The 124,746-nt window shown below is 33.6% G+C and overlaps 7 protein-coding genes across 12 annotated transcripts; 3 read left to right on the top strand and 4 right to left on the bottom strand.

Moving 5' to 3' along the window:
* Positions 1 to 8,661: 8,661 nt before the first annotated feature.
* Positions 8,662 to 18,436, top strand: LOC114194134 (zinc finger protein CONSTANS-LIKE 9-like). Of its 5 annotated transcripts, none has more exons than XM_028084208.1 (7): positions 8,682 to 9,007; positions 9,130 to 9,201; positions 9,883 to 9,941; positions 10,049 to 10,647; positions 12,331 to 12,564; positions 13,524 to 13,825; positions 17,533 to 18,436. In XM_028084208.1, the coding sequence occupies exons 4-7, from the start codon at positions 10,078 to 10,080 to the stop codon at positions 17,660 to 17,662; spliced, it is 1,236 nt and encodes a 411-aa protein (XP_027940009.1). In that variant the 5' UTR covers positions 8,682 to 9,007; positions 9,130 to 9,201; positions 9,883 to 9,941; positions 10,049 to 10,077; the 3' UTR covers positions 17,663 to 18,436. The 5 variants fall into 5 exon arrangements, with proteins under 5 accessions (XP_027940007.1, XP_027940009.1, XP_027940010.1 ...); XM_028084209.1 differs by lacking the exon at positions 9,130 to 9,201 and having other exon boundaries at positions 8,683 to 9,007; positions 17,533 to 17,664; positions 17,799 to 18,433; XM_028084207.1 differs by lacking the exon at positions 9,130 to 9,201 and having other exon boundaries at positions 8,683 to 9,007; positions 17,533 to 17,693; positions 17,799 to 18,433.
* Positions 18,437 to 19,930: 1,494 nt separating this feature from the next.
* LOC114195410 (probable E3 ubiquitin-protein ligase XERICO) lies at positions 19,931 to 21,893 on the top strand. Its single transcript, XM_028085873.1, has 2 exons — positions 19,931 to 20,071; positions 20,763 to 21,893. Exon 2 carries the CDS (start codon positions 20,982 to 20,984, stop codon positions 21,444 to 21,446), a length of 465 nt encoding a protein of 154 aa, XP_027941674.1. The 5' UTR covers positions 19,931 to 20,071; positions 20,763 to 20,981; the 3' UTR covers positions 21,447 to 21,893.
* Positions 21,894 to 32,851: 10,958 nt separating this feature from the next.
* LOC114194410 (ribonuclease E/G-like protein, chloroplastic) lies at positions 32,852 to 47,676 on the top strand. The gene is made up of 14 exons (XM_028084601.1): positions 32,852 to 33,190; positions 34,200 to 34,303; positions 36,096 to 36,277; positions 37,460 to 37,712; positions 37,801 to 38,828; positions 38,934 to 39,251; positions 39,380 to 39,421; positions 39,850 to 39,974; positions 40,643 to 40,790; positions 43,133 to 43,205; positions 43,875 to 43,987; positions 44,298 to 44,417; positions 44,717 to 44,872; positions 46,839 to 47,676. Exons 1-14 carry the CDS (start codon positions 33,117 to 33,119, stop codon positions 47,016 to 47,018), a joined length of 2,916 nt encoding a protein of 971 aa, XP_027940402.1. The 5' UTR covers positions 32,852 to 33,116; the 3' UTR covers positions 47,019 to 47,676.
* Positions 47,677 to 48,740: 1,064 nt separating this feature from the next.
* On the bottom strand, positions 48,741 to 51,146 carry LOC114194408. The gene is made up of 2 exons (XM_028084598.1): positions 50,967 to 51,146; positions 48,741 to 50,714 (listed from the first exon to the last, which is right to left on the bottom strand). The coding sequence occupies exon 2, from the start codon at positions 50,675 to 50,677 to the stop codon at positions 48,968 to 48,970; it is 1,710 nt and encodes a 569-aa protein (XP_027940399.1). The 5' UTR covers positions 50,678 to 50,714; positions 50,967 to 51,146; the 3' UTR covers positions 48,741 to 48,967.
* A 3,532-nt stretch (positions 51,147 to 54,678) lies between these two features.
* LOC114194469 (U-box domain-containing protein 11) lies at positions 54,679 to 59,705 on the bottom strand. Of its 2 annotated transcripts, XM_028084719.1 has the most exons (3): positions 59,247 to 59,705; positions 57,013 to 57,093; positions 54,679 to 55,732 (listed from the first exon to the last, which is right to left on the bottom strand). In XM_028084719.1, exons 1-3 carry the CDS (start codon positions 59,558 to 59,560, stop codon positions 54,910 to 54,912), a joined length of 1,218 nt encoding a protein of 405 aa, XP_027940520.1. In that variant the 5' UTR covers positions 59,561 to 59,705; the 3' UTR covers positions 54,679 to 54,909. The 2 variants fall into 2 exon arrangements, with proteins under 2 accessions (XP_027940520.1, XP_027940521.1); XM_028084720.1 differs by lacking the exon at positions 57,013 to 57,093 and having other exon boundaries at positions 59,247 to 59,699.
* Positions 59,706 to 72,520: 12,815 nt separating this feature from the next.
* Positions 72,521 to 89,935, bottom strand: LOC114194122 (GBF-interacting protein 1-like). The gene is made up of 11 exons (XM_028084187.1): positions 89,512 to 89,935; positions 87,859 to 87,902; positions 80,191 to 80,296; positions 79,690 to 79,816; positions 79,158 to 79,552; positions 78,881 to 79,063; positions 77,139 to 77,523; positions 76,589 to 76,886; positions 76,340 to 76,501; positions 73,599 to 74,081; positions 72,521 to 73,347 (listed from the first exon to the last, which is right to left on the bottom strand). The coding sequence occupies exons 1-11, from the start codon at positions 89,672 to 89,674 to the stop codon at positions 73,051 to 73,053; spliced, it is 2,643 nt and encodes an 880-aa protein (XP_027939988.1). The 5' UTR covers positions 89,675 to 89,935; the 3' UTR covers positions 72,521 to 73,050.
* Positions 89,936 to 119,315: 29,380 nt separating this feature from the next.
* Positions 119,316 to 121,411, bottom strand: LOC114195562 (heavy metal-associated isoprenylated plant protein 28). The gene is made up of 2 exons (XM_028086070.1): positions 121,249 to 121,411; positions 119,316 to 119,738 (listed from the first exon to the last, which is right to left on the bottom strand). Exons 1-2 carry the CDS (start codon positions 121,373 to 121,375, stop codon positions 119,479 to 119,481), a joined length of 387 nt encoding a protein of 128 aa, XP_027941871.1. The 5' UTR covers positions 121,376 to 121,411; the 3' UTR covers positions 119,316 to 119,478.
* Between the last annotated feature and the right edge of the window lie 3,335 nt (positions 121,412 to 124,746).

The following is a 124,746-nucleotide window of genomic DNA, read 5'->3' as shown; positions in this document are numbered from 1 at the left end:
TAAACTATATTTAATCTTTCTCCTATTATATTATTATTTACTATTATTTTACATTTCTACTTACGAAATCATATTCATTTAAACTTATATTCTTGACAAATAGATTTAATTGTGATTAAATTTATGTTCTTTTAATTGTATAAAATTTTTCCTAATTATTGTTCATATGAAACTCGTTGGAAAATGATATGCTTTCAAAGTTGAAACCGGTTAAGAAAATATGAATTAAAATCAACAAACTTGTATAAACAAGAAAAATGCTTTATTGATAGAAAATATTTCATTATGACAAATTTTACATTTTGGTATATATACTTACGAATATAATTTAGATGAGGTAAATAAATATAGTAATACTCCAATGCTAAGTTTGCTATTATTTTGTAAGATTGTGACAAACAATATATTAATATGAGCCAACGAGTTGGAAAATAAGATGAAGGAGATTGGGTTTAACGCTCAACAGCTTAGAAGGTGAGGTAACAAATTGTTTGTGACTGAGTTATACTCAGGACTATTTGTTCGTTTATATAACTTTAAACTTATATATTTTCTTGACCTTAGTTGGTAGGATGATATACTCCCAGTATTCAACCGTGTCTTTTTTAGTTGTTGAGCTTTTATACTTGTGCGTGGAACCGTCAAGTTGTTATACTGGGCATGAAGCCACCAAGATGTTATACTTGGCAAATAGTTAATATTTTTCTACCTTGGCAGGTAGTTTTATAAATTTATACCTTGATGAGTAGTTAATATTTTCCTACCTTGGTGGGTAGTTAGTATTTCTCTACCTCGATGGATTGTAATCAATTTTAATTTGACAAGTAATTAATATTTTTCTACCTCAGTGAATAATATTGATTTTATGTTACCTTGACAGGTAGTTTTATAATTTTCTACCTCAATAGGTAGTAATGATTTTACTACCTTAGCAAGTAGTGATACTTTGGTACTTAGGTAAGCAGTATGCTTTTGCTACCTCGATGAGTAGTGATGTTTTGCTACCTAGGTGGGTAGTATGTTTTTGCTACCTCAATGGATAATGATACTTCGCTACCTATGTGGGTAATATGTTTTTGATACCTCGGTAGGTAATGATACTTTGCTACTTCGGCGAGTATGCTTTTACTACCTCTGTGAGTAGTATGCTTTTACTACCTTAACGGGTAATGATGCTTTGCTACCTAGATGGGTAGTACGCTTTTGCCACCTCAACGATTAATGATGCTTTGTTACCTAGGGGGTACTACATTTTGCCACCTAGGCGAGTAGTATGTTTTTGCCACCTAGGTGGGTAGTACGCTTTTGCTACCTTGACGAGAGTAGTAATGCTTTGCTAACTAGGCGGGTATTAAGCTTTTGCTACCTTGACTAGTAGTGAGGCTTTCCTACCTAAGCGGGTAGTATGATTTTGATACCTAAGTGGGTAGTGATACTTTTCTATCTAGACAAGTATATGTTTTTGCTACTTCAGCAGGTAGTGATGATTTTGCTACAATGAATGTTTGGTTAAGCAAAGCTCAATAGCCAAGAAGGCTTAAGAGAAATGTTGATGATTAATTTGAATACCTCATTTGGGAGGTTTTTCGGAGTTAGGTAATTGCAAATTCAAGTTCTTTCTTTTCTTTTGTATGACTTCATATGCACAAACTACATATTTGAATATGGCCTCAAAAGCATCTTTATTGTTCTAGTTATGATTAGGATGACACTACATCGCCTTGGTTCTAAATGATGTTTATAAAAGAGATGAGATAAACTTTTATAAAATGAAACTAAGACCAAGCAAGAGAATATATATATAATAGAATAAGAAATTTATATTAAGATGTCCAAAACCAAGGTAAAGATATGAACACTAAGTATATTCGTATTGCAAACTATATGTTGTAGAAAGTGTTATACTAGAGCTTATAGTTGGTTATTAGCTCAACATACATACAATTTATAGTTTGAATATGTGATACAAACTCCTTTATTTGATATAGCTTTAGAGAGAAATTTTGACAACTTACCATAGGGTTATGTTATATCAATATCCATCGTCTGAACAAAAATAAATTATAATCTCTACGGGAAGCCTCAAATTACTTGAGAAAATAAATGAAAATTAAGGAATCCTTGTAACTTTACTTGAACACAAATGGTAACAATTTAATTTTCACATGGTTTCACTAATTTCCACCAAAATTATAATTAAACTAATTGTTTTAGTAAATAAAAAGGATGAAAAACCTGCCACTCATCAAATAATATCTAGCAAAGGGGTCAATATTATCTCTTTCTTTCATATATGATGCCAACAAGAAAAAAAAAAGACAAAGATTGTCACCATAATTTATAAATTAATTTGTTTATCAAACATATATGGTGCATATAGTTTACCAAGCATAAAAAAGTATGAAAAGAAATAATAATTAAAAAAATGGAAATCTATCTTAATCTCAACATCTGAATATGGTGTTGTTCTAAACTTGAGATATATAAAAATGAACATTAAGAACTACATGAATGCAAAAAAGACATGCTATGCTAACTTGTTATGTAGATTGTAAGCTAGTCATATATGGTTTTCCTTAACAAATAATGTTCAACCAATTATCAATAAATGCCAAAATCACATCCTTTTATCGAGTCATAATCACATTGCTTCAAATGAGACAATATTCCGACCCTCCCATTATATCATAAAAATATCTTTATAACTTGTAGTTGTAAACATGATTCTCACATTCTAGCCATGCAATTTGTCATGTCGTAAAGTAAGCTCTGTAATTTCTAATGTATCACAACTTACACAATCTAGTATTTGATGTTACAAAGGCAAAGAAAGTTCTTAGGTCTAACATTACATACTTTAGGTGATTTTCAAATAAAACACGATATGTTAAAAGAATGTGGGTAAAATAGAGAATTTTAAATAAAATTTAATTATGATATGTTAAAAGCAAATAAAGGGTTGAATTATTCTAAAGAAAAATAATCTCATATATATATATAAATATATATGACAACCTACAATTTTGGCGGGTCAAGTGAGATGGGCCAAAACAGACTGATTGTTAAAAATTTCAACCCAACTTGCTAAATTTTAGGAATTGACGAACTAAATCGCTATGCCAAAACCCTTTTTCCATTTTTAAAGATGAACATGCACTTATTGACCATAATAATGAACAAGACAAGGAATGAAAAGAAACTAGATGGTAGTTCAACAACCTATAGGTGTATTGAAACTTCAACCCAATCAAGTTTATCAAACCTGTGAAATTTAAAATGTGAAGTTGAATGATGTAGGAACAGAAAGTCCTTCAGAAAGTGACTATTGGTGCATGGTTTTACCATAAAATAGATCTTTCCTTGAGTATATTGATTATGATTTTGAAGAAGTGGTTGTTTAAGTGTAATTTTTTGACACTTGTTGCTGAAGGCAGAAGCATGGTTACTGTTGTTAGTTAGCTTCAGGTGATTGTTTGGTGACGTTTGTCGAATTTTAAAATGCAGATTTGGGCCCTCATATGCGTTACTGTGTTAGCCAATCATGTGCAATTTATTTTACATTTTTTACAAACAGTTTCACCTTTCTATATTGTAAGATAGGTTAATTAGGGTAGAGTTTTCTTTTCTTTATATCTAATTTCAAGTCTTGATAGTTATTATCTGGATATGATATAATTGGAATTTTATGTATATGTAAAAGTTGAATCATTTCATTTTTGTATATTTTATAATTGGTTTAATAGTATCTTTGTTCTATTATTTATAGTGATGATTTAATGTAATTCCCATATTTTTTAAAAGATTTCAATGTAATTTTTTCTTTGATTAACATTAACTTTATTTGTCGCATCTCATAAGATTGGATACTAAATATATAAAAGAAGCAAGTATTTTGAATGAGTATATATATCAGTTTATTATCTTCTCAATGATCTAATTACGTTAAGTTCATTTTAAAAATATAAGAATAAAAAATAAATAAAGAAAAACATTAAATTATTGTTGCAAATAATATAAAAACTAAAAATATTATCAAACCTTTTATAGGAATATTGATGCAAAATATAATTTTATATGAAACATTATTTCTTCTCTCGATTTTGTAGGAACTTTTGTTACTCGGAATCACTTGCATCTTTTTCCTGTTTTTAATGACCATTTCTTATAAATTGAAGAAAAAAAATGAAAAAGAGAATAAACTACCAAATTCCTTTTATTTATTTATTTTTATTTCAAGGCCTATTTGAAAACAAAAATGTTACATTTTTTTAAATTTGAAAGCATCTTTTAAAATAAAAATCCGCCAAACTAAACATTAACTTGATGAGTAAGTAGTCAAACATCATAAATACTCTTGAATCCGATTATTAATTTTCTTAGCAGAAACGTGATTTGAGGTCTATCAGAACACGTTAATGGTTGACTTTGTTCTTATGCTCTCGCATCAAACCTTTTACAAAAGTTAACTCAAAAACACGAGGTTGACTGGTAATAGATATACTTCAATTTTCTTTTAAAAAATATAGCGGAAAATTACGTTTTTTTTCATCATGAATTTGGTATTTCTTCTGTTGAAAAATTACTATTTACACGTTTTTGTAAAAAAGATAATACTTTTTTAAATTTAATTAAGTTTTAAATGTTTGTATTGAATATTTATAGTATTTTTCATTTTATTTAATTATTTTGATATTTGACCGTCGTCAATGAGATTAAGTAATTCTTTTGTTTTTTCAATTTACTAATTAACTCATTTATTTTACTTTGAAAAGCAATTAGACATAATCTATTGGCTTAAATACCTTTTTCGTCCTCATTTTCGTAGTGTTTGTTATAGATGGTCCTTAGTTATACCAAATGTTTAAAATGGTTCTTATTTTCGCAATTCGTGTTCAATTTAGTCCTTTTCTGTGACGTCGTTTAAATCAATAACGGAACACTGTACATGTGTCACTGTTTTTATGTTGTATTGAAGTGTATTACGTGTACTGTACATGTGTAGTGATTAGATATTTGGGGATAAATAGGTGAGCTAGGTTGGACAATTGAGGTGTATTCATGTTTAACATTCTCTACCTCACCAATTGCAGCAATTCACCAACTGTCCAACAATTCATTTTCAAAAACAATTTATTTTCAAAATCTTAGTTCACTTATTTATCCCCAAATATCTAATTACTACACACGTACAGTACATGTAATACACTCCAATACAACGTAATACAAACAAACAAACAGTGCTACATATATAATGCTCCGTTACTGATTTAAACGGCGTCACAGAAAATGACTAAATTAAACACGAATTATGAAAATGAGGATCATTTTAAACATTTGGTAAAAATGAGGACCATTTTAAATATTTGATAAAAATGAGGATCATTCGCAACAAACACTATAAAAATGAAGACTAAAGTAAATGAAGTTGTTAACATTAGTGTATAAACAATATGTGCATTTGAAAAAAAGAAATTTATTCTTTTCATATAATTAAGAATATCAATTTGTTTATCATTTTTCAATCAAATTTATCAAGATCCATCAAATTATCATGTTTTAAAAAAAATTTAAAATTTAAGCCTTTTAAGTGCTTAAAATGTTTATTTTTTGGAAAATCTACATTACTGATTTTAATAAGCCTAATCTCTTTCTACTTTAAAAGTAAGTTAATCGATTGAGTTAATATAGATTACAAAAGAAAAATACGAGTTGCAGATCTTAAGAAAATATTTTACGATGCCAAAATTTGATTTATGGAACGTCAAATATGTACTAAAATTAAAATAAAATATTTTTATTTATGTATTATTTTTTATATACATAAAAGAAAATTGTGGAGAACAAGGTTCCTCCTACACAAAAAAATTTCGTCGCTGACGAGTTGATTAATAAGTTCAAAACAGAAAAACAAAAAATAAGATCATGTAATTTCATCCACGACAAAATCAAACCGTAAATAATTTACACAAAAATAAAATATATTTCAGTAATTAATAAAATAATTTTCGTAATAGAAACTCAATTAAAAAATAAATACTCAAATGGATAAGGTATTCAAAACTTAATTGAACTTTTAAAGAGAGTAAAATTCACTCCCATATCTTTCCATTTAAAGAGTATTAATCTCTCATTGCCACAAAAAAATATTTGTATAACAAAAAATTAAATATTATAATTTATCTTTCCCTATTTATGGCTATTCATCTTTCCATTTCTTAAAAGTTTGTCTTAAAATTATAGTTGAAAAATTAGAATTTGTATGTAAAGTCAATTTACTAAAAACACGTGTATCAAACGCAATTAATTAAGTTCTATTCTATGTTTTTAAATTACTTTTTTAGGGTCCCTGAAAAATGTTCTTTGTGCTCCAAAAATATTAGAATTGACTTTTTTTTTTCATATTATTACTTTTTCTTTACGGGCAATAAAGTGTCTTTTTTTTTTTTATTTCCTATTTCTTAAGCGTGAAACTAATTTTTATTTGAATGAAGTTACTCTACGTTAAGTATAAGGTATGTGTAGAGCTTACGTATAAAGCTACGTATAGAGCTTGCTCACATTATTCCTAAGCAATCCAACTTATTTCCGTGATTAATAATTGATTAACTAACTTTCGGTTGGATCAAAGATGTGGTGACCTAATTTTTTTGTCAACTAGTTGAAATAATTTGAATTGGTTAATGTTTTAAGAAAATAAGAAGATTTAGTTACAGGTAGAAAAGTTATATGTTAACAATTGTTTTTTACGTTATTTAGTCATATGTTAGAAAAGTTAATAATTTTTATTTAAACATCAATTTTTCAATATTTTCTTTTATCTTACTTTTATCTAATTGAACCTTAGACTCAACATGTTTATTTAAATCATCATTATTTTTGGAATTAATTAAGATGTACAAAAAATTAAATATACAAAGTTAAGAATAATTAATGAGTTGACTGAGTAAATAAACACAAAATCCAATATATAGCAAAATTTGAATTCAAATGTTAATCTCCTCTTTAATACACCGTAAATGTGAGTTTTAGGTGAATAATCTCTAAACTAGGAAAATTTAACTTGAGTTTTTCCTTTATTGTTAGGTGTTTGTGGGTTTTTTTAGTAACAAGATAATTCACATTTTTTATTCTTTTAGATGGATACTAAGATTGTTATTAAAACAGTAAAAGAAAATTTAAGAAAATTAAAAACGAAAGAAAAAAATATAAACAACGAAAGAAAATTGATATTTCTCTTTATTGAAAGACACGTTTTAAAAGAAATTAATAATTTTTTGTAAGATATTTTATTATTTTTATACAACGTTATTTTTTCCGTTATTGTTATTATTAAATAATATTATGAGTATGTATATTTTTATTAAACAATTAGAATTGAATTTTTAAATTTATGAGATAAATTTGATGTACAGTTAACATTTGTCTAAAAATTAAATAAATAAATTATTTGTATTGATATTTGGGGTTCTGTTTGAAGTGCCTAATATTAAATATAAAAATGTATTATATCTCAAAACTCAATGATTCTCTGTGGAACTTTATTTTCTATGTTGAATATTATAGTAAATATTAATTATTATTTTATTTAACCGAATTAAACAATTTTATTTATTTTTTAACTCGAACTCGATACTCCTATATGGTAGTTTGAAATTTTGTAGAGAAAACTTTATAAATGTCATAATATTTTTTGTTAGTTTGTATAATATACGACAAACATTCTTTTAAATTACTTATTCAACAAGGAATTAATTTGTCTGTATTTTTTTAATGAAATATTTTTTATAAAATAAACAAATTTCTATATTTTCCCATCGACTTATTTAATATGTTTATCTTAAAAATAAGTAGTTTTTTTATGTTTTTTAATCAAATCTTATTCGCGATTATTTTAATAGTTATTACTTACTTTAAAATATTTATTTGATGAAGATTTATTTATTTCTTTTTGAAATAAAAAAAATTAAACACACATGTTAAGAAATAGAAATGTAATGATTTTATTAAAAAGTTATCTGTCTCGGTAATATATACACCAGAATCATATGGGACACATTTTTTTAACCTGAATTGATTTATGCAAAAAATATGTATTTTTTAATTATTTTATCTATGTATTAAAAGGATTGTTGCAGAGAGTTGTGAAAAGAATGAAGTAAGAAAAAAAATGCAGGAAAAGGCTTAAAAGAGAGGTGTGAAAAGGCAACAGAAAAAGCGCAGCAGATTGTGAAAAAGCGTCACAAAATAACCTCTATCTGTCCACCTCATCCAACATGTGACGCACTTTTTAGCAAAAAGTTCATCCTCTGTACGACAACTAATAATGTTCTTTTAGCATTTAACATAATAAAAAATGCCACCAAGCGCAAAGGTATCATCAACAAAAACAACACCACTGTTCTTACCTTGTATTGTTACTACAGAGGCACTACCATGTTGTTCTGCAGAATCAGCAGCAACTGTGGAGGTAAAAGCAACAGTGTTTTTTTGTGAAGGGGTGGACCAAGGAGCAAGAAAAAGGGGTGTGGCCTAATAATAATAAATAAAAACTCAACCTTTTGCTTTCACTGGGAAAGAGACATGGTCCCACTTGCAATTCAAGTTTTTTACTCTTTTGTTTTGCACTTTTTATCTACCAGCACTTTTCCTTGCATTCCTCATGTCACATTACCTACAATACACACATCACACAAACAAACCCTTCCATTGCATTATTATTCTCTTCTTCTCACACTCACACACACACACACCTACACCAACCCTCCCCATCATATCTAATCTAAAATCTACCTATTCCTATCTATCTGAACAGAGCAGAGGAGAGAGAATCACACACAACACAAAAAGGGTCTGTGCTTCTTCTCTTCAAAACTCCAGCATCCACCTCTAGGGTTCCTTTGCTTTCAATTTTTCCATCAAAATATTATTTTTATATTGTTTTTCTCAAAAAAGCAACAAACCCCCTTTTCCTTACCGATCTTGTCCTCTCTGTCTTTCTTGCCGTATGGTAATTTTCTTCCCTTCTGATCTCTCCCTCTTCCCTGTTCCATCTTTCGTACAGATACATGTTTTCTTTTATATTTTTTTATTATTGAAAAAAGTGCTGTGTTTTTTCTTTTCTTTTCAAAGTTCTTGTTTTCCTGGCGTGAGGACTTTTCTGGAAGATTAAGATAAGGAAAAGTTGAGAATTTTGATAAACGGGTAATTGGATTTGATTGATTTGCTGTTTCTGCCGCCTCTTGTGTTTTCTTTTGGGGGTTTATGTGATGATGTTTTGGGATTTTTCTGACTTTTTGGTTTTTGAGAATTGATCTGCTCTTCATAATTCGGTTGAAACTCCAGTTAACTTTTTATTTGCTGAATTTTCTACTACTACTACTACTTCTTCTTTTTTCTTTTTTGTTTTATAAAAATGCAATTTTTTTTAACAGAAAATTCTGGTTGGTTGCTTTGCTGAAAACCCCGGTTGTATATATATTTTTTATTATTTTTTTCTAAATCTAAACCCATATTTCCCTTTGGAAATTCTTTCTTGTTATGATGTTTTAATTATTTATGATTTAATTTAGTTTTATCTTTCATCAATTTTCTTTAGAAAGAATTGTGTGCTGATGTGAAGTTGTTTGCTGCTGTGAGATACTTTTACCAGTTAGTTTGTCGATTTAGTTTCAGTTTGTTTTTTTTTCTTTTTTTTTTCTCTTTGAGTAGGGTCTCTAATCTACACTTTTTGATCTTGGCTCTATGTTTTCGTACTGTTTCATCCCAGTTCCAATACATTGTTCAGAGTTGCATAGAATCCCCTTTTCGTTTTTCTTTCACTTCATATTACTAAATTGGTATAAATTCTTATCAAAATGCTTACTTATTACCTCTTTGCTGCAGCTGAGTTTGCAGAACTGAATTGTAGCTTCCTTCGTCGGTATCACATTTTCCAACATCTTGTAAGTTCTATGATACAGCTCGGTTTGATTTTAACATCGTAGGATAAGAAGGGTCTTCTATTGTGGTTTTGGTAGCTGTAATTAACAACTGAGAATTTTTCATTCAGATTCAGGAACAAGCAGAGAAAGTTTAAAGATGGGTTATTTATGTGATTTTTGTGGAGACCAGAGGTCATTGGTGTACTGCCGCAGTGATGCTGCGTGCTTATGTTTGTCGTGTGATCGAAATGTTCATTCTGCTAATGCCCTATCTAGGCGTCATTCGAGAACCCTTCTATGTGAGAGATGTAATTCACAACCTGCTTTCGTGAGGTGTGCTGAAGAGAAAATTTCACTTTGTCAGAACTGTGATTGGTTGGCTCATGGTACCTCACCCACTTCTTCGACACACAAGAGGCAAACAATCAATTGCTACTCTGGCTGTCCTTCAGCTGCAGAGTTTTCTTCAATATGGTCCTTTTTCTTAGATATCCCTTCTATGGGTGAAGCATGTGAGCAGGAACTGGGTTTGATGAGCATTAATGAGAATGGCAACAAGAGTGATTTGGTTCCTCCAGAAGGGCAGAATGTGTCTGGTTCATCTCAAGTGACAGATCTACCCACCAAGGATAAATTTTGGGCTGGTACTTCTTCAATACCTGTGTCAGGCTCAGAATCTCGTATCCTGGACCAGCCACCTGGACCTGGGAATGAATGTATACCCAAGGTATACTTACATGTTTTCATTTGTGTTCCAATTTTACAACTGTACTGGATTTGATGGACATTCTAGTAACTGCAGAGTGAACAAAATTGTAAGGTTGCAAGAAATGAATTCTTTGAGCAAATTTGTTGGATGGTTTTGTCAACTTATAGCAAAGGCATATAATAGTTGACAGAAAGAAATCATTCCTTGCAAGCATGAGATTTCATTCACTGTTCCATTGTTAGAATGTTCTTCTATGGTCGTGATTTCCCAATGGTTTTCTGTTTATGATGCACATATATGTTGCATTTATTAGATACGGTGTATATCCATGTTCGATGCTCTTGAAGTTTCCAAACTCAAAAAAAGTTATGAAAATCCAATGCAACTACATCGCAATATAGAAACATTGCTCCATGATGAACCAAAAATAGAAATTGTCCTCTTTGTGAATGTTTTAAAATTGGTACTATTCCTGTTGTGACAACAATAATATTTTCTTGTTTTTTTGTAATATCCAGGAATTATGTTCTTAATTTGAATCTTCAGGATTGCAATATGAATTTTTATACGTATCTAGATACTTATGTAAGATGTTTTGTATCCTATATTTTTAGAACATTCGCATGGCCATATTGAATCAGTATGGTTTATCTTGGACATGCAATGTATCTTTTGCATCACAGGTAAAATCTATTGAGAAATCATAACCATTGTTGGCGTGACGGACAATCTAACAATGAATCAGTGAATGAAATTACATGCTTGCAAGGAATGAGTTTTTTCTGTCAATTATTATATGGTTTTGATGTAGATGTTTTATTGCTGAAGCCATGACATAAATAGCTAAACTATCTGACAATGAGTTTCCTAAGTAGTTTCTCATCAACTTTTATTTTGGCTAAATCATTTTTAAATTGTGATTGATTTTCCATTCATTTTCTAGATGACTATAACAGCATTTGAAACTGACTAGCTTTGGTTCTACCTATATGCTGTTTCTTGGTCAAAACTATATTTTGGTTTCAGTTTCACACAAATGTCAGCTTTCCTGATTTATTGTTATCTTGAACTCAAACCAGGAAGAACTGACCTTTCCTAATACTTTTTCTCTTTTAGATAACATCTGTGCATGCAATAGTAGCCAATTTAATTTGAAAAATATTTATAGAACGTGGGGGAAATGGAGGTTTAGGGCTGATAATAAATGAAAATAAATTATAATGTCCTAGTCTATATCACTCATTAACTTGGTTTGGCCACTGTTGTATTTGTGCCTACATTCTTATTCAATTCTACATTTAAAATTACCAAGGCCTTCCCTCTTTCATGGGTTTTGAAGACAAGGGAAACAAAATGATCAGTGGTATGCAAATAATATGAATATTGTTCTTGTAGTTTCTTTGCATGGATAATAGCACTTTATCTACAAGGGTTTGGGTATGTATATATTTCTCCCTTCACTACTGACTTTTAGTCAGTTTAACCTATGCAACTTGATTACAGTACAAGGCAATGACATACGATGTGCTTGCAAAAATACAATAGCCTTGTAGCTTGCATACATTAATGGTTACAAGTTAACTACTAGGCTATGATTCTTCCAACTTTTATTTTTTTATTAAATTACTTGCACAATCCTTAGATTACTATATTGTTGTTTCATCTAATAACTTAGTTAATCACCACATGATGAATCTGCAGTTGTACTGTCCTGGGAAAAAAATTTCAAGGATATGCGAAGATGATGGTCTATATGATGATTTCATCATGGATGAAGTGGATCTAGAACTTGAGAACTACGAAGAACTTTTTGGGATGGCTCTCAGTCATTCAGAAGAGCTTTTTGAAAATGGTGGAATTGATAGCTTATTTGAGACAAAAGAAATGTCTGCTAGTGCTGGTGAATCCCACTGTCATGGTGCTGTTGCTGCTGAGGTAGTATAATCTCACCTTCCATTCCTGCAAAAAAAAATTGTTTTTTCTATTATTCTTCGATCATCATCTGTTATATTTCACATAACTGAACCATGTTTATTGTTGTTGAGTTCTGCATCTATGAAGTTTAATATGATTAAATTTTACACATTTCAACCATCCATTAGCCTGTTCACTTGTGTAAACCGTGTCTTGTTATTTCTGTGATGGTACTGGCGATAATGAATATCTTTTTGCATGATGAAATGATTCATAATTAATGTCTTGTTTTGTATTAACTCAATTAATGGATCCACCTTTATATGAAATGAACGCATGCCTCATTAATAGACTTTACGAGAAATTAAGGGTATAAACAGAAATTAATAATTAGTACATCTGAAAATGGTCCTGTGTTCCAATAAAAAGGACAAAAAATGTCCTCATCTGTTTCTTGTATACAGGACTAGAAGTGTATTATCTATGATGTAATTCCTTTTAAAAATTTTCTCCGAAGTCCCTCTCAGTCTCTCGCACCCCATTTTCATATAACAAAAATCCATGCAATCTACTCTCCTCAATGGTGGTTCCAGCTATCTTCATTTTCTAATCAATTTTCTGTCAACTATACACTTCATCTGCAGTATGTACAAACTGATAATCCAAAGTTCTGAGGTTTAGTCCCGATTGCCTGAACTCTCTATTTTTTTAAAATGTTGTAATAGAAATAATGAAAAATATAAACATGTTTCTTTTTTTGGGTAGAATATATCCATATCTTTCAATTCATTAAATCTCCTTTTTTTATGTGAAGGGTTTACTTGTATTTTGAGTAATGGGATTTTTCTTTCCAGTACTTTTGCTTGTAATGCGGAAGTTATATTGGTCAATATGCAGAAAATTTAGTTTCTTTTGTGGGGTGTGAGTTGGATGATTTTACACATTTAATATCATGTCTAAACTTTTCTTCTACTTTCTAGGGATCATCTGCTGGGCTGGTCAATGCTATCCAACCGGCATGCAGCAATGCAGCATCTGCAGATTCAATGTTGAGTACAAAAACTGAACCTATTGTTTGTTTTACGGGAAGGCAATCTCAATCAAACATTTCCTTTTCTGGTGTTACCAAAGATAGTGCTGGTGATTATCAAGACTGTGATGCTTCTTCAATGCTTCTCATGGGAGAGCCTCCCTGGTGTCCTCCTTGCTCTGAGAGTTCTCTGCATTCTGCCAACCGAAGCAATGCTGTAATGCGCTATAAGGAAAAGAAGAAGACCCGGAAGTAAGTTAATTGTGCTGATTATATTTTAGAATGTTTTCAGAGTAGGCTAAGTATGCTTTATTCAAAATCTGTTTTGGGTAGTTCCTATATTTACCCAGGACTACTTGTTTCTTATTGTCCCATTTTTCACCATTGTATCACGTAGATCTGTTGTATATACATATGACTCTAAGGGAGACCTTTTAAAGCGCTCGAAAAAGTATACTTTCTATTTTTCTTTATTTTTCCAAGTTGGTATCAGAGCAGATTGATTCAGCTTTGCTTATCATTATCTTGTTTGGGTCCGTCGTCACCACTGGCGGTTCAGTTTTGTTTGATGACCACATTTGGATTGAAAGCCTGAGTGATGGCCAACCTTGCCAATCCCATCATTAGAAACATCTGCACGCGCTTCCATGTGTCTTCTTTCCCCTATAGCTTAAGTGTGTGAAACCCACGCACTACCTTCCCATTGATGGATTCGCTCCATGATTTTTTCGTGTGGTTTGCCGCTTCTAACCCTCTGTGCTTACTAGCTTTGGTTGAAGGGAATATCTCTCCTCTCTCGAGTTCTGTCTCTCCGTCATTGCTAGGCACCTCCTTTGTTTTGTGCCTTTTGAAGATGGCCTCTGGACCAGAACACTGTTTTTCAGGCTCTCCTTTCATTGCATTAGGAAAGGTTAATGGAAAAAGTTATTTATCTTGGGAAACCTTTGTGGAACTTTGATTTCTTAGCCAAGGTTTCACGATCAATTGGAAAAGAATGTAGATGAGATCTCATTAGAAAACTCTGCACAATGGGCAAAGTTGGATTTTCAACTTGGTGCTCTATTGTGGCAATAAGTGGAACCCAATATGTTGAGAACCCTCAAAACTTGCACAACCTGTTTGAAAGAAGGCTCAAGGTATCTTTGCAAACAACATTAAGCATCTCTATGATTCTATCCACAAGCTAGCATCTCTTAAATAAATAGATCATGATATGATGTCTTTTATTGTCAACAGTCAATCTATTGTTGAACTAAAGATGTTTTTAGAAGTTGATTCCCTGTAAGAAATTAAGAATTTGGACAAATTTTATATGGTTATGATCCTCTCTGTAATGAACCCAGATTCTGATCATATTAGGGATCAAATCCTAATTGGTCAAGAAATTCTAACCATGGAAAGTTTAACAAGGCTTCATGGTGTTCCAATTCTTAAATGTAGAAATCTTCTTGAATTCACTTAATCTTAAGGCATGGTATCTGCACATGGAAGAGGGTTTGTAGAATTGGACGAGGACGTGGTGGTGGTGGTGGTGGTGGTAGAGGACGACATCAACATATGTATTACAAAAGAACGGGTCATACTCCCCCTAGCTTCCTTGACAAAACGACCACTGCCTTCAAATCGAGGTTGTTGAACCAATGCTTTGTGATAAGTAATATCGTGAGTATTTCCATGTACAAATCCTAATTTGTCTTCATCTTGCATTTCACAATCTTTGGAAAGCCAAAGTCCATGGTTAGTTGACTCAAGTACTTCTGATCATATATTTGGTTATACCTATTATTCTCTTCTCTCCTTTTCTTACCTCATTTTATAACCTAGTCAACAAACTTAAAGTAGCTTTTCAAGGAAATGGTCAAGTTTCCCTTTCTCCTTGAAACTTCAAAAAGTTTGTTCTCTTTGTTCCTACTTGACCCTTCAATATCATTTCTTTATTATATAGAAACATGGTATTAATTGGCTAGTTGGTCCTATGGTCGCTGGGGGGGGGGGGGGGGGGGGGTGGGGGGCATGGTGAATACAAGAATGGAATCAAGATTGGATGGGCTGGAAAAGATAGTGCAAGAACTTGTTCAAGATAATGACAAAGCAGAAAAGGAACATCATGAGATGTTCTAGCAGCTGGAGAATTTGATTAGCGAACTAATGGTAGTTGTGGAAAAGATATCTTGTGGTGGGAAACCATCTGACGACTCATCCACAGTGAATGAAGGAATTGGAGCACGAGCTGAAGAAGATAGGGGCCACCCGAATCCTCATTCACAGTGGAGGAAACTTGATATTCCTATCTTTGCATGTGAAGAAGCTTATGGGTGGACAAATAGGCTTGACCGGTAGTTTCAGTTGAAGGAGGTAACTGAAGATGAAAGAATGCAAGTGGTGATGATTGCTTGGAAGGAAAGGCATTAAATTGGTTTCAATGGTGGGAAACATGTAATCGCACGTGAGGCGCTTTCAAAGTTGCAGTAGTAAGAAGGTTTTAACCCACTATGTTAAAAAATCCTTTTGAAATTTTAACCGGACTAACAAAAACTAATACGGTCGAAGATTACATAGAGCAAGTAAACAATATGCGGGATTCTTGAAGGGCATTGAACGAGATTACTTGATAGGTATATTTTTGAATGGCTTGAAAGAAGACATTAAAGCAGAGGTGAAATTATATAAATCCATTAATCTTGTTAAATTGATGATGAAGGCTCAGGTAGTTGAGGAAAAAAATCAGAGTTATAGTAAAATTGGAACACACCGAATGGAAACAGGAGCAATAGTGGGTATAGGCCATATAGGCCATATTCAATAAATAGAAGTTTCTCCATAGATGTGGGAAATTCTATTGTCGCAAGTAGTCATAATAGAGGTAGAGGGGAGACCCCAGTCATAACAAGTAGCATCACTAGTCACCAGGGGGGGCAGCCAGCCACATCTACCCAGCCCCTGCCTTACTGAAGACTATATTCTGGAAGTATATCCAGAACAACGGTTAGATACAAGAAAAACCACTCAAGGTGACTTAGAAGTTCTTATCAAATGGAAACTTCTTCCAAATATTGACTCAAAAAAATAGTTTCTGTATTTCCTGAAGGATGGCCGATGGTGTTGACCCCATATTACTATTGGTTCTTGGTTGACATAAAAGTAGAGGGGCTTTATGCTGGTCTCAACATGGGTCAATTTGACTCTGAATTTATGACAATAACAGCAACCAACCCGTATCCTATTAGGTGGAGCCTTTATACAGGGACAGATTGAAGGATCAAGAAGGACTACTCAAGTTCTTTTAAGAAATTATATATCTAGACTGTAGTTTTTTATACTTATTATAGAATATCTCTGGCTAGTATCCCGCTAATACCATCAGTCTGTCGACTTTTGCCTGACTAGATGTTTTATGGTCTTGTCCTTGTCTCTACTAATCATCTGGCAGGTGACCAAACTGCCTTATCCAAGTTTTGTCATTTCGTTCTCAATATGCGATTGTCTGATATTCTCATTTACATTTGTTTCTAAATCTTTGGTTTGTATTACCACTCATCCAATAGAAGATCCCCATGTCTGGTTCACTTTATTGTATGGCTTTTTGTTGGCACGCCGTACCTCACATTCATTACCATATATAATACCGGTTTTATCATCTCATTGACCAACTTAACAAGCCAAGTTACTTTTCTCTTTGCTCTATCATTTTCCAGTTCGCTGGAATGACAAAGTTGTATTGATGAACTAATTAGGTGCCAGAAATTTCTACCAAAAGAAGGCCCACTAATCATGCAAATGCTTGTTTCCAAATGCTAAAACTTTAGTGCATGATATTGCTGACACAATCTGATCTGCCAATAAGAATTTCCTGTTACTAGTTGCTTTATTATTTGCTAGCTTTGCAATATAACTACTTTTCAATTACTGGATTTGTTTGATCTGTTGGTGGTTTAAATCAATTGTGGTTATCTTAATAGGTTTGAGAAGAAAGTAAGGTATGCCTCTCGCAAGGCCAGGGCCGATGTCAGAAGGCGTGTGAAGGGCCGATTTGTTAAAGCCGGTGATGTCTATGACTATGACCCTTTGAGCCAAACCAGAAGCTACTGAGTGTACAACTTTTAACCATGTTCTATAAAAGGAAAGAATCATTCGTAAAGAAAACAATAACTCTTACCTGAAAAAATAGATGAAATTTGATACATTCTTTATCCATGCAGTGACAAACTGTCTGATTTGATCACAGGGGCATAGATTTTCTGAAAGGGGAAGAAGATTGCAAGCAGGCCCTATTACAATGAACAGACAGTGTAAGCTCAGGAGCAGGTTGTGTGTCCTTCACTGCAATGGACATCACCAATTGCAATTTCTGCTTACATGACAGCATCACAAACTGCCTCCTTCAGGCAATGTGTCATGAATTTTGATTGCCCTTCTGTTTAACTTGGCAAATCCTGCTTCTTCATTCTAATCTAATGCAAAATTCTTTTAGTCCTTGGCCTTGATCTTGCTCATAGTTTGTCATATTTTATATGTCAACTCCTCACTGATCCTAAGCCACATGTACAAGTGCCTGTGATGGCATGATAAGTGGCTCAAATTTGATAAGTTCTAGACAATGTTCTACTCTGTTGTAGGCTGTAATATTTTGTTCCTCTCTTTTTGCCATGTATTGTGCAGAATATACATGTGTGCAGCTAGAGGTTTAATGGCCCAACAGTTCCTTAGGTATGACAAATTGTAAATTTGAAGGTTATTTATGTATAGAATAGGATGCTGCTATTTATAATTTTGATTACAAAACGTTCTATATTGGAACTGTATAATGTATTCATAAAAGTTTTGTTTGTATTTTATTTGAGTGTCATTGATACACTTCAACTACATGACGTTTTTACTTCAGTTGTATGACACTTCTGAAAAGAAGAATGTGAACATGTTACATAAAGAGCCTTGTGATTGTATGTAAGCAATTCGATGAGTTTTTTGTTTTTTGTTTTTACAATTGTTCCTATTCTTCCACTTTGTTGGAAAACGATAATTCTTTTCATATTACTTTTTGTAGAAATATTTTTAAATTGGAGAATAGTGTTAAATAACATTTTCTTAAATGGAATTGACCTTTATTTTTTCTTTTTCATGGTGCTTGACCAAATTATGTGTCATTTTATGTTTCTACATCCATTTGCATTATCAGCAAACAATTATTTTTAAGCTTAGATTTAGAATGTTTTTGAATTTACATAAATTTTAAATATGAATTAAAATATTTAAATTATTAGAGACATCTAAATAGTAAAGTTGATATAATTTAAAAGTAGTAGTGTATTTGAATATGCAGTTAAAGTTAAATAGAAAAAGGAAAAAAAGTTATTCATTTTTATCCTAAAGAGTATATTTACACTAACCTTTTCATAGAGTATTAGCGTTTTAATGTCCTAAATTAAAAATGACAGATATACGAAAAGTGACAAACATTAAATGAAGGAGAACAAACTTATACTTGAATATATTCATAATTTAGAAATTTTTATTAATTTTCTGAGTTTATTTATAAAATTTAACAAGAAATATAAAATGCTAAGGCTGTTAAAGTATCATTTGAAAATATTTCTTCACAAAAAAAAAATAAAGCTTAATTTTAAAGAAGAAAGTTGTGAACGGAACTTTAAAGCTGAAAATATTAATAAAATCCACATCACCATATTGCCAAAAATATCCTAAAAGTAGAAACAACCAAAAATAGAAAATAAACTTTTTATATTGACTAATAGGGTTAGATTTAAAGGATATAATTACTTTCCTACAATATTATATAATTATGTATACATCAAGATTGAATTTTTTTCGAAAAAATATATTTAATGTATGAACTGGGCAATATATTTGTGAAGATAAAAGAGTTAATAATTGTGTACTAACAGTATGAACTTTAAAATAACTATTAAAAATGAATACACTAGTTGTAAATAATACTAATAATGAAAGCATATCTAATAACTCATCTTATCTTAAAAAGTATTTATAATTTATTACGGTATGTGACAAAATAAAAAATTGAGTTGCTGTAAGCATAAATTGAGGCTGAAAATAAGGATAAAGTATACCAATCCAAAATTGGAAACATGGCATGAAACACTGTTTAAGGGTTTAAAAATAAAAAATAGTTAACTTTATCCTCAACTTTGTGGTAACATGATTAATTCTCCAGCATAAATTATGAGTGCACAAATACTGCTTCTTGTAACTTCTTTGTCCCTTTCCCAACTTTTTTATTTATTTTTAACTATTTGCCAATCATAATTGCGAGTTTTCTTTATAAAAAAGGAAATTGTTAACCATGGTTTATGGCTGCATCCTTAGGAAAGAGGTAACGCGTAACCATGGTTAAGGCACTGGGTACTGTTGCCAATAATGAATCCCTGAGATGGTGGGGTTCAGCTTCTATCTATAAAGCAAAGAGAGAAGAAATTACGGATTTTCCATCATTCCAGAACCGTAATCTTCAAACCCCACTTCGTAAGTCTCATCAAAATGCGTTCTTTTTCTTATGGGTTTTCAATTTTCTTCTCTGGGTCTTTTAAGAATTATGCGTTTCTGCTCGAAATCGCTAGATCGTGTGTTGGGTATGGGGTAGTGTTCTGGGGACATGTGAAGTTCTTAATTTTATTTTCCTTCTACTTTTTAGTCAGAAGTTTATTTTGATTTTGATCAAAGATATTTCTCTTTGATCAAAATATTTCTGGTTTGTCTTAGATCTCGTTGATGATGAAGACGCCAACCGAATGCTTGCTATTTAATTTCGTGTTCTCAATTTTCAATCTGGAAAATTTGCAACGTGTTTCCTACATGGGATTTTAGTTTTTTGTTCCTATTTTTGTATGTTTTCTCTTTCATTTCAGGATTGTGAGGGTACTGGATTTAACCCAGTTTTTCTGTGTAGCAGGTCTTTCCCTTGAGAAAAGGGACAAATATATGTGTTTGTGTGTTGTGTGTTTCTTGCAATTTATTTTGTCATTCACTTTCATATGGATATTTTAATTTTGGATGAATAACTTGTAAAGTCAAATATTATGATAGCTATTTATAGCTAGAATTTAAGCCTGGCATTTTGTTTTTTCAATCTTTTATTTGACTGTTCACTATCTTATTAATGAATCATTCTCTTAATTTCGTTTGAGTTTTTAATGTTCCAATCTTCCTTTTATAGGGTTTACAGGCCAGATATCAAGAAGAAACCAACAGAGTTTCCATACTTGGTGTTTCTTCCTCTTTTTTGGTTCCTCATCTCCATGTTTGTGGATTCTTCCTGATCCTAAGGGAATCCATTGTGTCTTCTTAGCTCAGTTTTGAGCTTCAACAGTTGCAACTTTCAACACAATTTTATCTGTAACTTGGTATCCTTAAAGGACTCTCAGCATTGATCAAAATGGGCCTCTCAAGTCTCCCAGCACCATCTGAAGGAGTATTATGTGTCCTTCTGGTGAACACTGTATTGTCAATTTCCATATTCAAGGGCATTGTTAGGACAATCTTACACATTGTTGGAATCCATCTTTCATCATCCACCACTTCACCCTCTTCACCAGATCCCTACCAAGCTCCACCGGAGTCATTTGAATTCCATCTAAGTCCCTCTGAGAGTTACATTGAAGAGTTCAGAAGCCGGACACCAACACTCAGGTTTGACAGTGTGTGTTGCTGCAAACGACCTGAACATGACTGTTCTGTATGTCTCACTCAGTTCGAACCAGAATCTGAGATTAACCGTTTATCATGCGGCCATCTCTTCCACAAAGCTTGCTTGGAGAAGTGGCTGGACTACTGGAACATCACATGCCCACTTTGCAGGACTCCCTTGATGCCTGAAGATGACACACCTTGCTTTCAGTAAGCAAAATGAGTGAGCATGCCAATAAGAGAGTTCCATGTACAGTGTAGTGTACATATTCTTGAGGGTTTTGATGTTCACGCATCTGAGTTCTGCCACCTTTTTAAGCTTTAACCTTTTGCCTTTTATGGTCTAGAGTTTGTGGAGGGTTTTGTTTTCCCTTTTTCTGTCTGTGCTCTTTAGCACAAATGAGGGGTATACTTTTTGCTTGCATATTATGTTTGTTCATAATGCCCACCTTGTTTGTACCTCTGAGCCTTAATTCTATGTTGGGCATTTTGATCCTAATTTGGATGCATAGCATGGATTGTAGAATCCATTTGTTTTGCCTTTCCAACTCTCATTACCATCATGTATATAATAGTGCAGTGTGTAAATATCTGTGGTTGGCAATAAGATTCAGTTATCACTAAACAATACAAAACCACTAATCGTTTTGGTTCTGCTATATACGGAGGATATCTTGTTAAGTTCTTTTTTGCATTATTAAAATGGGGGTGTTCTTTTTATTCTTTTTTATGTCAATGCTTTTTTTGAAAATTTGATTTTCAATACAACAAAGTATGATGTTGGATCTATGTTACTAGCCCTACCAAATAGCTTTGGTTGATGTTGATTCTGTCAAAATCTTATGCAAGTAGCGACCACTCAGCGGAATGACAGATTAGCACAATTATGCAGACAAACTGATATAGGCCTATAGGGCAGGTTTGTGTGGTGCTACTTTCATGTTTTCAGTATATATTTCCTGACTCTGTAGCAGGGCCTCTAAATAACTGCGAAAACTTTTGCATATTACTTTCTTTTGGCTTGAAAAATATAAAAACCATGGTAGAATTTATTATAACTGGTAAAAGTGGTGTATAAAATTTTTTAAAAAGTTTTTAACTTTTTAATAATCTTTCTGTAGAAACTCATCCAAATAAGTTATATTTGAAGTTTATAGTTAAGTTTATGAATAAATCTGTTTCAAAATATTTTATTGAACTGTTTATTTAAAAGCTGAGAATAGAAAATGATGCCCAACGAATTCGATCTTCAAACACCATGAAAGGAATTGTCTGAATGTAAGTGCTTGCTCACTGCTCAGAAACATACACAAACATAATCTGCTTAATTGACCTTCACAGTATCTATTTTGATTTAGTTAGCAGTAAAATTGTTGATGGTGACGTGCAGAACTTGATGATTAATGATGAAGAAGTTGAATATGAATGAGAGTGAAAGAGAGAAGGTGTGGATTAGCAAGAGAGGCAAAAGGGGTGTGAATGTTGGGAAGAAAAGGGAAAGATGCATTGAGTTGAAGCATGATTGAATATTATGTTGTTAGTGGAAAGATGCCACATTTGTGGTGGTTGTAGCCACACAACACAACCCAACAATTAACAATTCAACCAACTTCTTGACACCGACACTCATCACAGACAAGCACAATACTTGTTTTCTGCTGATTAGCCACCTAATTTACCAATTATTACTGTCATCATCCTCTCTTTTTTTCTTTCTTGACTCAAATCTCTTCTCATAATATGCCACTGTTGAACATGGAGGATGAGTAAAGTACTTCACTCTTGCTCCACAAAAATTGTTTATTCATCACACTCTGTTCTAATCAACACACACGGTCACGCAATCTGTATACTTTCCATTGTTTAAACTGCCAAAAGCTAAATATTTAATTTCAGAATGTTCAAAATAAAATAGAAGTTTAGCCAGAAAAAAAAATGAGAGTGGCAGCATCTTATATCGGACTTCAGAATATTTCTAGAAACCTTTAATGTAAGTTTAAAAAATAAATAAATAATTTTATGTTTACTAATGTTTTTATGTACATGAATAAATGTTATTTATGAATTAACATTTTTAATCTTAATAGAAATTAATATTTTATTTGATCATATTTATTATAAGTACTATCTATTTTTTCATGAGAAAAGAAACAACAAATACAACAAAACAGTAAATTATATAAGAAAAATTCAGTCCTTTATTTTATATTATCTTTTTAAACTTTTAAAATATCAGTGTTTATAAAATTCAAATATCTTTTGTTATATATAATTATGATCGATTTTAGAATGTAAACGCATATATGTTTTTTCTTTAAAGATATCAATGTAGGTGTTTCAATCCAAACATTTTTTAATTATTTCTTTATTTATAATTTTTATCTTATATTTTTATTTTTTTATTGTAAGAATTATTTAACTTTTTCGAGATTTTGTCTACCTTATTATTATTTATTATCATTACTATTATTATTCTTTATATTTGATTATTATTACATAAAGTTGTTCCTTCAAACGGACTTTGCAGTTTATTGTGTCTTAAATGTATGCATGATATACACACCTGACATTATATATATATATATATATATATATATATATATATATATATATATATATATATATATATATATATATATATATATATATATATATATATAACTTTAATAAGCCACTTTTATAAATTAATAATTATCTATTGCTTTTATATAGTTATTCGTGTATGTTGCTTATTCTTTATAATATTTAATTATTTGTATTAATGTCTACAGTTAATTATTTATATTAATAATATATATGACTTTAATAAGTTAGTCTTATGATGTACATCGGTTTTCTATTTATACTCATACTTAGATTTGTATTATTTGTTGTATTTGTATTTATAAAGAGGTTACTATTATTAAAACTTTGCGGTTAATGTTAGGTATTAATTTAGAGACTAATTCACTATAGTGACTATTTTATTTATTAATAACTTTTAATATTTAAATTAGTTATAATATTAACTAATATTTTTTTTTGTCACTTAAATTATTTATTATTTATGAATTTTTAGTTACTGATTTTTGTCATTAAACTTTAGTCATTATTTATTTTTTATTTTAGTTACTAATTAGTCACGTTAGTAACTAATGTTAGAGATTAATTATAATTTTTTTATTTAAAATAATAATTATTTTAATAATTAATAATTTTTTATTTTGTAAATTGATATTTAAATTGATCATAATAATTAATAATTTTTTGTCAATAAAATTTGATATTATTTAAAAGTTTTATTGTAGTGTTATAAATCATATTTTATGTATATCAACAAATTTTAATTTTCTTTCTTTTGTATTCTTCATAAGCTTTATGTGTTTTCTATGGACATATTTTAAATTTTTAAATTCTCAATTTACAAATTTTTATTTAGTTCACATGGTTACATTGTTTATTATAAACTAATATTATTTTATTAATTTTATAGTTTCATACGCTAAATATGATTATTATTAATATTTTATTTTTTAAGTTATAAACCATAATTTACAGAAATATTAATAAAATATTTTATTAATATTTTATAGTGTTATAAACCATATTTTATGTATATCAACAAATTATAATTTTCTTTCTTTTGCATTCTTCATAAGACGATGAATGTTATGTGTTTTTTGTGGACATGTTTTAAAATTCTAAATTCTCAATTTACAAACTTATATTTAGTTCACATTTTATGGTTACATTGTTTACTGTAAACTAATATTGTTTTATTAATTTTATAGTTTCATACACGAAATATGATTATTGTTAATGTACCTGATCGATACTATTTCGGTGCGGAACCAGACGATCTCAAGAACTCTCTGTGTCGAACCTTCTCCTGTTCCTCCCTGGACTCCTCCTGAGTCTCCCTGCCGTCTGCACTCCGGGGGTGGGGGTACCTGCAGGCACTCTGACGCTCAAGTCAGAGAGTGATTGATATGAGGTGTAATTGGTTAGTGAGAAAAGCGTACCTTTACCTGTTCACTAGGCCTTAATTTATACTAATTTCTTAATGGACCTGTTATTATTATTTGTGGGCCGTCTGTATTCAAGGATAATTCTTTCCCTTTCTGACTGAGGTTGCACACATCGGTTCCTTCCTTATTGGGTGGGATTGTTCGTCTGTGTCTTTGTCAAAGATCAATTCCCTCTATAGACTCTCTATCTCAGCAGCCAATTTGCTTGTCTCTGGCAGTTGGCTTAGCACTGTATTCAGATGGCGACCCATCACCATTGCCCTGGCATGAAATTCATTCAATGCATACAACACAGTCTCAGGACGCATGGTTGAAACAATCTCAGCCTCCTCCGACGATAAGGAAACCTCTATGCCTTGGATGATTTTGAGTTGTGCATCAAACATTGCAGACAAAGAGTCAGTCGCACTATCAACAGAGGAAGTGCCTCGAGACTTCTTGGGAGAGGATGACCGGGGAGTACTCGGCCTTGCGGTACGATCCCTACGTTTGCTTTTCTTCTTCTCCGCAGCAGGAGGCATCAGGTCGCCCTTTTGGGAAGTCATCTCCGCGGGAACACGGCTAGCACTCTCACCCCCTTTCCTCTTCTCCTCCTCTAGCTTTTTCCTCCTTAGTTCCAGAAACACTTCTTTACCAGAGAGACCAGCAGTAGCCATGATATCTGCAAAAAGAAATAAGCGTTAGTCTAAACATACCATACGCATATCTATGGGGAGTCAGACGAGCATACATACCGAAAAGGTCATCGCGCGGACGAGAGGAACTAAACACACCAATAATTTTCTTGGATGAGAGTTTCTTGGGCAATTGGTCCAAATAAGATAGCACATACAGGTCCTCCTGGGTAACGGATGTTCTCGGCCAAACTCAATATGGGGTGGGATGTTTGGTCCAGTAGAACGGGAATTTGGGCTCACCATTTTCAAAGTAAAAATATTCAGCTCCAGCGGACCGGATGACTACCTTAAAGAAACCAGTTTTAGACCTTTTAAAAGATTGCGTATAAGACGCGAGTAGACACTGGTGGCTTTGACCCACTAGAGACAACCAACTAACCAGCTCCTCCAGATGCGTACAATAGTACTACAAGAAAACCTGCGGGGAGAGTCTCAAATGGAACACTCGACAGACCAGTCGGAACGCCTGAAGGGACGCCCAACTGTTAGGATGCAGCTGGTTGGGTGCTACATTCAGCACCCTTAGCACTCCCATTGTAAAATCATCGAAAGGGAGAGGCACATGCAAATTAGAGACTAAGGTAGAGTACATGTAGAAAAAATCATGCGAATGACCTTCTCGACCGTGACATACACTATCCCCACTCCTGGTTCGCTCTACACTAACAATACGATCGTCTACTGTATCAGCTAGAATGTCATACTTCTTACGAAAATCAACCATGGTGGCAGATTTATTAAACCTATACAGAGGGAGTTTCACTCGGGGATCTACCCACTCGTACCCCGGGTGACGCAGGGCCGAGAACTCCTCGACACCCACAGAGTCCTCATCGTTCCTCTGAACACTATCACTGCACGGGGAGTCAGACATGGTCCCCTCCTCCTCAGAGTCGCTATGCCTACTGAAAAGATAATAAGCAGAGGAGGACAACATACCTGGGATGGCGCAGACATGAAATGCTCGGCTGGTGGTGGCTCACTTCCTAAATGGATCATTTGCCTCACAACATCAAGACCCCACCTCTATTTATAGTGGACCACTTTCATAAGAGTAACCCCCTCATCACCATGAGATCTCGCTCCATCCAACGGTTGTCGGCACATCTCCTTTAAAACTCCCCACCTACACCATCTCATTATTATGACAAGACAACCTCGAACGGCGAGCCAAGTTAATACTTTCTCTTTCCCATAATTAAAGCAAGTCTCATAAACGCAAGTTGTTGGGGACGCCTCGACACCATTTCCCAAAACAACACATCATAGCCTCTTGTGAACTTTGTTCACTACGAGCCTAGGGGGGTTGGTGTTAGTGTATGGCTGGGTACATCCCGGCCCAACAAGGAGAAAATGGCCGGGATCATCCCGGCCCAAGTGTGAACATCCTTACACTCTGGCCCAACTGCGGCGGCTTGGATCCAGCACAACGCTGGCAGCCTAATAAGCATAGTGGCTGGGTACTTCCCGCCCCTTTTGGCCGAGTACATCCCAGCCCTCTTGGCCGAGTACATCTCGGCCCAAGGGGTGGCAGGCAGAACATGTGGTTATGACACAGAGGTACAGAGGGGCAGCGCGCAATCAAACCCCAAAAAGGAAGGAGTTGATATTTGAGAAGTACAGACGGGCAAACCCCAAAAAGAAGGAGTTGATATTTGAGAAGTACAGACGGCCAAACTCCAAAAAAGGAAGGAGTTGATCTTTGACAAAAAGTACAGACGGACAAATCTCAGAATAGAAAGAGCTGATCTTTAACAAAGACACAGACGAACAATCTCAGCCAATAAGGAAAGAACCGGTGCGTGCAACCTCAGTCGGAAAGGGAAAGAATCGATCCTTGAATACAGACGACCCGCAAATAATAATAACAGATCCATTAAGAAATTAGTATAAATTAAGGCCTAGTGAACAGGTAAAAGTACGCTTTTCTCACTAACCAATTACACCCCATATCAATCACTCTCTGACTTGAGCGTCGGAGTGCCTGCAGGTACCCCCATCCCCGAAGTGCAAATGGTAAGGAGACTTAGGAGGAGTCCAGGGAGGAACAGGAGGAGGTTTGACACAGATGGTTCTTGAGATCGTCTGGTTCCGCACCGAAATAGTATCGATCAGGTACAATTAATATTTTATTTTTTGTGAGTTAGTTCTAAACATGTCAAATCTTGCAAAACTTGCATTTGTGATCTTGATATTATAGAAAAAAAAAATACTTATCTTGGATATTAGGTGCTGAAACACATTTAGATGCAATAGGTCTTAGTGATATTATTAAAGAAACAAATAAAGCATCTAAGCAATATAGGGCTAAAACTATGATTTTTTTGTCATCACCTCCATAAAGGGTTGAAAATTGAATGTCTTGAAAATTGAATGTCTTACTCTGAAGGTTCTCATGTATTGTGGAATAATTTAAAAGAAAGATATGACCACCATAAAATTATGATTCGTCCAAAAGCTTGTTATGATTGGATGTATTTATGGTTGTATGATTTTAAAATTGTATGTGAATATAATTTTGTAATGTTCAAAATCACTTTTTAATTGACTCTATATGGGAAAAAAATTACAGATGAGACATGTTAGAAAAAACATTCTCCATAAGAACATGAAATAACAATAAAAGGGAATTTGTTGTAGACAATATGAATAAAATAATTATATAAAGATAAATCTATTCTCCAATTCATTCATAGATGAATTTTTCATTAGTTATCATATGGTTATTATTCATTTAATTTATAAACAAATTTGAATTAACCAAACAAACAACAATTAATTCATTAAGTTTTTCATCTGTTATAAGCCTATACGTGTAAGATTTTATTCTTTACCTCTTTGAGTTAAGCAAACGAGTGGTTATTAGAATTAAGCAAACTAACAAGAATTCTAATTAGAGAATTCTAATTAGAGAACACATTAAGAAGCATTTTGAAACAATCCTAAGAGTAAAACTTAGAATTGAAAAAGTGTAAGTGAAAAAGATTATGTTTTTAGAAATTTTAGAAAATGTAACCTTAGAATTAGTTATGAAACCACAGGAGAATCAACACATAAGGTTTATCTTTCCAAGCAGAAGACAACAAAAGACATTACAAACAAGAAAATAAAATATGGTATGATGAGCAATGGTAAGCGATGAGTGATGAAAAATAATTGGTGGTGATTGAAATATATTTATTGCAGACTTTGGTAAATTGAATATGTTTTTTAGAGATGAAAATCTTTGGGCTTTGATTCATTCAATCCAAATTTACCAATTTAGTTGTAGAGATTTTAAGGTGGTAGATGATATGGATTGAAAAATTCTCTAGTATATATTCAACGTGGAAGAAAATTCAAACAAATTCTATCACAAAAGATTTATCCAAAATATCATATTTTGGTGCAAAGAATCTAGTGCAAAAGATGTTCTAAGGTAATAGATTCTATTTGTAAAAGGTTTAACACGATAGGCGATCTAATAGGCCTTTAAATCATGAAATGAGTCTAATGGCTTTTCATAGTAGACGAGTCTAATGGTGCACAAAGTAGATAATTCTAGTAATACATATCAGACAAGTCATGAAAAAACACTTTATTTCTTCATTAAGCTTACAATCTCATCTTCTCTAATCTATTGGAAAATCTCCAAATCAACTTACTAGCATCGTCTATAGATCCATTAGATGATCTATTATTGTTTCATCATGAGTTTGCTTATATTTCAATTGCATAAAGCACGAATTAAAATGTTTAGGAAATGCCTATGCATTACTTCATAGCATCAATGTTTAGTTCATGGATGATTTATCATATTGTTTAGTGAAGTTCAACATACTAGACTCTTTAATTAGGCTCGTTTGCCTAGAATGTCTAACATCTGCCAATTACCCTCAATTAAATAAATTGAAGTTAAAACAATAGATTTAAACCCAACTAAAATTTAGGAAAGTTAAGATTAAATGTTCTAACTATGATTGAATATGCATTCATCAATAATATTATGTATTATCTAGGTTATTAAATTTCTATTGTTTTAACTTTGCTACAATGCTTATGACTAATAATATCAAAATTGAAAGTCAAAGTAAATACATAAGCACGAAAGTATTTAGCTATAAGTGAACATGTTAAAAAAAGTAGTTATTGATAGGGCTGACCAAAATGAATCGAACTGCTTACTATTAAAAACTACACTGAACTAGAAAATAGTTCACATGAACTGAACTGAAAAATAATTCAGATAAACTGAACTGAACTATTTTTTATTATAACAAACTAAACTAAATTGAACTACATTTAACTGACTTGAACTGTAACATAAACTGAATTGTTATGAACTAAACTCTTTTCCAAACTGTATTATATTTAAAATGCATCTTCTATTTATATTTCATACTTAAATTATTGAATTGTGGAAAGTGTATACTACAACAACGAAAAACTACAAAGCATATATATATATATATATATATATATATAAACAAACGTATGTTTTCACGAGACCATACCTATTTTACTATTTCAAGATTAAAAGTGTTTTAGTTAAATTAATATAACTATTGATTTATTATATATCTAAAAAATATGTTAATAGTATCACATTCAAATATTACATAATATATTCTTAAACATATATAATCATTATCATTATCAATATTGTGATAAAGTGAAAATAATTATCACTTAATTATGATGAAGAAATGCAATATCTTATTTTTAAAATTACAACACCTTAATTAAATCAATGCAAGTTAAATTAGTACAATTTTAGTAGTATACATTTATCAACAATTAAAAAATATAGAGATATAACAAGAGATGTTACCAATAACTACATACACCATATACTATATAATTTGAAAAACATTACAGTAAAAATAAATCAAAAGAGAGTGAATATGTGAGTAGAGAAAAATCCATCACAGTTCTAATTTACTCTTTTGTTGTAGGTTTCATAAAGCTTGTGGAGTTTCCAGTTGCATTAACTATTAGGAAAGAATTATTTGACACCAATAAATTTTATACATGATGAAATGATTTAAATAAAAAGTGAATATTTGTATATCTAAAAAAATTAAAAAATAAAGGATAATGAAGAAATGGGTGTAAAAAAATTGTTTCAACTACTTTGGTTAAGATGAGAAACCTTAAAGTAGTTTCAATCACCATAGTAGTTAATAATTTAGAACAGTTCAATTAATTCTGCCCCGTCCTAATTATTGATTATGTTAACATTAAGTTAATGATTGCCAAACATGTATTAAAGACATGCCCCCAATATATTTTAAGGTTAATGTAAGAGGAATGAGACTTAGTTTTATAATATGATCATTTGATGTACTTTGATGATATTTTTATAAATATAATTTTTCTTTTTTACTTATTTTGTGCACGTATTTTTTACTTTTAGAAATGTCATTTAATGTTGAAATAGAATAAACATATAATTTATTCATTAATAAAAATTTTGATATAGTAACACATAAACAAAATTTCATTATTATAGGATTTATAGTCACAATTCATATATTTTATTTCTTTTGATAGATAATGAGTGGATCACACAACAACTAAGAAAATTGTGTAATTTCTAAATTATAAGCAACAATTGTATTTTGTGTTGATTGTGAAAAGATTATGTTTTAATTGGTCACTATTTTTTTTATGAGAGTTATATTATGAGTATGATCCATTTAGTCACTAAGTTTAACTTACTATTAACATTCATCACATTCACATAACAATCATATATGCCAAACACTTTGATATGGTCAAAGTTCTATATATAAGGATTGTGTCTCTTTTCTTAGGCACTAGACCTATTATTCTTTTAAGCATGTAACAATGTCGTATATTGAAAAGGGACAATTCAAAAAGCTTAAGATCATCCTATCAAAGAGTATAATAATAAATAACAATGATAAGAAGTTAGTTACTCATTACTCTTCTCCTTTGACTAAGTTAAATAAGTTAAATTTCACTTAAAACATTAATTTATTATGCTGCATATCCTACATTAACTAGAATTAAGACAATTTCATAATATATAAGTAAGTGAAAAACTCACCTTATAAGTTGATTTTATGAGATTGAATTAGACTTAAAATTCATTTTTTAACAATATCATAACCATTGTTTAGAGTCTGTCTTAGTTAAATTTTTTATTTGTTCGACTAATTGTACCACTTCTTATTGAAAAATTATTGAAAAATTTATTGTTTGTTGAGTCTATCGTGTATTATCCGCTCATATAAGTGATTGCACGCTTAAATTATTTAAAATTATCTTGTAAAAGTCACACATTATTTTATATCCTAATTATATACTTAAATAGTTCGAAGTCTACCAATTGAAAACTTCATTTAAAAAAAAACATATTCAATATTTTTACAAAAAAACTTACCAGTAAATAAAAAATCCAACAAAAAAAAATATCACTTAACTAAAAGGTTCATTCAAAGAAAGTAAATTAGGTATGTTTACGAATAACTTATAAGAGCGAATAAAAAGGGACATTAGCACACTTGTAAACATTGATCAGCATTTTTATGTAAAATTTATTGGGGGTGACAATACCGATATAAGGAGGTAAGAAACCTGAATTTAAAAATGTAGGTGCCGATAATAATTTCAAAAGTAATATACAAAAAGCTAAAGGAGTATTGTGAAAACAATTTATAAATTAATGTAAACCATTCAAGATATTTTAATTAGGTCCAATTTTTCTTTTAATTGAATTTACGAACTGTTATTGTTTTTTTAATTGAGTATACGTAATTAAATTTTCTTATAAAAAATAGAAGGAAAAACTAAATTAAAAGAAAATTTAAAATTTTGAAGTAATTTTTATAATTACACATCAATTTAATTTAAGCCCTTATTTTATTTACACAAGTGTTTATATTTATTGATGTGTATAAACAATTTGCATAGTGTAGTAATTACAGAAGGCGCCAAGTGAACTCATTATCTTGTGTTGGTGCAGTACCCTATGCCCCCATTCACCATCACACCACCACCCATCCATCTTTCTATCCATAACCATTTCCTTTCTCGTTCAAACTCTCACTCACACTCATCACCACCCTCTCATGAACCACTTCAACCTTTACACTATCAGATACCCACCATAACTTCATCTGCAATTGCTTCTTCTTCTTCTTCTTCTTCTTCTTCTTCTTCTTCTTCTTCTTCTTCTTCTTCTTCTTCTTCTTAATGGCTGAACTTGCTTTTACGCACCCTCATCACCTTTTTCGCCCCAACAACCCCTTCATTATCCCACCCAAGAGGTAGCTATTCCTGTATCTTTTCACATTTTCTCTATTTCCCAATTCCTTTATTCGTTATTTGCCCTTTATTCTCTATTGGGTATTCTACCACCCACAAAGGTTGTTTGCACGAATGGATGAATCAGTGTGTACCCAATTCGCTCATGCTGTTATGTTGGCCAACGTGGTTAGAGATTTTGGAATTCTCTTTTTGGGGGGGAAAGTTCTTCCTTTTCAATTTCAACCCCTTTGTTTGAGTGGGTGGGAAACAGAAGGGAGGGAATGGAAATGAAGTTTAGATGAATAAAAGTTCTGATTTTTACTGGTTCTTTTTTTTTTTTTTTTTTTTTTTTGCTTGGTAGGGAGTGGGGAATCAAACTGAAGTTTGGACTAGTGATGGGGGAAATTTGTTGGGTGGAATGTTCATGGCTTGTGCTTTTCTTTCGTCCTTCTCACATTTTTGTAGTACGAAGCGCAAGTGAGGTGATTTTGAGCCTACTCAAACAAAGATGCCTTGGATATATTTTAATAGGGACTTTCTTGTGTAGTTGTCAGCAGTTGAGTCTGATGACCGAATGGCTAGCTTTGCTCGTTCCTTCACCTTGTGAACAAAGACTAGCCTGGCTGAAGCTTTTAGATGCTACACACTTATAGTTGGTTTCTCATCATTTGCTCAACTACTTGAGTTATTTGTTAAAACAGAACAGTGTTCTTGCTTAAAGAGAACTTTTTTATTTAATTACTGTACTGTGCACTCATTTTGCCCAGCAAACATTAGCAAATGGTAATGGGTTGTCATACTGACTGGTGGTTATTAGGTCTTGCATCTAAAAATGTTTTAGTAGGATGATTAAGGATCTCAAGTCATTATTATTTATGCCTTCATATTTGAAAGATAAGATAATGATGGACAGAAAGAAGTATGAATGATACAGCTAGAATGGTTGGTGATAAATTATGTTGATGCATTGATGGATACGCTTTCTTTAGTGCTAATTGCTTGCACTTATGTATTCAAATATTGGAACAGACACATATGCCATCATGTACCATTGCACAGTGTATTTCGCTTCATCTACGGTATGAAGAACCATAAATCAGTCAGAACTTTAGCTGCATTATCGACTGATAAAGGTAATTAGAACATACTTTTGTAAGCTCTTGATAATTTATTTGTGTATAACTTCATTTTTTAAGTATGGTTATCCCCTTTCTCTTGGCTACTAATTTCTTCCTTTTGATTTGCTTTTGAATTGTTGGATACTCATGACAACAGCATTGTTGAAGTCCAAATCATATAATTGTTTTTAATATATTTGTAAAATAAGATATATGATCACTTCAATTTTTCATAGTCAAGTTGGGAATGGAAGATATCATGAGTTTGAGGTAGAATATTGAGTAATAATTTACAAATTTGAATTACATATAATTACCATAAAAATATTTGATGTAACAAATTAATTAAGATCTTTGGATTTGAGTTTGAAGGTTGACTCAACTCACAAGATGGGTCCTTCATGCTGCAATGAAAGCATACCCATGGATGACCAAATTAAGGTGGCTTTGAAACACTCCTTCTCATGATTAGGGCTACCAGCTTAAGGAATACTTTTAAACTTACCCTCTTCCATGGTATGCAATTAAGGCAGGTCTGGTGGATTGCAATTAAGACAACTTCCCAACATAAGACAATCAACCTTCAATCCATTAAATAAAGGGATTTATTTCGAGCTAAATAGGCAATTACTTCTAAGATTTTGGACTGAACTGAACCCCATTAAGCTAACTTATAAGGTGATGACTATCCAAACTATATAAACTCTATTCAAGTCATATTTTTAGTCAATGTGGAGTAAACCACCACCTTGAGGTTGCAAGTAAGGCAACCCCCACGGTGGTGCAACTAAGGTGGGCTAAGGGTGCCCATAATTAAAGCAGCTTTACAATTTCCTTTTTTGTTGATTATGTTTGCTTTTTATATCTCCCTGGATCATATTCTAAATTTTCAATGTTGGGCGTTTGAATAAAGTCATTTCCTCACAGTTAGGAATTAAGAGTTAGAACATGTGCTTCATCCTTAAGTTGTGTTAGAATTATATTTCTTGCATCCTTGCCTTTGCTGATTAAGAAAATTAAAGAATTAGCTTGATGGATTATTATGTTGATAAATACTACTTCCTTCTATCCACTTCTTATGACACATTAGAGAAAAAATATGTTCCAAGGTAATTGTCATTTTATAAAACTAATGATGCAATAAAATTTTTTCTAGAACTACCCTTAGTGGAAGTACTGTGTGGTAGTAGGAGTAAATGAATAATTAATTAGAGAGATTAAGGGCATATACATAATGTTTTTATGGAATTCAAAATATTGATTGCATTCCTTAATACTTGTGTCAAAATCTTAATAATATAGTGGAACGGAGGAAGTATTCAATAAGCTTCTATAAATATGTTCTTAAGCAGTAGTGGAGTATGCCCCTTAAAATTTCAAGCGATTGTAATATAATTGGAAGCAAACTTTATGAATAGAGAGCAATTTTATTTTTTTTTTTGTGAAATGGAGGAAAAAGCCAAAAAAGTTGACCTAGATGATGTATTGCAGAGGTAAATGCTGCATACAACCGTAACAACCCCTGTTCTTGATGTTTGCTACATTTTTCTAGAGATTTTGATTTTAAAGAAAAAAAAAATACTTGGAACTGTGTTCATACTCCTCTTCATCCTTTTATATAATCTAAAGATTGTTCCTCATTCTGCATTTTTACCATCAAATAACCCCTCTCAGTAATATACATTTTGCATGGGTACAAAATCTACCTTTTGGTAAATTAGTGTTCAAAATCATGCTGTCTTTCTTAATATATTTCACTCCATTTTAGAATGAATGAATAACAGACCTGGGCTGTCTGATTTCGCAGGAAAGTCAGCCACTAATGTTGATGAGTTATGCAAGATCATTTGGACTGTGGAAGCAGATTTAGAAGATGGTCACCTCCTGTATCTAACTGGTGATCTTGCTGTATTAGGCTGCTGGAAACCAAACATGGCTGTACTATTGTCTCCTACAGAGCATGCTAACATATGGAAAGCGGAATTTCCGGTAATTTTGGCGGACTGTCTAACGTAAACTTATATGTTTATTTTGTTGTAAAGAAACTGTTGAGAATAAAGAAAATAGGGATTGAGATTAATCTCCCTTGTGTATAAACCACACATAGGGTAATCTATTTATAATAGAGAGAGTCAAGTAAAAAGAGTAACTGAAAATAAAAAGATTAAATAGAAGATATTGTTTGATATTGTGGTTATCAATATCTAACAATATCTTAATAATATCAAACAATATCTAACACTCCCCCTCAAGCTGGAGCATACAAATCGTATGTGCCAAGCTTGTTACATATATAATCAATTCTAGGTCCCCGTAAAGACTTAGTAAAAATATTTGCTAACTGATCACTTGAGTTAACAAACTCAGTTTTGATGTCTCCAGACATAACTTTTTCCCTAACGAAATGACAATCAATCTCAATGTGTTTGGTCCTCTCATGAAAGACAGGATTAGAGCTAATATGAAGAACAACCTGATTGTCACACACAAGTGTCATTTGAGTAACATCTCCAAATTGTAACTCTTGAAGCAATTGCTTGAGCCAAACAAGTTCACAGGCAGCTAAGGCCATAGCTCTATATTTTGCTTCTGCACTGGATCTTGCTACAACACTCTGTTTCTTACTTTTCCACGAGATCAAGTTACCACCAATGGAGACACAATACCCAGATGTAGATATATCAAACAATATCTAACAGAAACAATACTTAAAACAAGTTTAAATGAGATGTTTCTACATTAACATTGAGTTTTTCTTTTTTTTTCATCTTGCTCTATACCTGTGCCCAGTTATGCGTTTCTCATGCACAAATTAAAATACAAAGCAAATTCAGTGTATTGCGAATATTAGAAAGACGCTACTTCAATAGGGATGAATTATATCTCGAAACCTTTCTTTTGTCTCCGGAAATCCGTAACCCAACTTCCCTTGAAAAGCTAATCCTGTCTGTTGAAGATTCTGCAGTTCCTGTTAATACAACTATAGTTTATATTTTCATAGTAAATGATAGGAGACCTGTTGCAACTAAATTTTTAATCCTCCCCATAAAAAAATTTCTTCCATTAAAATTTTGTTAGATTATTATATGAAGCTTTGATAGCTTGTAGTACTGTATGAAGATCAAAATACGCATTTTTATTAATTGACTCGGTTCTAATTTGTGATTGCAGATTGCTTTTGGCTTGAACTTTAAATATAACTATTTCATTAAGGGTAAAGTGAAGTCCTCAAATGACATTATTTGGAGGCCTGGACCAGCCTTTTCTCTGTCAGTACCTCTAAAAGTCATTGAAGACAATAAAATAGTGGTCAGGGATTCATGGATTAGATCGTATTCCCAAATGTCATCTACTCATTCACGGAGCCCCTTCACAGAGGAAACATATCTTCTTGAGCAACCCTCTATTTCTTTCCTGAGCGAAGGTATAACTTAGTGTTTTTACACTATTATTGAAATATTTGCTTTCCTAATATGTTTCTGAACACTCAAATGCTTCCAGTGGTTTGACAGATGATGGAAGGATTGAGAGTCTCCTTGAAAATGACATCCTAAATTTTGAGACACTTGGTTTGGAAGATCAATTACTTTACAACAATGAAGATGGCTTGGTGATTGCAAATGACAAGGATTTCCAGTCTACTAATATTCTTTCTGAGAATTACCAGCCTGTTGAAGAACCCTGGCTACATTCATTCCCTTTCATTCCCTCTAAGGATAAAATAGAATCAAACAAATCTGAAACTGGTGACACTGTAGAAGAGAAGGTGAAGCTGGTAGATAGAGAAAAGTTGTTACTTGAAGAAAGTAGTAATATACTGTCAAAAGAATCAATTGCAACCATTATTCTTATTAACTCATCAATATGTACCATGCAAAGAATTGCAGTACTAGAGGATGAAAAATTGGTTGAATTATTATTGCAACCAGTCAAGAGTAACGTGCAATGTGATAATGTATATGTCGGGGTGGTCACAAAGCTTGTTCCTCATATGGGTGGGGCTTTTGTTAATATTGGGAATTCTAGATTTGCTTTTATGGATATTAAACAAAATAAGAAGCCATTTATATTCCCTCCATTTCGTCAAAGGACAAAGAAACAAGAGATTGATCTTGAGGGAAAATATGAGCATGCATCTCATGAAGGAGAGGATGGTTATTTAAAATCTGCACTCAATGACTGTGATGAGCATGACGGAGAGGATGACTTTTATATTTCTGAAGTTCTTAAGGAAAACGTAAATGGGAGCATGGTTGACGATGAAGTAGAAGCTGACTTTGAGGATGATATAGAGGGAAGTGATGTTCAAGTAGAAGGAGAAGCAAATAACAGTCCTCTTGCTGTAGGTATGAATGGGTCTGTTAACTCTCTTATGTTGCAAACAAAAGATACAAAGAGAGGCACCCACATGGCTTCTGGAGAAAACAAATGGAGCCAAGTTCGCAAGGGAACCAAAATAATTGTCCAAGTTGTCAAAGAGGACCTTGGTACAAAGGGTCCCACTCTGACTGCTTATCCTAAACTAAGAAGTAGATTCTGGGTATGTGCTATGATTGCATCTTACATAGAGTTTGATTATATATCATTGCTATCTTACGTAAATTATCTATAGTGTGTTTCTTCTGAATACGACTCTGAATTGCAGGTTTTACTTGCATGCTGTGATAAAGTTGGAGTCTCCAAAAAGATTTCTGGTGTTGAGCGCACGAGGTTGAAGGTTATAGCAAAGACATTGCAGCCTGAGGGTTTTGGCCTTACTGTAAGAACTGTTGCCGCTTGTCAATCTTTCGAGGAACTGCAGAAAGACTTGGAAGGTTTGCTTTCAACCTGGAAAAATATAATGGAACATGCAAAGTCTGCTGCTCTTGCTGCTGATGAAGGGGTGGATGGAGCTGTTCCTGTACTTTTGCACAGGGCAATGGGTCAAACTCTCTCAGTGGTCCAGGATTATTTCAATGAAAATGTTAGTTCTGTGACTAGTTTAGAGTCACTATTGATTTAAGTATTTAACTCAGTGATATCTATCTATAAAAAAAAAACCCAGTTTACATTCTGCTTGTCCTGATTTCATTTTATCATGATATACTTCAGGTTAAGAAAATGGTGGTCGATTCTCCAAGGACATTCCATGAGGTAAGGCATTAGCTAATTACAGAGGACCAAGTTGCAATATTAGGACTGGAGGATGTCTGTTTTTAATGTGAACAATATTGCTTATTTCCCTCATTAATGATTTTAATCAAAAAGTGTAACTCATTGCGAGAATTGGTTTGTGAACCCAACTATAGCATTGCAGTCTGTCATATGGCAGTTTACCATTTTCTAGTAGCAAAGCATTATCAAACTTTTACATATTACATATTACATGTGTTCAAAACCTTTTTTAAATTTATGGTGCTAGGTTAGCATGCTGATCCAGTTGTTTGTAGTCAAATAGTGTAACGTGAATGGTTAATTGTTTTCTGTAATCGAAAAACTAGCTTCACAGATTAATTTAAGGCTCAACATACAAACTTACACTTCTCATTTTGGTGATTTCGACCTTTTTATATAATCTTCAGGTGACCAGTTACCTTCAAGAAATTGCCCCGGATCTTTGTGATCGAGTTGAACTATATGATAAAAAAATTCCGTTGTTTGATGAATTCAACATTGAAGGAGAGATAGAAAATATCCTCAGCAAAAGGTGATATGCTATTACTTTTTTGATAACTTTCAGTATGTATTATCCTTGTCTTTATTATCTTCCTTTTCTTTATTGTTACTTTTTAGATTGTGTTATAATATCCTCATCTTCCCATGTTTGAGAATATCTTAAAAGATATTAGAGCATTTCATGGAATGATGAGTTAGTTGTCTAATTGAGGAGGCAATCTTAGTCATCACTTTTTGTTCCAGAAATTTATTTAGGTTTATTAGTCTTAATGTACTGGTAGGTTTGTGATATGATAGTAATAGTAATACTAGTATACTACACTAGTATTTAAATTATTATTTATTTCAGTATAAAGAGGAATGTTGGAATAGTATTTTTGTTTCATGATGCAACACAACAACTTAATATCAATCTCAGTTTAATTACATTCAATACAAATACTTTATTAAATTAAGCAAACTCTTAATCATATTTTCCTCTCCTGATATCAAATAGTTAAGTTTTCGTAAGATACCTAACTTTTCAGTGTGATTAAAAATCAGAATATTGTTATAAACTGTAGAAAAAGAACAAACTATAAATAGTAGTCTCCCAACCCTTGATATTTTTGTGTAAAATGTCAAATGATCTGTCCTTCCTGGACACGGTATTAAATTTTTTTTAGCTTGATAGCTTTCTTTATGTTGATCACTTTATAGGGTTCCTCTTTCCAATGGAGGTTCTCTAATCATTGAACAAACTGAGGCATTAGTTTCAATTGATGTAAATGGAGGTCATGGGATGCTTGGTCATGGAAATTCACAACAACAAGCTATTCTGGATGTGAATCTTGCCGCTGCAAAACAAGTATGTTGTTAGATGCAACACCATTATCATTTATTTTTTGTGTCACATAAGCTTTAGTCTCTACTTTCTTTCTTTTTTCCTGACAAATACTGCTTGTTAGAGGTATGATTTGATTATGTTATAGATATGATATGATATGATTTGATAGGGAAATATCTTATCAAATATTTCTTTTTATTCGATATTTTGTTCCTTATTGTGTATCTCTTTTTTATTATGAATAAGACTATTTATATGTGTACCACCAGAGCAGTACATCCTTCGGAACCTGTTTTGTTGCTGATCCTTTCAACATTGCTATTTGTTTGTTACCCTACAGAACTGTTTATTCTTCAATCTGCATTAGTTTCTTTCTATCTTTTAATATATATTCAGAACATCCATAAAGTGGAATTATTCCTGGTATATTTCCGAATAGTCAATGAATTCCTTTTCACATAAATTCTAGAAATTTAATATTTAATTTGGAGTTAAACTTTGAGTTGTTATTAATATAAACTTTTACACTCAAGTATAAAGTAAAAAGTATACTGTTTTTATTTATTTATTTTAATAGAAGTGTGCTAAGGCATCACTATGTTGCTTGTCATACCAACTATGTTGGCACCACAAGCAATATCAATCATATGCAGCATCTCAGAATATCATAAAAAAGAGCAAAAGTTCGAAATGATTGGGGAGATCACATCTGACCCACAACTAATCCCTAACCCTGTATAAGGGTAAATAAAATCTATTCCTGAAAAACACTGAACGAGTGAGACTAGGAACATTCTCCTACCAAGTAACACCCTGAGATCTAGTATCAAACTCAACAAGTTTATCAACACATTGATTATCCTCCTTTAAATGTGTGAAAAATGAATACTCATAGTATTACATACTAAACAGTTCAACTATGTACTACGGAGATACCAAAGAATAATAGAAGTATTGGACCATGTTTTGAATAACTCTTTGAGAATCACACTAATAAAAAATTTAGTTCTGCAGCCTTTGGACTGGCAACTTCCATAGCAAAAATCACACCCATCACCTCTGCAATTAAGGCATTATGGACACCAAGATATGAAGAGAAATAACCCCCATAGGATGGTATATGTTTATCAAAGCAGAACTTGTTTCTGGTTATCCATATAGCTTTCATGACACCAACAAAAGAGGCCTGCATTACAGTCTTGAGTCGAGCACTCAAGGATCTTTGAAAAAAAACAAAGAATGGAAGAGATGAAATCAGTAGCAAAGTGACAGTGGAAAGAGCTGGTAAGCCAGGCCCATAGATGTGAAGCAAATGTGCACTCAAGGAACAAGTATCGAGCAGTTTCAGCAGCACCCCCACAAAGGTGACAACAAGAAACACTGTCCATACCACACTTGATTAAGTTATCATCTCTAGGCAACCTATTATGTTAAATATGCCAAGCAAGAAGACATAGAAGGAGGATTGAATTTGCTCCAAACTTGTTTCGAACCATTTAGAGAGTTGGCTGATTCAAAAGGAAATTTTATGCAGTTTTGAGGCTGAGAATACCATCAGAAGAACCATTTCATCTAAGATGGTCCTCAATATCAAACTGAGGTAAAATTAAAAGGGAGATTGCAACAGTGAGAGCGGGATCTTTAGAACTAATAGCGTCAGTTATAGACCATTCTTAGCCTCCAAAGTGTTGTGTGAATGATTAGGAACCCCAAGCCAATCAACTATTGGAATAGTTAACCATTTATCTAGCCAGAAATTAACCCTTTGACCATTACCAATCTGCCTAGTGGAGTTATCAATAACCAAAGCAACATTGTGCTCAAAACCATTCCAAACAGATGGTTGACAATAAAAATTGTTGAAAGAATTCCCATGCACAGCTCTCAACTTTAGAATTCTGGCCAATTCGAAGTCAAAAAAGAAAATCCATGCTAAGTTTCATCAAAGGAGCTTCATTAAGAGCATACAAGGATTTAAGACCCAAACCTCCATCCTTGATAGACCGAGAAGATTACTTCGAAGAAACAGTGACCAACTTAACATTGTAATATTGCTAGTCCACATAAAGTTTCTCATCCAGAATTCCATGGTTTTATATTTATTCAATCCCTTGGGCTACGAGTAAACTCTAAAGTAGTGCTAAAAGTTGTTGATAACGGAAGATATGAGAGAATTATCCTGCCCCTATATGACAGCAAAAAACCTTTCCAAGCACGAAGCTTTTCCTTAATTCTATCAGCCAATTATATAATTGGAGTACTCTTTTATTTTAAGTACAAGTATACATGCTTTTGTTTTTGTTTTGCAACATTATTTCATATCAAGCAGTGCAATTTTTTTTATTGGAAGCAATGCATTACAGATTGCAAGGGAGTTGCGACTACGGGATATTGGTGGTATCATTGTAGTAGATTTCATTGATATGACAGATGAAGGTGAGTGGGAATCTCCCAGTTGTTGTGCATTTGAAGTATTTAGTTACTCGAAGAAGGCATCTCTCTGATATACTTTTAAAATATTTTCATAGTATTGATTGCAGTTTCAAAATCACCCGACTAAAATTTTAAATAATCCTACTTGGTAGTTTTCATGGAATTTTTTGTTATTTGTTATTTTTAACCGTGGCATATTTAAGAATGCATAGCTTTTAATCTTCACCTTATAAGCTCACTCACTAGTCATGACCATGCAGAATTTTTCAACCTGAATTGTATGTATGCATGGTATTATGTGTATTCTTGCAAATTAAGTTATCAATGGTAACAAAATTTTATTATTGATGGATTATTTAGCTTGAATTTGGCACATTAAAATTAAGTCATGACTATTATTGTTAGTGTTCCTCTTGCTCTCAAACAGTATTTTCACAGATTAAAATGTTTTTTTTTCCTGTGAATAATTCTCCATCTGACTGATTGAGGCTATGCCTCAAGGGCTCAGCGGAAACAATCTCTCTCGTTTAAGTGTATAAAGTTCTCAAGTTTAAGTTTGATGATGATATTTAAGTATGAAATATTTAAGTTTAACATCTTTCTCGGTATTGTTATTCTTTTGAAATCCTTATCAATACATGTATTTATTAAATTTGGATTCTTCTTGATCAGCCAATAAAAGATTGGTCTATGAAGAAGTCAAGAAAGCCATCGAGAGAGATAAATCAATGGTGAAGGTCTCTGAATTGTCTAGACATGGACTTATGGAAATAACTCGGAAGAGGGTAGGTTGCTTGTCTATGGTGAATATTAGCTATTTGTCATCCCATGAATCAGACTCAAGTGTTCAAATAGGAAGATTTATTTCATATGAAACATAATGTGACCTTCCCCTTTTTTTCTTTCGGATATAGTTTTCTTGTGGTTTTATTCAAGTATAACTTAAGCAGTATGCCAAATTTACAGATCACCATACTTCATGTTTGTTTCAACTCAGACACATTCAAATGTCTATAGATTTAAAACAATAATGCTTGAACTGCATTTTTCTTTTTTATTAAAATGAATTACCAATGCTTTACCATTCTTTGACAGGTGCGGCCAAGTGTGACATTCATGATTAGTGAACCATGTGCTTGTTGCCACGCCACAGGCAGGGTGGAAGCTTTAGAGACGTCCTTCTCAAAAATTGAACAGCAAATCTGTCGGCTTCTTGTAAGTAAAAACTTTCAATCCCAAAATTTTGTTTCAGCCATAAAATCATCATGAGAAAAAAAAACCTCAAACGCAGGAGTGGGACAATTGATGAGTTCTATTTGACATTTCTAAGCACCTAGAACCAATAATTCCTTACTGGCCTGTCCTAGTTGCTGCTGCAATATATTTTTCTTTTCTTAGTTGTTGGTAATTTGTACCCCTAGATCATAATAATGTTCTGTCCATTGGCATAGTATTGATACTCATTGGACTGACTAGTGAATGTGATTTCTTATTTGTTGTCATGCACATCCCAGGCAACAATGGACCATAAGCCAGACCCTGAAAAACCCAAGTCGTGGCCAAAATTTATTCTGAGGGTTGATCATCGTATGTGTGAGTACCTGACTTCAGGGAAAAAGACAAGACTTGCGACATTGAGCAGTTATCTCAAAGTCTGGATTCTCCTGAAGGTATAACTGATCTATAAATAAAATTTAATGATTGTTGCTATGCTTGTACACGTTTACCATGCTTTATATTTTGATTCAAGTTACTTTTAGAATAAAATACCTTCCATTGCTTAATGGAAGTAGGGCTGGGCATAATTTACTAAACTATACTAAACTATAGTTAATTGTACCATATTAAACTAAAATATACTAAACTATTCATAATATTAATTGAATTGTATTATAAAATAGTTCAGTTTTAAGAAACTAAACTTATGTTAAGTTAACTAAGTTAACTATTGAACTATAGTAAATTGAAAAAGCAAAATACCTCAAATAAAATATTGGTATTAAGATAAGAATTGGACTTATGTATTTTGTGTCTTACGTTCTATTCTTTCTCTTTCATATTGAAATATTTATTTTATTTTGTCTTAATTTTTTTCTTTACTCTTTCTTTGAGAAAAATATAAAATATTTATAATTAATTTATTAAAAGAAATTATAAATTAATTCAAGAGCTTATTTTATTTTGAATGAATTTTACTATGTAATGTTATTTTTATGTTATGATTTTACAGAAGTTATTTTTAAAAATTAAATTTTGAGACAGCTAACATTTTTATAATTTTTTATTTATATTCTTAAATATTGAAATTAGTATAATAAATATAAATATTGGTACTAACATATTTTTTATTTTAAAATCTTATATAATATTATTTTTTAGTTTTAAAATATTTATTATGTGGCATCAACTTTTTTAAAGAGAATTTATTTTAAAAAATTCTTAAAAAATATAAAAAGTTATTGATTCGTTGCTTCACGAAATATATTTTAGAATTTTATAAAATTTCTAGAACATTTTTCACACAAATATTAATGAATACAAATGTTAAAAAATATTAATTTTGAGAATTTTCTAAAATAAATCATTTTAAAAAATTTGACGCAACATAATAAACATTGTAAAACTAAAAAGTAATATTACAAGATTTTAAAATATAAAAAATAAGTTAATACCGATATTTATATTTATTATATTAATTTTAATATTTTAATTACATTTTAAGTTACGAAAAACTTTAATATAAATAAAAAAATTATAAAAATGTTAATTGGTGTATTGAAGTATGATGCATATATCAAGTATTATTTCTTAAGCACTTTCAAATTATAAACTTTAGATTATTATTGCGTAGTACAATCATATGTAATTAGTGCAATTCGATTCAAAATAGTGTAATTAAGTTCAAAAATAGTACAATTTAGTTCAAAATCAATGCAATCCGGTTCAAAAATAGTACAATTCAGTTCAAAAATAGTGAAGTTGATTCAAAATCAGTGCAATTCGGTTCAAAAACAGTGTAGTTAAGTTAAAAATTAGTGCAGTGCAGTTCAAAAATAGTGCAGTTCAGTTCTGACGTAGTGCAGTTTATAAAACAGTTCAGTTTATATTATAGTGCAGTTCAGTCCAGTTTATTTTTAAGAATAACAGTTCAGTTCATCTGAACTGTTTGTTCAGTTCAGTGCAGTTCATGTGAATAGTTTTTTAGTTCAGTACAGTTTTTGGTAGTGCAGTGCAGTTTGGTTTATTTTGCCCAACCCTAAATGGAAGTACTGGAAAGGTTGGTTTGACATTGCGAAGTGTGGGGAAAATTATCATTGCCATGGTTATCATCATGTTAATCCTAATATTTTGAATCCTCTATTTAAGGAATGTTTCCTAGATTTTATCTTTTTTTCACTGCATACCACACCCGCCTAGTAAATGGCACCTGGTGTCATTGAACTTGTTAGAAGCTAGGTTAGAATTTATTTAATGGCGTAATTTTGTCATACTTGATTTTAGTGTCAAAGCGTATATTAAATTTGATTTTGGATTCATAAAGTATGCTACGAAATAATTGTGTTTCTGTTAATTTTTAAACGCTGATAATTAAGTCCTGCATTGCTTAGCAGTGATTAGTTGTTTGTAATCCTTCAGGTTGCCAGAGGGTTGACTAGAGGATCGTTCGAGGTCAAACCATTTACAGATGACAAGGTGGAAAAAAACCAGCATCAAGTTGCCATTTCAATGTTAAGATCCTCGGAGGCCAGAACCAAAAAGCCTGGCCAGAATGTGACTCTTGTTCAAGTCAAAAAATCAAAGGCTAAGGGAAAATAAACAGTTCTTCCTTGAAATATTATATGATCTTGTCCCACATGAATTTCGTTTTTGCCATACTCTGGGAGTAAAACTTGGGTCAAAGGTTGGAAGGGCAAAAATAATGAGTTCACTTTTGGGAGTAAGTTAAAACGGCTCTAATGGGTGGAGCTTATAGGCTCTAATAATCTCAACGAGCAATTTTGTTCATAAATTTTTCAAGTGATTGCAGGTTGCACTTTTCACATCATTTGACATACCAATGAACTGTGCCATGGAAGGATAAGAAAGAGAAACCGGGGCACTCCAGCAATCATTTAGCATGATCTACAGAAATAAAACCACATTGATTGAAAATTTTACTTCCTGAAGCAAACAGTTCAAGAGTAGTGCCAGGGTCAGTCATAAAAAACAATAGCATGAGTATAGTTATGAATGTTGTTGCAGTGCTACCCCCATGATTTTATTTTTGTACATCATTTTTTGATATTATAATTTCTCAATATTTTATGGTTACTCACAGTTGGGTGAAAATGAGTTAAATTGAGGTAGATTGTGATGTACAAGGCCGAGCTTGACTTGTTTTTCAAGTTATAAATGCTCGAGCAATCTTGGAATAGACTAATGAGTTTATATTTATATGCAAGTCAGGTCAAAAAGCCTCTAAATAGGCTAATAAGTATATAACTTTAAAATATAATAGTTAAATTTCAATACTATACTATTACTGTCATTACTTATTGTTACTATTCCCTGGAACTAGCCTTTTAGTCCTTTAACAAATTGTTACTTTTTTTTAAAAGCATTTGTTTGATGTGAGTTAAGGATACAATTTTGTCTATTTTCATCCCTTTGGACACTCCACCCCTCCTTATAATTAGCACTCTAATTGCGTTGTTCAAACAGTATAACAAATTATATGATACCTGACCAGATTAAAGCATTATAACTGATGGCTGATGGATTTATGTCTAAATTAGTTTTGTAGTATTTATTTCATTCCACAATGTGTTTAGTTTATTTTATTTTAATAAAAGAAACACTTTACCTTATCAATTTCAGAAGGATATTCTATATAAAAAAAGTACTATTCCCTATAAATTATGTTGATCCTACTGAAATAGCAGTTCCCGTGAAACAAAGGAGACAAAGAAAAATAATTATGTTTTCAAATGCAATGCTTTTAAAATCAGAAAAATGACTGAACTTGAAAAATCTTCGGTTTATGTTTCATTGATTAGTCTGAAGCTGAATCAAACTGATAATAACAACCTCACTCTGAAGTAAAGAAATATAATAGTTCATAAGTCCAATTGGTTGAACCGACCAGTCCAAATACAAAAGCCATGAACAAAAGAATCTGTAACGCCATAAAAATTTTAAGGAAAATGAATGAATTTGTAACATCAGAATCCCAAGTGTCATCCCAGTTGCCGAACACTGATTAAAAGAAAATGTTTTCTTTTTATGGCAATGAAAAAACACTTGTGGAATATCTTTTCCCAGTCTTATTCTTTGGGGAAATACTTTTCTCCTCTCTTTACAAGAATGTCAGGCCTTAAAAGAGAAACAAAATCAAGCACCAAAATAACTATTATTATATCTTTGAATTTTCCACTAAAGTAGTAAAGTGGGTGAAAATGCAACAGAGAAAAATAGTGCAAGTAATGGTAACCGTGATTTCTGGTTGTTTAATAATTATACTGATAATGCAAAAAGGAAAAGCACAAAAAAAAGATCAACTTGAGCAATTGTGCTAATGGATATAAGGGGTTTAAGAAGGAAACAAATTTAAATTAAGAACTTCAAAACTTCAAAGTAGTCACTACTCTTACAGTACAAAAACTATAACGATTTTACTCCTCACTGCTAAGGCTAAAGGATAAAAATTCTCAAATGCAACACATAACAGCTAAAAGTACATGAGAGTATATTTCAATATATCAGCCATTGAAGTTTCAATTCTCACATTAGTTTGCTGCAACATTACAGGTATTAATGCCATCCTTGCAATCACTGGTCAAATCATTGAAAGTTTCAAGCTGCTTTTTACCTCTCAAGAACACTTCTGTATCAAGTGACACTCTCATGTAACCATCGAATTCAACTCCAACCCCGTTATTGAGTTTTGTTGTCTCAGAGTACCACTCACTAGTTTCATCCCAAAGTTCTTTATACTCGTCAAGAAAATGAGTGGTATACTTGTCTTTCAGAGGGTCGAAGAAAGATTTATCAGGTTCATTTGTTGCTATGTAGAGGTTCCTTCCTTCCTCAATCTTGTCACCCAAGGTTGAAAGAAGTGCATCAGGAGAAGTATGTGCATCAAGATTAGGCCACAGCTCCTTGTTCCTTGCTTTTTCCCCTCTCACAACATGAACAGAATCGTAGTCCCAATTCATCTTTGAAGCAATTGCAGACACTATATCCATCAACCTCCTCGATTTCCATAACAAATGCCACGGCCTTTGAACTACGGATTCTGTCTCTCCTTCACACACTCTATACCAGTAGTTATCTGGCTCCACAGATCCAAACTTCCTCATGATCAAGGTATCCTTCACATCCCTAAGCTTCATAGGTGTAACCCTAAAATCTTCCACAAGATTAAGACTCATCCCATCTTTATTTTGCCACTTGTTCCAATCTTCCCAAAACTGCTTCTTGTCCAACACAGATGCCGCCTCCCTTAAATGCTCAAAATCAAAGTAGAACCTGAAATCTTTGCCCTCCTCATCCAGCCCTGATGATGTGTAAATGGAAGACAGACATATGCTCAAATCCATTATCAACGTTCGGTTCAGGTACTGAGCTTCCCCAAGAGCGCACAAGAAACTCCACAAGTAATGATTCATGCTCTTACACCTGTCTCCACCACCTTCATAAATCAAGTATTTACCATGACTAAATGAACTTTCAGATTCTACCACAGGGAGACTGTCATTAACAAACTCTCCAACCACTGGTAATGCGCTGGCCAGCTCCAGATTCGATGGCGTCTTCTCTAGCCCACCTTTCAGATGCTTCTTCCTCTTCCTGGCATTTACACCAGTATGGTACTCCCCAATGCTAACAATACTAAGTGTACAATTCTCAGACCTATCAATCACAAACCTCCTATAGTCCTTATAAAAAGCAGCAGCTTTCCCTTCCTTAGGCCTAAACCGCCAAGCCATATCGCAAGTGCTGTCATTGGAACCCGCAACTGGCTTCCCAAATCGGTAAAAATGGATATCCTGAAACTTGTCAATGGTCGCCCTCATCATCAAATGAAACACCTCAGGGTCCTTACAATCAATAGGGCCACTCACATCACACTGAGAAACTGAGGCAGCATCGCCGCCATCAGCAGTATCGGCACTAACCAAGTTATCAACATCGGTTGAGTTGATAATGGAGCCAAAAACTGTTTCAGGAGCGGCCATGAAATCCTCCCCTGTTCTAACAACAGAGTTATCAGACTTAAAAGTGGCATTGGATTTGGAAGTGAGGAATGTGGTGATCTTGGTGGAAGGGTGAAACAAGGGATCCTCAGGTTCATAATTGGCAGCCATAATCGTGAACACCAAAACACCAATAACAAAAAATGAGAAGCAAACGTTCCCAATCATGGCCATGGCATTCTGACCTAAATTCTCAGGCCGGAAAGTCCCGGTTCTAGAAAATGCAGACCGACCCAGCATTCTTATTGTGTATCAAATCACCCCCGAGATATGTATCCTACAAGAACATCAAAAAACAATGATACCCAGTAAACTAAAGGGGATTCTGACAGCGAAAAGGGTTTAAAGTTGTCATTTTTATTAGAGAGAAGAAATTATGAAATGAACAATCAATGTAATTTGAAGATCTGAAAATGAATGAAGCAGAAGAAACTAAATCTTATGAGAGTGAACATGTACAGATACAGATACCCATCTATCCAAATTGCAAGATCTGAATTCAGAATTCAGAATTCAATTGATAACTAACCTTTTATGTTGAAGAAAGATGGATCAAGCAAAAGGCATCACTGACACCCTCTCTCTCTCACTCACTCACCGAATCTTTCGCTGCTGTTCATATATGAAAGTTGTCAACACAAAATCGAATTATGATAATTCAAATATTAAAAGAAAAAAAGCATAAAATATTATGACGTGATAGATAGTATAAGATTATGAGTGGCACATAACATCAATTAATTAATGAAAAGATGAATAGTTAATTAATTCACAAATTAAAAGTTAATAATTTACTTTTCTAAATAAAGTAAATTTTAGAAAGATAATTAGTTGTTTGATATCTTCACAATTAATTATAATGGTTTTATGAATTATGATAATGTGTTTTTGATAACAGAAGAAGATGTCACCGACAATGGCAAAAAGGTAATTGTGACACGCCACTCGACGCTGCCACGTAAATTCATACCTTTCGTTTTTGGACAGTAATTTCTGATATAGTTTCCGCTAATATAAAAGAAAAACCAAATCTTAAATATTAAAATTAGTAAGTAATATAATATTTAATTGTATTAACTTTACTTTATGCACAGATAATTTATTCAATTTATTTTAAAATAATATTATATGAAACTATTTTTCATTTTATGTTAAAAATAAAGAATTGAAAATAAAATTATAATCAGTAGTCTTATTAAATAAAGAAAAATTATTTAGTGAAGATTGACCTGGAATGAGGCCATCCATGGCAGAATTATTTAGTTTAAAATATATTCTTATTATTTAATATCCATTTTTTTTCTCCCAATTCTAGGCCGGCCATGTGGGACAATTGAGAATTGACTTTTAGTGTACCTAAATATGTGAACGACTTTTTTTATTATTTAACTTTTATATATTTCAAATTAAAAAAATTAACTCTACAAATAAAAATGATAAATATTTTATTACATGACTATATATAAAAATTACATAAATTAAAGTTGCACTTGGGTAGTTTTATTTTTAATTCTTTGATTTTAATTCAGATGAGATTTTTCTTGTAAAACTAGTGTTTTTGTTAATAATGTTTTCATATTTGTTGAATTTCTTGTAACATAGTTAATTTTTTTTAGTTCTGATTATTATGTGCAATGTTAAATTTAGATATTGTATAACATTTTAGGATTGATTTTGCATAGAGGATTAACCTGCACCAACCAGTAGCTTTTGGAAGAGTTCAAGAGTTTAACTTATTACTTAGGTTAATTGTAACTAGAGTTAGGATAGTTTAGACAGTTTTACCTGCTGTAGGAGTTGCTATGACCTGTAAAATACAGTTTTTCTAGTTTTCTGAGTCTGAGTTGCAAGCAAGCATGAATAAGGCCTTAACCAGACTTCATTCAAGACATCACACCATGACTCACAAATAATACAACTGTATTTCTGAAATAGTTAGACTCTTAGGATTTTGGGAATATCATTATGTTGTTATTCTTTTGAGTAATTCATTGTTCCAATATTCTGTTGACATTGTTTTAGACTTGCTTACATGTTCATAACATAATCTCATTCAATGCATAGCACTTATACCCATTTTCTGCATATACATAAAGGTGTCAAAACATGAACCATGAACTATAGACTAGTTCTGTCATATTTGGTTTCAACCTCGATTTTACTGTTTTTGAATGATTAGATGATTCTAAGTCCATCTCGTGCATGCATATATTCACTCAAACATGTTCCAACGAGCTGCATTGCACAAGTTATAGTTTTGTTCTCGTATGGATTTCATCAAACAGTTTGTGCATTTTCGGGTTTTCAGTTAGGACTTTCTTCAAACACTTTCGTTATACATAGTTTCACTTAGTTTTTCTTAATACTGACTTTCATAGTGTTGGTTCTCAAGTGGGTATTCACCAAAGTCCCACATCGAGTAATATGAAGAAGAGAGCAGCAGAAAAATACTATAAAAATAAAGAGTTGGTTTTAGAGTTGTTATCACAACTCAATAGGTCTCTTGGGTGTATAAGGGGCTTGGGTAGTTGTGTGTCATTTGAAAGTTTGCAATTTTTGCTAGAAAAATTGTACTATGAAGGGTTTGTAATTTTGGTCCACAAAAATTGCACACTTGGGTGATAATATACTTCTTATTGAGTGGTTGTGGATGTAGGCCTTGAGGTGCCGAACTACGTTAAATTTCCTGTGTGCTTTTATTTATAATTTTTCTGCTCTTATTTGTGGGTGTGCTTCCGCTTGAAGAGATTATTATTTTTAGTGCGTGATTTTCCAACACATAGCGTGTTCCAATATATCATTCATTGCATCCTAAACATTTATTAGTGATTTCCAACCATTCTAAAGTAGTTTCATACTAGATTTGCATTTCTCTTATTCAAGATACCATGCATTCTGTCACAGCACTTGTGTATACACTTTCTACACTAGTTTTAGTTCATGCATCATGTTCATTCCATTCTTTAGACTAGTGGTAGTTATATCCAATATTGGTTTATGTTTCTATATTGAAATATTTCCCATATTGTGAAACATTAACATGGTTAAACTCTAACAAGCTTGCTACTAAATTCGGAGTTACTTGGATTAATACTCAGGTTTTTCTTACACTACATTAAGGGGGTGATTGAGATTTTAGTACGATTCCTATGCGACTAAGGACTTTAACAATTTTTCTAGTGATTTTATGATCTCACATACAAATTGGGAATGATAGATACTCATTCGTAAGTTTGAGAGAAATGTTATTAGTAGGATATTAAATGCATTCGTTACTAATGTTGTGTTAATGTAGGTATTTATATCCATATAATTTCACATTATAATATTCTCCATATTGTGAAACATTAACAAGGTTAAACTCACAAATTAACTATTAAATTCGGAGTTACTTGGACTGATACTCAAGTTTTTCTTACATTATATTAAATGGGTGATTGAGATTTTGTTTTGAAGTTACTTGGACTTATACTTAGGTTTTTTTTACACTACATTAAGATGACGATTGAGATTGAGATTTTTGTTTTGATTCCTATGCGACTAAGGATTCTAAGTTTTCCTATATTTAGTGATTTCATTATCTCATATGAAAGTTAGAAATGATAGATACCCACTCGTCGACTTAAGAGAAAATGGTTTTAATTGGATATTAAATGTATTACTGGAAAAATATTAAATGTATTACTAGAAACTAATAGAAGTTGTTGAAGATTCTAGAGTTTTCTAGATGTGAACTTAAGAAGTATTTCAAATCAATCAATTTGAATAAAAATAATCTTTCTTTCATATTGATTCCTTTTAAATAATATACATAATCATAGTTGAATAGATAGTTATTTATCACATTATCATAATATCCAAAAAATAACATTTCACATCATTAACAAAGTCTAACTCTAGATAATATACATTTGAGAAATTCAAAACAGTAAGAGGTAAGAAAAGAAATTAATTGAAGGTGAAAGGAAATAGAAAAGAAATTAATTGAAGGTGAAAGGAAATAATATCCGGATTAAAAAAGTATTTAAACTTATAAATTTTATTTCTTACAACTAAAATTATTTTCATTCCTTTACTAACTTTTTAGTTTTAAAATAGCTTTATAACTTTTTCTACCGATCATGTCCTTAATATGAAAAAAGTGGTGGCCTAATTACAACCATGGTGCGTATCTCCTGTAAATTAGCAAACCTTTCTTAAATTCGTGATCTGAGAAAGAAATACATGCAAGGACAGAAACCTGGTGAAAGTATGCGGTGTAATTAATTATAAGTGCTGAGGTCAGTAACTCAATCTCATGTTAGTCTTGTAAACATCAATACACAGTCATGTAGGAGAGCAACATAGACTCACTTTCCATGGTGATCTAGTTAACACAACAACTAGCCCCCCAGAGAAAAAAAAATGAAAACACATATTTACAAGTTAAAACTCAATTGTGCAGTTGCTTGATGAGGAAAAAAAGGTACACATCAAGTGGAAGGAATAGAAGGAGTGCAAGATGCAGCCCTATGCTGGATGCATTTCATGCTGTGTTCCATACTCCTTTGAACCATATCTTGCAACAACTGTTTGGCAGTTTCAGCAGCTTTATCTGCGCCATCTACCCGTTCAGCAATGTCATAAACAATTTTCTCCAAAACTGATGAGGTTAGTCTTTTTTCTGGGGGAGAATCTCTGAGCAAATCCAGAAGCACACGAGCTCTATCTTGAGCTTCAGCCGTGCCCTCCACGGTCAGCCGTAGCAGACCCGGAATTGCACCTTCTTTAAGAATCAGTTCTCGGTATTTATCTCGGCAGCTTTGGCATAAAGATAGCAGAGCTCCTACAGCATGTTCTGTGCTGACAAGTGATCCATCTTCAACTGTCTCAACTAGGGTTAAGATTCCACCATCTGCAATTGAGATTGCAGTTCGCCCTTCTTCAGAGTTGGAAAGGATTTCAAGCAGTGCTGTGGCTTTTTCTGCAAACTTGGAATACTTCTTGCACTCTTTAAGAAGGTTGATCAGAGGGAAAACAGCACTAGGATCAAGAAGTTCGATGGAATTCTCATTGAAGGTAGAAAGATTATGGAGGGCTGTAACAGCATCAACTTTGCCTTGAACACTTCCAGATTTGAGAATCTGAACAAGAAAAGGTGCTGCTCCAGAAGCAGCAATAATGGGCTTGTTGGATGCAGCAGCTGAGAGTGTCAAGACTGCAGCTGTAGCTAATTCTCGTATACCGCTATTTTTCATCTTGAGGAGCTCCACCAGTGGAGGCATGGCACCATCTGTCACTATTTTGACCTTGTTTCTAACAAATATGAACTCCGAAATGTTATGCAAAGAACTAATATATAAGAGAAACCTAATTCACAAAAAGAACGAAGAAAAGGACTCAAAACATGAAATACATAGTAGTCATAACAACAAAAAGAAATGCAGAGGACTACATTGAAGATGATACAGAATGTTTCTACCATTATTTAAGATATACCACACCCAAAAATGTCCGAGTCACCATCAAATCAGGTAATGGTAGCCAAAGATATGAATAAGCACTCGCATTAATGATCACATATCACTGTGAGCATAAACAGTCACACAAAAGAAAACTAGCATCTACATTTTAACAAAACTACAAGAAAGTAGTTTTACACAAGAATTAACTGACCTAACATTTGGTATTGATCAATTTCTGTTTCATCCTATGGAACTGTTTCAAGGTGGAAGCCACCTGATAGGAAGATATACATTGGCAATGCTAATGCCACATAATCTAAAAAATGGTAGTACTAATTGAGAAGTATGGTTACGATGCCACATCAGAGAACATTGTGAAAACATGTATGTTTGGTATATGATTTAATGTTTGTTGCAGGTAATCAGTCTATACATCAAACTTTTGTCCCTAAGGTTAAAAAGCATCTCACAATCACAGCTGCTGCACAGTAAGGACATATTAACTTCTGGGAAGAAGGATGTGCTGCTGCAGCGATAAAAACTGTCTACTACATGGTTATCAGCATCACACAAAACGTTTTACTCAAATCATGATTTGATATGACGTGAAATTGTTTGAAATGGCTTCTTAATCTCAAGAATCACATTTCTGAATCGAATTGTGCATGTCCAGATCATATGTGAAAACAGGTTGGGCCACTGTGACCTGTTTTTAAGAATTGTTTTTTAGTTTTATTTTTCAAATTACTTTATAAGATTGGAGGGAAACTGAAGAATCTTTCCTTCCCACGATTCCAAAAGATGGTCCCCCTATGCCCCTTCCAGTTGGAAGTTTGGACATGTTCCCCCCATACCCATAGAGCTTTTTATGCTTTGTTTTTCCTCCCACAGTGATGCACAGGTAGTTGGTCCCCACTTGTCCCTTTCTGCCATTTGTTTAAAAGGTTCCTACTCATTGTCATTGCTGTGATGTTTTTTAGTAGGGCAAATGGGAAAAACAAATAAAAAGGACATTGAGGTGGTCATGTGGAACCACTCTAAAAGTGTTCTGTTCCTATGCAAAGACCTTCAGACAAATGCAAGTGTTAGTTGCATACTTGTTCGGGTGTTGTTACAAGGATGAAGTATTACCTTGCTGGAACAAATGAGAATGAGAATGTGAATGCTAGTACATTTGCTCCGGACGAAGTTACAGCTATCTTTCTGAAGTTGCTAAAAAATAAAAAAAGCTGAAGACAATAAGATGCAAATAGTCAACAATGCTAGGAAATATGTATTAAGTACCCAAGATGCTAATACATAAAAGGGAACAGTGGTGTCATCCGCTAGAAAGGGGAAAGAAGGATCATCTATGAAAAGGGTTGAAAGATAGAGTTGCTTATTCAAGGAATTTGCAAAAAGTGCATCAATGTTATTGCTTTTGATATCAGAGGACAAGGATAAACAAAGTGACTTTGATCTTGGGGATGATGAATGAAAAAATCATTAGATTAGCTTATGTACTGTAACAGGAAATATTAATCTGTCATCTATATTGATACTTTCATGAGGGTTTGAACCACTTAAAAGCTGTGCAGTTGGTCTTATTGTAATTTTGATTTATGATTTTAATCTTGTTTTCTTTTGAATCTTATATCTCTGTAATGTTTTAAATGTTTCTTCACATGAAAATATACTTTAAGTTGGTAGCAATTATTGATCAGTAATTCAGTATCTTACTATTCGTTATATAATCCAATTTAAGATTCAGAATTTAGGTACGAATTTAAATTTATAATCTAGTACATATCCTCATAAACAAGTTCAAGACATATTCTTTACCCATTGTTTGGGAAGTGGACCAAGTCAAGGCAATGAGCCAAACCCCACATCTGTGCCAATTCTTACCCACCTAATCAGATATAACCCACATATTCTTCCACCACAAAGACACAATTCATTGTCCTAATAGCATCAGCCTATTCCTTCTTTTCAAAATTTTCTTTGGGGAGGGGAGCTTTTTTTACACCTTTCATGAGAAAGTCATGCAAAACCCGATCGGGCATGACCAGCTGGTGTGTTGTACCAGAATCAGATAATTCATGTGGAGCAAATCACTCATTTGTGATTCCTCTGATTCAAGCACCAAAATATTTACAACATGATTTGCATCAAAAGCTCCTTGAATTGAATCTATGCACGATACTGATAACAATGCATTAAATTGACTGGGTATACCATAGATCCAATTTGACCACTCTGTACCTGATTCTAACAAATACTCCCCCATCAAAAAGAACATGTGTTAAAAAGCAGCTGGCGGACATTTAACAGAATTTCGTATTTCGTCACAACAATCAGTAGTAGGTGCAGTATGCACTCCAGGTAAAGATGCACTTAAAAGGTATATTAAATTAGGGGTTACCAAAAATATCTCTCATGAGTTCATTTTTAGCCTAGACACATTAAACTGTGAACCCACACACCTCACCCAAAGAAATGTCACTGCATATACCCCGCCACCATGCATCCTCAACGCATTCCATTATGATAACCACCCTAGATCATTTTTCACTGCTACAGGCTAGAACTGGTAGTGTATCTGTTTATTTTCTGTTTAAGCTTAGTACTAACTACATCGATAAAATCATGGAAATTCAGTTACAAATGTTATGTTATTTTTTGAGAACTGCCCACGATAAAACAGAAACTATATCTGGTAATGTCAAGAGTTAAATTGACCAAACATAAACATTAAAGAATAAAACTCTAAAAAGAAGATCGGACAAGAACAGAAAAACAAACATATCCTACAAAACAAGCCACCTAATCTTCAACAAAGGGTTTCCAGTTGCAATGTTGATTTCTATACAAGAAGATCAAACATATATCATGAATTTAAGACTATAAGTTAGTCCTCGTTCCAAATTGCTTAATTTTTATACCAAAACAGCTTTTTATCAGCTTAGGTTATTTCTGCAGCAGCTTGAACACCAAATAAGTTAATCCAAAAACAAACCCACACAAAACCTGTACCATTCATATAATTTAGAGAAGCTATTTCGAACAAAATGTATAGTTTTCTTTGAACAGTATCACGAAAAATAATGATTTATAAACTAGATACAGCAGTACGATTTATAAATTATAAGGAAAAAGTCTCTCTTTTTTTCTTTTTTGGTTGGGATAAAATCAGCAAACCCATCCCTTTCCCACTACCTTGTGAAAATGGAAAGTAACAACCATCACAGTAACACTTCATATCCACATACCAACACAAAAATCAGATTCAAACGAACCAAACAAGATCACACAAAGACCCATTAACCAAATTCGCAGACCCATTAGAGAAATCACAAAAATATGCATTTTGGGAGAAAGGGTACCGTTCATTGCGAACAGCGAGGTTGAGGAGAGCGAGAAGAGAGGATTGGCGAGCTTCGATGTTGGAAGAAGACAGCATCACCACGAGGGGTTCAATCACACCCGCTGCGGCGAGCTTCGCACGTATCTTCGACGAGGACGATGATTTCCGAACCATCTTCCTTATCTCCCTCGCAGCCTCAATCTTGGCGCTGAGGTTCCCGTCCAACAACTTCTCCGACAGCTCGATTATCTGAGCGTGTTTTCCGAGGTTCCATGACGATGATGCTTCGGATTCTGCTTCAGTTTCCACTTCTATGTTCTCTCCCTCTCCCATTTCTCTCACTCACTCGCAGTGTGTAGGGGCAAAAGCCAACCCTTTCTTCTTCTTCCCAATTCCTAAGCCCTTTTTCAGAAAAACAGGGACTTTATTTGTAAATAAATAAATGGGGTTTTGTTTTGGGTAAAATAATAATACTACTACCTGATACTCTGGGAGTAAGTATAAATATATAGAAAAAATAAATATAGAGAATCGTAGACTTAATAATTAGCTTTATGAAGTTTTGTTGGCTACTGGGGCTTAGTTAAGGTTGTCGTTGTACATACATGTGTGTGTCGCATGTGTGTGGAGTCATCTAACCACCAGTTTTTTGCCACCAAATTTTGTCGTTGTATAAACTTTATTTTACACTTCTACAGTTACAGACAGACATGAATCCATGAAAAGAGAACTTATTAAAGTGACAGAATGTGAAAATTAGAAAGTGCTTATTTCGTATCAATTTTATCTGTTATATATATTTTTTTAAATTAGGATAAGAGAAACGAGAATATTATAATAGTTCACTGATTTCAAAGACTTTTCGGGTATGTTTGCATAATTTCGTATATTACTCAAAATCTTATATAATTTTCACTTTATGTATGATTTTGGACAGTCTAAATAGATTTTCAAATAAACACTTAATGGTTGGACAATAATTAACCTTAGGGGAGTTATTAAACATGGAAAATAAATGTTGAGAGAGTGATTGGGTTAAGTGGTCGATAATTGAGCATAATTGCTTGACAATGGTATATTTTCATGACATTAACCGACGAATGTGAATTTGTAGAATATCAATATACTACTATTGTTAATTAAACTAGTGACTAAAGTATTTTTTGTCGGTTAAGTATACAATGTGTAAGTTTCATCAATATAGTCTCTTAGAAACTTTTTTCAAACTAGATTTGTGACAGGAGGATTAGATTTGAAATTATACGATAAAAGCAAAAGGTAATTATGTTTTTGGTTTTTATTTTTGTTCGAAAATATTGATTTGTTCCCTCTATTTTTATAAGTCTCAATTATATTTCTAATTTCGATAAATGGTATTAAAGATGTGATTTTTGTTAACTTGGGTTAAAATGCATTTGGAGATGTTGAGGTAAATTTAAAATGCAATGAAACATTGTGTAATTTTAGGAAGATGTACATGTCATTTAGGTGTTTTGGTTGAATCCCTAAATTGTGAAATTATTTCTCTTCTTCTCCAACATTATGGTGAGCGTAGGTGAGTGATGAATCTAGGGCAGTCTTCTACATCTTCCACTTGCAATGTTTCAAGAATGCAGAACCCTAGTGTGTCATGTTGTGGTGGAGGTGGGTGTATAAGTATGGTTGTAGCACACTTGCTATTATGGGGAGAAATGTGTGTTGAGAACTGCGAAGAACAAAGGAAAAAGATTTTGGGGTTGCCCAAACTTCTTTAGTAATTTTTGTATGGTTTTTCGGTTTTTGTTAATGACAACATAGTTTTCATTGTTGGTGACGTGAATGGTGTTTTTCGAACATAGTGGAAGTGAACATTGTGGTGGATGCAATTACTTCAGCTGGTTTAATGATGTTGGGATTGAAGAAAGGGGTTGTGGCAGCACTGTTAAGATTGAAGAAAGGGGTTGTGGTAGCATTAAGAATGAAGAAAAGGGTGGTGGCAGTGTGAAGATTGAAGAAAGAGGTGGTGGCATTGTGAAAAATGAAGCAAGGGATGGTGGCATTGTAAATTCACAACAAATGGGAAGAAGTTGCTTGATGGTAGAAGAACTGGTTGCTGATAGGAACAAAATATTTGATTTGGAGAAATGTATTAAGTCTTTTGAAAAAAGGATTAAGGTGTTGACAAGAGTGGTTTGTGTTGTTTGCGTATTGAACATAGTCAATGTTGTTGATCAAAAATTAGAAGATGAGTTGTGAGAACTTGTATTGTAGTTGACAGGTGTGATTTGTGTTCTTTATGTAATGTTTGAAAATTAATGAAAAAGTTGTAGTACTTAATACTCTTGGTTTAAAAATGTTTGTAGCACTTGGTGGTTTAAGCATTGGTTTTCAAACATACATACTGATAAGCATAAATGAAAGTGGTCCACCAATTAAGAATTTAACATCAGAAAATAAAGTGATCCATAAAATGTAAAACACTTGCTTCATAATGATAACCATAAATGAGAGTGGTTCACCACTTAAACATTTAACATCCCAAATTTAAAGTGGTTCACCACTTAACAATTGTACATAATAAAATAAAGTGGTCCACCACTTAAGAATTATACATAACAAAATAAAGTGGTTCACCACTTGATATGCAGTCATTCAAAAAGCTATACAAACAAGTGGTATTAAGTTCTTAATAGTAAAACAAGTAATACAAGATAAGATTATATAGCAATGGTTGCATGTCATGGTTTCCATATGTGTCTCCTCCTTGCATTGAGCTTTGGCCTAATGATTGCTTTTCCACGTGATTGTTGGGTTGCTTGATGAGATTGTTGAGTAGAATGCATTAATGCTCTAGTGACTTACACAGGTGATTGCATAGAAGGTTGTGATGCTATGTCCTGTGGCTGGGCTACTTCATTAAAAGGTTGTGATGGTTGTGAAAGTTGTTGGGATGCTTCAGTAGAAGGTTGTTGGGATGCTTGAGTAAAAGGTTGTGATGGTTGGTGGAATGATTGAGTAGAAGGCTTTGTTGCTTGGTTTTGTTGCTTTGGAGTAGGTTGATGTGGTTGACCCGATCTGGTTGAGTTTAATTTTGCCTGATATGCTTGGGGGTAATTGCTTCTGTTTTGTCCAACTTGCCTACATATGTGACATCTTTTATGTAAACTCGTTTTTCTCATTTGTGTATCATCCTTTCTTAGCTCTCATTCTTGTAATCTTGTTTTCTTCTTTGGTCTACCTAACAATATTCTTTTTGTTGAGGGCAAGACATCACGATATGGTGTAATGTCTCACATCTTATACCCATTGATAGAGAATATGATGGACAATTACATCTTTTCATACATGGACTTTTTATTCCAATTGGAGATAAAGTCTTCTCCATTTATATTTAAAAACTTCATTACAACAAAGGAAGGACAACATGGAATCTTCGTGATGCTCCACTTCCTACACGTGCACGATGTTTGAACAATGTTGACCACAAAATTTTCCCTAATGTATGTGGCATGCCTGACTTGAAATATCTTATTTGCTAATCAACTGTATGGTTAAAACATGAACACAATGAATTATTAATATAACAAGTATTACAAGTATACAAACACAACTGTAATTACCTAGGAATCCAATATCTTGTAAAGTATGCTTCGTTTTGAAATCTTGTCAGAATTTGGGACAAATGGAACTCCCCCACACTTAAAACCTTGTTTGTCCTCAAGCAAAATGTATCTTGGCTTAGAAATACATCTACTCAACAAAGTTCAAACAACTACAAAGCAAGTTCACACAATCAATTCAGATAACATTCATGAATGATCTCCTTACAAAAAGAGAATATGTGTAATCTTTCAAATCCTTAGCTATGGTACTCACAATGCAAATATCACAAGAATGTATACATATGCTTTATAAGAGATTAACAACCATGGCAAAGATGTTTTCATTGGTCAACCAAAGGAACCAATCCTCACTAGAAAGAGTGTTTCACTCAAGCACACTAGTGTATAGGGATGTGCGTTATTCTCTCTTCTACCACTAATTGCACACAATTTAACTTTGCTTTTTCATTTCAAGAGTCAAGAGTTATCAAAACATGCAAACACCAACAAGGATTTTATTTGGTAAATTGTGAGAAGGCTAGGAAGGGGAATGGTGTTTCTAGGTAGCATGAATGAGTAAAGAGAGCAATCACATCAACTTGACAATTTTTTTCATTCTACTCTCTTATATTTGAAAACTAGAACACAACCAAACACCACATTCCAACCACATTATTCACTTTTTTTTCTTTTTTTTTCTTTTTCTCTTTGTCTCTTTTTCTTTTTCTTTTAAAGATGAAATATTACAAGACTGCACCACACCAACCACAACCATTTCTAATATGTTTCTCATGTTTCCCCTCTTTTAATGAATTCCCCCACACATTGAACCACATTAATGACCATGATATGTTTGCTCTCTCCACTTAAGGTAAGGCGGTCAAATGTTTTCAACAAAGCTCAAGGGTTCAAAGATGAAGGAAATGTGTTTTTAATGCTCAAAAGTTGCATAAAGGTTTTAGGCTAGAAAAACAAGTTGGCATTTTGGGTCAGAACATGATGCAAGGAAGGAATAGGAAAATGCCTTGTTATATGTAAACATGCAGATGAAAAACAACTAGCTATGAAACTCAAGCAAATTTAATTGTAAGCCAAAAGAGATAGCTATCAATGGATAAAACTCTGAGACTCAAAATCTCACTCGGTTCAGTCCTAAGGTTGTCATACAATTTGCCACAATTATTAACCGTAGTAAAAATAATGACCATATTATCATAATACAAACATGAGAACAACCACAATCACTAGATTTCACAAGGTCACAACACACACGCAATGTATTCCAAATTAAAGTTATGAGCAAACATACATGGTTCTTCTCAAAGTCATACAAAACTTACTCAAAGTCATGAAACCAATGCACGCATATTTGTCAGACTAACCAAGGCACATTTTTTATTATTGAAAGCATGAAATGAAAATAGAAAAGGAAAGAAAGCAAACTTTTTTTGGGTGGGTACGCCTACTACTCAAATCTTTATGCTTTTTGTGTCTTCATCCTCATCATCATCAATACCTAGCATTCACAAGAACACAAAAGATACTCGAACAAATAAGTTAACCCAATATTTTTATAACCTAAGATTTAAGAATTGAAAATAAAAAAACATTAAAACAAAGGAAGATAATTGAAAGGAGAAAACATAAAAATAACAAGAAAAATGTAGAACATAAGCACAAGCACACCAACCAAACAAGAATACCACTATGCAGAATGATGAAAAGAGATTTCCCAAGCAACCTCACTCAGATTTCGCTTATTGCAAGATTACTTAGTACTATCCTAAGGTGATGAATACTACTTTCCCAGTTCTCTAAGGTAAAAACACTCAAATTCCACTTGTTGTGCCTATCTAAGCCTAAAATACCTTATCCCATGGCATAAGCATAGGTCAAAACTTGCATAAAAAACCATAATAGTGGGGTCAAACACTCAATCTCCACCCTGGTGACTTGTAATATCTAAGTTGGTTTAGCTAGTTCGGCTGCTAAAATTCCATTCATAGGACATTCCAACAACTACATCATGCTCTAAGGCATACCCCGAGACAAGCATTAAGCACATACTAAATCAATGGAAAGCATAAACATCTACAGACAAACTGCATAAGGAAAGCATAAAAAAAACAACAAAGTCTAAAAGAGTCACAAATGCTCAAATTGCCTTGAGTTGGACACAAGTGCACCGGTCGCATGTAACAAGTAATAAAAATCATTCTCTCTACAGGGAATTGTGCAACACATGACAACTCTCACAATTTACAACTCAAGTAGACAACAAAGATCACAAAAGCATAAATAAACTATTTTTGGTATTTTATCAAACAATTGGTGTTCAACAAGAAAGTTAACATAGAGTATTTACAATTGTCAATATTAGATTTCATTCACTTCATTCTCATGCATTCACAAACATCTCAAATCTATAATCATGTTAAAGTCAACTCACAGGTATGCTCAAATCCTATTCTTAGTGACTTTGAACCTTTGATAACTCATCAAAGTCTAATCCTTTGGATCATCAACAAGCAATCATGTATTATGTTCAAGAGTCTTAAGATTACCATGAAACAAGTTTTATCCCTACATACAGGTTCCATTAGGTATTTAATTTCAGTTCTAGGTTCAAAAAACATTTTTCAACAGCTCAAGAACCACAAATCATGCATATATGGCCAAACCAAACCAAGCATTAAGCATGGAAATCAAATACTAACATTGAAATGGAAAAACATATGTATATTAACATCACAAAAATACATGTGAAATATGTTCATTACATCTGATCTTAACAACAAGGTCTAGCTCTTCATGGTGGAGAACCTAGAATTTACAAATAGAAGAGAAAGGGAAGAGATGAAAACTAAAGAGAAGATCCAAGCCCTCTCCCAAGATTCTTGGCAATTGCTCCATGCTCCAATTGTGCCTCTCATTCACGTCTCCATCTCCAATTCACAACACATCTTCCTCTCCCATCCTAAAAGGGGGAAAACCACCATGAATGGAAGAGAAGACCCAAGGAGGAGTGGGAGAGCTTCCTAATACCGCTAGCAACCTCCAAAAGGCTATCCAACCACCTAAAAGTGTTTCTCTATCGTGTCAAATGCAGAATCTCCCAAAACCTCGTAAGCAAGATTAAATACCCATTTTTTGACATGTGAGCGAGGCCACCACTCAGCCTTGTGGGCGCTAGCCTCACTTTTCATCGCTTATCCTTGTAGGTGTTCAACCTCACTTTTCACTACTCATCCTTGTGGGCACTCAACCTCACTTTTCCACACTCAGCCTTGTGCAGTTTGACAGTATTATGTATTTGAAGCACTAGGCGTGATTCTAGTGGCGCCCGACACGAGTATTTACTTCAAATTGATCTTTTCTTTTCGAAAACATGCTCCCTTAAATTCTTACTTGTTTTCCTCCATCACAAATGCTTCCTATTAACTTATTTAACACACTCAAAATAGAGATTAGAGGTAAAACAATCATAAAATAACTAAATCATAAAATAATACAAAATACATTAAACTTGAGAATATATAAGATAAAAGTTAGGAAAGAATCGATTTATTCATGGCAGTAAACACACAAAAGGAGGTAAAAATGGACATTATCAATGTAACAATATGATGCACACTTCTTTCTATTTTTCTGCCAATTTGTGCATCATGTACAACCAAATTTCCTCTAACATTGTGATGATAGGCTTATCTCTTGTATCTACTAGTACACTATTAAGGCCTCAGACATGTTTGTTAACTAATGTATCACATTGGGTAGTGTTTGTGAACCTAGACCGTGATCAATACCTACTCCACAATAAGTCACATATTAGACATGTGGTTATGAAATGTTTTCTTTCATGATATTCAATTCATTGTCATTAAAAGCTAAGTGCATACCTTGGAGGAATTTATATCAAGTATTTGAATGCATTATCGTTCACTTCTTTTATGTTCCTCATTTCTTGCTCTCATGCTTCTAGGTGTGTGCAACATGTTGCCCTCCACATAAACGCTTCAGATTCTTACTAGGGAATTTCTTCCTAAAATTGACATATAAGTGCCTCATACAGAATCTGATCCACTGCAGGGAGAAGATCATGTATAGTTGGTAATAGATCCTATGATTTAAATTAAATACAACGAAGTCAGATGGAATTTGTGGCATACAAAATTGAGTTTAATAAATAACGAAACATGTAAACACAATTCAGCCCCACCAATGTCCTCAATCAAAAGCTCCAAAAAACCAAGTCCATCAGTCCTTATTTTCAACCTCAACAATAGCATAAGCAACATTTTGTCATTTCCATTTCTTCCTACTGTTGTCACTAACACAAAAAAGTCTTTTAACGTCCGATATTTTCGACCTTTGACGTCTGTCCAAACATCGACGTCGTACTGGGTGACGTTAAAATAACGTCGGAAAACAAAACAGACATCACTTAACGTCGGGGCAATAGGGGTCCGACGTTATCCAACGTCGGGGCCAAAAGCAGCAGACGTCAATTTTCGCGCTAAATGGAACCAAAAAACAGAGCAATTTGACTTTTGTTGGGCTTTGACAGACGTTAAATAACGTCGGCCACAGTAAGCTCAGACATTAAATAACGTCTGTCAGAGCACCATCAGACGTCAATCTGCTCTATTTTTTTTTATAATTTGGTTGCTTTTATAACATTCCACACCTGAAAATCAGCAAATTTTCAGAACAGTTTCATAATAATTTCAGCACAATTATGGAGTTACAGTTATATCTAATAACACTTAAGTTTCAACATATATTCTAAACTAATATACACAATTCCCATTAATCTTCTTGCTTGTTACATTAAACATTACAAATAAAATAAATACATATCAAAGTCATAAGTTGACATACAAAAATTAATAATAAAATTGATAATAAAATAAACACATATCAAAGTCATAAGTTGACATATCAAAATGAGTTCTAACCTTTGAATATAATACTTTAAGTTGTTGGCCTCTAGGCTTACTCACAATTCTAATGAAATTTTGGAAACATAAAACATATGTTAGTTTTTATAACTAAGTAGATACATAGGTTATTGAAAAAAATTAATACTTACTCTTGTAACATGTTTTTCAAAGCAGATGGAATCTTCCTATTGCATAAATAAAACCATACAACCGTGTATTGTCTTGGAATGATGACTCATAGTTGCCAATGATACCTACCGTCAATCACAAGTACTTAGCAGAAATAATTAATAATACTTCATAAAATATTACTAGAAAAAAAACATACGCATCAATGTATGGCGCAAAGTAGATCTCTCTATTTGACTCAACCATCCATGTTTGCAAATAAAGTTTGATGTGGTCATGTGAGTTTCCCGAAGGTTGAATGGTTTGAGGTTCAATGAATCCATATACGGCAGATTGACCTTGGTCCACAATGAATCTATAATAAATCTACATACATAAAATAAAAATTAATGCAACAATAATATTAAAAAATCAAATACAATTAGTTCAATTTTACAAATAACAATAAATATAATTTTATTTCGTAATTTTACAAATATTATTATAAAAATTCAATTAAAAAAAGAAATAGGCCAAAAAAACTAAAAAAAATAGTCTAAGATAAAAATTATAATTGCAAATAAAAAAATACAAGCAATTACATACATACAATGAAAAAGAGATAACAAGCAAAATAATCTCAAAACGATGCAAATGGGGATGAAAACGTATAATATTCGGTTGAAAACGCCTAAAATCAATCCACAATCAAATACCAACTAGTTTGGTGGTGAAAAATGTTCGAAACTCATCTAGAGGAGGTCGGAATAATGGTCATCGACGAGAAGGATCGCGAAACACTACAAATGAGGATGAAAACGGAAAATATTCGGTTCAAAACGCCTAAAATCAATCCATAATCAAATCCCAACAAGTTTGGTGGTGAAAAACGTTCAAAAATTACCTGGAGGTGCTCAGAATGGTGGTTGCCGACGAAGAAGCTTCGCGAAAAATTGGTGGCGCGACGAAACAATTAGGGTTTATGCGTTTCGCGTAGAGAAAACCCAAAAATTGACATCGGGGCTGCGTGGTCAGACGTTACTTAACGTCGGTGCAGAGGGGGTCAGACGTTAAATTAAGTCGGGGCAGAGTGGGTCATACGTTAAATTAAGTCGGGGGCAGAGAGCTCAAACGTTAATTTTTACATAACGTCGGGGTACTGTGGGTCAAACGTTAAATTACGTCTGTGTTGGAATGGGCAGACGTTAAAAAAGTCAACTAATTTACAAAAATGCCACCGGTCATTTTTAACGTGGGACTTTTTCTAGACAGACGTTATATGGGTGACGTTATAGGGCTTTTTTGTGTTAGTGTGTTAACAATTCTCCTCCATACTTCCCTTTCAAAATTTAGCCATATAATCCTATAATAGGCCTGCAGGACCTGAAGCTGTCTTTGCATGCCTTGAAACATGCATAAAACCTTTGAAATATTGGTTGACCTTCATTGTCCTATACCTTAAGTTTCACTGTGGAACCAAAATTTGTTTTTAAAAGTTCATGTGCATAATCATACAACATCTTATATTGTTCTATAAAGGATCTATCAATATTGTCTACGCCCATTACCTTTGCTCTATAAGTCATACACCTAGAAATATCAATGTTCCATTTCCTGTTCACTTTATTACGAATGTCAACCTCCTTAGTTTTTGGATTAGCTCTTACTGTCTTTTCCAATCTCTTACTAAGTCACTTTGAATTAATTAAACGAATGTTAAATTCTTTGTTGCATGTGTGATGATCAATAATTTTCCTATATTGTCATGTTTTGACTGCTTGAATATAGCCATATGCATATCAGGGATATATTCCTTTTGCACCTAGATATTTCACTCTGACTCTTTTTTATCACTTTTTAAAAAAATTAAACTTCTCCCATTTTCCAATGCATAGGTTCTGATGGCTTCCACGAATTCTGCCTTTTCACTTAAATAGGTTCCAACTTCCCATTTGTATTCACCCATACGTTTGGGCATTGAAAATGTTGAAAAGTTCCCATAACCCTCTTTATCATTATCTGGTTCATCAATATCACCTTCATCAATATCTTCACCACTTTTCAATTCTTTTGATTGTCACTCATCATCTAACAACCCTCTGTTTAAGCCCACAGGCCCCTCGTCATTATCCTCACTTGTTGTATCATTTACCCTATAACTAGTAGAAGGTCCAACAAACTACTCTTCAATACTTCCCACTTCAACTTCCACATTACCCTGCCATTTTTTAGGTTGATCCTCTATATCATAATCAATACTCACATTAACAAATCATTCATCGTGATAACCATGAACACTTTCATCAATGCTACCATAAGGTCCAAACTCACTTCAACTCTCAACATGAACAACTCTATCACATGCACACTCACCCCTCATCTAAGTCAAGTTGGGCTTCACCATCACACTGACCACTAGTCTCTAACTCAACCTCCTTATCTAATTGACCTTCATGTTCAAACTCAACAGCTTAAGTTTCACAATGACCAACACAATCTAACCGACCCCCTTATCTAAGTCACCTTCATGTTCACATTGATCCCTTTATCTAACTCACCTTTATGTTCAGACTCAGCAGCCTTAGGTTCACATTGACCCCCTTATCTAACTCACCTTCATGTTCAGACTTAGCAGCTTCAGGTTCGCATTGACCACTAGCATCTAAGTGACCCCCCTTACCTAAGTCACGTTCATGTTGCCACTCCGTGCCTTCAAGTTCACACTCAGCACCAACATCTAAGTCACTTCCCTTATCTAACTCACATTTAGCACCATATAAATGACCCCCCTTATCTAACTCACTTTCAGCTTCACACTTAGCAATAACAATTAACTCACCCACCTATAATAAATGATCTTCACCTGCACACTCTCCCACCTCAGTTGCATCTCCATCGTGAGCAAAATATTCCAACATTTCTATTATCTTGGGTTCACACATTTTATGCACCACAAAAAGATGAACCTAACCATTAGCCTAGCTATGTTAACCATATGCATTGCACCACGATCATCACACAAAATCTCTAACCTATCCTTTAATATTGAACCACCTCCTACACAATACCATATATCATTCTCTCCAACATACACCATATGGCTGAGTATACTTACAACCTCAAAATAGCTCCAGCGAGCTGGATCACAAGACAAAGTAGAACTTTCCCCATCATATCTCAGTTTCCCATCGTTCACAAACTTCCCTTCGTGGTGGAACACCACCTCAAACATGTCATCGTCCGTGATAAACATATACACACACACACCTATACAATATTCATTTATTGACAAAAAATAAATATATATTAAAAACCAAACCACACTAAAACAGATCACCGAATATGCCTTTCAAATGGGGGACCATAACGGAAAAACAAATTATAACATGGTGGGACACAAACTCATACTTAAACCGCTCACACCCCAACAATTACACACCTAATATGCACCGAACAAGAGCATACATGGTAGATCCGATATCACAAAATCTACTCACCTCACAACCTTTGATTGCAACGATAACGCATATCCAACGAAGACGTTCCTAGATAGATGATCACCTTCACTCTAGACATCAATCTTCTGTCACTCTTCAATCCCCATTTGGCTTCAAATTTTAGAAACACCAATTTGCATTGAATCTCTGATCTGTGCTATTTAGAAAAACCCTAAATTCCAAATTATATTTAATTATTAAATAACATTTTTCCACACCAGTCATTTATTTCAATTTTATTTTTCTTGTTACTATTTCAACACACATAACCATGCCACCTTATTGTTCTCTTAACGTCGTTTACTCAACTTAACAAAAAAGCATCATCGATACCAATTATCCAAATTAAGAACCTAATTGAGACTTATAAAAATAAAGAAACCAAATTGATATTTTTGAACAAAAATGGAGACCATAAACATAATTTAACCAAAAGGAAAATAAGCATAAAATATGATGACACGACACAGAAAAAGAAAAAAAAAAGCACTTTAGTATATCAAAAATATAATCTACTTATAAAAGTTTAATTTTAATGCACGGTGTTAAAAGGTTTTGTCCTATTATACCAGAATTTGACATGTTAGACTCAAAACAGGGAAAAAATTTCTCATCAGAGAAAACATGATAAAGAAGAATAAAATAGTCTACTTCTACATCCTTATAACAAAAAAAAAAAAGCAAACTCCTATTCAAGTAAAAGATAATATTTAATCGGTGTTTTCTAAAAGTTTCTATTATTTTCCCTCTTAAATAAATCCATCAAAGAAAAAAGAGAAACAGAGGAGTTTAATCAGTCCCCATTCAAATGCGTTCTTTATTAAACTCAATAGGAATAGGTTTAAAAGCAGAAATATTTTTACGTGAATACTTCTCAATCCTACAGCGACATTTTCTTTTCTAAATGTCACATAGATACATGGTAGGTAGAAATGTTCCAAATTATTTAATTCCACCATGACATCCATAGCTGTGAGTACATTAATGACGCAATGCAAGTTCTATAAAAAAAGGCCATTTTTCAGACTTAAGATACAACACAGAATCCAGAATCTACTATTAGAATGAGTTGCACAAGAGTTGCTTAGTCTTAAACTTTTTCTGTAAACCATGACATGACATGACAAACAATATTAGTTAGATGAAAACAATTGACACTTTCACTTTGCCCATAGCAATACAACAGCTTAAGTAAATGATTTTCTTGCTATCAAAATTCACTTTACAGGTAAGACAAGGGGCACCAGAAAAGCTTTCCCCACCAACCTAAACCTTCCAAACCCTATAACCCAAACTAAAAAGAAAGAATGGACATTTCTCATCATCACTCAACAATACTCTTAACAGAGTTCAAGGACCTCAACAAAAGATAGGGAAGGGAAAGCTTGGAGCTATGAAAAGGTATTAATGGTAACACAAAATAGCAGGAGTAAAAAAGAGAGGCCTGCATATGTTTCTACCTCATCTAACTTTAACGGTCAATATCGGTTACAGGTGTCCTAACCTTCATATGTCCTCAATCCAAGCAATCAGTAGATCATATTGGCAAATTTTCCAGCTTTTTTACACTCAAATATAGCCAATTGCCATGTTGTCCTCATAGAAATCCAACCATATTTTGGCATTCCTCAAAAATTTCCCCCAGATAGGACTCAATTATCTAATTTAGCTGTCAGGAAGACTGACTCCAGGCCTCAGTAGTTGCTCGGCCAATTGATTTGTGCATGCTGAGGCTGCTGATAAACGTTTCCTCCAGGACCTACCATATCAACTCCTCCAGCCATTGTCTGGGATTGTTGTAGCAGTGGATGAACGGTTGCTGCCGTCACTCCTTGTGCAGGGTGATAGATGCCCGCAAAGGTGCCATGGCCAGCCTGAGTTGGGGCAAAAGTCACATGCTGACCCTGAGGTGGGAGGTTGTAGAATGTACTAGTAGGCATACTGGTAATGTCTCGGCCAGGTGCAGCCACCCATACTGCTGAACCTTCGGTCTGCAGTGGAAATTTAGAACATAATTATCATCTAGTCTAGGTCTTCAGGTACCAAAATTAAAGCACAAGTTGATTACAGTAGTAAACTGTGACATATACTTTTCATATCATTCTTGACCTGAGTTTAAACCAGCTATACTTAACTGAATTTCTATGTATATATGGTAGTTAGTCTGGCAATTAAAATAAAAGGTCATTGAAGTTCTTAACCAGAAAAATAAATTGAGTTATAAGGGTTGAAAGAAACTAACCTGCTGTCCACTGAGGTATACATTACTTTCCTTGAACTGAGATGAACCAAGATCTTCATTCGAGGTAGAATTCCCCGCAGCTGCTGCAGAATTATGATTGTAACCAGCAGCAGAGGAGCCATATACACCATAGGCACTTGGCATTACAAGGTGAGTTGGGTTCGCAGCATTTGCCCCGGGCTTGAATTGTGGAAGAGGATATTTCATTCCTGTAGGAGCTGGGGGAGGGGGATATACAGTGCCTGCCTGTGGTTGTTGAGGAAATGCACCATTGCCCAAAAATTGGTGGATTGCTGGAGGTGAGACGTAAAATGGTGAAAAATAGGGACCATAAGGAATGTAATTAGGAGGGTAATGGGATATATGCACCCCACTGGGTCGGAAGACAGGGACAGGCTGTTGGGTAACAGCTATTGAGCTTTGCATCAACCCAGCAGCTTGAGTCACTAGTGGCGCTGGACCTGCGGTGGACAAGACACCTCCCTGCAAATAAACATTAAAAGGCATAAATTTTTCAAAACCTGTGCACCAATCTAATGGTAAAAAACACATAAAATGTTTTCGAATTTATTGATGGGGTGTGACTTCCCAAAATGATACAATTTTATTACATTGTTAAAAACGATATTTTAATAGCATTTATAACTAAAAACTATGAAGTCAGTTTTTGCCAGCATCACCAGGAAAAGAAAACCCCGACTAATTTTTAAGTGTGAAGAAAAATTAAACGGCCAACACAGAAAGAAGAGCCCTTGTCCAAATATAGACAACATATATAAAATGATGTACATAATCAAATAAAAGCACAAGAATGTTGTATGCATACTAAATTGGTTAGCATGTCCTACATCAGCTATGGCCAAAGCGATCTTCACAAGGCTTGGACAACCTCCCTGAGTAAGGTGTTGGGTTTGTCTTAGGCTTGATTCATTTCTAATATGGTATCAAAGTCTATCTAGCATTGATGCTAGGTCAACTACAAATGTCCAATTTTCCAAACTTCATGATGTAGTTAATCAGTCCTGAATATGAGAAGGGTGTTAAGATGTCCCTCAGTGGCTAAGAATATCGTGAAACCAGTGCTTATAATGCTTTGCAATCGTCCTAGCTTGAGCTAGCTTTTTGGGTTCAGTCAAGTCAATTCATTTCTAATAAAACCATCTAACAACAGAAGCATCATTTTATAGCAGTTGAGGGAAAATGATTGCTCTAACTAATGTTTAAATTTAGGTTTAACTCAATCTTACAAAACTTGCGTGTAAGGTAAGGGTTGTCCTCCAACACACCCCATTATTAGAGATATAAAGGCAAAACATTCAGTGATTCAACCGGATATTGGTTAGTTATCTGTTTTTTTCTTTTCCTGCTTTTCTGCCATGACTAGTGTGTTACTGCTGTAACCTCTTTTTGAACTTATATATAAGCTAAGATTTTATATTCTTTCTCATTTAGTGCAATAATAATCCATTCTCTTTTTGTTCATATTTTCTCATACCAAAAACTCATACAGTATCAGAGCTGTTTTGCCAGGATCGCCATAGACTATGACAGACATAGAACCACAGCCAGTTTGAATATGATGCTCCTTTCCACTGAGGTAGATCTTCTACATGTCGAATGAAACAGAATCAATGGATTCTGGCATGGCTGTGGTGAACATGGAAGCCTCACCCAGATGATGAAAAGCAATTGATAGTACATGGGTTTTTCAGGTAAAAGAAAATGTTGATGGAACTGCTAACAAATATAAAGCTAGATTAGTTGCCAAGGCATTTGATCAAGTTCATGGGTTTGACTCTCATAAAAACTTTTTCTCTTGTTATCAAACCTATTACCATCAGAATTATTCTTATTGTTGCCTTATCCAATGGATGGGATTTGTTTACTTTGGATATTAATAATCCCTTTCTCAATGGCACTCTTGAAGAAACAGTGTATATGGTCCAGCAATTCAATTCCTCTACCTTCCCAACTTCCGCTCCTCTATTCACATTTTTTTCCTAACTTCGCCCCTATGCATATGATCAATTTAATTCCACCTTTAAAAGCATTTTAATTGATAATAGGAGGAAATTGTGCAAATGAACAGGAAATGTATAGAGGCCCAAACCTACTTTATAATTTTAAGATTCACCAAACCTAAAATGTGTAAATGATCAAATATGTGCACTTGTTAGAGATCTCACATAGTCTAGGAATAAGGTCAGATTATAATATGTAAATGAGGTGCAATCCTTAGGTTCAGTTAGGCATAAACCCATATCAAAGTCATCAGAGGTGCAATCCTTTGGACTATTATGCCACCATTACTGGGCTCCTATTAGACCACCTCTAAATAGCAAATCCCAAAGTTCATTCCGCAACATAAAGAAATGTGTTGGAGATCCCATATCCACTAGGAACAAAGTCAGATTATAAAATATAAATGAGGTGTAACCCTCATCTTATAAGTTGGTTTTGCGAAATTGAGATAGGCATAAAACCACTTACAAAAATATCATTGAGAAATGGATGCTATCAAGCATACACCGTACATAATATCAATTAAGAAAATAACATTATTTGTATGAAATTCTGAGTAATCGGACTATGATACTAAATGTGCAAAAAATAGATACAAGAAATGAAATCCAAGTAATACAGGTAGTGGGCAATAAAAAACAGGAATTTTCAAAGCATAAGTTAACATTTTCTGTGAATGTTCAGAAATTAATTTGAATAGCAACAAAATCAGTGCAAACCTCTTGCGGAGATTGAGAAGTTGGAGCAGGAAGCACTGTAACATTGCCATTGTACTTGGTGTTCGCCCCGGCAGAAGAAAAAGGAGAAAGGCGACCATCGCTATCAGCACCTGTTCGGTAAAACTGGGCATAGTAACTAGTTGGATCCAATTGTTGATGAACCTATAGTGAGATAACAATCAAGCTTTTTAAGCAACAATAAATGCATAATAAATTAAACGGAACAAAAATTTATACAAGTAGGCTCACGATAAAACTTGGAAGCCGAGAAGCATCACGTGTTTGAGACTCAGAATTGTCAAACGGTGTAAGCTGAGTACCCAACATTGGCGGCACAAAACCAAAACTGTAGTTCGGAGAAGTAAGCACCCCTGAGTACTGATGACCTCCCGATGGCAAAGCAGTGTCTTGCTTGGACTCATTATACTCTTGAATAGAACTGGAAGAGCCATCAACCTCAATGGATGACAAATTGTCGACTCCATTAGTGGGTGATTGTGTATGGTCAGGATAATCTCCAACTTCAGAATTAACCACAGCATTTTGACTGTCGGTTTAAAAGAAAAGATTTGTCACAACAAAATGGATAAGTACTGAAAATTAAGTACAAATGTTTTCCACAAAAATTTTAAGACAATATGGATAATGGTGAAAAACTGAAACATAAGGTACTTGTTGCGGTGAAAAAAACACAGCAAAAAGGATTGAAGTAATATCTAGGCTCTTATAAATATCATTATAACTCCAAAAGTGAATGGAAGGAAAATAATATTAATTTAGGCTGGTCACTGGTAGGTACCTTGACTCCTGTTCCTCCACAGTTTCTTCAATAGTCTGAGAAGTTTCAGAAACAGGTGTAGAACTCTTCTCACTTTCTAAGCCACTAACATATGTTGTATTAACTCCAAAAGCAACTCCCAAACTTCCAAAGCTAAACTTGTTCTTTTCAGAATCAGGCACAATGATATGGTTTGGAAGTATAACATGTTGACGCTGCGGAAGATGAAAATCCTCCAGCTTCCTCTGAAGTTTTGATGTAGCTTCTTCAGAGTTAAGGACACTAGATGCAGATTGTGATTGCCCAATTGGGTCAACTGAAACAGGAGCCTCAGGTGCACTAGCTGGTCTGGAACCCTGATTATTCGAGTATGTTGGCTTTGGTTTCCACTCCTTATTGGTACCAGCTGTTGGAAACAGAAACTAATTATAAATCTAGTGCAAGACAACCAAAAGTCTGTAACATACAAGTTAAATTCCCACCACATGGGATCAAGTGCAATGAGTAATTGGCACCAGTGGGAGAAAAAGTTAATCAATCATCATAAATGGCTACAGCAAGAAAAACTTTATAAGTAAGCTCACAACCACCAGCATATCCACACAATTCTATACAAATAAGCATCTACCAATTTCTTCAAATTAAAACCGTACATGCAACAGAAAAGACATCAGAATAGTGGGGTAATGAATAATGACAGAGTCTTTACAATCATGTAACAACTTCCATAACATAATATGTACAACCGTGTGCATCACAGTGCCTGTAGGAGTTTTTCTTCGTAAATGTAATCAAGCTATAATAATATCATAATAAAATGTCTAGAACATGATGAACAACAAGCCCTGTCCCACAATATGAGCATAGCTATGTAGACCGAACAGCATGTGTTGCTCTAACAATTTTTCATGAGAGAAAACAAGTTAAATAATTACTTTTAAATGAGTATGAAACTACTTACTCGACAAAACAAAAATATAAACCTCCAAAATGTCAATACTCGAGAGAATCATACAGAAACTGTTAGCCTACATTGTAGAAACTGTTCTGGATTTTCAGTATTTATACAATCAATTGGAACTAATCTTAGATGACAAAATAATTTGTGCCTAATAATTAGTAAGTAATTATTCTAACTACTCAGAGCAAATATAGTTTATATACATTCTAACATAAATATTAATGAATGTTATTAATGGTGGATGGCAAAGCCCAAATCATACCATAACAATATGTACATCAATGCAGACTATGGGGGAAGCATAGAATGACAGCGGCAATACAGAATGATATTTACAAAAAAGTACAGTAAAAAAACTGCAGAATAAAAATAAAAGATCCACTTAACAGAGCTGTAAGAGGAAGGAACAGAAAGTCAGAGAACATACGGGGCAGAGAGAACTGAAGCAGGAAAGATAGACTCAAAATACAGGCAGGGAAAAAAAATCAGATCTCAGAATATAGAGAGGCAAAGAGAACTGAGAAAGAAAAGTGATGAACAGTCAGAGATGGAAACAAAAAAACAGCAACTTGTGAAAAGTAAATTCATGCAAGAGAACAAAATTATCCATCCTACAGAGATGGGTCCCTAGCCAGAGGTGGCATGTTTTGCTGGAGAAGACTGTGGGACCAGGAGGACAACAGCAACAGAAGAATAAACACAAGGCTCACACATAAAACATTTATATATGTATTATGCATCTAATCCAGGGATTATACGTGATACAAAAATGTACCTTTTGAACAGCAGAGATATAAATTACCTTTTTGAGGGCCAATTAATTGTTGTGATCGGGTACTGTAATTAGAAGAAGGTCTACTAATTGAAGGGCTACTATGAGTTACAGTTGATGAAGTGGGTGACATCTCAGCAACATGATTCTTTGCTGCTACCTGGGATTTGCCTTGAATCTTTCCTTGCACAGAAGAGCCACCACTCTCAGAAGCTGGCATAGGTTAACGGAGTGAAAATTCTTTGTTAATTACACTGGATAACCTTAAAACCAACACATTATGAAAGAAAATATCAAATATTCTAACCAGCAGTTAATTTGTTTTTGGCCGAGTTAACAACACTTGATTCCCCCGGAGGGTGTAGGTTTCCCATTTCACGTTTAATTGCACCAGCCGCACCAGGAAACCATAAATCATCAGATGGAACCAGTACTGGGTCTGAAGAAGAGAAATAGGCAGCCGATGAAGATGCTGGCCCAGACCCTGGGTGGATACTGGAGGAAGGAATTGATCCGCTTCCAGAAGCAACTCCAGCAACTTTACTTGAACTATCAGAAGGAGAAGCACTATTCAAATTATTTATATCACCAGAAGATGGACCCAATCTGTCTCCAGTTCCAGCAGATGAAGAGGAATGACTTGAGCCACTAATAGTTCCAGAAATTACACTTGTTGGCCCATTTGCATTAATGGGTACAGAGCTGAAAAGAACATGCATAGTTATTAGTTATATAATTTGAACCAAATGCACAAGAATATTAATTCAAATAGCAGTAAGATAATTGATAGAGAATACTAATGATAGTTATCATCACAAGACAAAATATTTAATTGTTACCTTGTTCCTGGATTTTTTTCTTTAGATGTTGTCTCTTGAGAAACTGCCATAGGTGGCACAACTTTCACAGTGGCTTGATGAGTTCCATTATCTTTCCCTGCACCAGAATTCTTGCCACCACCAGCATCTGAGAAAAGGTCCATAAACACTATTAATTTAGGTGCACGGGATGGACAACATAATACCTATTTTTTCTTAACTTGAGACTAGAATGCAGATATAACCCCAATTTTTCATCTAAGGTACAAGGTATAAATATAAAGGGCCAGGTCACAACTTTGAAGACATGCAGCAAGACCATTGGTTTGAAATAATGTGACAGAAAACAGCCAGATGATATTACAAAATGTTCAGATCAGACTCATCCTTCATAATATTGCCAGAAATTCAGAATCTAAAAAAGTCAAAGCAAAAACTATTTTAGCTGACAACAGAAGGAGCTTATTTAACAGGAAAATAAAGAAACCCTCAAACATGTCGTAGTTGAGAATGGTTATTCACCATGTGATACGTTATGAGGTGAAAAATTTCCCCGACCACCCCTAGCTCCCCGCCCTTGGGTGCCAGGCCTCCAGCGTGGCTCCACAGATTCTCTATTGTTAAGATTCTGTAAAATCATAAACATGAATAGAGTTAGCAAGAAACATTAAGTGATTAATAAATATTGAAAATAATTACAGCATACGCAAATGAAAAGAGGCACAGCACATAGCAAACAAGAGACATTCTAAAACACATAAAAGTATGCTCTCTCCTGCAATTGAGGAACAGAAGTCTTAAACAGGAGTGTTTCAAACAAAGAAGAAAAATGCTCCAACAACATTGCTGCATTGCGGGAGTGTTTCAAACCGAGTACATTCAATCAGTGCTCTAATTAAGGAGCTGATTCCTCTGATGAATATAACATTATTAACTAATAAAATTAAGTTGTAAATAGTGCACAATTTTGTGCCTGTAGCCCCACAAAATGTAGCCACCTTCATCTTGGCCACTATTGCTTCAGCAGGGATAAAGCAGAATTTGACCGAGAAAATGTGCCATTTAATGCTTTCAAGGATCTTAGGATTATGTCCCATTTTTATTTAATGTGGTCCGGATATCCTTTCCCCTCACATTCACACGCCACCAATGTAGAACCTATAGATACCATATCCAACAAATAAACAGCTCATCCATCATGTTTTGGAAGCACAAAGCTGTTTCTTGCTTGTTTATGGCATTCCATCTCTGTTCTGACCAGTTTTCAGTGGTGCTCTGATCTTCACCTCTAGCTGTTGAAAGAATTAATGACAGAACAAGTCATGGAAGTACTGCTCTGGTACCATGTGGAGAAAAGGGAAACCGAGAAGCCATATGATGAATACATATGGTATGCACGCACACAGGTATCCTTATTTATAATAAAGAAGAGATACAATAACAAGTAACAAAATCAAGATCTAATAAAGAGAAATGTTCAGTAAGATATTTCCCTGCTGAATAATATTATGTCTCCCTATTTAATGTAATTGAATCATATCTCTAACATAATCAAATCACATCTTTAACTCTCCCACTCAAGTTGGAGCATATGTATTATATGAAACAAGCTCGTAAAAAATGTCATCAACACAAGACCTTGAGAGACTCAGAGAATATGACAGTCAACTGGTTGTTGGAGCTGACAAAGTAAATAATAACAAAGCTAATATATATTTCTCATAGACTTTCTTCATGTCGAAGTGATAATCAATCTTCAATATTCCTTTCAACACTCCCGTTCAAGCTAAAGCATATGTATAATGTGGTTAAGCTTGTTAAAATTGTCAGTGTCAGAGGTCACAGTGGCTGCCAAAGAATAAAAATGAGTATATGACATTGCAGTTGCCAAAAAAGCAAAATATTGCTCAGAGTACACAGAGGCCTCCAGAAAGGAAAAATGATTAGAGGACCTGAAGATTGCCAAAAAGCAAAAAAAGCTCAGAGGACATGATGGCTGCCAGAAAGCAGAATTTCACAAAGGACACAGTGATTGTCAGCAAGAAAAAAATGCTCAGGACATGACAACCACAGGAAGACCAAAAATGCTCAAAGGGTATAGCAATTATCAGAGAGAAAAAATGGTCATCACACAATGCGATGTCAATGGTAGCGGTTGCTGGCCAGAAAAAGCTTGTTAGAAAAACACTGGTGGTGAGCAACGACATTGGCCAGAAAAAAAAATTGCCTGAAAAAAAAAATCTTCAGAAAAACATAGCTAGTGACAAGTAATGCCAACCAGAAAAAGCTCAATAGAAAATTGTCTCCTGTGAACAGTACACTGGCGGTGAACAATGCATCTGACATGAACAGATACAGTAGGAAAAAACATAAACTGGAAAATAAAAACAGTTTCTAAGACATTTACACCTATGAACAGTGAACTGGGATTTGGGTTTATTTCTCCTTAGACTCATGATACCTTGACGAAAGGAGTGGTGACAAAACAGGTCAGGGAGCTTGGTGTCACTCTGGCACCGTGTTGAGAAGAGAGAAATGACGAATTCTGTGGTTTGTACACACAGGTATTCTTATTTATAATGAAGAGATGCAATAACAAGAAACAAAATCAATATCTACACAAGCGAAGACCGATCACTTATTTAGCTAATTTCCAATTATTTCATCATTATTCATGTTTACCCACAACTGTTTCAACTCTGTTCTACTTCTCTGTTATGGCATCAACCTTGTCAGAATGAATGAAACGGCAATGGATTCGTCCATGCTGAGCCACTGTGAACACCACCTGTGCATGGGCAAAGCCCAAGGAATAACTTGTATATAGTGTGGCAAAACAATAGTTTAAAAAGTATAAACACTACAAAGTAAGATATATACTCAAACAAGCCTATGTAACGAAGAAAGTTGAGATGGGGGCATAATTTGAATGAGCCTCAACAAAATGAGGAGGAGGACTAGGAAGAGGTGAAAAAAATTTTGAATATTTGAAATGGAATGAGACTGGCAGCATCATGCGACCATACTGTCATTACCAAACAAAGCCAAAAAATGCCAGTGACACCATGGATATTTTGTTATTAAAAAATAAGTTGTCAAATAAGGAAATGCTAAGAGGAAAACAAGCATAAATTATGCTTGTAAAAAGGAGGCAAGAGCAAGAAGAACTCAGTATAAGAGGTGATTCCATTATAGGAATAGAATTACTTTTATTGGAGTGCGCTCAAAGAACTTCAACTTAATGGATTAGGTTATTAGAAATTATACCTCACACCTAAAAGGTTCCGAGCTATCATGAGTGAGTTTCTCTCCTCCATATAAGAAAGTTGGAGTACATGATGGAACTACTGAAGACTCACTATGTACAAAGAAAATATTATAGATGTTCAATTATTCCATACGTAGACAGATAAGAAAAACAGAACCTTGATCAAATTTTGGGAATCATCCAACTGACTTTATGTACGGTGAAGAGCATTTATGTGCCTGCATAGGTGAAGGCTGGGAATAAATTATTTGAGCTTTTGGATAGTTGTGTTAAGGAGGTTGCAAAGCATACACCTATCAATTTATTACTGGCAATAGTTTCATTCAGCAATTTGAATTCTTAACTATTACTTGTTACTCATTTTAGATTGTGAAACTTATTCTTAGGTTAATTGTCAAACCAAGAGGCAATATCCGTTTTGCCCTTCATGTGCCGCATATTATGTTGATTTGATGTTAGAAGACATAGGAAAGAAAGAAGGAGTCAATCTCCTGGGGTTTGTTTTATAACCACTCATTGGCCTGAATACTATGTGGAGGATTACAAACAAGTTTGAATAAGTTAGATTCAGAGTGACAAGGTTTGCCACAAGGCCCACAAGATTTTTTTAATTACAAAGGCATGATCATAAAAATAAATAACCTTGGAAAGATGTTCATTTATAATGAGTGATAGAAGTCCATGTAATAATAATTAGAGAGAGAAAAGAGAATACATGAGAGAATATTGATTGATTTTGATACAATATCTTGAATTACAATCTTTAGGTACAGAAACAATTATTTATATATAAGTGAGACTTCTCTAGGAAGACACCTGAACTAACTCTAATTAACCTGCAGCTTACATTATAGACAGAGTCTATAACAGCTGTCATAACAAACACAATCATGTGCTCTGTTAGTCCAAGAAAGCCAAAGAAGCAAGAGTAAAAAGGGAAATTAACAATGGTATTTACATTCTTAAGGCTAGGGGTGGCCTTGATCAAGTTCTCGGGGTTGTCTATGAGAAAATGGCTGCAATGAAGTCCATATATGAAGCTACAAATAGGGCCAATGAAGCTACGGAAAACGCATTCCAAGTGTTAGAAATAAAAAATAAAAAAAATCTAAAGATATTATCTTAGAATATCTTTGAAGATCTCTTAGGAATTATTCTTCTTTTATATTTTGATTTATTTCTTTATTTAATTAAGATATTCATAATTATAGAAATATTGCATTAGAATCAGATTTAGGGTCTGTTTAGACAAGCTTCTTCATAAGACTTCTAGAAAAAAAAACATAAGATATGGTGAAATAAGATTCTCCATAAGCTAATTAGCTCTTGCACAAGTTAAAAACAAGAATTCAGAGAAGCTATATGAAAGATATTCTACAAATTAACTTATGCATAAGCTAATTTTAGTTTATAGAGAAGTTCATTTCAATTTTTCTTAGTATATTTCTCTTCTAGAAGTGCTTGGGGAGAAATTTGTCCAAACAGACTGTCATTAGGATATGACTTATAGACATATCATATCATGTATAGAGGAATAAAATATCCTGCAATTATTTGCATATTTTGTCATCAGCCTATGTATAAAGATGGATTCTATTGTGTAGTTCATACACAGTTTTCAGCCACTCTTCCATCTATTTTTCTCTCTTTCAACATGCTATCAAAGCAGTGTCATCCTCCATAACCTATTTTGTCACCGCTGATTTAAAAAAAGAAAGAAGTGGAACTCCAATTAGCCACCTCTTCTGTTAGGTATCTTATTTCCAGAATGACTATCACTTTTCCAGTATATCCTAATTTCATTTGCACTCTAAATTTATAGTTGCCATTCATGGCTGCCAACTTTTCCATTGACAGACCCTATGTTTGCCACCCTTCAAATGCATTGGCCCTGACTGTTCCAGAAGCATTGGTTCCAACTTCTTCCCAGATGCATTACCCCAACTCAACTTTGTTCTAGATGCACAGGCCTAGGCTTAGTTTCAAATGCAATTGCTGCCTTCTTCCCTAAATGTTCTACCCCTGAGCTTTTCTTAGAGACATTGATCCCGACCTTTTCCCCAAATGCACTGGCCTTGGCTTTTCCCAGATGCATTGGCCTTGACTTTTCTCAGATGCATGGCCTCTACTTTTAACTAGATAAACTGATCCAGGTGTTGTCTCAGATGCATTGGCCCCAGATTTGCCCCAATGCAATCAATAACCCTGATGGTAACTTAAATGCGCTTGCCCAAACTTTTTCCATAATGCATTGGTCCTGGTTTTTCCCTAAATTCACTGGCCCCAACTAGTTGCTAGATGCACTAGCTCCAACTATTGCCAAATGCATTGGTCCTAGTAATTCCTGAATGCACTGAACCCAACTATTTTCAAAACTCACAAGTCCCAACTTTATTCCAAATGGGGCCTCAACTTTGTCCCAAATCCCAGAGTTGTTTCTCCAACCATTGTTTTCGATTCGGTCAATCTCGATTTTTATGTTTTCTAACTTTGAACTTCCAAGGTAGTGAATTATCTTCTTGTAACAAGCTAAAGCTCAGTACAAATCATCTTAAGGAGGAGTGTAGAAAGACAGTAAATATCTAAAGATATTATCTCGATATTCTAGAGTATCTTTGATGATCTCTTAGGATTAGTTCTTCTTTTATATTTTGCTTCATTTCCTTGTGAAATTATTAGTTAGGATCTTTATAATTATAGGAATATCTTATCAGATTATCAGATTTATTAGAATATGATTTATAACCATATCATGTATATAGTGTTAAGATATCATTAATATCTTATTTTCTGTTTCTACTGTTATTAATATCCTATAATCATTTGTATTTATTCTAATCGACTAGTATAAAATGGAGTCTGTAGTGTAGTCCATACACAGTTTTCAGTATCTTTTCCATCCATTTATCTCTCTTTCAACACAAGGGAAACAAAGCCGACTACAAGGTAACTTTAGCTATAATTTGTAACATATATAAATGTCATCTTCATCATTCGTTGAGCAAGTCACTATTTAAATACTCAATTCATCTATGACAATCCCAGAACTGAAAATTATCCAATAGCAAAGAAGGGGATATATAAATGCACTAATAGGCTGTTTGCAAATGAACATGAGGTGGATAGTGCATCAAATCAGTTGACAATGTATAAGAAAACAGGAGGCAAAGGTAGCAATAAGACAAAGGACTAAATTAGGTACTAGTGTGCAAAAGATAATTTTTTATAATTTTAATAATTACATGATGAAAATGGAAATTCTAATAAGTAGTTGCACTGCATTTGAATGAAGGAGAAACTACAAAGGAATGCACTCCACATTTTGAAAATGTCGCCACTAAAACAGAGAGTTTAAATTATAGCTCATTAAGATATACACAGAACTGGTTATTTTAAGCACAAAAGTAAATGTCAAATAACTACATTTTTAAAAGGCTTCATATAATATAGTGATATAACATTTTTTTATTTACAAAATATATTCATTCTAAAAAGAGAAAGAAGCTTGCTTCTAATTAAGTATAAGAAGGATCTTAAGGAAAACTGAGTCCTGTGATGGATCTCTAAGACAAAATGCTTTATTAATATTAAGAAAAAGGAGTCAATACAATAAATAGAAGAGATTTGATATCATTTATTAACAAAGATATGATACGAGAATAAATAAAATATTCCTAATAATAAGTATATAATCTAGATATTCTTGAATATATAAGATCAACTTCTTATTTCTATAATTATAACACTCTCCTTCAAGTTAGAGCATATAAGTCTATGAGCACAACTTGCTGCAAGTATAATCGACCGTCAGTTCTCTCAAAGACTTGGTGAGTACATCAACCAATTATTCATTAGAATTGACAGATTTGGTGGCAATGTCTCGAGACTCCAATCTTTCTCTTATGAAATGACAATCCACCTCAATATGTGTGGTCCTCTCATGAAAAACAAGACTAGAGGCAATATGTAATGTCGTTTGGATGTCACATACAAGGTGCATTGGGAACTTTCTTCAAATTTAAGTTGTTTGAGGAGTTGTTTTAGTTATGTTTTTCTTCTGCAATTGATATTGCCACATTTTGTTTTCTACTTTTTCAGGATATAAATTACCTCAAACAAGAACATAGTACCCTAAAGCGGAGCATCCATTGCTAGGTGACCCTTCCCAATCGATGTCAAAATATTCAACAATTTGAGAAATTCCCTTATCTTCATAAATGGGACCTTTTCCAAGAGTCTTCTTAATATACTTTCAGATTCATACAGCTGCATCTCAATGGTCTTGAAAACAAGAGTCTAAAAATAGACTTACTACACACTACGAAGTCAATGTCAGGACGAGTCACGATCAGGTAATTTACCATGCCAACTAACCTTGTGTACCTCTCAGAGAATGAGAATACAAGTTTGATACTTGAATCCATTGACGTGTTCACAGGATTAGGATTTATCATCCTTATTTCTTCTAGAATGTCGAGAGCATATATTCTTTGAGATATGAAATCTCCAACACACACCCTCATGCAAAGGACAGGATACCTTGAACATGGAATACAGGAGGGGTCGGGGTGGCACAATAAGTCCAAGAGACATTGCTAGAATAGGCCCTAATACTATGTTAAACTCTTGGAAAGAGAGAAACATTAAGTTGAAACCATGTATCTATGAGAGAGGACGGTTGCTTTATTTATATTGAGAAAAAGCAATCTATGCAATAAATAAAGGACATTTCATATGCTCTAATAACAAAGATATAATATGGGAATAATAAAAACATTCCTAATAATACATATATAATCTACATATTCTTCATCATATAGGATCAGCTCCTTATTCTTATAAACAGAAACAATCAATAATCAACCATGCAAACCAATTAGTAATGCATTATTAAAGGACATTACTGAAAAAAAATATCTTACCTCCTTTCTTCGGTCTTTCTTTCTCTTGACTTCATGAAATGTGTCTGTCAAACAAAGGTACAAACAATAAGAATGTATGGATCCATTAAAAATTCACATCAAAAGTTCAGAACCAATGAACCCATAGAAACCATGCGTGAATGAAAGGCAATCAAAAAGAAACGAATGCAGGATTGATTCAACAACTCCAAAGATGCAAAAACACTGCCCAAGCTACTTCAACATGACATTATAAAACAATACACGAATGGAAAAGTACCCTTACATGCAAGATGATGACAACATGAAACTTCACACTTCGACCAATAACAAAACGGGGAAACAATTAAAAGAGCATAAAATTAATTATGAAACAGTATTACCAAAGATCAACACCACACATCTACAGGCCAATCAAATACATAAAAAATCAACCATTCATAAGAAAATAAAACTGATAATAGAACTGAACTGTGATCTGCTACACGGTTTTCAAAGCCTAAACAATATCAGAGAAGCTGCTCCAAGGAATAAAAATGCAACAAAAGTTTTGCATGAACTGCATGAGAACATTACCGCAAGACCTATTTCCAAACTAGCCTTACACACAACACAAAACATGGAAAAAACATGTGAAGACTGAATCTGCAACAAACCACCAGCATTAATCCCATTAAGCATCCCAAAAAGGGGTTTAGATTCCAAATGAGCTTGTCAAGAAGGAAACTCTACTTATCATAAGAATGGATAAGAAACTAGAAATAGGACATGCAGTAGTAAAGCACAAAGGTGAGATTTTAGGGTCAAAATAATACAATCTTGACTGCAAAAAAAAAAAAAAAAAAAAAAAAAAACTACATTAATCGAATTAAAACACACTGTCCTACAAAAGCATAAAATATCCTTTCATGAGACTCCAGTTTCAAGTCAACTATTAGCTTACAAAAACATAGGTCTGAAATGCCACCCATGAATTTGGAAAAATAAAACTTGAGAAGAAGGGCAATAGATTACAGAAAACCCCACAACAACACCACTTGCACAAATTATAGAAACCCAATATACAAAAGCAACCACTCTCAACACACCCAACACAAGTTCCCTGCTTAAATAACTCACATTCTGAACTCCACCGACCCAATCATCAAACGAAACAAAATATCAAATGAACTCAGATACAGTGACAGTGCAAGCTTAAAATCAAGCAGCTTAATGCATTAACAAAGAAGCCGACAGTGGAGAATGATACACTAAACCATTCTGACTATTTATAAAGAAATTTCTGACCGAGCCAACCAAGTCCATAATCTAAACAAATTAACCAATTATATCGGAGTACAAAGTGAACGAACCCTTCAAAATTTCGTCCAAAAACTCAACTTTCTACAAGTCAAGCTACACAAAGCCCCTGAGAAACAAAAAGGGCTAATTGAAAAAAAAAATCCCTTCTTAGCCAAACAAAAATATCTCAACAGTGAAACCCCATCATGGCAAACACAATTATTCAAGGTCCCCCATCCCACCTCATCACAAAAAAGGGGTAAAATTTCAAAAGAAAAAAAACAAAGGAACCCCAGATGAGAAAACGCAAAGTCCAACACCCGGATCACACAAGCACGGATATTAAGATCAAGATCAAATCCGCAGAAGTTAAAGATAGGAGAAAAACGATACCCTGAAGGAGAAGCTTCTGAGCGGTCTCGTTGGGATCCATGGAACATTCCTTGAGCATTGCATAGATGTCCTCTTCACTGTGATTGCCCGTGATCTCCTTGATGTTCTGGATCGTCCTCCTCACACTGGTCGGAATTGAAGCCCTAAACCCCGCACCGCTCATCTTCGCAACACAAAGTCAGAAACTTTGCGAACACAGTATATATGGGCAATGAAGAGAAGGGAGCAAAGAGGGGTCAGTGATTGATTGGGTGATGCAAAACAAAAAGGCACTAAATAAACATAGATAAAGAAAGAGAGAAAGACAGAGAGATGTAGAGAGAGTTCAATGAGGATTGTGAGAGGGTATGTATGATCTATGGGGTTTGAATTGATCAATCTGAATTCTGAACTAGGAATATGGGGAAAGAAGGAACAAAACCAAAACCAAGTGTGTATGTAGGTGTATCTTTGTTTTTATTTTTTTTATTTATTTTATTTTTCAGTGAATGAAAGACTTTTTGGTTCCTCTTTTTCTCTTTATTTTCCTTCTACTTACCTTTTCTTTTCCTCTTATTTTCCTATGTGTTTTCCTCCTTTCTTTTCTTTTTATTTTTCTATGCTCCTTCACTTATTTTGAAATTGTAGTAATATTAGTATTTATTTTCATATTAATTAGAGGTTGTAAATAATATGCAATGTTTTCTCCATGCAAGAAATTATTTTGAAAATTTGTACGTTAAACGTGTATAATGAGCCTAATAAGCTTTTTAGTTGCTTGATTTAATTAAAAGTATTAGTAAAAATAACCTATAAGCTAAATGGTAAGTATAAAATAAAAAATACATATGTAGTTATTTGTGGTCAAATGAGATTTTAAGCAAAAGATTCCTAAAATATAACACTTTTACTGGTCAAAAATTATTTTTAAACAAATTAGAAAATCATGATATAGACATTTATTTATCGGTTTAATTATTTGAATGGTATGTAAAAGAGTGTCAATTTGGTACCCACTTTTGAACAATTAGGTCTCTTTAAAAAAAATAATAATTAAACACATTATGTAGTAAATGTCATTATACTGATTTCAATTTAGTACCTCATATATATCTCATTGTTTCAATTTAGTCCCTACTTTTGTGTCTTTAGTTCAATTTTGTCCCAATTTTTTTTAATAATTGAAGTATTTTTTTTTAATTTTTTTTATAAGATTAAAACTAATTAAGTATAAATATTTTTACAAAATTAAGTACTTATATTTATATTAAAATTTAGTGGTAAAAAAATGCATTGACAAGATATGAGTTAATAATATACAATAACATAATATGCTAAAAAGTCATTTTTAATAAAAAATATTAGTATAACATTTATACAAATAATATATCTGGTCTTGGATTGGAGAGAGACAATATAGCTCTATTTTGAAAAAATAAAAGTAGATGATTATATTGTTTTATTAGTATAACATTTTTTTTATATCAGTAATTAATGTTGTAAAAATATTTATACTTAATTACTTTTAATCTTAATTACTTTTAATCTTATGAAAAAGTGAATTAAAAAATGTACTTCAATTATTAAATTAAATTGGGACAAAATTGAATCAAAGACACAGTAGTGAAAACTAAATTGAAACAATAGAGTATATATGGGTACTAAATTGAAATCAGTATAATAACATTTGTAACACGTGACATTATCCTGCCACGTGGCACTAACATTGTCATGTGTCACAATAGAGACTTGACATGTAGCAACAACATTTTTTTTGCAAAAAATAAAATAAAAAAAAAACTAGAGAGGTGACATGTAGTGTGTCGTTAACGACGTTAATTATTTTTTTTTTTTCTAAAAGAGACATAATTGAGACACTTTTTCAAAAGTGGAAACCCAATTGACATTTTTTTCCTATGGGTACCAAATTGACACACTCCTACCAAAATGGGTATATGAGTAATTAAATCTTATCTATTTTAATACATTTCTTTATAAACACTAAAATTATTTAGACAATTTTTTTCTAAAGAATTATAGAAAATGGAGTGAACTTCTTCATAATTTTAAATTATATTAATTTGTATAAGTTATCTGGTATAAGTTCTCTATATTGTATTCTTTTATCTTATATATAAATTAAATTATAAAATAACTCATTTCATTCTCTTTTTTCTCTCTTATCTTTAAGGATAAAATTGTTTGAAAAAAAATCTTAAAATTTAAGCTAGTTTCCTTATATTACTTTTAAATGATACAAATAACTAACGAGTTCTCTATAAGTTAAAATTAACATGCACAAGTTGAAATAAAAATGTAGAGGAGCTATATAAAAAAAGGTATTAATTATATTAACTTAGTTTTGGTTTTTTGTAGAAAAGGTAATTTTAACTTTATTTTCTTTAAATGTTTTTGAAAAATAAAACATCTATAATTTATAATATATGCTTTTATTGACCATGACATTGCTCCTGACGTTTCTCTTAAATAAAATATTAAAATAAAAATCAATAACCTATTAAATAATTTATTTTACAAAATATTTAAAAATAAACATGTATTATAAAATAAGTTCATATACCAGACAAAATTAACTTCTAAATAAATGAAAGACGTTAATAAATATTTTTTTATACATAAAACATGGATCACTTTTTTGTCTAAGCAAATATTAAAAAAAACTTCTAAACAAACTATTAAAGTTAAGGTTTCTTTTATTTTTATTCAAATGAAATAAAAGAATATGGATTTCATTTTATTTATACTAATATTATATTGATTTAGTTATTAATTAATGTCTTATATTTAGATTTTTTATTCATTTTATTTTTTATCTTTAGTTTATTTTTATTGAAAATATACTAAATGTGATCCATTATGTTAAATTGACGTTAACACTAATTGGAAGTGTCACTTGTCAAAATTTAAGTTTATCATGAGCTAAAATCTAGGTCATCTTTTACCTAAAAACTTCTTTGATTTTGACATGTGGACCTTCAAAGTAGAAAATGATTCATATTACATGACAAATCCAAATTTTGATATGTGACATTTCCAAAAGATGTTAATGTTATATTGAGTGTTTTTATAAATATTAAGAGTCAATTGAGTTTTTTTTTCTAAAATATAGAAGTCAATTGAGTTTTTTTTCTTCTAAATATAGAAACTCAATTATATAAAGACCAAAATAATACAAAACTTAAATATAAGAATTAAATTACTAAGTAAGCATATTATATTACTTAAAATCAATAACATATTTGTTTAAGTATTATCAACTTTAAAGTTTGATAATTTATTGTAATTTGTTCTTAAAAACACATGAGTAGATTAAGAAAAGAAAGTGTAAATAAATTATTTTTTATATGAATTAAAATGTGATTAAGGTCGACTTAAGGATAAAGTAAATAAAATATTTGAATTAGGTCTCTAAAAAATGAAGGTCTACAAAACAAAATTTTAATATTAATATTTCTTTATTAAATTAATTATAAAATTATGTTGAAGAAAAAAATATCTCAATTTTTTTAATATTAATATACTTCAATTAAATTAATTATAAAATTATGTTTAACAAAAAAACACCTAAAATAATAGTACTACTATACCTTTATTAAATTAATTATAACTTTATGTTTAGAAATAAAATTTAATTAAATTATTATCTGTGTTTTAATTTTTATTGGTATTAAAAATTATATTTGTAACGTCCCATTTAATTATTAAGCGAAATTAAAGGAAAACGTCACACAATACAAGTAGAGTAGCGTAGTCCTGGGGTCTTTAACACAACCCCGACAAAACTCAGGCACACCACGATGCCAAAGGAAAGCTGAATACGAATACAACATAGAGTGTAGCGTAGAAATACAGAAAGAGATACATGGGCCATAACCCTAAAGAAAACATGAAGGAAAGAAGCGTGAGAATCTAGCCCAGATGGCTAAGCTGCTGGATCACTGTTCCCTTGCTGACCACGAGAACCTCGCCCATCTGCTCCCATCAACCAAGTTGATGATCATCGCAAGAAAGAACAGCCACATACATCACAACCATGCAACAAAACGGGTAAGCTAGAGCCAATCAACATATTCAACATGCAATCAAATATATTTTCATCATCTCATCCACATAGCAACCAAACAGGTTATGACTCTTCATTCAATACACTATGACTCGACTCGACTCGACTCATCCGGATACGTATAACCCGGTCGGATTCAGGGGATGCTTGCACTTGTGGTGGATACCCCTGCTCGACCCTGAGCTGCTCGATCCTGAACTATGTGTTACCAGTGTTACGATGAATCAAAAATCTCTCCCACCACAAGGTTAGCCCTTAATGAGTTTCAGGCCTCCTGCTACTCCCACCACAAGAGTCAGTCTGCTCTAAGTGAGACTAACTGGCCCCTCGGAGCGTCAGGATGCAACCTTACCTTGAATCCTTACCTAGTTATACAGATGGGGCACCACCATGAACACCCACTAGCAGGGGCCATGGAATTACGTCCCGACCACTGAAGCGCGACCCCGGAGGTCTCACCTAGAGACCCCAAGGAATTACACGCTGACACGGACCAACGTTCGTAAATCAGCAATAAGAGAATAATAAAATCATATTTTTCAATTCCATATCAACCCTTGGAGTTTAATCCTCATATCAATCACATCCCAAATCCATACCTCTGATCATCACCGCCCCAATGAGCCTAGGGCCTCGTCTCATATTAATCACGTATCCCTTTAGTTTCAAACCGCATACTCATTTCTTATGTTAAGTCCCCACCACACTCATCATTCATTATTTATGAACCATGTCACGCATTTATAGCAACTCATTTGGCATATATTCATACATCAGTACATGCATCTTATCATAGTGGTCATACCCAACCAAATCCAAGCACAAGAGAACAAAAAAAAAGCAATCCAACACCACACTGTTTCGCCCAAACCCCTCGCTCAGGCTGAAGGGTCTCGCTCAGGCGAGACAGGCTCGCTCAGGCGAGCCCCCCCTTCGCCTAGGCGAGGGCTCAAGGAAAACCAGGGCCTGGGCAACACGGGATCTCGCTTAAGCGAGATCCCTCTCGCTTGGGCGAGTTGCCTGCTCGCTCAAAAGTTGAGCGAGCCGCCTGGGCGACTTTTCGCGCAATAAACCTAGGCGAGCTCCCTGTTTCATCTCGCCTAGGCGAGATGGACTCGCTTGGGCGAGATTAACAGGTCTCGCCACTGTTCTTCACTGCCACAACCATGTTTATCAAATCCATCAAGCATAACAAGAATTTAATCACACCAAAACGAAGGATTCATTCATGAAATCATTAACTCACTCAAGAACAGCCAAGACAACACCTAAAAGACTGAAACCCTAACTTCCCGTACCTGGAAAAGGGTTAACGGAACCTCGACACGGGACCTCGGAGTACGGCAGCTCGCGCGCTGAACTTGCGGACTGGCGGAACAGCGTAACAGTGGAAGAAAAAGGGAGTTAGTTCGATTCTAAACGGGGAAATGTGAATAACAGTTTTAGGAAGCAGTCACAGTAGGGTCAGGATCACTTACATGGAGTGGGAACTGAGTTTGAGCTTGGGTGAAGGGGACCTTAGGGCAAACCCTAGCAGAGCTTTTCGTGAGGGCAAGGGGTGACGGCTGCTGCGTTTCTGCGAGAGTGAGAGTGAGAGTAGAAATTAGGGCAACCTGAAGGGTTTTATACTATGGGCCGGCCTTAGGCCCACTTACAAGGGCAGCCCACTAATCTTTAGGGCAGAAAAGAAATGGGGCCTTACATTCTCCCCAACAAGAAAATTTTCGTCCTCGAAAATTCATCGATGAGATAGGAAGGAGCTATGTTCTCCTTATCTCCTCTGGGAACCACTACTTAAACACGACATATACAACGACTCCCACACCTATAGTCATTGGAAACTTTGCCTCTGTGCTAAGCGATATGTGTCCAACTATGTAGATTAGTTTAGCCACTACTCTCGAAGCACTACAAATCCTCCAGTCTCCAAAGTCAGAATGCTCCTTCATACATGCCCTACTAACTTGTATCTGACACACGGACTCACTTACCATATGCTCTCCGCTACCTCTTGTAGGTTTTTTTTATCAACGTCTCAGATGACCTTAAGTCTCCAACCAAAGCACGTTCATTATCACTTCACGTCACCTTGTTCACTCCTTTATGCATCACTCCACTGCCTTAATCACTCTTGAGTGCTAGCCTACCGCCACACCATCAACACTTTTGACCACTTTTATGTGTATCGAGACTCCTACATCTTCTTCTCATTTAAACCTTCAACTGCCTTTTTCACCATTTCGCATCGGCATCCTATCTTCATCTTTAATCCCCCCTAACTTATAGGCAACATTCCACAAAACCTCAGAACCATAACTTCCATTGACTTCAAATTTCTAGTCTGGTTCGTACCACGCAACTCCACGATACACCTCAAACAAATATATTCCGATTTGGCTTTTCTCAACCTTGTTGAGAGGTTCACTAGTGCTAATAAGATTACGAGACTAATGAAATCTCCTCACACATTCTCCTCCCAACCCAAACACTTATGGTTCTCAACCAACTATCACTCTTACTTCATCAAATCAAGGATCTTCAATTCCCTTCTCTGGCTAAACATCTACTCTCGCTTCCTCACTTCCAAGTTGGCACCCTAACTTGAAATCATAACTCAAACCATCCCCTACTTCTCTTGCACAACTTTCTTTGAGCAACTTCATAATTCCAACTTTAACTGGTAACTGAACATCCTTAACTGATACTCATAAGAACGACACATTTGTTGTTCACAAGTAAGATAGTTCTTTCCACACACCTTTTACCCCTCATAAGTATCACTTGCCATCATCCCGCTGCGCTACTCTGATCACCACAAAAAGCCACTCATTTATTTACTCAAAATGATGCCCCTTTCATGTCTGCCGTGACAAGGAATCAATCATCACCGAGAAACCTTCTTTCAAAAATTCTATGCAACTTGTAAAATCCTTTGGACTCACCTTTTTATAGTCTTAGCGTCTCATTTTCGCAACATTGCATCCACCCTTCCTAACTATGCGTCCTGTTAGGCACTTCATCCTTTGTCAATACCCTTTCTTGCACATTTTAAAGACTCTGTTCGCACTTGGATACTCGCCGTTAAACCTTGACGACACAGCTAACATGTTTGAGATTGCCTTACCTCCATCATGTTCTCCACTCTATACAACCATAGGTCCGAAAATTCAATCCTCCCTTATCTAACGTTTTCCCTTGAACAATCTATTCCACCACTACATTTCCTCTGATGTTCACCAAATTTGCTGTCATCCTTGTGGTCGTACTCGGTATAAGCCACTACTTCTCCGACATCTCCTCCACCTCCGTATTTATTTCAGACTCGCTGTAGAAACCATTCCATTAGGGACTATTGTCTCAAGTTTCCTCTTCAAGCACCAATGCAAAGGGGAATTTTATCACACCAAGGTCAAAACTCTGGTACTTGTCCCACAATACGTCTATAACTCCTTTTCCACTGAGATCCTCTTCGTCCATCATCCACTTTCCCTCGTCAGATGTCTTTGATTCACATGAAGCTGTGTCCCCACTATTTAGCTTGGTCCATACCTCACACGCCACCATTGAATCATCTCTTTTTAATCCAAGAACACCACCTCGTGGGTTGTCCAGCTCATCAGGGTAAGATTGAGAAAACAACTGATTCACCCTTGAGACTACGTCCCAACATCGCATAATTCAGATCGGATTTAAATTCAGATACTTTGATCACCCCGAAGGCACCATACCCTCGAGCGGGTCTCCACTTGGTCGCAATTTTGGCGAAACCATCGTCTCAACTTCAGTCCTTTCTTAAAGACAACCATCACTCATCTACCATACCGACGACATCAAGGAGTACACGATCCCAAGAAAATCAGCCCTTAGTCCAAGCATCTCTTCGTAAGGCACATCTCTGTATGAGATTTATTCGTGCTAACCACTTTAGCATCAACCATCGTAGACACCATGCCAACCACTCAGAACTTCCCTCTTCATTTCCCCCATCATGGTGTTACGACATCTGTTGGGTTGTCCTTCCATACGAGAATAACCCTTTAAAGGCTTGCCCCTTCTTCTAGTACGTGAAACCTTTCACTTTATACCCAGGGTCAGATGTCCTACTCATGGGGACTACTTTCCCTTGAAGCATCCCACTCACAAATTTGAAAGTACCCATCATTACCTGCTGACTATTAATCCTGGTATGAATCCCTTATGTCATTTCTTCCCTATCCATCAATTGTTCCTTCCCCTACTCAGGAACGTCATCTTTCCTAACTGATCAGTAGCCCTTATCCATCTCAGCCTCTCACTAGAGGTTTGCCATCTTTTTGCACTTCCCAGTCTCCTCCTCTCTTACCTTTCTCGTCGCTAAGCAATTCCTCCATTTTTAGCAACCTCAGATTTGCCAGTTGTTCCTCTTACACCACTCCAAGAAGCACTAGATGTGACCATATGACTATATTCAATGACACTCCATCTAACACCGTATGCATTTTCATAACTCGGAACCTCACCATCATCGGGGTGTAGAATCAGCTTGATTTCCTCAAACGATGTGGCACTTGCATGCGTTGATACCCCTTAGTGTTATTACCCTTTCGATTCAACTCCTTTTAGAAAACTTGTAGTATCTATTTTTCGAAGAGTCTCTCCTTAAAGCCCCCTCTGACCAATCGTTATTCTGGGAACTCTAGCATATTCTTCAGTTTATTATTCCAAGACATTAAATCTCAATTCCCTTATCTCCGTAAACACTAGACACAAAGCACAGAGACGCAGCAAGACCAACTAGATCATACTAAGCAACAGTCTATCACTTACAGACAACGAACCCCTTTTTGTCTGTCGCCCCTATTTCCCCGAACCATCAGAATTAAGAAAGGAAAACAACCTTTAATCTAGTCATGAGTGTGCACCCTCATCACTCTATCAAGGCATTTTCTGTCCCTAAACTTTTGGTTTCACTGACAACTCGACTAGACATGACTACTTACGCTCGCAAGGAACGACAAACCCACAACCTCAGGTCATCCTAAGGACGAACTGCTCTGATACCATAAATGTAACGTCCCATTTAATTATTAAGCGAAATTAAAGGAAAACGTCACACAATACAAGTACAGTAGCGTAGTCCTGGGGTCTTTAACACAACCCCGACAAAACTCAGGCACACCACGATGCCAAAGGAAAGCTGAATACGAATACAACATAGAGTGTAGCGTAGAAATACAGAAAGAGATACATGGGCCATAACCCTAAAGAAAACATGAAGGAAAGAAGCGTGAGAATCTAGCCCAGATGGCTAAGCTGCTGGATCACCGTTCCCTTGCTGACCACGAGAACCTCACCCATCTGCTCCCATCAACCAAGTTGATGATCATCGCAAGAAAGAACAGCCACATACATCACAACCATGCAACAAAACGGGTAAGCTAGAGCCAATCAACATATTCAACATGCAATCAAATATATTTTCATCATCTCATCCACATAGCAACCAAACAGGTTATGACTCTTCATTCAATACACTATGACTCGACTCGACTCGACTCATCCGGATACGTATAACCCGGTCGGATTCAGGGGATGCTTGCACTTGTGGTGGATACCCCTGCTCGACCTTGAGCTGCTCGATCCTGAATTATGTGTTACCAGTGTTACGATGAATCAAAAATCTCTCCCACCACAAGGTTAGCCCTTAATGAGTTTCAGGCCTCCTGCTACTCCCACCACAAGAGTCAGTCTGCTCTAAGTGAGACTAACTGGCCCCTCGGAGCGTCAGGATGCAACCTTACCTTGAATCCTTACCTAGTTATACAGATGGGGCACCACCATGAACACCCACTAGCAGGGGCCATGGAATTACGTCCCGACCACTGAAGCGCGACCCCGGAGGTCTCACCTAGAGACCCCAAGGAATTACACGCTGACACGGACCAACGTTCGTAAATCAGCAATAAGAGAATAATAAAATCATATTTTTCAATTCCATATCAACCCTTGGAGTTTAATCCTCATATCAATCACATCCCAAATCCATACCTCTGATCATCACCGCCCCAATGAACCTAGGGCCTCGTCTCATATTAATCACGTATCCCTTTAGTTTCAAACCGCATACTCATTTCTTATGTTAAGTCCCCACCACACTCATCATTCATTATTTATGAACCATGTCACGCATTTATAGCAACTCATTTGGCATATATTCATACATCAGTACATGCATCTTATCACAGTGGTCATACCCAACCAAATCCAAGCACAAGAGAACAAAAAAAAAAGCAATCCAACACCACACTGTTTCGCCCAAACCCCTCGCTCAGGCTGAAGGGTCTCGCTCAGGCGAGACAGGCTTGCTCAGGCGAGCCCCCCCTTCGCCTAGGCGAGGGCTCAAGGAAAACCAGGGCCTGGGCAACACGGGATCTCGCTTAAGCGAGATCCCTCTCGCTTGGGCGAGTTGCCTGCTCGCTCAAAAGTTGAGCGAGCCGTCTGGGCGACTTTTCGCGCAATAAACCTAGGCGAGCTCCCTGTTTCATCTCGCCTAGGCGAGATGGACTCGCTTGGGCGAGATTAACAGGTCTCGCCACTGTTCTTCACTGCCACAGCCATGTTTATCAAATCCATCAAGCATAACAAGCATTTAATCACACCAAAACGAAGGATTCATTCATGAAATCATTAACTCACTCAAGAACAGCCAAGACAACACCTAAAAGACTAAAACCCTAACTTCCCGTACCTGGAAAAGGGTTAACGGAACCTCGACACGGGACCTCGGAGTACGGCAGCTCGCGCGCTGAACTTGCGGACTGGCGGAACAGCGTAACAGTGAAAGAAAAAAGGAGTTAGTTCGATTCTAAACGGGGAAATGTGAATAACAGTTTTAGGAAGCAGTCACAGTAGGGTAAGGATCACTTACATGGAGTGGGAACTGAGTTTGAGCTTGGGTGAAGGGGACCTTAGGGCAAACCCTAGCAGAGCTTTTCGTGAGGGCAAGGGGTGACGGCTGCTGCGTTTCTGCGAGAGTGAGAGTGAGAGTGGAAATTAGGGCAACCTGAAGGGTTTTATACTATGGGCCGGCCTTAGGCCCACTTACAAGGGCAGTCCACTAATCTTTAGGGCAGAAAAGAAATGGGGCCTTACAATATTTAAAAAGTTTTTTTTTATATTTAATGATTAGTTATTATATTCTTTTATAATCAATTTTTATTTATATTTTCTTCTTTTTATTTTTGCGACTTCTCATGAGTGATACTACTCCTTACCTCTCATTGTTTTCTTTTTCTATCGTTATTCTTTTGATGTTTTGACATACTTCATTTCTTGAATTTCATTTTGTTTGTGTATATCAATATTTTTTTTCATTGTTTTTGGTTAGTATGTTTTCATTGTTTTTATTTTATTTATTAAATTTGTATTAGGATTAAAAATATGTTTCTTTTGCTCGTGAATTTTATTTTTCGGTACTTTTCATTTTATAGGTTAATAGCTAGGTCAGGATTTAGCATTTTGGTAGATAATGAAAATAAAATCTCCGGTTAAATAAGTGACGAACTCAAATTAAAATTGAATAACAAAATAATAGTTAAATTAAATTAAATTATGACAATTAATAAATAATTTTGCATAAAAAGACTCAAGACAAATTTGAAGTAAAAGACTTTATTATTGAGTTTGTTTTTGTAAACCCTCTTTTTTGTCTTAAAAAGGGTTTGGGTCGGACCAAGTATTAAGGCCCAAGTCAGTCCACTTGTTATCCCTTGAACTCCTTTCAACTGTCCTTTCAGTTTTCCATTTTGTCACTCATGTAGCTGAACCATCTGACCTCTCTACTTTCCTTTCAGAAGTTGGCTAGGGCACTAACAAGTTCTCCTATGTGCAACCAAAAACGTTCTTACCCCAAGTAAGTTAAACACCCAACCTTAGGGTTTTTTCTTCCTTTTTCATCTTGAGTGTGTTAGTTCTGTATAGGGTTTATCCTTATAACCCTATTTTCCTTCTTGTATGCACCTTTCTGCTCATTAGTCTGTTCTTGGAGCTGTGGTGCTCTATGGTGCATTTCTGTGGTGTTTGGCTGAGCTTCTGTCAGGGCTTTACTCAACTGTGGTTCACTTTTCTAGGTAAGGGGAGCTAAAACTCAAAGACTTTTCGAAATGTCTGACTATTTTGAGTTTAAATCGCATTTTTATCTGTTGAATGATGTTTATGATCATATGGAAATGAACCGGATGTTGTTTGGCTTTGTTTTTCTGGTTTGCTTGCGTAAGCAGGGTGAAGAGCCTGTTATTTTCGCCCAAGCGGACTTGTCTCGCTAGGCGAGAATAGCCAAAGCTCGCCCTGGTTTCCACTTGAAATCTTGCTTAGGCGATGAACTTACGTTTTGAGCGACGAATCATCTCGCTTAAGCGAGAAGGTCTCACCTAAGCGAGAATTTGTGGAAACTTGGTGGGCTGTCTACTCGAGTTGTCGCTTAGGCAGGAGATCTTAGCTTTGGGCGAAGAGCAATCTCGCTCAAGCGAGAAGGTCTCGCCCAAGCGAGAACTCGAAGAGCCTCTTAGTGTTATTTGTTGGTAGTCTCGTCTAAGCGAGAGCCTTTAGCTTGAGCGAAAGACCCCTTACGCCTGAGCGAGGGCTCATGGCTTGAGCGAGACTGGTGCGGGGACGTGCTATAACGTTGTTCTCTTCTGTGTTTTGGTCGTTTGGTTGCATGATTGAGTGATTTACCTTAGTTGCATGAAGTATGATGTCATGTATGATTTATGAGATTAGATGAGGCTGAGACTTTATTGTACTGGATATGGAATGAATCATGGATTGATTGGTTGGTTGAGCATTAGCATGAAATTATAATGCTTGAGATGAAATTATGGTTCTAGTGTGAGAAACATGAATGTGGTGTGAGATATACGTAATTCCATGAGTCTTGTGAGGAGACCTCATGGTGGTGTTGTAGTGTATATAATTAGATAAGGATTCAAGTAAGGTTACATCCTAAAACTCTAAAGAATCAGTTAGTCTCACGTAGAGCAAACTGATTTAAGTGGTGAGAGTAGCAAGAGGCCCTAGTCTTTGATGATTGAAGAATAACCTTGTGCGTGGTAGGGTGAAACTCATTGGCAATGACTCTGTAGAGCAATAAAGGCCACCAAAAGTGCAAACATCTAGTGAATCTGATTTCTTTATATGTATCTCGATAATTGAGTCATATAGTCTTACATTGTTTGTTATCACTTGTTTGAATGCCTATTGTGTTGCCTGTTTGGAGGACTGTTTAATATTGCTTACTAAATGCCATGTTAAAAATTATTTTTACTCTAGCTTACTCTCTTTGCTTGTGTCTGTCTTCTGTGTGGTTTTTCCTTTTTGCAATGATCACCAAATCCTTGGTGTGAGTAGATATAGAAACCCTTGGTGATCGCAATGATGATGGAAATGCGGCAATGTAGTACGCATGGTTGGATCTGGCTCTATAGAGCATCTTTTGGGGCATAGTTGCTTAGGTAATCTTTTGCTCTATGAGCAAGCTTTTTGGACAACAGTCAAACTTTTAAATTTTGTTTTGTTCATGGCATCGTGGTGTGCCTTAGTTTTTCTTTCTAAGTATATTTATGGATAACTGTAATAGTTAGTACCTATATACTTCATGTTGTGTGCTCTTTTATATTATAATTTTGTGATGTTTTATTTATTAGATTTATCTATTTAATGAGATGTCACATTTTTCGATTTTCCAAACCCATAGTTAATTTTTTCTATATACGAAATATGAAATGAGAGTTATGCAAATATCGGAACAAGTATTCAATCAATAATTAAGGAATACAAGTGTTACTAAGTAGTAGAATAGTTGTTGTCAACATCCAATTTCGTCTGGGTGAATAAATTTATTTTTTTAAAAAAAGTTTTTTTAGTTAATGGTAAATAATTAAGGGTGAAATAAATTTTTCTTCAAAGATTTTCAAACTTTAATTTTAGAAAAAAAAAAGAGGGATGAAAAAAAGAAAAAAGAAGAAGAAGGAATAACCTAATTTGTTATCGCACTCCTTTCATGAGCCCAACAACTCAACGTAATATTTTCTACCCTTTTGTTTCTGAAAGAGAAATTAGTGATATGATTCTAATAATTAGAAGAAATATTTTTTCAAATGGTTATAATCAATATTATTAATTGAGATTGATTTATGTGTTTTGATTTGTTAATGGTTAGAATCAATGTTTCTGATCTTGATTGATATTGTGCTATGATTTGCTATGATTTGATTTCTATAATGTGTTGTTATCATGACCAATTTCTTCCTTATATTGTTAATTACAATTAAGGGTAGGATTGCAATTTGTAAATATAAATAGACAGTCTGTTCCACGAAAAGGGACTGAAAAAAAAAATTTATACACTTATTATATTTTCTCATTATCACCTTCTTAGAAGCAAGAAAAAAAGGTAGTTGTAATGTCCAGGATGAGAGAATGAGATTGACATAGAAGAAGAGATATTGAAATATTTTGAAGGTACGTTAATCTCAGTTTCTATCACATTTTGAATTTTTTTTTTCAATTTTCATTATTTTTTTAATCATAAAAAAATATTCCTTCTCATTTCTTTAGTGTATGTCCGACCGCTCGCGTCGCGTGACACTTTTTTAATTTTTTTTCTAAAAAATATATAAAGATCTAAAAATGAAAAATAAGTTTTCTTTGTTTACTCTCTAACATCTATCCGGTTGCTCACGGTCGCATCGCAATCCACTTTCAAATAAATAAATAAAAATGAAAAATTATAAAAGATTAAAAATTAAATTTGATTTTAATTTGGAGAGGGACCAAATTGGTTAATGTTAACAAAAATTGGAACCTAATTGAACAAAAATAACAAATATTGGGACCAAATTGAATATAGAACATTGACTTTGACACGTGACACACTACTGGGTTGACACGTGGACATTTATAAAAATTAAAAAAAATAATAATAAAAAAAAATTCAAAAAACCATGAAGTGACACATGGCACACTACTGAGTTGACACGTGTATATTTAAAAAAAATTCAAAAAAATCACGAAGTGACACGTGGCAGTCACTGTTCATGGTCGTTAATGATTTAAACGGTGTTACCAAAAAAGGACCCAATTGAACAAAATTGACGAAAATTAGGACCTATTTGAACACAAAACCAAAATTATGACTTATTTTAAAATACTTGACGAAAATTGGGACAAAAACTGTATTTTAACCTAAAAAAAGGAATTTATTTTTAGTGTTTGTTCAGCTGCTCGTGTCACGTGACACCAATTTTAAAATAATACTGAAAATTTACATAAAAAGATTTTCAAAATTATTAAAAAAATTAAATCATTTTTCAAATAGTTTTTTCATTAAAGAACTACATAACTTGATTCTCCATGGAGATACGTAAGAGCGATGATTAATCCTCATCGGGCCCAAAAAAACAAAAAAATATTTTTGTTTCTTTGGTCATACTTTTATTGTTACTTTTGGGGAAATTAAATATTTTAAAAACTAAGTCCTTTTGCATGGACGAAATGGAGTGCTAATACCTTCCCCACGCGTAATCAACTCTCAGACCCAAAATCTGGTTTTTTAGCATACCTTGTCTTATATTTTTGATTTTTTCATAATTTTCGAAAATAAACTATAGTGACGACTCCAAACTCTATTTTTGCAAATTTAATTTTTTATTCGTCGTTCTATCACGATTTCAGTTGCTACAATTGAAACTAAGTATCAAGCCAAGTTAAAAGTAAATAATGACGATCCATTCTTGAACAACAGCAACAAAATATGCTTCTATCAAAAAGTTAACTGAAAAACATGAAACTTGCTACATGATTTTATATCGAGAAAAATGGGAATTTATTGACATCATCCGATAAGTTATCACTACCACTGTGTTCCATTGGAAGAATAATAGAGTTGTCAAAATAATAGGTATGCCACTATCCTTTTTAGTTTTATAACAAGAATTCACAATATGTTAATTGACATTCCGAAATAGAGTTTTCAGAAGATTTTTTGAAATGTGCAATTTGAAAATGTATTATGAAATAACCCATTTAGAAAATCGTAGAAAACAATTATACAGGTTATAAAATGGGCTACCTATAAAATTGTTCCAAATAATGATTTTGGATAAAAAATATTTGTTAAGCATATGTATAAAAAAAATCTAGAATATAAATATGGATTACACATATGAAAGGGAATAGAAAATGCTAATATTAAAAATTGTCACAACATTTCTTACATTGGCATTAAATTTATTTTTATAATTTTTATGGCTGTTAAATATCAATAACTAAATTGTAAATGTTTCATCATCACATTAATCACTTCTTTAATAACTTTTTATTAATATAAACAAGCATGAGTTATTTTACTTCATTAAACGTATATTCGTGTATTTGTTGGGTTCATAACTCTCGGCCAATTCATTCTTAGAATATTTTCTCTAGATGAAAATACAACTAAAAAAATTAACTTTTATATTTCTTTCACAATCTTTGCATTGTGTTTCACATGTTTTTCTTGTTTTTTTTTTCCCAATTCTTAATGTGAATGTTTTTGTATTGTAATGGGCTTGGTGATCTCGGCCAGTATCACAGGGGCATGCCAAGTTTATCTGGGCCTGGAACACAGCGTTTATGTGCAGGCGTCTTTCTTCCTGTATCTCCAAAATTTCTTTTACACTTCTACAATTTTTTTAAATTTCGAAAAGTCCTTTGATCATTAAAATAAAATTTCTTTTACACTTCTACAATTTTTTTAAATTTCGAAAAGTCCTTTGATCATTAAAATAAAGTCACGAACATCACACTTCCAAAATTACTTTTGGATATCGATTTCTGAAAGTTAAAATATATTACTGTAAGTCGATTTTCGAAAGTTAAAATATATTACCGGAAGTCAACAAATTAATTCTATTTTAAATATTTTTAATTTTATTTAAAATTTATGTTTACTAAGTTTTAAATGTTTTTTAAGTTTATAATTTATAATTTTATTTATATTTCAACGTTTTCATATTTCTTAATATATGTTTAAAAAAACAATATCTATATATAATTTAATTTTTATTTAATATACTGAAAAATAAATACAAGTATAAAAATAAGTAAAATTTAAATAGTATTAAACTTTAAATAAAAAACAATTTTTCTTTAAAATTTAAATTTATTTCAAATAATAAAACTTAAAAATTAAAAAGTATATATATATATATATATATGTGTGTGTGTGTGTATGTATATTTTTATTTTCATTTTTTTTAAATTCAAATTTTTATTGTTTTAAATTTTAATTATTTTTCAATTTTATTTTTAATTTTTTGTTTAACATTTTTTTACTTATTTTGTATTTTTTAAAGTAATTTTTCTTTTAAATTTATATATCTTATAATTTTCAATATTTTTAATATGTGTTTTAAAAATAAAATAAAATCATAATATATTTTTATTTATATATATAATTTTTTTATGATGTATTGAAAAATAAATAATATTAAAAGTAATTAAACTTTAAATTTAGAAAAAAAAAATTAAAAATGAAAAAGAAAATATATATGTATAAAAAGGTGATATATATATATATATATATATATATATATTTCTAAACCTTTCTAAAATAGTCTAACATAATTAATCAAGATTGCAGATATGTATAAAGGTGATTCATTTTCAAGTGACACATATCTTAAAAATCTACTTTTGTTTAACTAGATCATCTAGATTACATCAACTGATTTGAGTATTGAAGTTTTTGTAGGTATCAACCTTCTCGGATCTCTCAAGAATTGTATAGGGACATCTCGGAAAGATACTTCTCGAACAAAAGAGTGAAGACATACTATATCTTACAAGATAACTCGACTCCATACAAGAACATTTGGTGCCCATTGTGGGGTCGATATGTGCTAAGAAGAGATGGTATTTACAAGGAGCATGACAGGGGATCATAGTGTGACATTATTGTTGGACATGCAAATGCAACTAGATGAATATTGAGAATAAATAATGAGGAGGAAGTAAACGCCTCAAGTGAGGAGAATAAGGGATAAGGAGGCAATTGGAGGAAACATCTCGAAATACTGAGATATCACATCGACAACGAATAACGAAGGAGGAAGACACCACGTTGAGGGAGGAATAACAAAGTTGAACACTATTACTAATTATACCTCTACAGGAATGGGAACATCACATCGTCATCCTTTTATGGGTGGTATCATGGAAGTTGAACTCCCTTTATGTTGGAAAGCTCTTACTCTGGATCGATATGATGGCAAGATATATATATATATATATATATATATATATATATATATATATATATATATATATATATATATATATATGGTTATTGAACCTAAAGATATCGATAAAGATATTAATAGATAAAAGATAATGACATGCACATATAATTTTGAGGATCTGCCCATATATCTCGATGTTCGCTCATTTGGAGGAGTTGGTTTTAGGTCTTGAGATTTGGGTAGCGTTTGTACAAGGTCCAATTTCATCTATTTCATAATGAAGATTATTTGTCTACTTACATGGGACCAAACTTCATACTTGACACCACATATGACATCAGAAGTGAGGAAGATCAATTACTAATTATATCCATAATGAAATATATCACCAAATTTAAATAAGCCAAAATAAATATTCTTATTGTCTGAATAAAAGTCACAATAAGAGGAGCTCTCCATATAGATAATAAAATGTCATTATTTCTAACACCTTTTTCCTCACTGAATTAAAATGTGACTACTTACTTTAACACACTTAATTTTTCTATTTTCACATTTTTAATATATGATATATCATACATTCAACATTACTTTCTTTCAACACACATACAATAAATTAATTAAAATATTAATTTCAAAATTTAAACGACTCATGTACGGGTGGACAAAAAATCTATATTTCTTGATCTGATCCACTTTTGTTTTGATACACTCCATTTAAGATCTATTTTATTAAAAATCCAATTCATTTAAAATCCATTTTATCAAATATGGATTTCAATCTAATATACATTTTATATATTTTATAGATTGGATATCCAGTCTCTAGATCCAGATTTTCATATATAAATCCAATCCAAATTTTCAATCTAAATTTTAGTTGGGTTAGGTTGAAGGTCGAAATTAGGGTTGTCAACGGGGCGGGTAGGGTACGGGTAGCAGTTCCCCCGTACCCTACCCGTTAGATAAATATTTGCCCCGTACCCGTAACCATATCCGTCGGGTATCCGTTATGCGGGTACCCGTCTATTTTTTTCATATCCACGGGTACCCCCGGGTATTTACAAAATTATTTAAAAAATAAATATTTAACAATAAATTCAAATAAAATAAAATAAAATATATCACTGTCATAAATTTTAAACAAAGTTCAAATAAACTCAAGTCCATACAAGTCCAAATAATTATAAAAATAAATATAAAATAACGTTCAACACAATGAATATTCTTTAATTAATGTTTTGATCAACAAGCACACTTTCTCCGATTGATTTTTGAAAAAAAAATCAAATAATAAATCCCAACTGTCACGTGCCAAGTATTCTTATTTTGATTCATCATTTGACAACAAGCATACAATAAATGTCACTGTATTTGATGTATATGCGCAATTTCAAAGAAGGGAAAGAGAAGAATATGAAGGGGTGTACTTGGAAGAAGACAACATACCAATACTTGAAGCTAGAAGAATGAAGACAAAAGAAGATAAGATGTGCAGCTTAGAAAATATTAGATCAAAATGTTTTTTACTATATATATATGGATATTTTTGTGAATTAAAGTTTAGCGGGTACGGGTATCCACGGGTACGAATACTATAATACCCATACCCGCCCTATTAACATGCGGGTATCAAAAATACTCATACCCGCGGGTAGCGGGTATCCATTTTTAATATTCTTTTTCTACCCATTGTGGGTTTTATCCGCAAATACCCACGAGTATGAATATTTTTGACATCCCTAGTCGAGATGGACTAGCCCAAATTTGATTTTATAAACAATCTCTTAAAAATATATCACTATTATTTATTTATTATTATTGTTGCTGAATTCATTTATTTTGAACTAGATTATTGTAAACCATCAATTTCGTCCAAATAAATAAAATGATTTTCATAAAAAATAAAAAATAGTAAATAGTAAATAATAAATAAAAATATAAAAATAAGTGAAATAAAGTGTATAAAAAAATTAAAGAAAAAATAATTAATTTAGTTAATTAAAAGTTAAAAATAATGAAAATACTTTTTTCTATTCTCCTTTTTTTCACCACTCCTTTATGAACTCAATTTCTAAATACTAATCTCACCCCCTGTTTTTTCTCTTTTACACTCAAAATCCTAACTTATTCTTATAATGCCACGTGTCAATTTCTTTTCTTTCATAATTATATTATTATAACTCTTATTTTTTTATTTTCATTTTTTGTTCTCTCATATAATTTAGTGTAGATCATTGTTTTTTTTAAATAATAATACATTAATCAACAATCTACACTAAATTATGTTAAAAAATTAAAAATAAAAGTAAAAAAAATTAAGAATGGTAGTATCATTATCCCTCTAAAAGTTCCTACATTAATTCACATCCGCACAACTCACATAACTCTTTAACACACACCACTAAAATCACCTAACCCCACATCACATCACTAACCCACTTATCTCACCATTCTCACACCCGCACCCCTCACATAACACCTACAAAATACTAACTAACCTAAACACTAACCTCACTCACTAACTAAATCAAACAAAACCTAAACTTACTAACCCATGCATTCATGCATCACACGACACTCTTAACTCACAGTAAACAAACCATTCACCATGCACTCACATTCATGAATCACTCACCTGCACTACGCATCACTTCTCACCATGCACCCACTCATTGATCTTCATTACTCCAAGCATGTCACGAAGCTTTTCAAACCTTTCAAATTTTAAAGGTATTGTCATTATATCTGCAACTTGGTTTTCAGAACTGCAATAACTTAATCTCACAACTTCATCTTTTACCAAATCTTTGAGAAAATTAAATTGTACTACAATATGTTTGCTTCTACCATGAAAGACGGGATTCTTGGACAATTGAATGTGAAATTATTGTCACATAATATGACTGTACCAGCTGTTTCCTTCTCTTCAACTCGAAGTTGTTCTAGAACTACTCTAATCCAAATAGATTGGCAAGCACAAGATGTTGCTGCAATGTATTCCACCTCAATGGTGGATAAGCTTACAACGGGTTGCTTCTTTGAGGCCCGCGACACAGCTCCAGACCCCATTACAAGCACTAGACCAGAAGTACTTTTGCGATCATCTAAGTCACCTGCATAGTTGTTATCAGTATAGGCTATAAGATTTGCATTTTTCCTTTCATTTTTGTAAAAAATCTTGTGCTATGTAGTTCCTTTCACATATCTAAAAATTTGTTTTGTTGCTGGTCAATGAGATGCTTTTGGATTAGAAATAAATCTACTGATCAGGCTGACCCCAAACATTAAGTCAGGGGGAGTCACTGTTAGATACATGAGGCAACCCACTGCTTGTTTGAACTTTGTTGCATCTACTCCAGTGGCATCTTCATCTTTTGACAGATTGGTTCCTGGAACTATTGGGTTTCTTACTGGATTACAATCTGTCATGTTGAATTGTGCTAGTATTTCTTGAGCATATCTCCGTTGGCATATAAAGATCCCGACAAAACTTTGAATTACTTTTATCCCAAGAAAATGTCGCATCTTTCCCAAATCAGACATATCAAACTCTCACATCATTGAGGCTTTTAAATTGTTCACATATTCTTCTGTTGTTTCCTGTGAAAATAAGATCATCCACGTAAAGGCTAACTATCAAAATGTTGCCTTCAATTTTCTTAGTAAACAGAGTATGTTCATTAGGGCATTTTTCGAAATTCTCTTTTGCAAAGTATGTTTCAATTTTGCTATACCAAGCTCTTGGAGCTTGTTTGAGGTCGTAAAGGGCCTTTCTTAATCTGTAGACCTTTTCTTCATGTCCTTCTTTGATAAAACCGTCATGTTGTATATACATTTCTTCCTTGAGTTCACAATGGAGAAAAACACTCTTGGCGTCAAGTTGGAGTACCTCCCATCCATGTTGAGCTGTTATGGCTAATAGTATCTGCACTATGTCAAGCCTTGCTACTGGGGCAAGTACTTTAGTGTAATCCACATCATACTGTTATGAGTACCTTTTAGCCACCAACCGTTCCTTGTGCTTCTTTATGTTCCCACGTTCATTAAGCTTGGTTTTAAAGATCCACTTAACTCCAATAGGTGTGACTCCTTTTGGGACATCAGTTAGTTCCCATGTTTTGTTTTTCTCGATTACTTTGATCTCTGCATTTGTTGCTTCTCTCCACTTTAAGATTTGAGAGGCTTCTTCATAGGAGTGAGGGTCACCATCATGTTCAACAACCATCATTAGCACCATTAGATTTGCTTCTTCGATAGAGAAGTTTGTATAATCTGTCATCCAAGTTGGTTTTCTTCTGTGCCGTATTGCCCTCCCTTTAACTAGGCAGTCTTGCTTATCGTTGTCTGGTTGTGATCTGGGATCGTCGATGCTGACTCCTTCTTGTTGTGCAGATTCTTGGTCTTCTCTTATACTTAGGTCTTCCTCCCAATCTAATGTATTTTTTCTTTGCTGTAGGATCAAATAGTTTGTATGCTTTACTTTCATCACTGACACCAAGAAAGACACATCGTTTGCTCTTGTCATCAAGCTTGCTTCTTTTGTGATCTGGTACGTGAGCATGTGCTAAGCATCCGAACACCCGAAAGTAATCAACATTTGGTTTTTCACCACTCCATGCTTCCTATGGAGTTCTCTGGTCCATTGCTGAAGTTGGACTTCTGTTTTGTACATGGACACACCATTTAGCTGCTTCAGGCCCGAAAACTTTGGGGACTTGTCTTTCGCTCAATGTTGCTCGTACTGCATTCATGAATGTTTTATTTTTGTGTTCAACAACTACATTCTGCTGAGTCATGTAGACAACGATTAATTGCCTTGCAATTCCTTGATCTTTGCAAAAATCTGCAAACTTTGTTGAAGTAAATTCTCCTCCGCGATCGATTCAGAGGCAAGTGATGGATGCACCAACTTCCTTCTCAACACAGGCTTTGAATCTTTTGAACATGGTGAATGTGTCTAACTTTTCTTGCAAAAAATAGACCCAGATTTTATGGGAAAAATCATCAATAAAGTATAATATATACATTTTTTGTTGTTTGAGGCTGGTGTTATAGGACCACAAATATCAGCATGGATCAGTTGAAGTTGTTGCGTGGCCCTCCATGAGCTTTTCTTTGGTATTGAATCTCTTTATTGCTTGCCAATGAGACAAGTGGTACAAATTTCTTTTAGGGATTTTAACAATGGAAGCCCAATGACCATCTTCTTGCATGCAAGTGTATTTAGTCCTTTGTAGTTGAGGTGACCAAATCGATAATGCCACAAGTGGATTTCCTTTTCTGAGGCAGTTTCTGCTTGCATGCACATGGGATCTTTGGGTGCTATAGTGGTTGTTACATAAAACATCTTATTTCCCTTCATGCTTGTGTGCATGATTAACCCCTTCTCTGGATGAAACACCTTAAAACTGCCATGTTGTATTAATATGGACAACCCCTTTTCTTGAAGTTGGCCGAAGCTCAATAAATTATTTTTAAGATCAGGGATAAAGTAAACATCATATATTACCTGTGTGATACCATTAATTTGTACACAAATGTTGCCTTTGCCTACCATTGTCATAGTAATATTGTTTCTGAGCTTTACCGTTCTCAATAATCCCTCTTCCATTTCGGTAAACCACTCCTTGTTTCTTGTCATGTGATTACTGCAACCAGAGTCTAGAAACCATATTTCTTCATGAATGGTTTGATGCAACTCTTCATATGCCATGAGTAAGAGCTCTTCGTCTTCGTCTTCCTCTTCAAGTTATGCATAATTAGCCTTTTTCTCCCAATCTGAGCACTCATATTGAAAGTGACATAGTTTGTGGCACTTAAAGCACTCGATAGTTGCTTTATTAAACGATTGTCTGTCCGTGCCCTTGCATCCTCTACTGTTGCGTCCCCCTCGAAATGCATTCCTTCCTCCTCTAACCTTGGGGGGTCTATCATCATCAATCATTTTCAAGACTTGTTCCTCTGTTTGGAATTCTTGCATGCGTTGCTCATGCACCAAAAGACTTCCATGCATTTCATCAATGCTTATAACACCCAAATCATTTGATTCCTCAATTGAACATACAACATAATTGAACTTGGGCGTTAAAGATCAGAGTATTTTGCTAACAATCGTGCTTTCATGCATTGCTTTCCCATTTGATTTTATTTTGGTAACCACATGGAGAGTTCTGCCCATGTAGCTATCAATGGTCTCCCCTTCTTTCATAGCAAGTAACTCAAACTCTCGTCTCAGTGCCTGAAGCTGTGCACGTTTTACCTTTGTGGACCCTTGATATTTCCTTTGCATAAAGCTTCATATTGATTTTGAAGTGCTCTTATCCAAAATGGTTTAAAGAATTTCTTTATCAATGGCTTGAAAGAGATAATTCTTGACTTTCAAGTCCTTGAGCTTGGCCTCTTCGATAGTCTTTCGTTGTGCCTCAATTGTTCTGGTTGCAAGAGTTGGTATACCTTCTTTTATCAAATACCACATTTCTTTGCTTCGTAGGAAGTTCTCTATAGTCATAGTCCAAAAGTCATAGTTGTAAGACCCGCAGAATTTAATTAATTAAATAATTAATTAATTAATAAATGCGGGAGGCTAGTGCATTTATGACATTAAATTATGTTAAATATGACGTGGAAAAATGTTAGCTCATGTGGTTGAGAGTACTTTAGTTGTGTGAGAGGACTTGGGTTTGAGTCCTAAGTATGCCAATTTTGTGTTATTTGTTTTTATTGTTTTAATAATATGTTGAGCCACGTTTTTGTATGAGATAATGCTTGAGTTGTGTGTGTTAGAAGGAAACATAAGTTGGCCTGGTGGTTTAGATTTGATTTGGCATTGGGAAGGTCATGGGACCGAACTTGGGTGAGTCAAAATTTAACTCTTTTTGTTAAAAGATGAATTGTGGGCTGAATAGGAAAGGGTGGTAAAGACCAAGCAGAAAAGAAAGTTAATCACAGTCTCGTTTTTTTTACCTTACCAAGTATTAAGACCTATAAAAGGCAACTTTTGAGCAGAGAATAAGGTTTGGAAAGTTGTTTTCTGAGAGGTTTTAGAGAGAGGACGAAAATAGAGAGTGAAGGGAGAAGTGAGAGTCAGGTAGAAGGGGAAAAAGGAAGTGGTGGTACGGTCAGTATGTGGTGATCAAAGGAATCCCTCAATTTCAAGCTTTAAGCAGGGAAATTTCAGGTTAGGGGAGCTAAGCCAAATTTCTATGCTTATGATGTTGTTTTGCATGATCTGTGATGAATTGGGTTATGAATTGTCGTTTTGCATATGAGGGAATTAAGGGTTTGGGTTTAGGTACTGTTATATTGAATGTTGGCCTAAAATGCACGTGTAGTTTGGGGTTATAACTGTATGTATTACAATGGTGCAAAGTTGTGTTGTTGGGGCATAATTTCGAGTCCAAATAGGTGCATAAGTTTAATGAATTGGTGTTGAATGAATTGGTAAGTGTGAGTCGTATTTTGGGTCTCTGGAATAGTGGGTGCATGCGTGAATCAGTGCCAAAACCTGTAATTCTCGCTCAGGCGAGTCAGGCTCGCCTAGACGAGACGTGCAGGAACTCATAAATCTCTCTCTGCTCGAGCAGTTCGCTCAGGCGAGACGAATTGGTCTTGGGCAACAGACCATCTCGCTTAGGCGAGGGTGACTCGCCCAGGCGAGAATCCATGCGTGCCTCGAGTGTGTTGGTTGTACATCTCGCGCAGGCGGGATTTGTTGTTTAGGCAATGATGTGTCTCGCTCAGGCGAGAGCCTCTCGCCTAAGTGAGAATTCGAATAGCGTTTTAATGGAGGTTTACCACACAGCTCAAACGAGGGAGGGGAGTCTTGAGCGAAACGTGATCTCGCCCAGGCGAGTGTGACTCGCTTAAGCGAGGGTTCGTGGTTGGTTTCATGTATGATGCTCGCTCAGGCGAGGTAACTTAGCCTGAGCGGGATGAACTGGAATGCTTAGGCGAGAGATGGATGTTTAAGCCCAGAGGTGGATGGATGATAAGTTCAAAAGCAAAATGGTTGCAATATTGGATTGATTGGAGTTTGAGTGATGATGGGGGATCTACAATGTTCCTAAGATATCTCGATGGCGAGCTTGCTAGAGTTCCATGGGTCGTGGCCCGGAACGTATCTTTGAGTTGTGGCTCAGGATAGGGATAAGCACGTGGCATTCTATGGGTTGTGGCCCGGAATGACTTCCTTGAGTGGTGGCTCGGGATAGCGGATGAACACGAGGAACCTTGAGTTGTGGCCTGGGTTAGCGAGTGTGCTGGTGAAGTGTGCTGGTTGTGGCCTGTACCAATGGGTCCAGATGGATTGCCCTCCTCAGTGAGTCACTGACGAGTTTGGTAGTCCTGGGACGTTGCAGACTATGTTCGTATTTGGAAACTTCACCTGGCGTTGCGGTGTGTGATCCGTAGCATGGTTTCCGCACGTGCTCTATCGGTTGTGGCCGATAGGTGTAGCAGTAAGGCGCTTCGAGATACCTAATAGGAGATGTAGAAGACTGTTAACATGGTTGTAGCCATGTGAAAGAAATGGAACGAGGTCCCTGATGTACTTAATATACATGGTAGTGGCCATGTGGAGGGAAGGTAACGTGACTTCCATTAAGTGCATCAGTGCACATGGTGGTGGCCATGTGATGGAAATAGAGTAAGATTTTGTGGAAAGAGAAAAGATACTTGATATGGTTGTGGCCAAGCAGTATAAAGAAGAATTGTGTTGTTGTTATACTATTTGTACTGGTTAACATGTATATGCATATGTGATATATGTTTTATATGTTTTAACTATTAGCTCACCCTATCTACTTGTGTTTGGCAATGATCGTGTACGCGATACACGTGAGCAGGTGATGATGCAGGTGGAGCTAGTGAGGCTTAGCTGCGGAGATGGGCTGTTTATGGGGATTTTTATGTTCATGTTTTTGTCACTCTATTTTAACGTATGATGTAAAGGCCCATGGCCTACTTGACTAAACTCACACTTTTGTATGTCTGGACTTATTGGTGGTTTTAATGAAGTTTTTACTTTTCCCGTGTTTTGGGGAAATGAGGCATTATTAATGAATGAGTTTTTACATAAATGATGCTGATGTAATATTTTGTTTTATTTTTTATTAAATCTGTAATATCTGGTCGGGATGTTACAATAGTGACCATCAAACTTTGGAATAGCTGGTTGGACAAATTTTTCAGAAGTAGTAGACATATCTAAGCTTTGAGATATATTCTTTTTCTCAAACTCACTCATGCACTTTGGTTGCGTTGGTTTCTCTTTCCTCACACTTTGCGCAAATTCTCTTCACACTCTATCTTTATCTCACAAGTGCATGCCACACTCCCCTCACACTTTGTTGTTTTCACTCTTTTCTCACATTGTATCAGGCCCCGTACGGAGCTCTGATACCAATTGTTATAAACGGGAAATAATATATTGTATGATGAAGGAATCAATTGTTTATTGATTGAATGACAATGACTTATATAGCCTACAACATAATCGTACATAACTGTGCATAGTAAACTGCTCCACGTAATATGGCAACAACCCATATATTGTGGTACCAAATCAGATAACAAGAAACGAATCCTAGAAATCAAGATTTATTCAAAAGACTGTTAAAAACAACTTACGACTTAAACTGACTCAAGCTATATTTTAAACTTAACACTAATGATTCAATAAATGTAATAACTAACCTAACGGAAATGGGTGTATCGTTCTGTTGGCTCCTGAAAGCTCTAAAACGAACATCACAACGGGGGATTTGGCTAGAGTCTTGAATTGGGGTGAAGAGAAAAACAGAGAAATAAGGAAGAATAGGAGCGAAGGGAAGAGGTTAGAACCGTCGTTGGTGGTGTGGATTGGCACAACACAGGAACCATGATGGAAGATGGGGAAGATGAAGTTACGTGTTAATTTGATTTGATTTTTTTTTTTGGGTCAGTATTTTAATTTTTGAAAATAATTTTTTAATAACTAAATTTTAATAATTTTTCTTATAATATGAGATGATATTTTTTAAGTAATTATTTATTTATTTATATTTTCTCATGTTTTTATATATCAAAAACTAATTAAAAGAATCTAATGTTATAAAACGAAATTGTCAAAGTTTTAGTTTTAGGGTCCTAGTGTTTACAAAATAAGAAAAGAAATAATGAATAAGTAAATGAAAATGATCTTGATAATGATAAAAGATACATGAAACAAAATAAATAAAAATGTTTTTTAAGTATGAGTAAAAGGGATAAAAATTAGATATTAGGTTTAACCCATTCCAGTTTCTTTCTTTTTGAAACCCATAGTTTGATATTTGCATATGATATTGTCCTATTATGATTTGCACCTCACATTTATTAAGCACACCCTCTGGTATTAGCACCTTTTGTCTAATGCTTGTACCCCTGCTTCGATATTGATACCCTGCTTCATGATTTTCATTTGGACTTTATGTTTTACACATTGAACTGTTTCTCTCTTTTATATATATTTTTTTATTGAAATTATTAATTATCATGTCATTTTTACATTGAGGTGATTGAGAACTGAATGTATGGTTAATTATACTCAAATCAGTATAAATTATTATGTAAATTCCTTATTTCCTTTATTTTTTTAATTAATGCTTCTAGTAACACACTTAATTAATATAATTAAAAAAATATATTTTTTTAAAAATAAACATCAAGACAAATTTTTTTAAAGCACCAATTCAACATAAATCTTGATGTTCCTTGCTTATTTTCAAGTTCCGTTTTTAGCATTATATTCTAATTACTCTGGAGTTCAACCCTTATGACAATGAATTAAGCCTTTTTTTTTACCATTTTGAGTTTATTTTGGACGCTGCCATAACCTTGTTTTTTATTTTCTTTTTCCTGCTTGAAATATCACATTTTAGAAAGAAGCCTTAAATGTGTAAGTGGTTCTTATAAGTGAGATTTCATATGCGATGACTCTTTTGAAAAAGAATCACAAAATAAATATGATATTAAGATATGAGTTCAATATACACATAAGAGATTGAAATCACTTTTCGTTTAAAATTATAAGATGAGCTTTTACTTTTAGGGTTAAATATGTTTTTGGTCTCTTAACTTTAAGTGAAAATTGAAATTATTCACTCTTCGAAATTTTAAACCAATTTAGTTCTTATATCTAGAAATGCGTGAATTTAGTAATTTTAACAAAATTTTGTTAAGTTTATTTGATGTTTTAAACATGTTCCTCAACTAACATTGATAATATTTGAGTTGTTTACATTGTTTGAACACATTTTCGAAAATGTTAACCGAAAAGGGACCAAAAACATATTTAATCCTTATTTTTTATATAATGTTCAGTTTTTTTAACTCCATGTAACGTGAGACATAAACTTATACTTGAATGTTCCAATAATCTTCCCGGTGTTGGATTTCTCAACGATGTGCTCATCAAATATGATGTTTTGATATATGAGATTCAATAAAGAAAACAAAATCCCAGTACATGTAAAAGGAAATAGTGCAAGAATATGTGTATAAAAAGGTCAAATGGTAGGATAAATGTATGTACAATAGAAGCGAGATATGGAACTTAACATTTCGATTTCAAAATCTACACTCATTTTGTTTTGAAAACATCCTTTCTTGCACCGATGAGTTAGTAGTTCAGAAAGAATATGATCTAGTGAAGACCTTCTTCCATGCTTTCAAACTCAGGGATCGAACCTTGGTTAAAGCTAAAGAGGGTTTGAAATGTTTTTGAGGAAAACCTGATTCTGATTTCTCTAATACAACATTGTGTTCTTGGTTCCAAAACCTAGCATCTTTTCTTTTGCTTTTCACCGTTTCTAGCACATCATATTTGTTGCAAATTCCCCACACAGTCACCTTTTGTTGATAGTAATCCACATTCACAGAGTATATGCCTGCATAAATATTATTTATACAATAAATAAATTTAAGATGTAATGAGCAATTTGATATGAAAAGATAATACAGGATAGATTATTAAGTGTGTTTGATGTTTAAATTTGATGTAAATCTCCATAAAAGTGATGGTGAACAACACAACACAATTTCTGAGTCCATAAATTCACAATGTATATACTAAATTGAAAGAAGATATAAATGCAATTCATGCAATAAAAGGAAGAAATCCTTGGTGTGTTTGGATGAGACAATTCAAAATGGCGATTCATTTATTTGGAGAATTTGAAATTCTTTGCAATGAAATGTTTTGTTTGGATAGAGAAACTAAAAATAATTTAAAATGCATGCATTTTTTTTTGAAGTGTTTCAATTAGCTAAATTAGAAGAAATTCAAATACCCTAAAAAAATGTGGAATTTGAAATCCTTCTCACTCAATCTCACACTCTGGATTCAACCACAAATAGACCTGGCAAACCCGACAACCATGACAAGTTGGGTTGGCCAGATGATCTAGACAAATCGAACCGACTTGACGACACAAACGGGTCGAGCAGGCTCGACGACCCAAATGGATCAGGTGGACCCAAGGACCCAGATGGATCAGATGGGTCCGACGACCCAGACAGTTATCGAGCCCTACGACCCAGACAAACAAGGTGACTTAATGACACATAAGGGTCAGACGGGCTTGACAACTCAAATAGGTTGGTCAAGCCTGACAACCCATAACCAAGACGAGTCAGCGGGTTCGATGGCCCAAGCAAGACAGGCGAGCCCGACGACCCACACGGGTTTGGCGAGCCAAACGTCCTAGAGGTGTCGGGCGGGCCTGACGATCCAAATGTGTCGAGCAGGCCCAACAACCCGACTGACTCGTTGACCCGACAAGCTTGACCGACCCGTTTCCAAATTTATATAAACTTAAAACATAATTAAGCCTAAAATAAATATTGATAAAATGAAATTTCATCTCACAAGAAATTCAATTATGTTATCCAAACAAGAAATTGAAATGTAAGATATTTTAATTTCTTTATCCAAACAAGTTATTTAGAAAATGAAAGAAATTTAATTGCAAACAATTTAAATACAATGCATTTTAATTTCTCAATATTGTTGAAATGTTTCATCCAAACACAAGGTGAGAATTTTCTTTGATTAGTAGAAACAACAAATTGGCAATTGGTCATAGCCCACAGCCCATTGGACCCAAAATTCAAAGTTGTAAAGCTTTGAAAACCCATCTCGAATTGGATATTAGTTCCGGACCTCCACAATTACTAACTTCACCCCAACTACATTAAGAAGAAAACACCATTTGCTACTACACTACACTACAATTGTCATTATCACAGTTACAGTCGCTGCAGAGGAAAAAAAAAACTTGTTCTAGAAAACTCTTTTAGAAAAATAGTGGATAAAAAAAACAGACAATTATTTTAAGAATGATGAATGCATATAAATGTTCGAAATGAAGCTAAGACAAAAAAAAAAGGGTGAAAGACCTTTAAGATTGGAGAAGGTTTTCTTTATTTTCTTCTCACATCCATAGGAATACAATGGAACCATCATTTCAACATACTGTGCCTCTACACTGTTGTTGTAAGCTGGGACAATTTGCATGTTGGCCATCTTCACTTGCTTCAGTTGTTATCTATAATGAATCAATGACTGTGCAAGCCTTATATAAAGTCTCATGCATCAACTTTAACTAAACTCATAATCCATTTATCAGATTCTATTCAAAACAAACACTTTTTCTTTCTCTTTTTCTTTCTTTTAGAATTGAGAGGTTGTTACTACTAAGAGGGGTAATTAATTAGGGTTTGATTAAGGAAATTGAAATCATGGTTTGAATGAGGTGTGACTGACATGGATGAGTGCAAAGTTGTGTCAGCAAGGGTGTGTTGGTTAAACAAAAGTAGATGCATTGCATTCAGCTTTTGTTGTTGGAAATTGGAAATTCTTGGACTCTGCTTCGCACGTGGGATGTTTTCCTTACCAAAGAAGGCACTCACAGAATTTGAATACTTCCAAATTATTCAATTTCATACTATTCTTTTCACTATTTCTTTAATCAACCTACAATTTACTTTCCTTTTCTTATCTTCCAACTTTTTCATCATTTTTTCTGGAAATTAAATTAATTAGTTTTCAATCCTATTTGTAATTTTTTGTAATTATATAATAAATGAAAATGGATTAAGTGGTTTATGTTTTGAATATTAAAGTCGTCCATTTTTAATTTATTATTGATTAAAACAATAAAAAAGAATTACTAAATATAATTTACTCTTCGCAACATTACCCAAGAGTTTTAATTAGTATGGTAATTAGAGACCCTGACCTTAATTTAAAGGATGTGATAATTGTTGGTACCTTATCAGTTTAAATTATGCATAAAGGACACTTAAAGCATAAACCCATGTTAATTAATTCCATGCACATGCAATTGTCGCTTCATTTGTGATGAAGCACACATACATATAAACCAAAACACTTTTGTTGCAAACATAATAAAGCATTGCATATGCATATGCTTGCCTTAATTTTAAATCGTAATATTAATTAGGGTTTGCCTAACTGCTTTTATTATTGAGTTAGATGGCTTACATAAAATTCAGAAATTTTATTATTATTGAATATACATACAATATATTGTTCATTTTATTCTTCAATTAAATTTAAAATTTTCTTTTAATAATTTATATTCCAGAATTAAGATATTGTCTTCATGCATGAGTCACATTTAATCTTCTCACTATATATCAAATATAGTTTAATTCGGGTATCTTTCGGTCCTTCACATCTCTTAAGCAGAGGTACTTACAATGACACTCTGATATGTAAGTCACTAAAGTGTCAAAGATTGTAAATATAATAATAAATGAAGACTATATCACACCTTATGAATAATGTTCCTTATTTATAGTATTTTCATGGACATATTACTTGCACGACCCTAGATTAAGTACAATAAACATTTGTTTAAGTTCACACTCATTTAAGTTTGCATCCTATCTAAATTCACATTTGAAAAGAAAAAATTTTCGGATAAATAATTTTGTGACTTTATTTTCGATAAAAATCACATAAAGTCATATTTAACTTTATATTTGGTTACATTTTATTATATATATATATATATATATTGTATAAATAGATAGACATAAATAATATATGAATAAAATAAAATAACAAGTTCATCTTCTAACATATTTTTTATATCTATCATATCATCTTATATCTCTCATATTTTTATAATCTCTAAAAATTTTTAACACTCATAATATTTTATATTATAATTATATGACCCCTAATATTTTATATTGGAACGTGACTCTTAAAATTGTATAATGTCAAGTTTGGTCTGGATTGATCTAGGATTTTCTTATCTCACATTAATCTTAATATGGTGACAACTATCTTCATTATCTTAAACATTACATACCATTCGACACATAAATAAACCAAGATCATCTTAGAAAAATCACTAATTACCCAACTTTACATTGTATACTCACAATTTATAAAATAAGTTTAATTTATTTTATTAATATTGTATTAGAGTTTATTTTAACGAGATTTTAAAAAAATTATCATATTATCTAATTTTGAACTTTTATCAAACAACTACATATATTTCTCAGTTTTATGTAACTTTTTTTTCTCGAATGCTAATTAATTAAAATTTAAGGTGGTATTTTTTCTTTCTTTCATAAAGCATCGAGATAAATATGACTTTATATAAACCATTAAATTCTTCATTAATAAGCCAAATGAATGGTTAACACACCGATGAAGAAATAAAAAATAATAATAAATTGTTAAAAATAGTTATTATATAGAATACAATCAGTTTAATATTTTAAAATAAATATAAACATATAGTAATATGAACACATTGAATGTTTAGTAAGAATACTTTATTTGACTCCTTTCCGTAATTGTTGATTTTAATGTGCTCGTTTCCAGAGATTTTATTTGACTCGTCTCATTATTTATCTTTTGCTCTTTCTAATTTGAGAGGATAAATATTTTATTTTTAAAAAATTGAAATATCTTATGATTATTTAAATATTTTCTTTTTGAAAGAAATCATAATTTTGTTGGTAATTAAATTATTTAAAATTAAAACAATCGAAGTTATATTTATAAAATAATAATTTAAGATTCTTTTTATTTTTAAATTTTTGTTTCTTTTTATCTTTGTATTTCCCTTTTAGAATAATTTCAGTCATAATAAGATTACTTTAATTGAGATAGAAATATTAATTAAAATTATCTTTGGTCAATCAATTGGAGGAAATTTTTGGGTCGACATGGATTGAAAAATTAGAAAAATAATCTAGCTATGTTGTAGAAATAGTTTTAATAACAATCATGATCGACATTAATTAAAAAAGTGCATTCAATTTTTTATAATAAAAAATAATAAAATTATTACTATTATAATTAATATATATAAATTTTAAGTGGTTTTTATTTATTTTATATTTTTTATAAATAATCATTTTATTTAAAATAAATAGTTACATTTAAAAATAAATATGGTTAATGAAGAAAGGAAAATATTACTAATGTTAATTGAAAAAATTTGACAAATTTAAACAAAAAAATCTCAATAAACTAAAAATATTACTTATATTGAAAATTTTAAATGTATTAATAATTATTTAATATTTAAATAGTTATTTTATATTTAATCTTAAGGAAAATATTTTATTTACATAAAAATAAAAAATTTAATAAATATAAATTACTTTATATAAAATATCTTGAAAAAAAGAAAATAATTAAAATGAGATCATTAAATTTAAATTTAACTTATTGCTGAACAAAATGAAATATTTAATGTAAATGTAAGAGAAAAAGATAGATTTCTTCTGAAAATTTCTCTCCAACTTATTCCGTGATCCCACATAACATAACTAAACTTAATTGATGATCTCAACATAATTAGACAATTTTTCTTTGTTCAAATTCCATCACACATTTTTCAT

Source organism: Vigna unguiculata, chromosome 8 (genome assembly GCF_004118075.2).
Source record: "Vigna unguiculata cultivar IT97K-499-35 chromosome 8, ASM411807v1, whole genome shotgun sequence".
Classification (NCBI taxonomy): Eukaryota; Viridiplantae; Streptophyta; class Magnoliopsida; order Fabales; family Fabaceae; genus Vigna; species Vigna unguiculata.
This window is presented reverse-complemented; position numbering and strand designations above follow the sequence as displayed.

Coding starts and splice junctions, on each gene's coding strand:
- LOC114194134 (XM_028084206.1), top strand. CDS start 10,078: ATGGGTTATTTATGTGATTTTTGTGGAGACCAGAGGTCATTGGTGTAC. Junction 10,648..12,330: donor GGAATGAATGTATACCCAAG/GTATACTTACAT, acceptor ATGAATCTGCAG/TTGTACTGTCCTGGGAAAAA. Junction 12,565..13,523: donor ATGGTGCTGTTGCTGCTGAG/GTAGTATAATCT, acceptor TCTACTTTCTAG/GGATCATCTGCTGGGCTGGT.
- LOC114195562 (XM_028086070.1), bottom strand. CDS start 121,375: ATGGCCAACATGCAAATTGTCCCAGCTTACAACAACAGTGTAGAGGCA. Junction 119,739..121,248: donor AACCTTCTCCAATCTTAAAG/GTCTTTCACCCT, acceptor ATATTTATGCAG/GCATATACTCTGTGAATGTG.
- LOC114194469 (XM_028084719.1), bottom strand. CDS start 59,560: ATGGGAGAGGGAGAGAACATAGAAGTGGAAACTGAAGCAGAATCCGAA. Junction 57,094..59,246: donor CTCGCTGTTCGCAATGAACG/GTACCCTTTCTC, acceptor TTTATTTTTTAG/CAACTTCAGAAAGATAGCTG. Junction 55,733..57,012: donor TTCTCATTTGTTCCAGCAAG/GTAATACTTCAT, acceptor CATATTTGTTAG/AAACAAGGTCAAAATAGTGA.
- LOC114195410 (XM_028085873.1), top strand. CDS start 20,982: ATGGGCCTCTCAAGTCTCCCAGCACCATCTGAAGGAGTATTATGTGTC.
- LOC114194408 (XM_028084598.1), bottom strand. CDS start 50,677: ATGCTGGGTCGGTCTGCATTTTCTAGAACCGGGACTTTCCGGCCTGAG.
- LOC114194122 (XM_028084187.1), bottom strand. CDS start 89,674: ATGAGCGGTGCGGGGTTTAGGGCTTCAATTCCGACCAGTGTGAGGAGG. Junction 79,817..80,190: donor ACCTCATAACGTATCACATG/GTGAATAACCAT, acceptor ACCTTTTCTCAG/ATGCTGGTGGTGGCAAGAAT. Junction 74,082..76,339: donor CTTCTCAATCTCCGCAAGAG/GTTTGCACTGAT, acceptor GTTTATTTGCAG/GGAGGTGTCTTGTCCACCGC.
- LOC114194410 (XM_028084601.1), top strand. CDS start 33,117: ATGGCTGAACTTGCTTTTACGCACCCTCATCACCTTTTTCGCCCCAAC. Junction 33,191..34,199: donor TTCATTATCCCACCCAAGAG/GTAGCTATTCCT, acceptor ATATTGGAACAG/ACACATATGCCATCATGTAC. Junction 39,422..39,849: donor CTCCAAGGACATTCCATGAG/GTAAGGCATTAG, acceptor TATAATCTTCAG/GTGACCAGTTACCTTCAAGA.